This window comes from Eleutherodactylus coqui, chromosome 13 (assembly GCF_035609145.1).
Source record: "Eleutherodactylus coqui strain aEleCoq1 chromosome 13, aEleCoq1.hap1, whole genome shotgun sequence".
NCBI classification, from domain to species: domain Eukaryota; kingdom Metazoa; phylum Chordata; class Amphibia; order Anura; family Eleutherodactylidae; genus Eleutherodactylus; species Eleutherodactylus coqui.
This window is the reverse complement of record NC_089849.1, coordinates 73,469,377-73,591,272: the sequence shown is the minus strand read 5'-3', so window position 1 is coordinate 73,591,272 and position 121,896 is coordinate 73,469,377. Positions and strand designations below refer to the sequence as shown.

Genomic DNA, 121,896 nt, shown 5'->3' with positions numbered 1-121,896 from the left:
CATTACTCGCTCGAGTAATGTGCCTTAGTGAGTATACTCGCTCATCTCTAATTAGGATTTTTGTCCTACAACTCATTTCACATACACTTTCCTGGCCTCTTCCTTCATATCAGAAATAAAAAAAATCACCTTGGCATAAAATCATCTTGTGGGATAATGCTGAATCTGAGGGGGATTGCTAACTTATCTGCACAATATAAGTCAATTATATCTTCATTCTTATAAAAGATACTAAGGTGTGAACTGCGTTTTATATTCTATTTAATGTATACTTTATTTATGGCCAGCATATTCCAGCTACATCCTTAAATTGAAGAGCTTTTCCACATCAGAGTGCTAAGTCATGGTGCCCTCTCGCTAGCACCCTCCTGCGCTCCAAGCTTCGCCTCCAGCGCCAGACTTATGTGATGCAGAAGGCTCTGATACTGCGGATACTCCTGCTGGATCTGGTGGATGATGGTGCTCACTGTGTGCAGGTGGGTCTCCTGCTTTTGCCGCTCTGCTTCCAATGTTTGTAGGCTGCTGAAAACTGGAATATATTTGCCTTCCTTCACAGCTTGCAGATGCTTCACACGAGTCTGAAAGGCCACAATCTGGGACAGGTTCTGATGTGAAATAGAACAGAGAGGAACATTTCTAACGTTAGTAAAAGAATGTACAATTAAAGGTCAGAACCCCATAAACCTTTCATACCACTAAACAGGTGCAAACATCACCATATTTGGTATCAAAAGCCAAGCATGCAGGAGAAAACGATCCTTCATTCACTTACATGCAGTACACTAATAAATATCATTAAAGGGGATACCCGTTACCAGGCAACATTACCCCAATAGCTTCATCTGTGTTAAAATATCAAAAAGGGCTGTGCTTACCCCTCCTCTGCCACTGCTATCCAATTATGCATTCCTGCTGTGGTCCCATGTTTGTTGTGTTAGATTATGTCACCGGAGATCAGGTGACTGCTGCAGCCAATCAGAGGCTATAGTGTCATTGCCCATTCTCCTGGAATCAGAGCTCATATCATGGGCGCCATGATGCCAGGAGTTCAGAGCAATGACACTGCAGCGGCCAGGTGACTTCCTGTGATGTCATCTTCCGCAATAAACACTGTGACCATGGCAGGGCTGCAGTGCTGTATGGTGACAGCAGAGGAGAGGCAAGTACAGCAGCTATCTGGGCAATGTTGCCCTGTAACTGGACAACCCCTGTAAGCATCTGCTAGGTGTTCGGATGTTCCTTCATCTGCAAAGTGTCCTGAGTCATCATCTGCAACCCTCTCCCAAACCTCTCTGGCCTTCTGCTCTTGGCTAAAGTCTCCAGCCTCATTCTATGTCCTTTACAGAAATCAATCAAAAGTGGCGAAGTTTGGGAGGGGTTGCTGGCAAAAACATAGGACACTTCAAAGATGAAGAACACCCAGTGGACACATTCGTTAGCATACGGCACATGACTAATTAAAAGACCTTTTTCTCTGTAGTACTTGATTTATCATCGCAGTTGTGGGATGTTTGAACTGATTTCCCCAGCACCCATCTAGGGGTGCTAAAGAGAACTTGCCACTAGGTTCATACAGCCCAAACCACGGACAGCATGAAGTCCAACAGCCGCCCGCAGTGCAGCAATATATGTTTTATTCTGAAACGCTACAACATTTCAGGTAAGAATCATACCTTAGACAAGAAGAGTCACTGGGGCGGGGTCCTGCCTGCATGGTTTCTCCCCACACACGCTGATTGACAGGCTTTCCCTTATACACAAACAGGAAGACTCCTGTCAATATAGCCAATCCAAGCATGGAGATGCTGGTCTTACTCTGCCCATGTGACTCTTCCAGTCCCTGGCTGTCTTTTAGAGTATACTTTTTCTTGAATGTTGCGGCAGATTTTACGGGGGTCAATTTTGCTGACAGATTCCCTAATAACAAAAAAAAGCATAACGCTAAAATCACCTGACGTTTCTTTTCTTGTAGTTGCTCAATTTCATTTTCCTTGGAGATGGCGTCTAATTTCATGCTGGAGATATGGTGCTGTTTATCTGAGATGGCGGTGCTGAGTGTCTTCTGAGTGTCTTCAAGGTCAGAGATGGTCTTGCTACATTCATCTGTATTCTATGCAATATACAGACCAAGCCATTATTGTATTTCATTTGTCCCTTCCGTATGTTCACCTTCATATTAGTGGAGATAATGGCATCAGATGTGAGATAGGACATCATCTTCACTTTTCAATAATCATTTAGAAACAAAGGAAAATACTTGCTGACATCAATCTTGATGGGTTAAGGTCTGCCTAATCTTATCAGGGAGATGATGAATGACTCCAACACATGGAAGCAACCTATCCTGCAGTCTCCCATACAGTCTGATAGCAGCACTGATGCCCAACCATTATGTGGGCACCAAAGTTTAAAGGGGTTTTCAAGGCAAAAATAGGATATCAGGATAGATCAACAATACTGGATCCACCACTCGGGACCCCCGCCGATCAGCTGATTGGGCACCCGCTCTCAGCACCGCTACACACAAGGGTTGGAGCTAAAGCTGTTGCTCCGACCCAACTCATGTAGTGGCCGGCGCTTGTAACTGCATGCACAGCTCTCACTGATTTCAATGAGACCCTAGCATGTAGTTACAAGTGCTGGCCACTACACAGAGGTTGGAGCTGCAGCTTCTGTTACAACCCCTGTATGTAGAAGCGCTGACAATGGACGTCTTATTAGCTGATCAGCCAGGGTCCTGATCGGCGGATCCTGAAAATCAACTATTGATAATCTAGGCCATCAATAATATTTTTGCCTAGAAAACCCCTTTTTAAGCTCTCACATGCCTCCTGAGCCCGTCTTTAAGACAAAGCCAAAGACTTTCAGTCATGCCACACCGATACATTGCCAGTTGACTGTCATCACTCCAGATGATTGAATGACCTCATTTCCTAACAGCTTTTCGACCCAGCCTGCTTACCCCCATAACAATGCCAGCCAGGTGATATTTTATATAACCTTACTATTTAGCAGATGCTTAACCGTACTGTCTTACCATTAAGATTTCCTCAATTTTTTTTCTTAGTTCTTGCATTTTCCCCTGAAAATCCCTGGCAGTGAGGTGCTTGTTGTCCTTCTCAGCTTGATTTTTACCCCGTATCGTTATAGTCTCTCTTCTAGACACAACTGCTTCCATATCACGGATCATTTTCTCTTGCTGTTTCATCAGCTGGGCATATCGGATCTACAGGCGCAAATATACATTTAGTACAGTTATAAATCATGGCATTTGCACTCCTGCTACTTTCTATATAATCTCACTCCTGTATTCAATGGACATTGTTGCAACTCAACAATATGGAGTCTATGTCTAACAGATATAGCTTTAAGTCTCTGCACTGACACATACAGATATGTCATATTCTCATGCTCAGATTATCATATGACCTTCTGCCAGAATCACCGGCATTTTAAGCTCTTCATACCATAAATAAATCCTACAAAATATGACATTAGTCTCTTGGTGGTGATGGTCTGACCATTGTGTCCCGTGGCTGCCATTTTCAGAAGTCAGGTGGTCATTCATGTGTGGTATGGGAGATACGGTGTGAGTTTATAAGTCATTTATAGACAAGAACCCCTGCTTCCTGTTCACCTGCATGCGATGGATCTCTGCTTTCATGGCTTTGATCTCTCCTTGAGCAACCTCACTGTCCACTGCGTTACGCATCTCCTTGGCCAGTTGAATTTTCTTTTCCCAAAGCATAATGTGATGTCTGATGAAAGACAGGAAATGCAGATAAACACAAATATTAATCTGAACACCTTTTTCCACCCCCCACCCATTCTCTATCTTCACCAGAAGGTCCCTTGCTCCGAGAGTATGGAGGAATGTCTCAGCTCACCAAAACACGGTAACACGGTGTCCATATGGTGGTCTGAGAATCTAGTGGCCATTCTATCTACATGAGGAGGGGACTGGAATGGGATGAACCATAGCAGCCATAATGGACAGTAGGGCTATTAGTCACAATGAAAGCTTCTTCAGCAATTACTCCCCAACATACCCAATGTTATGTGTCTGTTCTTATCTTGTTTCTAGCAGATGTTCTCTAGTAGTTCCTGGTTGGTGAGGTTCAGCATGTATAGTGTTCACCATAGAGCTTGCTCTACCTATGTAGCTTGGCTTTCCCTACGTCAACTGGTGACGTTACAGTGTCACTAATCACATTGGTGCCACTGGCCTCAATACTACTAGTGTTCTTCCCTCTTCACTGATGTCCCACTGGAAAATGCCAATGTGTACACCTGTAGATATATCTGCTAGCTCATCAAGTCCGAAGCATTGAGTTCTGTTGGCTCTGTGACTGCAGGTTGTATTCCCACTAGTAGCACATACCTCCATCCTTCTGGAATATTCTCTTGTGTCAGTTCATATCTGTTATACTACCGGCCCTGACCCCAAGCAATCAATGCTGTCTGTATATAATATAACTGGTACATGTGGCCACCAATTGCACTCACTCAGTTTCCACCAGGCTGTGAAGAAGTCTTTCCTTCTCCTCCTGCACATTTTCCAGATTCTCTTGCATTTCTATGGACTCTTTTTCTGCCTCCTGAAACACAAGTGGAGAGCCGAGGTCTGTATTCTGCATCTTACTATACCCAGCAGTGTATTTCCACTAGCGCTTACCCGAAGAGACCCCATAAAGTCGCTCTCCATCAGCTGGTTATACTGCAGTAGCTGCTCCTTCGAGCTGGACTTTTTGCTGAGCAGCATATTCAGACGCAGCATGTCGTTTTTCAAGTTCTTCATGTGATGTTCAATATCTTTTTGCTCATTTTTGTCTTGTTCAATTTCATCTGCCAAGAAATAGTTAGTAATGAAACTGTTCATCAATGCAACAAAAATCACGCTATTTAACTCTTTGCAATCCAATTTTGGATTCAGGGTTTCCTAGGGGGCTTTCTCTTTCTGCCATTATGTAATGGCGCCATCTACTGGCTAGAGCCAGTACTGCAGTATGTGACATGCCATCGAGGCTCCCGACAATAGAGCAGACAGTAAGAATACCCTGCCGGACGTCTTATGATATTCAGAGCTGCACAGCCTTCAATCAGAATGTATTAAGACATCAGACAGTGGATTGGAAAAAGGTTAATAGATGTTAAATAAAGCAAAGGTAAGATTCAAAATTCATCTTAAATCCCATAACAAATAAGGGACACTCAGGTCGGGAACTACAGCCATGACATCTGCTCCATGGAGGACTTTGGTATTCTGGACTTTAGTGTTTTTAATGGTTTTCCGCCATTACCCAAAAATGGAAAGAAGCAGAAGTTCCGACCTTTGCCACACAATTAACTTAAGTGTCTTGCAATGTACTGTGTATGGTTCCATGTCCAGATCTGGAGAAAAGTATCTTGAGAACGTTATCTGCAGGAAGTTCATGAGTCTGGAAAAACAGGGGTTGTTAACGCACATTTCACCCACAGATGGGATAAATACAGGGTGCGGCAAAAAGTCTAGAAACACCCGTTTAACTGGTGTAATAATGAGAAAATTGACTAATTGGGAAGCAGGCTGCATTTTTTTGGTGGGGGAAACTTTTCAGCGGCCATTTTGAAATCCACCATATTGAATTCAGCTCATGTTTTTGAAATGGGAAGGAAGTCATGTGATATAGCAATCACTAGCTAAAATAGGCTCAGAAACACACTCAGAGTGTCAGTTTTACCCTATCTTTACTTATTTAAGTGAAGAAAAAGTTTCACAAAGTGCTTTACTAGACATTTTTGATGTGTCCACCATAGTTAAAACCAGTCTTTGTGAACACTCTGGAGAACTGCAGGTGATATTTCTTCACACCAATGTAGGCGTTGCTATTTCAAGTGAACCATACTGCATATTTCTGCTGCATATACAAGGGACTTGTCATTGGCTGCAGCACCTGTTTATGGGACAGCACAGACTGACTGCAGCCTGTAAACATTACATCAGCAAGGAGACCCGGAGCCGATGGTGGGGGATTACAGGGAGCGGGGAGGGGGCGAGTATGAACTCTTTATTATGTTTTTCATCTAGGGGACCCATTTTCACCTAACAGTTTTAATTTCGAAAACCCCTTTAAGGCCCCCTGCACACGGGCGGAAATTCCACAGCAGCATTTCCCGCAGAATTTCCGCCCGTGCCCGCCTGCATAGGATTGCATTACAAAATGCAATCCTATGCAGATGGCCGCGATTTGTCCTCGTTTATTTTCATGCGGAAAACCAATCGCGGCATGTTCTATTTCGGCCTTTGCGAGACCCGCACAGAGATGTCACTCCCAGCGCGCCGGCTGGGCTTCAGCCAGGATATCACACAGCCGGAGCCGCTGGAGCTGGTGAGAGCCGCACGCGGGTCAGATCCTGCTGCGAGATCCGACCCGGCCGTCTGCAGGTGGCCTAAGTGTGATTTCACGCAGTACAAAATATTCCACAACAGCCCTCTTGTGCAATATACAGCACCACAATCTCCACTACTAATATGCGGATTTTTTTAGCAGAAGTGAAAATGGCAGAATTCTGTCATCAATTCTGCATTTAGATCTGCGGATTTTGGTACAGAATCCCGTCCCATATGAGAGGACCCTTTAATCGGTAATTGAGCTTTTAACAAATTTTAGAAAAAATAATAGAGTTGAATTTAAGAGACTTCATCTTTTTATCTTATCAGATCCCTCTCATTCCATATATGTTGGCATTATATAAATAAAGATTATTGTATAATCAGAATATAATGTTTTGCTCTCCACTTATCAGGCTCCCCCAGAACTGTTCACTCACTCTGAATTCACTGCTATATCTATATTCAGAGACGAGACTAATCAGCTTAGACTCCTTTTACACGGAGCGATAAATTGTTTGCACGAGTGAAAGATGACAGAGTTTGCTCATTCGTTTGTGCAGCCTGTTTATACAGGCAGATAAATCGTTCGCAATTTCATTCAGAATTGCGTTTACACATTGCTCAGTCATTCACATTCACTTTACCCGTGAATATCATCGAATAAACGATTACTGTTCACACGTATGAGCGAAAGATTTCTCGTTTGTCGTTCAATTGTTGGCCTTTTTTACACTGAACAATTCAAATTTGCATGATCGAACGATTTTTTGAATGATGTAAAAGGGCTCTTAATTGAGGTATTAGAATATATTCTATAGTGCCCATAGAAATCTATAAAAAGGGTGGAGGGAGGAGCAGATTGATAGAGAAGTAGAGAGACACAGACAGAGAAGCTGCTGTAGCTAATAGAAAGTGTTTTACAGTCTCACAGCTACTGGAACTATATTTACACTGCTGAGTACTGCTGTATAATGTTTTCTGTCCTGCTGCTGCTTCTTTGTATACGAGCTAGTGATAGGAAAGCAGAATCTCCTCTACTTTCTTTGTGCAGTCTATGGGAGACATCATAGCAGCTAGTCTCCACCCATCAGCTCAGGGAATACTGAGAATTAGAGATGAGCCTGCAGAGGGGAAAACTGCTAAACACATTCAGGATACAAGCCTTATAGTGGCCATAAATAGTGTTATTCCTCATGTACACACATGGTGGCTTAGGCTGAAAAGTTATCTGAAAATCAAGTACACTTTAAAGTATCCCTCCAATTTCATTTTCCAGCCCTATCTGATATCGAGCATGGAGAGACACTAGTGCAAGCTGGGTAGTACAATTCTAGAGGCAACTTCGTGATACCCAGAGAGTCTTGTTTATGGGTCTTATTAATTAGCGGGCAAAACCAATCAAAAACAGTTCTGTTTTTGTCTATAGTTGTAAAAAAGTTATGTTTTAGGTTCTACTCTGTGATTGGTTTTGCCCTTTAATTTAGAACCTGTTCTGCCTTCTATAAGTCGGTCATATCAATTAGAATTCCTCTCCAGGAGTTGCAGGATTGCCAACTACCACCCATTGTAAGTAGCATCTTTCCATATCTGATGTCAGATTGGGCAGTAGAATGGAGTAGAGGAACACTTTAATTGTAACGAAGTACATAATTGGAATCTAGATCATTAAATACTTTGTGCATAAAACAGTTTAAAATTCAAAGTTATAAAACTACCATGTAGAAGCTAGAGAAATTCAGGTTTTTTACCCTGATTGTAGTACTGAAAAAAGCAACCAAAGACTCAATATCTATAGGAATCATTATTGGTAACTCAAGATAGGTTAATTATTTGCTAACTGTGTACAGGTAGGCTCTGATGTGAGGATCTAAGAATTATAGTTACACCCCTGGTTACACAGTATTTTTGTGGTACTCACTTTCTGTACGGACTTTTCTCTGTTGTAAAATAGTCAGTTCTTTCTTTAACAACTCCACTGAAGCAGCCTGCTCTTCTCTCTGCTTGGTCAGCCTTACCATTTCTGTCTGCAACCGCAGCCAATACTGTTGAACTGACGCAATTTCTGAATTACATTCGTCTATCTCTTTGGTCAGTGTAGTTATCAGGATCTCCATAGGTCCCAATTCTTTACCCTTAGCGAAAAGAAAGTCAATGTTAATATACTCTACACAGGTTAAATGTATCACCTGGGTGTATATTTAATAATGTCTACTTGAACTAAAGCTGGCCATAAACTGAAATATTACTGTTAACAATCCAACAAAAGTCCTAACCACTATAGTACTAAAGACAATTGATTCCAACCTACAGTACAGAAATGGGACTTACTAATCTTCTTCATTTTCCTATTTGTAGATGTTAAGCACTAATAAACTAGCAAAGATACGACAGGTCCAATAAAATAAACCGTTTTCCAACTGGAAAAAGCATATTGTGCTAAATATCAATTTTGGCGTGACCCTTTCAATTTATGGAAATAAACATATCAAGTTGATGAAAATGATTTTTGTACATGGCTAATGTAAGGTGAAATTGTAAAGCCGGACAATATAGATCATAAATGGAATCTTTCACCAGGGCAAGATCCCTTTAAGTGAGTCAATAAATATTTATATGATCTATGAAAGCTATACTAATTAGCACAATTTGAGGACCAAGAAAAATAATCCTGCCTCTACTACTTGTCCTTATTACGTCATGGTTGCAGTAGGCATATCACGATACCTCTCATTTCTGTGAGAGACAGAGAAGGTTCCCAAGGTGGAGGTGCCCATGTGGCTAGCTGTCTTCTAGACTGATGGGGATGCATAGGGCACATGGATGTCGTAGAAGGGTTCGCCCCTTTTTATGAGCCAGAATGGAGAGCTGACTATAACATCAGCTCCAGGGGCGTAACTATAGAGGGTGCAGGGATGCGGTTGCACCCGGGCCCAGGAGCCTTAGGGGGCCCATAAGGCCTCTCTTCTCATATAGGGAGCCCAGTACTATGAATAAAGCATTATAGTTGGGGGCCCTGTTACAGGTCTTGCATTGGGGTCCAGAAGCTTCAAGTTATGCCTCTGTGCAGCATGATTTAGGTATGGGTACTGGTACAGATAGAGATAGAGCGGGGGCCCCAGCTCACCTTTTACATCAGGGCCCCTGAGCCTTTAGTTATGCCCCTGATCAGCTCCCAACCTTGTGGACCCAGCCTGCCTATGTACTACATTTCATTTGAATGGCTGTCATGTAATACCATATCTCCTCTATATTTGCCCTGCGGTGCCTGGGGTTAGAGAATCTAGACCCACGGCAATCACCTTACCACCACACCTTCATTTTGATATAGAGTTGCCTTCGGTGAGATATGCCTTTTAACATATGTAATTGGAGACTGAAGGAACGATGAATGTTAGGGCTCATTCACATCAGCGCTAGCGCTTTCCATTTTCCTGTTCTGTTCGAGAAGCAAGAAAATGGCAACCCTTGGCCGAATAGAACCATCATATGATGGAACTGAATGATGCCGAATGGACCCCATTGACTATAATGGGATCACTTCAGTTTCTGTCCATCTCTCTAGTCGGATTTGACAGGATGAAATACTGCTGCATGATTCTGTCCAGTTTTTTAGTGGAAATCAGCAACGGAGGTTCCCAATCAAACCTTTGACACCGATATGAACGAGCCGTAAGATCTATAGATATTCATTTGTAATAGATTACAAGGAAATATTGGAGAAACGCATTACATTACCTAATATTCATTTGCAGGAAAAGTTTATTCAAGAAAATATACGTTTCCGCAGGTTAGTGAACTAACATACCCCAAATTCTGTAAGAATTGTCTCAATTTGCTTGCTGTATAAGTTGATGCTGGCTTGTTTCCTTTCGATTGCTATGGTGCGCTTTGCTATTTCACTCTGGCTGTGGGAGATCAGCTCATTGGTGGTTTCAATTTTTTGGTCCATCTCTGCCAGTGTCCTCTGTAGAGCTAGGATTCGTGATGAGCTGTGATTAAGTTCCAGCTGTACTTGAGCGGTCTCATTCTCCATCTTCGCATAATCGATCTCCTATAAGTAATATGTGAGTAGACACAATGTTGTCATTGAAGTACGGTACTGTATATTAAAAACTGACATACAGCGTAGTTAGTTGGCAGAGAAGTGAACAATCATCTTGGTTCCATTAGTATAATAGCGGTGGTACAATACAAAGGTGACTTTCATGAAACAATGGCTTGGCTCTACAGTTAATAAGATGCCAATGTGGACAGAGGTTTTCACTTGTTGATAAACAGAAGAGACCTTTAGCTGTTCATTAAATAACTTACCAATTCAAGCTTTCTTCTGTGTAGTTTTTCAGTCAGTAATGATGAATATTTAGCCGCTTTGTCCGATGTTAACTTTTCTTGAAGCTTTTCCATTATCTGAGTTTCCAGACTTCCTTTGACTTGGGATTCCTTCTCAATTTGTTTCCGTAGAGAGTTCAGCTCGGTCCAACGTCCAGCTCTTTCCTAAAGCGATGCAACATAGTTCATAGTGTATTGGTAAATTATATAACCTTTATAATGGGTATAAAAGTACAGCATGGGCTGCATTCACATGCTGCAGTAACAATACAATACCATAACAATACAAAAACTGGAACTCAAGCACCTGTTCATTAAAGGGACACAGTTATCACCTTTGATCCCCATAAACTAAGTTATGGGATTCAACGGTAAGGGAACAGGAAGTGCAGGGAGGTATCCTTCACACTTACCAAGCGCCACATTCCAGCCCTGTGTCCCCACAAAGTGAGCGCACCAATAGCTTGACTCTATGTGTGTACCTCCAATATGAATGGGAGATGCTTGTGAAGAGTTTAAGGGGTTCTGTCATTAAAAAAAAAAAATCTATACTTACCTATTCCTCCCCAGGCAGTCTACTTACCGCATCTTCTACTCACCAATCCTCTCCTGTCTCCTGCAGTTCCCCAGGTCACCTCACCTCCAGCTGGCCAGATCCTCTTCTTCAGGTGACGAAGCGTCCATTCCTTGCATTCTTCTTCCTGCGCGCAAGCGCAACACAGTCTCCAATAGCTCGGCTACAATCGCTAAGTCAATAGTACATTGCCAGGCAAGAAGAAGAATGCAAGGAATGGACACATCATAACAAGAAGAAGAGGATCCGTCTGGCTGGAGATGAGGTGACTCAGGGGACTGGAGAAGATCGGCAGGGAGTCTACCTGGGGAGGAATAGGTAAGTATTGATTTTTTTTAAATGACAAAACCCCTTTAAGCTGCTGGCTTTGTGGGGACATAAGGCTGGAACGGGCACTCAGTAAATATGAAAGATTTCTCCCAGTACTTACCGTTCTCTTAACTCTGAGCCCCATAACTTAGTTTATGGAGCTCAAAGGTGATGACTGTGCCCCTTTAAGAAGAATATTGTCCAAACTGCTATTATCAGCGGGACCGGTGGATCATCTAATGTGTAGGGGGGAGTTGCAACACTTACCTGATGGCAGATGTTGGGGTAAAAAAAGGATGAGGTATGTTGGATTTCAACATGCTCATTAATTTGTTCTCATAGGAGATAAGCCACCACTAGTGGTGTTTGTCAGCTGCTTATTTCCCATTGAGAATACATGCACACTATTTTCCAAAGAAGTCCAAGATGAAATGAATCACAACTTGATTTTAACTAAAATGTGACCTATACCTCAAAAACAACCAGGTGTGATTTGCATTTAGGAAAGTGTAAGCAGTAAAACTCAATGATAAAAAAAGAACTGGCCAAGGCTTTTACTTTTATATGCATACATCGGTGTATGTGACCAAGCCCATAGATTGAATATTAGACCTGCCCACTAGATTTTGCTTTCTACCCTACAGGTATTTGGTAGCCAGGCACTTCCACCCACTGCCAAATGCACAAAGACAGGCTGTTCTAAGGTGCTTTTAGATGGCATGATCATCGTTCAAAAAATCGTCAATCGAATGGAAGTGAACGATAATTGTTCGGTCTAAACCCGAGTCAACGACTGAACGATGAATGAGAATAGTTTGTTTCTTGTTGAGATAATATATACTAGTAGGAACTTTACTGATACTGCTGGAGAAAGAACTTGCTATGTCTAGTGAAGAAATATAAGAAGGTCCTGCACTGACTGATGGAGGGCTCCTGTACTGGAGGGAGGAGGCATGGGTGTTAGTAAAAGGGAAGGGAGAAGGTACTCCATGGTGAACTGGGTGATAAGAGTGTGCGTAACTACTAATGACATGGGCTGTGCTGTGACTACTGGGAAAAGTCAGTGAGGCTCTGCTGTATCTATTGAAGGGAAGGAAGAAAAGTGGGCGCATGATGTATCAGGATCTGGCTTTTAGACTGTACTACTAAGATTTGTTCTGGTACCTATCTACCTATCAAACTCTCTTTTTTCCCACCACTCTAAATGTTTCTGTCCAGTACTCTTTGCTATCATTTTCATTTTGACACTTTATACATCATATAGGAATACTTACTGCGGTGACCCTGCTTAGAACTTGCTCAGTCTCCTCTAATGTACGCATGTATGTGCTGAACTCTATTCGCAGTGCTTCTTGCTTAGCTTGACATTGATAAATCAGCTTTTTGCTCATGGCTGCATCACTCTCCGCACGATTAATCATGAAAGCAAGTTTCTCATGTATTTCCTCTTCCTTTGTAACAGACTTCTTATAGCCTTCTATTTCTGTCTCCATGGAGCGAAGCTCCTGCCATGCCAAGCTTAAAAAAATAAATAGTAATAAGAAACAGCAGAAAATAGCCAAATATGAAGATCTGAAAGTTGAAATACAGTGTCCCTGGCAAAAGCCAGCATTTGTGATTCCAATGATAACTGAAACCCTGGGTGGCATGTCTAAAGACCTTGACCTACAAGGAAAGGCCCATTTACACCCAAATATAGTGTTTCAAACAATTGAAAGATTGAAAGTTTTAACAATCTTTTTGCATAGAGTCTTAATGGCCAGTAATGCTCATTAACACTTTATCATCTCCATTTGCATGTAAAAGGGCCTCCAGGAGCTGTTTGCAGAGCCCATCATTTGACTAATCCCACACCCTGCTGTGTGCACAGTTGCATTGCTCTTCACTTGGATCCCAGCAGAATACATTGTAATCTGGCTCCCATGGAGAACACAGCATGCGGTCTGTTGAGAGCTACTTTATCTCTCTGTGGCTGAACGATGGATTTTAAGTTATATAAGGCCATGTACAGACATGGTGGGGGCCCTTCTAGGACATCCATATGCTTTAGAAAGGTCATATGAGAAGCGACTCTTGAGATGAGATAATCCCTTTAACCCTTTCCAATCCACTGTCTGACGTCTTCCTACATTCTGATTGAAGCTTGCACAATGTCAGAAGACGGACGACAGGGTATTCTTACCTTCTATTGCCAGCCACTCCGCTGTCAGAGCCTCTCTAGCGCACATACCGGCTTTAGCCAGCAGATGGCAGTGTTGTATAAAAGCAAAAAGAGAAAGCCTTTTAGGAAACCCTGAATCCAAAATTGGATTGGAAAGGGTTAAAGCTCTCACTTCCAGGCTGTTTTCTCAAGGGTTTAGCTTATGTGAAATAGTTTTAGGTATAACATTAGCTTAATTGTTAAATGTAAAGAGTTGCTCCAACTTTGATCATCATTTGAGTTTTCCCCAATATACTTTCTAGAAATGCATTAATACATGAGAGCTTCCTGAAGAGCCGCATAGGCTTCATCCCTTCTTGTCATTCCAATAAGACTACTATTCCACTGCTGTAGTAATTGCTTCTTCTCAAGACCTATAGCTTCAATTTCCATGTTGGCCTGCAATTGAAATGAATAGTGTTTTCTTCAGAATTATGCAAAAAGCATTCAGTCCTTATGCCAGCAAGTATTCGTGCTAACCTCAGCCACGGCCTCTCGGGCAGCCTTTGTGTCTTCTCTTTGAGCATTAGTTTGTGATTCATAGAGGGCAATCTGTTCTGTAAGTCTGTCAAGTTCCCGTGTTAGCCGATCCACAAACATGTCCTAAGAAATATGTAATGTAAAACCAAATCTGCACACATACATGTGAACAGTTGTCTGGACATATTATGGGAACTGTGAATATTGACCTGGATGTATCATGAGGACTGTAGGATAAATACCCCACAGGGGGTGGTCTAAAACAAGTTTAAAAAACAATGACAAAATTGCTATTTTGTTTCCATTCCCCACACACGAAAAAAATTAAAGTGAGTCTACAGTTTTCGGACAAAACTCTTTCCCGGGACAGGAATAGGCAGGGGTATATTAACTGCAGTTGTTCTTCTCTATCATCCCTCTGATCAGCCAGTTCTGGGTCCGGTTTCCAGCTGTCCAGGATGGCCGAGACACTCTTGAGACAATCTAATCCCCACAGTGCATTGGTAGTGTTGGACTACTAATACACTATACACGCTCTCCGATTGGCTAGAGCTGCTCATGTGATCAGCACTGGCTAATCAGAGAGCAGTGCATAGTGTGCATTAGGTAAAATTAGGAAAATTGCTGCAGTCATCTTAAACGGCTGAAAATGGGGCCCAAAATTGGGCAAATATGGATCAGTATTTGCCCAGTAGAAAAAAACAATGACAGCAAATACAAAGGCAAATACTGCTGAAATACTGATAACGTATGGCTGTAATGTCATTTGACGTATTACGGACATGTTATAATATGCTCATCTGCCAAGACAAGAAACCTTTATTTTCAGATTACCATACCTGTTTTTGCTTCTCCACCTCAGCCTGAATTCTCTCGGCTTCTGTTTTCTGAACCGCACGTTTCATAACTGAGATGTCTGAATGCACATCACCGGACATATTCTCCATGTAGAATAAACGTAAAGCCAAATTCTCCACCTCTGTTTGCAGAGAGGAAACTGAAAAAAATGGTTTATTAATTAAAACTTTTATATTTGACGTTTAAAATAACATATGAAAGGGGTTGTTCAAGATGTATGTTTTTTATATAACCCCATTCCTCATGTAGTAAAATAATTAACAGGCATATACTCACCTCTCCCTGATCCCCGTTGTGCTCCATGGTGCTGTTCTGTCCTCCACTCTGAACTCTGTCTACAGTCTGCAGTCCTGACGGTTTATGGGACATCACAGGCGCTGCAGCCAATGACAGAGATCAATGATTGAGCGCTGAGCTCTGTCATTGGCTGAAGCGCCTGTGATGTCCCATAAATAGGCTGGGGTAGCCTGTAAACATGATGTCAGAGGGAAGACCCAGAGCGGCAAAGTAGGGCACAGCGGGGGAGTGGGGATTGCCGAGTATATGCCTGTTAGTTATTTATCTACATCATGAATTAGGTTTTATAGAGAATATACAACTTGGACATCCCCTTTAAAAGTCTTTGTAAGATATTTTTCTCACTTTAGGCGCCCTAAATAAAGCTCATTTCCCTCAGTATATATGTGGCAGTTACCTGATAATTATGGTGGGTTATAATTAGAGATGAGCGAACGCGTTCGTCCGAGCTTGATATTCGTGCGAATATTAGGGTGTTCGGGATGTTCGTTATTCGTAACGAACACCATGCGGTGTTCTGGTTAATTTAACTTTCTTCCCTGAGACGTTAGCGCTTTTTTTTGGCCAATATAAAGACAGGGAAGGCATTACAACTTCCCCCTGCAACGTTTAAGCCCTATACCACCCCCCTGCTGTGAGTGGCTGGGGAGATAAGGTGTCACCCCAGTATTGAAATCTGCCCCTCCCGCGGCTCGCTATGGATGCATTCTATATGCGCTCAATGGGGCCAGCGGCAGCAGCGCTGACCCCATTGAGAACATATAGAAGACAAATCCTTCTTCTCTGGCACAGCTGTAACAGCTGTAGCAGAGAAGAACGATGTTTGCCCATTGAATTCAATGGAGCGGCAATACAGCATGTTCCACTGAATGCAATGGGCTGCCGGCGATCGCAGGATGAATGGTCGGAAAGGGGTTAAATATATAACCCCTTTCCTGCAATTCATCCAGAAATGTGTTACACTAAAAATATATACCGGCGTATAAGGCGACGGGGCGTATAAGACGACCCCCCAACTGTCACCTTATACGCCGGTAATACAGTGGAGCAAAGAATAAAAATCATTACTTACGTTTTTAGATGATCTGCGGCGCTCCTGCAGGCTGTCACTCCCTCCTGGTCCACGGCAGAGTATTGCTTTCTCCACGAAAGACTTTAAATCCCTGCCTCCAGAAGCACACGTGCCTTCAGCCAATCACAGCCAATGACAATGATGTCATTGAATGGCTGTGATTGGCTGTGTTTCTGGAGGCGGGGATTTCAAGGCTTGAAATCCCCGCCTCCAGAAACACAGCCAATCACAGCCATTCAATGACATCATTGTCATTGGCTGTGATTGGCTGAAGGCACGTGTCTTTCTGGAGGCAGGGATTTAAAGCCTTTCATAGAGAAAGCTTGTCTGCCGTGGATTAGGAGGGAGTGACAGCCTGCAGGAGCGCCGCAGATCATCTAAAAACGTAAGTAATGATTTTTATTCTTTTCTCCACTGTATTACCGGCGTATAAGGTGACAGTTGGGGGGTCGTCTTATACGCCCCGTCGCCTTATACGCCGGTATATATTTTTAGTGTAACACATTTCTGGATGAATTGCAGGAAAGGGGTTATATATTTAACCCCTTTCCGACCATTCATCCTGCGATCGCGGGCAGCCCATTGCATTCAGTGGAACATGCTGTATTGCCGCTCCATTGAATTCAATGGGCAAACATCGTTCTTCTCTGCTACAGCTGTTACAGCTGTGCCAGAGGAGGACGATCTTAATGCTGACAGTGGGGGGGGGGGGGCACTCTTGCCGGTATTGTGGCTTAATAGTGGGACCTGTGAACTTGAGATGCAGCCCACCATGTAGCCCCTCGCCTGCCCTATCCGTTTCTGTGTCATTCCCATCACTTTCCTGAATTGCCCAGATTTTCACACATGAAAACCTTAGCGAGCATCGGCGAAATACAAAAATGTTCTGGTCGCCCATTGACTTCAATGGGGTTCGTTGTTCGAAACGAACCCTCGAGCATCACGGGAAGTTCGTTCCGAATAACGAACACCCGAACATTTTGGTGTTCGCTCATCTCTAGTTATAATCTATATTTCATAATCACTCTGTCCTTGTTGTAATAGAAATCATCTCTCTGTACAACGACTTAAGGCCCATTTACACGGAGTGATGATTGCTCAAAAATCACTAAAAAGCGAGTGTTTGAGCGATAATCATTGTGTCTAAACGTGCGGCCATCGTGCACTTTTCTTGCACTGCTAGCTGATCCTTAAGTAAGTTCAGGCCAACCTAAGAATAGTCCTTCCGCCTTATCAGCAGTTCTCCGCTGGTAGTGCTGATAGCATTGTTTCACGCTGGAGAACAAAAGAACTGAATGCAGATAAGAGCCCTCCAGCTATTAACTGCTTTCAGTGAAGGCTTCATTTGCACACTTAATTGCTATTAAGTAGCTGAGTAGCTACTTAATAGTTTATGCAAAATGAACGCTCAAAGCTGTCAGTCAAACTGTCGTTTGAGAGATTATGGCTCCATGTAAATGGGCCTTTACTGGTGAGCCTGTGATAAATTTGTGCTTATACACACCAGCCAACCAAAGGGTGTAGAGCTGCAGGAGGAGTGGTGGAGCAGCAACCTGAACCAATGAGGAGAAAGAGAGTGCGTCTCAGACTACTGCAGACTCCCTGTAGTCACAGATCACAGCTCTGCCCTTATATAGTTGAGATAAAACGAAAAGTGGCCAAGGAGCAAGCATTGAAGTAAATAATTAGCAGGTAATAATCCCCTAACTTAAGGCCTATTTACACAGGACAAGTGTCAGACAAACGATGCTTCTGCACGGGAGCTAGCACAGCTGGCTCGCACACGTAGCGGCCAGCAGGGGGTGAGGAACTGCAGGAAATTTCTCTCCTCTCGTTCCCTCGCCCCTCTCCATTCACATAACACAGGCGCCGTTCGCTACTGAACGTTTGCTGTTTAAACTGCACGATGAGCGATGATAGTCATCGCTGATCTTTTATGCTGCGTAAACGATGAAGATCATCGCTCATCGTTCAGTTTAAACAGCGGCTGTTCAGTAGCGAATGGCGCCTGTGTTATGAGAACAGAAAGGGGCGGGGGAACGAGAAGAGAGAAATCTCCTGCACTTCCTCGCCCCCCTGCTGGCCGCTCCGTGTGCGAACCAACTGTGCTAGCTCCCGTGCAGGAGCATGGGAGCGCGGAGACACAGGGACGAGTGTCAGGCATCATTTCCCCGACACTTGTCCTGTGTAAATGGGCCTTTACATATAAGTTTTAAACTCCAGACTTGACAGTCACTTTAAAGTGGTTAGCCCAAGATAGACTTTTATCACCTATCCGTAGGATAGGTGATAAAAGTCTGGTCAGAAGGGGTCTCACCAATGAGAACTCTCTGCACCCACCCGCAGTGATATCAGACTGCCTGGAGCAGTGGCCAAGCATGTGCGGCCGCTGGTTCATTCATTTCAATGAAGCTGATGGAAATAGTCGAGTGCAAGCGTTCTGCTATCTCTGTCAGCCCCACTGAAGATGAATGAAGCAGCACAATGCATGTGTGACCACCACTCAATTCAATTCAATCTCATCCTCACTGCAGGGGGTGTAGCAAGCATTCTTAAGATTGGTGGGGGTCTCATTGGTGAGACCCCCACTGGTTCGTCTAATATCCACCAGATAGTTGATAAAATTCTTTCTTTGGATAACCCCTTTAACTTGACAAAAATAGTAAATAATAATAATTTAGTTATTCAAGTATATTCATTTATATGAAAGTGGTGGTACTCAGTAAGGCTCAAAAAGCTGTCTAGTAGTTTGCTTAGCATCATTTTTAGGTGTACTTTGGTTTTAGCAGATAAATGTAATTTTTGTATAATGAGAAGTTATGCAGTTTTCAAATATTCTTTCAAAATCAATTCTTCATGGTTTTCAAGATCTCTGCTTGCTGTATTTCTGTAGGAACCTTCTATGCATCTTCCCACTGGCTACTTATCTGTCCTAGTTATATGATGGGCAGACAGTGCAGGGCTCTACAGAACTGCAGTACAAATATCAGTTGTATAAATGTAGAGGTCAAAAGTCTTTCAAATTCAGATCCTGTAGAGTCTATGTTGGAAGATGACACTTTTTTTTGCCTCAAACCCTTTAAATGAGCCACCAACATTGCTTTGATTAGGTTTGGAGGTGGTTTGCAAACATTGACTTTCCCTATTAGCAATATCAATCCATTTTCCACTATAGCTGGTGTCTAAAATGTACAGTAGACGGGCACATAAGGCTTATTGTATAGAGATGAGCGAGTATACTCGCTAAGGCACATTACTCAAGCGAGCAGTGCCTTAGCCGAGTATCTCCCCGCTCGTCTCAAAAAGATTCGGGGGGGGAAGGGGGGCGGGGGAGAGCGGGAAGGAACAGAGGGGAGATGTCTCTCTCTCCCCCCTGCTCCCCGCCACAACTCACCTGTCACCGGCGCCGGCCCCCGAATCTTTAGAGACGAGCGGGGAGATACTCGGCTAAGACACTACTCGCTCGAGTAATGTGCCTTAGCGAGTATAGTCGCTCATCTCTATTAGTGTGTTGTGATATAGCCAATGCTACTGCTTCCCACTTCCCCTTGAGGAAGGAGGTGATTGATCTCTTATAATAGAATTAAAGAAGAGAAGTTCAATTCAGATGGGGAAAAGATGCTACAAAATATGCAATTCTCGGGAACACATTGAATTTACTGTATATATGCAGCATCTGTCAACCCATAAATATGCCAAACAAAAATGGGCAAATGTGAACTTAAAAAAAAATAAAAAAAATAAAAATACAAAATTACATAAAACGGTGATATCTCATCAAACTGAAACTTCATCTCAAGTCTGATTTTTATATATTTTGACTGCTAGTGAATTCCGAGAAGTAAAGCTGAGAGGTGGAGAGCAGAAATCATATAAGCAGAAAATAGAGATGGAGGGGAGCTGCTACCGTTAAAATGTCCTTCTTTATTGAATAAAATAAAGCATACAGCTCACAAGTGCACGCTGAACGCGTTTCGGCAAAAGCCTTTGTCAACAGCTATGAGGTATGGAGTACATAAGACATTTATAGACCAAATACAAATTAAAATCAAAGGAGAGATACCTGTGTATGTTAGCTTGACAAGCTAACATACACAGGTATCTCTCCTTTGATTTTAATTTGTATTTGGTCTATAAATGTCTTATGTACTCCATACCTCATAGCTGTTGACAAAGGCTTTTGCCGAAACGCGTTCAGCGTGCACTTGTGAGCTGTATGCTTTATTTTATTCAATAAAGAAGGACATTTTAACGGTAGCAGCTCCCCTCCATCTCTATTTTCTGCTTATATGGAATCTGGCCGTTTGCCGTCGGCTACTTGAGGATGGAGCTCCTGTTGGATCCCAGATCTTCCTGCAACATTGAAAGTTACTGCTGGTGAGGTGAGCCCACATCTCTCTTTTTTGGCGGAGAGCAGAAATGTCTGCTGTGATGACCACAATATAATGAAACTTTAGCCATTGTGTATTTTATACATTGCTTGACTAATCTAAGGATTTATCATCTACTGAAACCCCCAGAAAACCCCAATAATTGATACATTGGATAGCGGTTAATATAAAGACAGATTCTGCGGTATGCAAATAGTGTTTTGGCGGTACGCACTTTTCTTGTGCTCGGTGTTTGTGGTGAGGTGTGTTATCTTGTACATATTCCTGATACTTTCCAGCTCCTCTTCCTCCTGCCTCCGTAAGGTGGAGATGTCAGCATACTTATCATGCTGCTTCTCCAGCCCCATCTGCTGCCGGGCCAGCTCCTGCTGGATGCCATACAGGATCACACCAAGGTCTTCACGCTCACTCTTATTTTTCTTCATTAATGCAGTCTGCAAACACAGCAATACAAAATGGAATATTAATGCATACACTTACTGATAACTTCAGTGCCGATTCCATACCAAAGCAGACTGACAGAAGTCTATGTACTTTCATGTCATGCTTGCAAGCAGACCATCTTTTATAGGTTACTCCCTGAACTGATGCACTGATTTTAGAGATGCTTTAGCTCCTCCCGCCTGTAATTTAAAGCGGACCTACCTTGTCCTCGGTTCGGTTGGACAGCTGTGGCCGCTGACTTTATCGCAGTTTTTGTTTTCTCTCTACTTCTCTATGCCCCGCCCCCCCCCTCCAACCCTCCTTCCACCAAATCTATTAGGTCAAGTGGGCGGTGTCCACCAGTTACTATCAATGCAAGATATCAGATTTCATTGACAATGGGTGGTGGAGACCACCCACTTGACAAATTCAGAGTGGCGGGAGTTCTATGTAGTGGGACTCAGTATAAGGGAACGAGGGGGAGTGGAGAGAGAAAAAAAAAGCTGCAACAGAGTCAGCCATCTCCACTGACATGATAGGTCCTCTTTAACCCTCTCCAATCCACTGTCTGACGTCTGAAGACATTATGATTTAAGGCTGTACAGCTCCGATGTTGAAAGACGTCCGTCAGGGTTCTCTTACTGTATATTGCCAGCCTCTCTGCTGTCGGAGCCTATCCAACGTGTCACCTCATGCAGTACTGGCTTTAGCCAGCAGATAGCGCTATAATGGCAGAAAAAGAGTAAGCCCCTAGGAAAATCAGAATACAAATTGGACTGGAAAGGGTTAAAGCCCTATGCTGCACAAAAAATGCCATGTAGAGAAGTTTGCTGAGACCACAGTCAAGGCACATTGTGATAACTAGGTATAATCCGTATGCCACCAGCAAGAGGTTTTTATGTGCTTCACCTGTACCTGCTGTGGAACCATGGTAATCTGCAGTAAACCAAGAGTGATGATGACCACGGCACAGCCACGACAGGTATGGCCATTTTGAAAGCTGCCATCTTGGAACCAAGTTGATATTTTCAAATGGGAAAGGATACAGGTGATATATGTATCTGATAGAGAATTTGCTGAGGAATCCAAATCTGTGTTTACATGTGATGTACCGTTATTCACGCTAAAGTTATTATCAGTGTTGTCTTTGTTATAGACACAGGTACGGTTGTGAGTTTGACACATGGGTAGAAAACAGAGATTATGCTAAACTCCGGTGAGCGCAGTGCCCAGTCATTGCAGCGGATTTCAATGGTCGGCACCCTAAGGCCTCATGTCCACAGGGAAAATCAGGCCCGCCGCAGATTCTCCATGCAGAATTCCGCAGCGGGTCCCTCCTTTCCCACGGACATGAGGCCTAAAAAGAAGATTTTACTTACCGTCTGGACGCTGCGGATCTTCCCCTCCGTCGCGGCCGGATCTTCTTTCTTCGGCCCGGCGGATGTGCTTGGCATGCCAGAAGCGTACCAAGCGCATGCGCCAGGCACTTCATTTTTTTTTTGAACTCCTGCTCTCCCGTGCCAGAGAGCAGAAATTCAGGTGCGGGTGTGCCGCGGATCCGGATGGCTTCCATAGGCTTCAATAGAAGCCTGCGGGAGCCGTCCCCACGGGAGACCCGCACTTAAAATGCAGCATGCTGCGGGTGTTTTCCCGCACACACAATCCACGCCTCAGGGAAAAATTTCTAATGCATCCCTATGGGGCGCGGATCATGCGTGCGGAACACCCGCTGCGCATGTGTCCCCGTGAACATGAGGCCTAACAGACCACCCATCCGCCATGGCACAGTTAACAAATTGCTTGCCAAATTTCGCCAAACAGGTTCTGTGTTGGACCTGCTAAAAGGTAGATGTAACAAAACTGCCACGGAAGAAGCAACAACAATGGCCGTCCTGGTTTCCTTCCGCAAGAACCCACATCGTTGCACCCAGTGTCTGTCACAGAAGAGCAGGGTGAGTCAAACCACCATTAGGCAGATACTGACTATGCACAAATGACACCCGTACCAGATCCAGTTGCTGCATGACGTCAATGAGGACGATCCTGATCGCTGTGTTGAATTTGCGGAATGGGTGTCACAGCAATTGCAATGGGACCCACATTACACAGAGACGCTAACCCGCACTGGACAGATCCCTCAAAGATAGTTAGGGCACAGAAAGTCATAGAGTGGTGTATGTGGTACAAAGATAGCGGGCCTATTCTTCATCAATGGTGACCTTACTGCTCTCAGGTATCTGCAATTGTTATGTGACAAGGTGTTCCCATCACTGTGCAATGAAGGTGGCACATGCCCAGTGTTCTTCCAGCAGGATTGTGCCCCCCCACATTATGGATGTGATATTCGTGAGTTTTTGGATTAGCAGTTTCCAGGAAAGTGGATTGGGTGTCGTGCCCTGGTGGAGTGGACTTCACCTTGGACTTCTACCTGTTGGGTGATGTCAAGTCCAGGATTTACACAATGAAAATTCAGAGTGTGGCGCACATGTAACAGCGAATCCTGGGTGTCCCTGCAAGCATTTCTGCTGAGGTGTTGCTCTCAGTGCACCATAAATGGGAAAAGAGGATAGCCTTGACAATTCGAAACAACGGGGAGCACATCAAGCACATCCAGTAGTGGATTGTTGTTGTCTTCCATGTCACACAAGAATTGTTAATAACATTGGCAACAGTAAAGGTACATGACATTTAAGCATAGAGTTGGATTCCTCATTAAACTTTCTATCAGATACATATATTACATGCACCCCTTCCCATTAGAAAATATCGACTTGGTTCCAAGATGACGGCTTTCAAAATAGCCATCATGTTGGACACCACCCCTTTCAGATTTGCCCTCGTCTTCTTAGCAACATGCCACACACAGCATGGCATTCCCAACCTCTGTCTTCCATTTATTGAGCTGTCTCCATACCTGTGGACCAGCCTGTATATATAAAGTAATAGATTTGAAAAAAAAAACCTGAAAGTTAAAAAAAACAAAAACACTAACTACAAACACCAAAAACTATTCATATATAAAAATGACCACAACAAGAAAAGAAATATATATATAAAATACTTCATAGAGTGATTTAGCTATTTTGCCAACTACATCCTGCTAAATTATCTTTTCTTTTTCTATCCTCGTTACACTCAGTAGTACACGTAAATACATTTAAAAAAATTAATGTTATTAGAGCAAAGTGGCCCCCTTATAACCTAAGCCATAATTATTCTTCCTCTGCCCCATGAATATTCAGAAACCTTCTCAGTCACAAAACAAAAATCACTTTAGGAAATAGTAGCAGCCGATCACCAAGGATTCTTTTAAATGGGCAGATTTTCTGCACATAACGAGAGTTGATCAATGATATTTGCATGTTGCTTCCGTGGAGCAATCATCATGACTGTATGTGGCCATGTAATTGTTCATTCACACACAGTGTAATTATTGTCAGCGGCGCGTGCCAACAAATAACGATTTTTATGTTCGTATAAAAGACGCCATCAACTGACAAACGGGCATTTGCTGGCGGATCGCTAGGATGTTTATATGGGTCAATCATTAGCCCTGTAAAAGGGCCTTAAGTGTTTCAGTGACATACTGTAGTATGATGGGCAGAGGTTGGGGAGCAGCAAGGAGGGATCTGACTGCATCAGAGCAAACAGCACAGCTTGAAGAACCATGTCCACAGGCACAAAGATCAAGTATGTGTATGTATATATATATATATATATATATGTAACACCAGGAAAGAGAAAGCAGAGTATAGTATCAAAGATCTACAGGTTAGACATAGCATTACTAGCTGCACTACATCTAATATACACTCTTTGTCCAGCCCTTAGAAGAAGTTGTGATTTTGCTGAAAAACTTAGCATGTGGTTCCATCTCAGGCAGATCTGTAAATGATTAGAGTTGTGGTGTAATTAGATGGACGGTCTTGCCACCGGAGGCTCTAAAAGTGGTTCCCCCCTTGGCCTATACTAAGGCTCTCAGAGACTCCTTGTGTGTAGTGACCTCTTTTCTGCTTGGGTAGAGCTTGTTGACCACCAGTTGCCTCTACCAAGCAACTGAAGAGATGTCACCTGGTTACCAGAGTCTGGTTGTATCAATGAATTGCCCACCACCCGGGCCGTTCTGACCAGACTGTACGGAGGTGTTGGGACCATGAGGGCACACAAGGTGACTGAACGCAGGACGCCCCCGAACGACCACCAGTAGAGGATTGTCTGATCGTCTGACAAGCATAAACAGCTACAACTATTTTATTGTCCAATATCAAGAGACATGTGGCCATCATTACTGGTCCCTGTGTCTGTCTGAACGATTTCCATGGTTGAAGGACATTTTTGTCACCCACCACTGCCTCCATTTGCAGTGGTGTCGTGAATGATGAAGCTGGACTGCTACGGAGTGAACCAGGTCGTCTTCAGCAGCAAATCCAGGTTAAGTTTGGGTGCTGATGACAGCCATGTTAGTGTCTGGAGACCTAGGGGTGATAGCCTCAATCCTGTCTTTGCTGTGGAGCAGCACACTGCCCCCTGCTGGTGTGATGGTCTGGGGGTCCATCACATATGAAAGTCTGTCACCCTTACTAGTGGTATGAGGGACAATGACAGCTCTGCGATATGTTCAGGACATCCTGCAGCCACATGTGTTCCTCTCATGGCGCCTTCCAGCAGGATAATGCTCAGCCACACACAAGGGGGTCACAGGAGCCTCCACAACATTGTCACACTTCCATGGCCGCACAGGCACCAGATTTATCACCAGTAGAACATGGATGGGACCATCTGAGACACAAACTTCTACAGCCTGAGGTTGAATGATCTAGGCTCAAATACAGCAAATGTGGACCAATACGATGCAGGATACCATGTGGAACATGTATGCTTCCATACATGCCCGTACCACATTGTGCATCCAAGCTAGAGGCGGTACAACAGGGTACTAGAGCCTCCATGCCCGCCCGTACCACATTGTGCATCCAAGCTAGAGGCGGTACAACAGGGTACTAGAGCCTCCATGTCCGCCCGTATCACATCTTGTATCCAAGCTAGAGGCGGTACAACAGGGTACTAGAGCCTCTATGCCTGCCTGTATCACATCTTGTATCCAAGCTAGAGGCGGTACAACAGGGTACTAGAGCCTCCATGCCTGCCTGTATCACATCTTGTATCCAAGCTAGAGGTGGTACAACAGGGTACTAGAGCCTCCATGATTGAGATTTTATTGTTGTACAATAAATTTACATAATGTTCTAACTACACCTTTTATTAGGGACAGCCAGATTAGAGAAAGTAGAAACAAGTTTTTTTTTAACATTTCTGTCTTCATATGTCCAGTGTGCAGTGAGTAATGTGTATGCAAAAAGGGAATGCAGCATTGTCATTGTCATATGACCTTGCTCTGGGGTCTCACTAAACCCGGGGCAGCTCTGATGAAGCTTATAATGGTTTTCTGCGTTCAGATATCCAGTATTTAATGAGCACTGCGTATTCAAATGGAGAATGCAGCATAGTCATATAATAAAACCTTCCCCTTTAAGTCTAGCTAAAGCCAGCCTATCTCTGTAATTTATCATGCCAGCTCTTCTCCCTGAGACACATACCCTGAGCACTTTCAGATCGATGCCTTGGAAAAACACTTTAAAAGGGCTTTCTGACATATTTTTAAACAGCAGACAATGGGGAAAAACAATAAAAGAACATATATATGCTCACTGGCTCTGGACACTCATCGCTCTACTGCTTCAGTTATCCCCGCCAGCTCCATTTACATCCTGCAGATGGCGATGTTCTGTATAAAGTCTGACCGCTGCAGCCAATCACAGACCACAGCCGTGCACAGCTATTTGTTGCTGCAATCAGCCTGTGTAGAGAACAGCACCATCTGCAGGATGCAGGCAGTCAGCAGGGAGAACGGGAGTGCTGCAGCAGTTGTGCTCCAGAACCCGTGACTATATGTTCTTTTATTGTTTTTCCTAAATTGCCTTGTAGAGTGCAGTGTGCGCAAAATGTGTGCGCAAAATACAAGTATATGAATTACCCCATTGCAATCAATGGATTCTATTCACTGCGAGACGCGGTGCAAATATGTTCGTGTGAATCCAGCCTTAGGCCTTTGTCACACAGACATATCTGTGGGCGCACTATGCAGTGAATAGAATCCATTGATTTCATTGGGTTTGTTCATGTAAGTGTATTATGCATGCAGTTGGTTCATGCAAAAAAAAATGCAGAATGCTCTATTTTCCTGCGCATGAAAATGGCACATATTGAACAAATTCATTTAATTGCCTATTTAAATAAGCAGAAGTATGGTTGCATGTTTTTTAGCATGCACAAATACGCAACACCCATTGCACAAATTGACACGGAAATGTGCTTATACCCTTTAACACCAACCTAACAAATGCGTTACATGTTGGCCAATGCATTCTTTACTTGCACATACCATTCCACGCAGTTCCACTTCCAGGCTTTCTATCTGCTTGGTCAGGTAATTCTTAAGAGCTGTTTGGAACCTGGTCATCAGCGGCTGCCGAAAAATGCCAAATGTCATTACATTATTTTCATTCTATTTTATTATAAGTGCTGCGGAATAAGTTGGCGCTATACAAATAAAGATTATTATCATTCTACTTTAACTCCGTTACATTCGTTAGGTAATGTACAGTATATGAAGAACTACTCTACACTGTTCAAGCTGTCTGATAAAAGGATCGACTAAAATACTTAGTAACTATTTAAAGTTTTATTTTTAAATATGTGAACATCACACAAAGCATAAGCTAAATACCATTACTAGTAGAGATGAGCGACATTACTCGAGCGAGTAGTGCCTTAGCCGAGTATCTCCCCGCTCGTCTCAGGTGCAGGTGACAGGTGAGTTGCAGTGGGGAGCGGGGGGGGGAGAGGGGAGAGAGAGATCTCCCCTCCGTTCCTCCCCGCTCTCCCCGGTCGCTCCCTGCCCCCCCGCCGGCCCCCCGAATCTTTAGAGACGAGCGGGGAGATACTCGGCTAAGGCACTACTCGCTCGAGTAATGTGCCTTAGCGAGTATACTCACTCATCTCTAATTACTAGTCATGAGAAGTAGTTAGGGTGGTTTCGGGAACTGGAAAGCGGAATCCCCACAGCCGAACGGCTCCATCTCTGGAGTGGGGTTCGTTCACTTTTCGCCCACCTGCCCCGCATTTGGACAGATCTGTGACGGAGCCTCCAGCTGGAGGTTCCAACGCAGATGTGAAACCGGCCTTATCAGGTTGCTAACCTCAACAATATTCTTACATGATTTGGGTCCAACACCACCAGTTCTTCTTCGTCATCTTCATTTTGTTCTTTCAGAGGCTCTTCTTCTCGATTGTTTGGTTCGTCCTCCTCATAATCACTATTGGCCATCTGATTACTTAGCTGATGAATAGCGGAGGCCGATACCGCTGCTGTGCCGTCATTTGAAATAAGGTAGAATAAAACTAATTACATTATAAATGTAGTTGAGCCTGCAGCCTTTCTTTATATTGTGTATTAGTCTAGTCTAATACGCTGCTGTCATAGGTTTAGTAAAATGGACTACATAAGTAATGCAGTGTACTATCCTAATGATTGAATGAACGCATCCTCGACTCCCTGAGGGACTACAAACAGTTTCAAAAAAGTTCAATAATGACTAATTTAAATTTTTTAAAAATCCAGTTAAAAAAAAATATATTTTTCTCCACAAAAACCTGTTTTAGGGCTTATTCAGACGACCGTATATCGGCCGGGTATTCACGCCGGCCGATATACAGCATCTCTTTCTGCAGGGGGAGGAGGCTGGAAGAGCCGGGAGCAGTGCTCTGAGCTCCCGCCCCCTCTCTGCCCCTCTGCACTATTTTCAATGAGATGGGGCAGGATGGAGGCGGGGCTAAGTTTCGTGAATTAGCTCCACCCCTGTCCTGCCTCCCCTTATTGCAAATAGTGCAGAGGGGCGGAGAGGGGGCGGGAGCTCAGAGCACTGCTCCCGGCTCTTCCAGCCTCCTCCCCCTGCAGAGAGGGACGCCGTATATCGGCCGGCGTAAATACTCCGCCGATATACGGTCGTCTGAATAAGCCCTTAAGTGGATAAAATGCCCCCAAAAATTTAAAAGGCCACAACTAATAGATATTATCACGGTAGTAATAAACCAGACAATGAAAATATTTTGTTAATTATTTTTCTTTTGTTCGTCTACCTAAAAAATACAATAAAAACTAATTCAAAAGTCACATGTACCTCAAAATGGCACCAATACAAACTACAACTCTTCCTGCATCAAACAAGCCCTCACAGAGCTCGTCGCCGGAAAAATAAAAATGTTATGGGTCTTAGAATAAGGCGATGCAGATTCAATTGTTTTTCTTGAAAAACATATTTTTATTGTGCAAAGTAGTAAAAAATAAAAAAAAAACTTGTATACAAACTCGGTATCACAGTAATCGTGCTGATCCAGGTAAGAAAGTTATCATGTTACATTTGCTGAATGATAGATGGTGTAAAAAAAACCCAAAAAACTAAACAATGGCGCAATCCCAATTTCCTTTCACCGTCCCCTCCAAAAAAAATAAGTTATACAATACATTATATCACATCAGAGCGGTGCCATTAAAATATAGAACTTGTACCAAAAAAACCACAAGCCCTCATACGATTATGTCAACGAGTGATGGCCTTTGCAATGCAATTCTAAAAATCCCTTGTCACTAAAGGGTTAAATGATTACCAGTAAACTACTAGCCATAGTGAATCTTTCCCCACTAAAAGGCCAAGTATTCCTAATAAGTGGATTCTTACTTATCAGGGAACGCTGTATGAAGAAGATGATAAGGGGTCTGTAAATAGAAGGGTGCCTGCCGAAGCATACGTACCAAAGCTTTCCATGTCGTGAGACAAAGCAGACCTTGAGATACTGTCTGCCGAGGAGATGGGGGCTAAGCTCACACTGCTGGGGACCGCTGCTGTTTGCACGTCGGCTCCTTTTTCATCAGCTATGTTGTCCCTTTGAGTCTGTGAAAAAAGACATTGCATCAGCTAAATGATTTCTGCAGTGATACATCGCCTGCTACCAGTTCAATATAGAGAGTAACATGACTTTCAAGAATCTTGGAAAGCTAAGTGGCAACCTGTTGGTTGTTACCATCTTTTAAACATATCAGTCAGACTTGCAATGAAAGTGAATGGCCTCATTGAATGGCTGTGATTGGTCCCTGCACTCAGCCAATTAGAGGCAGCGATTCCAGGAGGCAGGGATTTTTAAACCCCCGGTCAGAAGAAATGATACAGAAGAGTGTCGGGGAGCCGTTGCTAGATGATGTATATTTTTTTCCCAGCAGCTAGGGCTTATTTTCAGGGAAGGGATTATATTTACATTTTTTTTTATATTTTAAAAGTCACTGCGGGGATTGCCTGCATCTCATTGCTTTCGATGGGGCAGCAGCAGCATCAGCCCCATTGAAAGCAATGGGATAGCAACACGCTCCTCTGCCACAGCTGTGACAGGGGATTCTTTTGTCCTCGTGGGAAATCCCCTCATCACTAAACACTGTGACAGCGCTAACAATGATGAGGGGACTCCCCGCCGGGATAAACGGAGCCCTCGGGGAGTCCACTCATCCCCGTGGGGACTAAGGGGTTAACAGCAAGTCAGAAGCACCTTTTAAATGCCCTGCTGTAAGCAGCGGGGAAGCTATTCCGTGCGCAGGAGTTTCTATTAACTACTGCCCCCAGAGGAGTCAATGAAAACTCCAGCAAAACGCACCTATGTCCTATCTTTTTTAGGTGCACGCTGTTTTGCGCTTCAAATTCCGCGCATATGAACGCTTCTATAGGAACGCATTGGTTCTTTTAGAAGCGGGCATTATGCCCGTGCAAAAGACACGCTCATCTGACCGAGACCTTAGAGTGTGAATAGAGCCTAAGGGCAGTGATCACTGGCAATGGTTGTAATATGACCTATATTACGCTGAGTGGGTGTGATCAGATCTTTGTCTAACACAATCTGTTAACTAATTTGAACTGTCCCTTATATATTATTAGACTAGTAATTATTAGGAAATTATAGCATGAGCATTTCTTGTGGCGCCACACAGATGTGCTACATGGCACATCACTCACACAGCTGTACTACATCCATCCTGGCCTCACGTATGGCACACACAGCACATGACACACACAACTCTGCAACATCCTGATTCACACACACACAGCTCTGCTACATGTTACATCAGTTATGATTCTCAAACATCACACACAGCTGTACTACATCCATCTTGATTCCCACACATTACACACACAACACATTACACGCACAGCTCTACTCCATCCATCCTGACCCCACACATCACATACACAGCACATGACACACACAGTTCTGCTACATCCTGATTCACACATACACAGCTCTTCTACATGGCACATTCATCGTGATCCTCACACATAACACACACAGCTGTACTGCATCTATCCTGACCCCACACACAGCACATGATACACACAGCTCTGCTACATCCTGATTCATACACACAAAACTCTGCTACACGGTACATCTATTATGATTCCCACACATCACACACAGCTCTATTACATCCATCCTGACCCAACACATCACACAAACAGCACATGACACAATTCTGCTACATCCTGATTCACACACACACACAGCTTTGCTACATGGTACATCCATTATGATCCCCACACATCACACACAGCTCTACTATATCCATCATGAGTCCCACACAAGACAAACACAGCTTGGCTCGTCCCACAGTAGTGCCATCATCACAGGTCCTTTAGCTCACCGAATCTCTGCGGTGGCGGTAGGTGGTTGTCTTCTATCAGGACCGCTGAATTGTGTGTGGGATAATAACAGCTTAGTTGTATTCTCATTGTGTTATTTTTGTCCTCCCCTTCCAAGAGCCCTAACTGAGTTACTCTTCTGTCGGTCAGGCTCTGTGTTTTATATATGTTGTATGACCTTTGATGTCGTCACCAGGGGCAGAGCCATGACGTTACCAGTAGAGATGAGCGAGCGTACTCGCTAAGGGCAAATACTCGAGCGAGTATTGCCTTTTGCGAGTACCTGCCCGGTCGTCTCAAAAGTTTCGGGTGCCGGCAGGGGGGTGGGGGAGAGTGGGGAGGAACGGGGGAAAGATCTCTCTCTCTCTCTCCCCCCCCCCCCCCCCCCCCCCCCCGCTTCCACCTGCTCACTCCCACAACTCACCCCCGCCGGCACCTGAATCTTTTGAGACAAGCGGGCAGGTACTCGCAAAAGTCAATACTCGCTTGAGTATTTGCCCTCAGCGAGTACACTTGCTCATCTCTAGTTACCAGGGGTGGAGTAAAAGAAGCACTCACTGACAAGTGGTCGTTAGTAGTTTGATATTGATATAATCCCAATAAAAGTAATACTCATTTGTATCTAGTTGTGATATTGCATTTGTGATGGTGCTTTTGTTCAATGGAAGTTGGCGGTTTCCCTCCCATTATAAGGCCGCCTTCACACATGCAGGATCTGCTATGGAATTTCGACTTGCGGAATCAATGCACAAGCCTTGTGGAGGGGATTTAAAATATCTCTTTCACAAGGTGCAGATATTTTCCATAACAAATCTGCAACCATTTTTATAAATATTGCGGATTCTGAATCCACAGCATGCCTATTTATGCTGCGAAATCACGCTGTGGAGTTTAACCCCTGAGATACAAGGGTTGAATACCGTAGCTGTTCCACAAGTAAAAAATGGCCAAATCTGTTCCTTTCAGGTGTGGATGTGGCCACTGCAGAATTCTTGTGATATTGCTGGGGATATTCTGTTGCGGAATGCCCACAGTGATTCTATTATGTGAAAAGCAGCCTTAGGGCTCAGTCACACAGCGCCGATCTGCCCGTGTTTCAGCATGATAAGACCGCTACACTGCAGGTGCGGACGACTCTCTGCACCGGCCGGAAGAAAGAACACATGGCCGGCAATGGAGCCGGTCATGCAGAGAGTCGTCCGCACTGGTTCGCCCGTCTTATCGTGCAGAAACACGGGCGGATCGGCGCCCGTGTGACTGAGCCCTTATTGTTTTTTTTTGTGGTCGCTTTGGTTATATTTTTCTGTAACTTTGGCAACCCCCCCTTTCCTTCACAACTCATGTATTCACACCTTTTGCTCCCCTTTTGTGCAAATGTCTTCCAATATGCATATATTTATTTAACCCCTTGAGGACACAGCTATTTTATTTTTTTTTACATTTTTGTTTTTTCCTCCTCACTTGCTCCAAAGAGATGGGTGCTTGATTTTTGCGAGATGAGTCATATTTTTCAATGCTGCTATTTAATGTACCATATAATGTACAGAAAAAAATAAAAAAATTCTATGTGAAGTAAAATAGGACAAAAATGCAATTGTCCCATTTTTGAAGGGGTCTTGTTTTTATGGTGTACATACTGCAGAAAATATGACATGATAACTTTATTCCATGGGTCAGTATGATACCAAATTATTTCTCGTCCATATTATTGAGGAATACAGCTTTGGGTATAGCTACTGCCATTTGGAGGCAGACACTAAGCAATAGGAAAAGTGTTGGCTCCTCCCACTAGCTATATCTCTCCTGCAGGCACCAAACTAATCAGTTTTAGCTTAGTGTCAATAGGAGGCACATCTCTTCATCATCAGTCTTCAAGCTAGCCTCCTTCTGTTCTAACGCAGTTCATCCAAGACAGAGCATGCACTCTATGAATTAGATCTGTTGGGAGCCTTGAGGATCTATCTCAAACAGCTTCTTTCCTACATGCTGACTCTCTATTCGTAATTCCAGACAGTTCAAAAAGGGGTTTTGCAGGCTAAAGTGTTGATTTCTCACTGGATTTGAACCGCGGTGAGCGAGGCCTAGCATGCCACAGGCAGGCAGCCTCCATTCTAGGCTACGGTGCCTTCCACTCAGGCAGTGGGTGCATCATGGGCTATTCGTAATGGGACCTCAGAGTTGCAGGTGTGTAAGGCTACTAAGTAGTCTTACTGCACACCTTTTCAAAGTTTTACTAGGTGTATACGCTTGCACCCAGAGACGTCACCCTTGATGGCAGAGTTCTGCAGATTGCGGTGGGTTGTCCGCATGTGCCATGATATTTTCTCCCACCCCAAGAGAATGCTCTTGGACATCCGACGGTTAGAGCTGTGTCCCCCAATGATATGGATGAGAAATAAGATTTGTGGTCTTACTTTAAAATCTGTTTCTTCTGTTCAATCTGTTCATTGGGGGAACAGCACCCACCCGGTATGGGTCTTTTTGATTTAATGCATTTTCTCTTCTAGTGAGAGTTTTTTGCTCTTTGTTGTTGCACATGGTGCCATTCCTAAGTTAGTTCTTTTTTGTTATACCTACTTGACTGCTTCTTCTACTTGCATACAAACTGATTAGCTTGGTGCCTATAGGAGGGATATAGCTAGTGGGAGGAGCCAACACTTTTCAATATTATTTACTGCCCGCCTCCAAGTGGCAGTAGCTATACCTTCGGTCAAAGCTGTGCCCCAACGGCTGAAACCAGAAAAAGCTTTTACAGTAAGAACAAAAATCTTATTTTTGTGTTGCCATCTTTTGACTTTTATTCTTCCATCAGTGCAGCTGTGTGGAGGTTTGAAGGTTCGTTATTAGCGGAGAAACCTGTGTTTTATTTTGCTAACATTATGTGGTACATACAACTTCTTCATTACTTTTTATTTAGTTTTTTTTCTTGGAGATAGGGTGACATAAAAAGAGCACAATTCTGGTGTTTTGTATTTTTTTCTGACAGTATTCACCATGTGGGATACAAAAAAATATATTATTTTAATATATCTAACTCTTCCAGATGTGGTAATACTAAATATGTTCTGTTATAACTATGGAAAAGAATTTTATAAATCTTATATTTTTTGCAATGATAAAAAAAATTCATTTAATTTTTACTTTGTCTTTAGTCCTCTGAGGGGAATTGAACTAGCAATTGTTTTATCATTTATACAACATACTGCAATACTTAAGTATTGCAGTACATTGTTTTTCAGCAGGCATTCTCTTAAGACTTGCCACAGGCATGTCCTGGTAGGCAGAAATACAGCTGTCATTACACCTAAATACATGGAATAAATGTAGGGGAAAAAAGTGGTTGTAGGCGCGATCTGTTTTCGTAAAGAGGCACGAGAGGTATTTTTAAGCTCGACCCCTCTGTTTTTATTAAGAATTAATCCAGCATAGAATCTTGTAAAGAATCACAGAAACAGTTTTCCTAACTTTATAGTCACTTAGCTGTTGGATATCTTACCTCTCTGTCTGTTGCTTGTGTATCCATTTCTGTGTCAAAGGCATATTCTGCTTCAGACCTTGGGCTTAAAAATGAAGAATACACATTTTACATAATACCCTACAAATCAGCACTAACATTAGGTAATCTGAAGTGTAAATATGTTAGTATGATGGAACAATATATATATATTTTCCAATTGCTACGAAGCCGTTCCTACAGTTCTGTGAGATTTTATTCCATCCTGTCAAATAAAACCAATGCTGTATTTTATTAAAGGGGTTGTCTGAGACTTTTACTATTGATGACCTGGGAAAGGTGATTAGTAGTTGATTGGTGCTCGGGATCCGCACTAATCACCAAGCCTGCTGTCAGTGTGGAAAACGCTGGAAGCAGAATGTGTTGTCTGTATAGCACAACCCAGCTTGGTACTGCAAGCACAGTTCCAATTAAATTCAGTTGGAGCTGTGCCTGTAGTACCAAACTGGGCCACAGGAATGCTGAGAGCGCACTAACAGTGAGCCCAGTGAGCAGCTGATCGTCAGGGATCCAGAGTGGCAGATTCCCGATGATCAGCTTTTGATGACCTATCCTCAAGACTGGTCCTCATTAGTAAAAGTCCCAGACACCCCTTTAACTACAATACAGGTACACAGACCGAAGCTTAGGGCTGCGAGCAGGAATTTCTGGGCCTCACACAGCTAAAGAGCCTGGCCCTCATCTCTATTCAAAGAGGAGGCAGAGAGAGACAATATAGCATAGTCTCTGGAGAGAGTAAAAGACATTTGGTGGCCGGGCTATGTTGGAGATATACAAGGAGGCACAAAGTGGCAGGGCGCTGTTGAGAGAGGATAGAAATATGGTGGGAGGTAGAAGGGGCAGGGCGGGGACAGTAGGTGGGTTATAGTGCTGTTGGACACAATGAGGAGACAATAAGGGGCAGGGCTCTTTCGGTCAGAAGGAGATTAGGTGGAATGGACAGTATGGAAGGTAGATTGAGGGTGCTGGTTTCCTCATTTCCCTCCCAGTACCCTTGTGTTTTCATCCATGCATGTTGTTCTGTAGGTGTGAACAGCAATGCGTTCTGTGTGTCTGTGCAGGTGGTCGAGCATGTGGTGTGAACAGCCCTATTCCATGTGGTATGCATTCCCTTGTGTGTTGGTGTGAACTGTGTCCTGTTCTGCTTGGACCATTAACCATCTAGGGTGAGCAGGGCCCCTAGGTTCCAGCGTGAGGCCATCCTTATTGGGACGATCACCCCGCTTGCAGGTGGGACTCACGGGGATGTTGTCTTGTTAGAGTAGGGACCTATGAGACAATGAGGACCCTTCTCACGGGCTCTTGGGCTTAAGTATATTGGTCAAAATACGAACCAATACCTTGTACGTACTGTAGCAATTCCATCCGTTTATGCGTGCAGGTATGCTAGGTAAGTGTTTTGGGTGTTTGTCAGTCATTGTGTCATATCTGCTCATGAGTCCCCTTCGCAGCTCACTTTCTTTTGCTGTTTAGCGTGTGTGTAGTGGCGTGAGTATCTTAGGATTACCTATCCAGTGCGTCCTGCTTGGATGTAACAAGTACCTAGTTTGAACCATGTAAAGGGACCAACAATCAAAACAACAAACGAGCAAACGCTCATTCGTTGGCTGATCAGCTCGTTTATGTGAGCAGAAAAATGCTCACTGATGTACCAAAGCACAAGGTTTCTGGAAGCAGCTAATACATTTCTTGAACAACAAAATTGGGACTCTGGATCCACTTTGAACCAAGGGATGCCTTTTTCTTCCCGACACTGTATAGGGTGACTCTAGCTACCAATACAGGTTCCTCATAGAGGTGTTATACTATATAAAAAGGTCATTGATAGGGCTTCTTCCCACCATCGTTAACCATCTGTTCCATCTTTGGAGCAGAAGAAACGGAATTAAAACTAAAGTAAACATTTCCATTTTCCCACCAATGATTTCCATGAGTTTTTAAAAAAAATGGAAAAGTTTCCATTGAATTCCATTCCATTTGGTTTCCATTTTTTATGCTTGCTGATTGCTGTATATCTTCCTATGTGGAGGAACAATTATATTAATAATTGCTCATCCCCATAAGCCAATTCTTGGTCATTGTAAAAAGAAAATTAGACAAGCCGATCAACACGTATGTAGATCGGTGCTCGTTACGATGGGCCGAGAGTTCAGCCCGTGTAAAAGGACCATAAGTCATAAGACAAGATGAGATTTGACAAGATTTGAACCTAGGATACCAGCATTGCAAGGCAACAGTGCTAACCACTGAGCTACATTAATTGAAGAATCACCACCCTAGTGTGAACAAGCCCTAATGCAATACTATAGTATTGCACTATACTGTATAAGCGATCAATCGCAAAGTTGAAGTCCCTTATGGGACATAACCGCCATAAAATTTAATCCCCTAATCAACTGAAAAACACAACAGATCCTGCATAAAACAAACCTTTATGTAAATAAATCATCCAAAAAATAAAAAGCTATGATTTGTTTGAAAGTGGGAATACCTGAATTGCCGAATGTGACCTGGACACAGGCGCATCCATAACTATTCATGAAAGCATTAAACTTCATTGGTAATTGATTGTCAGCCCAAAACACATGCATTCAAGTGGGAAAAAAACACCCCATTAAAGGTATCCATAGCCTTTAAGGACTCAGTCTATTTTGGGTCTCCAAGACACAGCACTTTTTGCATTGTGACATTCCTAGAGCCATGACAACTTGCCCATTTTGCCATTGTCATGGCTGTATGACGGCTTCTTACACAGCTGAGGGGCAGAAGCGTAACTTGAAGCTTCTGGGCCCCAATGCAAACTCTATAACAGGGCCCCCAGCTATAATGCTTTATTCATAGTACTGGGCTCCCTATATGGAGAAGAAAGGCCTTATGGGCCCCCTAAGGCTCCTGGGCCCGGGTGCAACCGCATCTCCTGCATCCTCTATAGTTACGCCAGTGCTGAGGGGTAAAACAGAAGTCCTGGTTTTGCTTCTACTGATGTTTATGTGGTTCATCATCCTGTATAATAAACATTCTGCAGTTTGTTACAATTATGAAAATATTAAATATTTATATTTTTCTTTATTGTTTACCATTTCTGTAAATATTTTATAGATAAGAAATAGTTTTCGTGTCGCAGCATGCGTTTTATTGCTTTTCGGTTTTCCGTAATGGTAGCAGTACGAATGCGTATTTATTTATTTCTTTGCGCGGCGAGCGTCTACTTCTCACAGCAATGGACAGATGAGATGGATGTTCAGACAGGGAATCAAGGGACACGAGGGGGCACCATGACAAGTAGGGTCTAGACGCGGGAGCATGTTTCTTGCAAAGTTGTCATGTTTTCCCTGCGCAGACAGTAAATGAATATTTAATTGCCCCGATGCATCTAAAATGAAAAATAAAGCAACTTTGTAAGGATCTTGATTACAAATGTCCTACTGCTCTGTCTGTACAGCTCTTTTGCATTCCTATGGTAACATAGAATGACTAGTCTGATGAAGCAGTCATCCTCTCTTCTGTCTATCCTGCCAAATGTACGCTTGCATCAAGGGAGAGACAGAAGGAAATATGACTGTACAATCAGATTGTACAATCTTGTCTGTTACCAATTTTAATCAAGACCCATTGCAAAGTTCAGCTTTAGTTCATTTTAGATGCACTGGGATAATAAGAACAAGTGTGATAGTGAAGGTGAATGTGGAAGTGCGAGTGGAAATCACAATCGGTGAGTAGGAAGCAGCGGATCTCCATAGGAACCAACAGGTAGTATTTTCTGCGGATTCGTGATGCGGACGCCGACCGCGGATTCCACAGCAAATATCCGCCCGTGTGCGGAAGAGCTAAATAAAATACTGGTGTGTAAAACAACGTAAACAAAAAAGGCAACATTTGGCCTGAGTGCTGACGCATCAATGACCTTTGGTCCTGAAAGAGTTAAAGGGGTATTGCCATCTTGGGTTTCAAGGCCAAGTAGGGGAATCCCAGCCCCCTCTTTCTCGCCATCTTCAGCTCAGCGCTGTTTCTGTAGTTCCCATTGCAGTGCATGAGAAGTATGGAAACAGCGCAGCGCAGCAGAGGTTTTCTACAGACTTATGAGGTTTTCACCCCTAAATAAGCAGTTATTGCCCCGGCGCTCTGCCGTCCAGCTAGGAGACCGGTGAAACGGAGACCGTAAAGATGGCAGTGTAGGGCGACCGCCATTACGTAAAAGCCGTGCAAATTGCTGTTGCCGACTGTTTCCGAGCTGCGATTCGCCAGTTGACCCCCTCGGCCGGCAGGGTTATTTGCACAAGCAAAATCTGTCTGCGCAATATGCAGTAAATAGAACGCGTTGATTTCCGTGGTTTTGTTCACGTGCGCGTTGTTCCTGTGAATTTGCGTAAATAAAAAAAAAACGCAGTGTGCTCTATTTTTCTACATGTTTGTGCACAAAATGTCTCCATAAAAGTCAATGGGGGTGCGCCAATGGGCAAAGAGATGCGTGAAACACCGTATAAGGACGGATGCAGACCAGCGTGGTTTTCTCTCTTTATATGGCCATGATAATCACGGCCGCGTGACGGGGCGAAACCAACGATACCAATGGATTGCAGTGTTTTGTTTACACTAGCGGGATTGTCGCCCGTTAATTGTACGGCTGAGAATAGACAGAGCCTGCCCTATCTCCCCGCACATAGTAGTGCACATAGTAGTGAACATAGTAGTACACATAGTAGTGAACACAGTAGTGCACATAGTAGTGAAAATAGTAGTACAAATAGTAGTACAAATAGTAGTACAAATAGTAGTGCACATAGTTGTACACATAGTAGTACACATAGTAGTACACATAATGGTGAACACAGTAGTGCACATAGTAGTGCACATAGTAGTACACATAGTAGTACACATAATGGTGAACACAGTAGTGCACATAGTAGTACACATAGCAGTGTACATAGCAGTGCACATAGCAGTGCACATAGTAGTGCACATAGTAGTGCACATAGTAGTGCACATAGTAGTGTACATAGTAGTGCACATAGTAGTGCACATAGTAGTACATATAGTAGTACATATAGCAGTGTACATAGCAGTGTACATAGCAGTGCACATAGCAGTGCACATAGTAGTGCACATAGTGGTACACATAGTAGTGCACATAGTAGTGTACATAGTAGTGTACATAGTAGTGCACATAGTAGTGCACATAGTAGTGCACATAGTAGTGCACATAGTAGTACACATAGCAGTGTACATAGCAGTGTACATAGCAGTGCACATAGCAGTGTACATAGCAGTGTACATAGCAGTGCACATAGCAGTGCACATAGCGGTACACATAGTGGTGCACATAGTAGTGCACATAGTAGTGCACATAGTAGTGCACATAGTGGTACACATAGTGGTGCACATAGTGGTGCACATAGTGGTGCACATAGTAGTACACATAGTGGTGTACATAGTAGTGCACATAGTGGTGCACATAGTGGTGCACATAGTTGTGCACATAGTAGTACACATAGCAGTGTACATAGCGGTGCACATAGCAGTGCACATAGCGGTGCACATAGTAGTGCACATAGCAGTGCACATAGTAGTGCACATAGTAGTGTACATAGTAGTGCACATAGTAGTGTACATAGTAGTGTACATAGTAGTGCACATAGTAGTACACATAGTAGTGCACATAGTAGTGCACATAGTAGTGCACATAGTAGTACACATAGCAGTACACATAGCAGTGCACATAGCAGTGCACATAGCAGTGTACATAGCAGTGCACATAGCAGTGCACATAGTAGTCCACATAGTAGTACACATAGTAGTGAACATAGTAGTACACATAGTAGTGCACACAGTAGTGGACACAGTAGTACACACATCGTGCGGGGAAGATCGGGCGGCACCGTCTTCCTGCGGTTATTGTCAAACTGCTGCTCTCTGGCGCGAAGTTTGGAAAGCCGGCGAAGAAGAAGAAATTGCCCCCATTCAGATACAACTGCGCTCCGTGCCGCCAAATGTTGCCGTGCCCACGGCCGTCTGAATGAGCCCTAATTGTGAAGGAAAAGCAACCCGTCTGGAAATCATTAGGCTAATTAGTCTTTTCAGCGGCTGGGAGCGTCAGTGCTTTTTTTTGGCGCACACACCTTGCGCCCGTGACGAGTGCAGTGTAATACGCTGATGAGTGCGCAAAAAAGAAACATTCTTGCCGAAAAAAACACCATGGCCCCTATTGTGTGTTCGCATAGGCTGGTGTGGAGCCGGTCTAGTCCCAGCAGGGTGGTCTGCGGGATGTGAGTCGCGCCCGATTCGCTCCCACCCATGTGAACGCCCCCTTACATCGCCTAGTGATTTTTGCGCGTGCGGCAGCGTATTGTACTGCGTTGTTTGGCCCCGCAGGACAGGCTCATCTGCGCGCAGCAAACAAAGGCAACAAATTGAAATGGCTAATCCCTTCAGATGTGTTCTTTTGCGCTACAATTACGCAGTGTTTCATCTCCCTGCGTGTTGAGCTCATATTTGCGCGCCCATTTAATTCTATGGGGACCTCTGTTGTGCAAATACGCCGAAAAATAGGTTGTATTTTTTTTTTGCGTGACTTAAATGCACGAAATACGGAAATATGAACGAACCCATTCAAATCAATGGGTGCTATTCTCTGCAATTGTGCGCAAATACGCCGGTGCGCAGCCGCCCTTATTGCACAGCAGTGCCCGCTTCCTGCTGTATTCCCCTCCTGGTTAGTATCCAGCCCTGTGACCCGGCATTGGTAGTCATGGTTACCAGTCGGGATAAAGTGATCCTCCGCAGTCATATCCCCCGTGTTGCATAGCGCCATGACACCCCATGTAATATCAGTGATATCAGCTACAATCAGGGGCGCACTAACCTCGGGCTTCCAGACATATTCTTGTTGCTAAGCGACACTATCAACTTCCGGAAGAGGCGTGGCCTCTGCAGACTGTACCAAATTCCAGGCAGAGGGAGGGGTTAGAAGTGTCCCTCCAGCTGTTACAGTGTATCCTGTGATGTTCCCGCAGCCCGCTGGTCCACCAGGGCGGTTATCATTAGGCGCACCGGAGCGGGCGGCAGCTGGGATTCCGGGGCTGTGCGGCGGCAGCAGCTGCGCTGACCGGGCCGGGCTGCGTGTCCGCGGGGGGAGCAGCTCAGTCCCCGGTCACCACACCGCGTCCTCCCGTGCAGTCAGCGCCGCTGCCCGGCAGGGAAGGGGTTACCCGGATCTGCCCCGCCCGCCCAGTGTGCGCTGCTCGTGGCTCGGGCCGGACGGAGCGGGCTGTCCTCGGGGGAGCGGAGCAGGTATGTGCGGGGCTGCCTGGCAGGAGGGCACCGAGTCACCCGTCACCGCCCGGGCAGTAGTATATATGTATATACCATGTGATCTCTACTATAGTGGTTGGGGGCTATAATAATCCAGTTATCACACTTCCATCGTACCACTGATGGCGCCCTGGAGCCCTCCAGCCAGATGTGCCAGTTGTTCGCCCATTCCTGGACAGTCCAGAAAAAAAGGCTTATTTTGTAGTATCTGCAAAAAAATGAACATTTTCTATATATTTTTTTCTTGAACTGGCGGATCTTGTGGTTTTCCCTATTTATGGTCCTCATAACCCCAGCTGACCTATAGTGGATCCCGGCTGCAGACGTGGATCCATTATAATCCGGATGACTTCTTGCGGTTCTCCCGTATGCCCAACGTAAGTCGTTGGCGGTCCCTGATTTTTGGATAAGTAGTTCAAAGAAAAAAAGTAGTCCTCCTCGGGACTAATAAGGGTCCTCTTACACAGGAGGGCAGCTGGGTGCTTAACCCCTTAGAGGCCAGACTATTTTGTGCCTTAAGGACCAAAGCGCACACCCCTTTAAAAAAGCAGGACCTTGGGGCGATCAGCTGAATCTGGCAGGGAAGACCGGTGAGATATTTCCCCTACAGCGAGGACTTTAGGGGAACTATAGGGGGGGCGGCCGTTCACATGATTGGCCCTCCTGAACTTACAGGGTCTGCCCAGAGGGAAGCACTCTTAGGCCGGCTGTCCACGGTCATTCCTGCCGCCCGAAAGCAGGAGCCGCACGTGTTTTTCCGCCGGTCAGCCTAATCTAATAGATAGGCCCCCTGTCCACGGGCGTTGCGAAGTCCCGCGGCAGATCGCCGACACCTGGGAGCAGGAGCCGCTGCCGAATCTCCGCCGGTCAGCAATGATTCTCCGCTCGTGGACAGGGGTCGGCGCTTTCCACAGCAATGCTATGAAAAGCGTCGGCCGGCGTGACAAGGGGCCATAGGCTGACCGCGGAGAATCGGCGGGCAAGGGGCCATAGGCTGACCGCGGAGAATCGGCGGGCAAGGGGCCATAGGCTGACCGCGGAGAATCGGCGGGCAAGGGGCCATAGGCTGACCGCGGAGAATCGGCGGGCAGGGGGCCATAGGCTGACCGCAGAGAATCGGCGGGCAAGGGGCCATAGGCTGACCGCGGAGAATCGGCGGACGGGGGGCCATAGGCTGACCGCGGAGAATCGGCGGACGGGGGGCCATAGGCTGACCGCGGAGAATCGGCGGACGGGGGGGGCCATAGGCTGACCGCGGAGAATCGGCGGACGGGGGGGGCCATAGGCTGACCGCGGAGAATCGGCGGACGGGGGGGGCCATAGGCTGACCGCGGAGAATCGGCGGACGGGGGGGCCATAGGCTGACCGCGGAGAACCGGCGGACGGGGGGGCCATAGGCTGACCGCGGAGAACCGGCGGACGGGGGGGCCATAGGCTGACCGCGGAGAACCGGCGGACGGGGGGGCCATAGGCTGACCGCGGAGAACCGGCGGACGGGGGGGCCATAGGCTGACCGCGGAGAACCGGCGGACGGGGGGGCCATAGGCTGACCGCGGAGAACCGGCGGACGGGGGGGCCATAGGCTGACCGCGGAGAACCGGCGGACGGGGGGGCCATAGGCTGACCGCGGAGAACCGGCGGACGGGGGGGCCATAGGCTGACCGCGGGGAACCGGCGGACGGGGGGGCCATAGGCTGACCGCGGGGAACCGGCGGACGGGGGGGCCATAGGCTGACCGCGGGGAACCGGCGGACGGGGGGGCCATAGGCTGACCGCGGGGAACCGGCGGACGGGGGGCCATAGGCTGACCGCGGGGAACCGGCGGACGGGGGGGCCATAGGCTGACCGCGGGGAACCGGCGGACGGGGGGGCCATAGGCTGACCGCGGGGAACCGGCGGACGGGGGGGCCATAGGCTGACCGCGGGGAACCGGCGGACGGGGGGGCCATAGGCTGACCGCGGGGAACCGGCGGACGGGGGGGCCATAGGCTGACCGCGGGGAACCGGCGGATGGGGGGGCCATAGGCTGACCGCGGGGAACCGGCGGACGGGGGGGCCATAGGCTGACTCTCGGCTCGTGGACAGTGTCTCGGCGCTTATGGAAAGCTTATGCCTGCTCCAGCCTGCATTTACCGCCGGCGTGGACACGGGGCCTTATAGATGAGCTCTCCGTTCCGGTGGGGGACATCCCTCCAATATTCATATGCCTTAATAGGACATATGAGCAGGGATGCCACCTTGGCATGACCCCTCTAACAGGTATGTGCTCTTTTTTTAACATCTTCAGATAGTTAAAGGGACCCTTCAGTAGGTTCGAACTCCATAGACTATATTATGGGGGTTAAAGGTGAAGGAGCGTTGAGTCCAGGAGTGGGGTCTCGTACTCTCTCCGTTCCAGCGCTGTGGCCCCACAGTTGGTGTGTGCACACCATGTGACTCGTTTCATGCCCTCTGCTATAGAGATGACTGGGAGGGGACGCACACAGATCCGTCTTAAGAGTTGCGCTGTGTGCGCAGTTCTATAGGGACACAGCACTTCATCAGGACATCGGGTCAGTATGAGGCACGGCCTCCCGGACTCCACGTTCCTTCCCTTTTGAGCCCCGTACAGTAATTTATGGAGCTCGGTCATGCTGCCAGGCTCCCTGTAAGATGCCATTGGAGGGGTCTGTGAGCTGGCACCCTTATCTAGTGCTATAAAGGCACGCTTGCTGGGTTTCATAAGTAGCTCTGTGGATGAAGCTCCTGGGAGCGGTGCCAAGTAGGTGAGGGTCTAGTAGGTGGTGGGGGTCCGGGTTACATGCCTCTACTGATAAGCATTTAACTGTGCATATATCCTTTAAAGGGTGGCACCAAGACTAGGAGACGAGTAGTGTATCCACCCAGCGGGATGAAGGTGCTGCACACAAAGTGTAACTGTGGCATAGGAAATGATCCAGAGATAAGCGGTGGTACGGCACAGCCTTGAAAGACGTCTTCTGCTGTTCCTCTGAAGGGTCGCTGGCTGTCAAGAAGAAGGGTGTTACAGTGGAATTAAAGGGGTTTTCCAGAAAACAAAATTCCATGGCTATGTAAAATTTGAGCGGCACATGCTGCCAGTTTTATCCAGAATTGGAGCAGCAGTGTCTGGGGTTTCTGCACTGAACTGAGGTTTTTTTTTTTGTGTTTTTTTTTTAACCCTTTAATGCCCCATGACGTACATACGGTATATATCATGGCCAGGAGAGGTTTGAAGCAAAATGTTGTGCATTTATGGCATATGGATGGCACAGGCTGAGGAGATAAGCCCACAGCAAGAGCTAGCTGGCTGTGACTGATAACCAGCCTCCTGCTGCAACAGCGGGGATCAGTGAGAACCTCCTTTATATGTTGGAATCAATGTTGATTGCGACATATACGAAGTTCACAGAGGAAGGGCACTCTCTTGTGATGTCATCAGCTCTCTGACATGTAATCACGGAGGGCTAATGTGTTGCCATGGTAACTGATGCCAGTAGAGTGCTAGGGAAAAAAATGGTTTTAAAAAAGTTAATTAGACACTTTTGCATACTTTTCCCTTTTGTTGAAAAAAAAATATCCATCTACAGATGTTCGGTGTTGCTGTATCTATAACAAGCGGTCCGATCCATTGAGCACACAGCAAATGTTATTTGAAAAAAAGAACAAAAAAAATGCTTTTGCCTCGCAAAAAAATCTAATAAGTGATGAAAAAAGTTCTGTTATTTCCAAAACTGTACTAATAAATACTGGAGCTTGTAACGCAAAAAAACAGGCCCTCACAGAGCTCCGTCGATGGCGGTATCGTAATCGTACTAACCAGCAGAAAAATAGTTATGTCATTTACGCCGCAAGAAAAAACCCCATAATGGCAGAATTGATTCGTTTTTCACCCAGCCCTATCAGAAATAATATTTAAAGGGGTTGTCTGGTTGTAAACTATTGATGGCCTATCTTCAGGATAATGATTAGTAGATTGGTTGGGGGTTCGTTGCTCAGGCTCACTGCTGATCAGCTCTTTGCTGGGTTGGTGCACTTATGTACTAAGCTGAATTCTGTGGGAACAAACTGCTCTTTTCTTGCTTTGTGCTGCAGGGCAAGTTCCTATCGAAATGAATGAGAACTTTGCCTGCAATACCAAGCTTGACCACTGCAGTGGGAATGGAGTGGTCTGCTTCCTGCAGAAGTCAGCTCAGTGCAGAAGCATGCCGGCCTGGCAAGCAGCTGATTTGTGGGAGTTTGCTGCCTGGGACCTCCACCAATCTATTATTGATGACTATGCTGAGGATAGGCCACTGGACAACCCTTTTAATAAAAGTTAATCAACATACTATATGTACTCAAAATCAAACTAATAACTACCACTTGTCCGTCCATCCATGCGTGCGCGAGTCAGTGAGTTACATGCTCCGCCCCTGATCACATGATGGTGACGTCCTCACAGGTCCTATTCTCACTCACTCGTGATCACCTCCGGATGAAGAGCCGGTGATGATGTCACGCTCATGTGATTAGGGGCAGAGCATGTAACTCACTCCGGATGATCAGGGGCGGAGCAACAGTATATTACATGCTCTTCCCCCTGATCCCATGACAGTGACGTCCTCAAAGGTCATTCATCCCAAGTGAGTGAGTTACATGCTCCGCCCCTGATCACATGACTGTGGCGTCATCAAATGTACTGAAAGCACGCAGCTGCTGTTTGGTTAGGCGTTTGTTAATATTTCATAGCAACTGAAGCTGCGGAGTTTGTGGCGGATGGAATGAATACTAACGAACACCTACAGCAGCCGTGTGCTTACAGGACCTGTCATGTGATCAGTCACCTGTGTGGAACAGTCTGAGGTCACATGACCAGGGGGTGATCAGTGTGTGCAGGACTCTTCTGTGCTGCTTTTCATCCATGTTGGATGTATGCAGCAGAGCTGTATGTGATGTACATGTAGCAGAGCTCTGTGGCACATCGTGCCACCAGAAACACTGGTACTATATAATTTCCTTATTACTACTAGTGCAAATAAAAACTACAGCCCGCCACACAAAGAAAAATCCCCTATACGGCCATGTCGACAGGAAAATGGAAAAAGTTACGGTTTTTGAAAAGTGGAGATGAAAATTTTTAAAAATTGTCACATCCTTGGGTCCAAAATAGGCCGTGTCCTTAGAGGGATTCATAGGAAAAATCCTATTGATGTCCTATCCTGAGGATAGTTTATCGGCTGTGGTCAATGGTGGCTGTGCTTGCAGTTACAAGCGCCGGCCACTACACAGGGGTCAGAGCCGTGGCTTGTTTTCTGACTCCTGTATGTTTTTCGGCACTGTCAGAGGGTGCCCGATCAGCTGATTGGCTGGGGTCCCAGCCAGTCAACTATTGACCTATCCTGAGGATTGGCCATCAATAGCATTTTCATGGGAAACCCCCTTTTAAGGGATGGGGTTGGGGGTAAGGTATGGCTTATTTCTTTATTTTACAATGTTCCATGGCCATAGAAATGTTTTTTTCTTGAGTCCTGGAAAAACTCCTTCAGATGCGTGACTCCCTTAAAGTTGGTGCATGAATTTCTGAAAAGCAGAAATTGCACCAAATGTATCAACCGGCACATTATGTACTTTCCTCTTGGTCTTCAAGATCTCTGCTTGCCGGAAGCCTTGGTTGTTTCCTTCAGTTGGATAGCAATCTGTCCCGGTCATGCGGTGATCACAGCGTTGGCCCGTCACAGTACAGCCATCATCACATGACCACCGCAGATTGTATCCTCCACAAGTAAATAACACTGATATCTGATGACTGCAAGTAGAGATACTGAGAACAATGAAGAACTCATACTAGAGAATTGTGGAATATTTTTTTTTTTCACCCTTTTAAGCAGCACATGCCTCTTTTTAGAAATTTGGTTCATCTTCGCCTGTCCGTGCGCAAGAACTTCATAGCCGACTTTTTCTTGGATTAGTGGAAAATCCAGAAAAGCAGCACATTTTAGTGCATATATGGTGTCCAAAAATGAGGGACTCTGTTATTATGCAGAAATACTGCCAGAAGTGATTTCGTAAATTCTCCCTGGAAGTGTACCGTCCTCGCTCAGTAAATAACCCCTGCAGATAGCACTGTGTGTTCAGTCACCGGTTCTCATGAACACCCTCCTCTCCCTACAATCTCATTGACTTTTGCATATGGCATTCACAATAGTGCGATGACCTGCTACGTGGCCACTGCAGCCAATCGCTGACCTCCGTGGTCTTGTGCCATACATGCAAGCTTTTCTGCTGAGCAGTCACATGTATGTACGGGATGTCATTGCTCCAGGGACATAGACTGGTAGGAGGCACCTAGAAACCTGCAAAGGATTCAAACGGTCTGTGCTTTATTGGTTACTTTTTATTTTATCAGATTTACTCCTATTAGCCACTTTTTTTTTAAAACCCGGACAATCCCTTTAAAGCTGCATATGCTGTCCAAACTGCAGGCATGATGTTATAGAGCTGGAAGAGCCGAGCAGATTGATATATAGATTATGGGGAAAGTTTCAGTAGAACTTGTATTATATTCATTTATATCTCTGCACAGTCTCAGCTGAACAGTCCAATGGGCGGAGCTATCGGTGATTGACAGCTACCCCTCTATGTACAGTCACACACAGCTGTCAATCACTGATGGCTCCGCCCACTGGACTGTCCAGCTCAGGATGTACAGAGATATAAATGAATATAATACAAGTTATCCTGAATCTTTCCCCATAAACTGCTTAATAGAAAAAAAGTCTCAATCAAGTAACTTACTGTACACCATGGTTCAGAGCAAATATCTTAACAGGCCACTCTTTTGAAATTATTCTTAATGAAGTATGTAGCTAGCTCCCTATAATATATATTATAATATAATGTTGGCTTATATCACCCTGCTTAGTTATTCCTTTCTATCGGAACCTCCTGACCTCTTTCTCCTCAGGTTGTCATGTGATCTCCATTCTGACCAGCTCAGATTTATCAAAATAATCTGTTTCTAAGGCTGGATGCACACGAACGTATATTGGCTCAGTTTTCACGCCGAGCCGATATACGTCGTCCTCATCTGAAGGGGGGGAGGATGGAAGAGCCAGGAGCAGGAACTGAGCTCCTGCCCCCTCTCTGCCTCCTCTCCGCCCCTCTGCACTATTTGCAATGGGGAGAGGCGGGACGGGGGCGGGGCTAATTCTCTGAACTTAGCCCCCGCCTCCTTTCATTGCAAATAGTGCAGAGGGGCGGAGAGGGAGCAGGAGCTCAGTTCCCGCTCCTGGCTCTTCCATCCCCCCCCTCCCCCTGCAGATGAGGACGACGTATATCGGCTCGGCGTGAAAACCCAGCCGATATACGGTCGTCTGAATAAGCCCTAAGTCTGTGTGATGCTGTCACATGGACTCTACCTCAGAAACGGCTTAGATGGGGAGACAGACACCCCGATCACAGTTAGAGTAGAGGAGATCACAGCTCATCCTTCACACTGTATACTGATAGTCTGTAGCTTATTTAGAAGAATATAGAAGGTAATGGTAAATGAACTGTCCACCCAGCAGGCAGAAATGGTACAGCCTTTAGCTAATTCTGTGTTGATGCATCATGAGATTAATGTGAAAGGGAAAGCAAAAAATCTCAGCATCAAGATTGTGCCTGATAAGCATCAGACAGGAGGCGGCACTGTATAGAAGCGACTGCAGTATACATAGGAGGCCTCCAAAGTATGACAGGCAATCAGTTGAGGGGACATGGATGAAAAAATGTGTTTTTTGCCGGAGTGGCCCTTTGTTTATCACTGGTCACATACTGAGTAACGACATGGGCTTGTGGCCTTATTTTAGGTATTTTGGGATTTTCTTTTTTGCACAATGAAACAAAAAAGTTAAACCTAAAAGAAGTAAAATCAGTTGACTCTGCTGATTATCCAGATTCATTAGGGCATAGCCACTTCTTTTGTTTCCAGGAGTTCCAACCCTTAATATCCTGAACAAACAGGAAGTCTTATCATTAACCCCTTGTGTTACTCTGTTATGAATGCCAGCGCTTGTTACTCCAGTGTAATATTTTCTAGTTTAGTAATATTTGTGGTTTTGCTCTGTTCCACAAATATGCAGGTTTCTGAAGGAAACATAAGTCAAAGCGGTCAGATCAGATGATAAGATGTATCAAGTCGGGCAACATTTTTGAGACAAACTTCGCTGTAAAGAAATAAAATGAACTTAGTATTCAGGGACTTTTAAAGGCCACTTTGAGTGTTTTTGAATCAAGAAACTTACGTGAGAAGAAAATAAGTGTTAACCCTTTGCAATCCAATTTTGGATTCAGGGTTTTCTAGGGAGCTTTCTCTTTTTGCCATTATACAATGGCGCCATCTGCTGGCTAGAGCCAGTACTGTGGTATCGGACATACTGGAGAGGCCCCCCGACAACAGAGCGGCCAGTAATCTACAGTAAGAGTACCCTTCCGGACGTCTTCCGACATCGGAGCTGTACAGCCTTCAAATCAGAATGTCTTTAGACGTCAGTGATTGGAAAGGGTTAATACATTTCATCAAGATTTTATCTTATTAGTTGCATACCTGTGGGAGTGGAGAAAAGGTGTATTTACAGTTAGATGTTGGGTCCACTTACACTCTGACTGTTTCTACCCGGTCAAGGCCATCTGGAAGGATCACATCGATTAATCATTAATTGATGGCTGCCAGCGGTTGACTTCTAGCACTATCTGGATGGGTTCTCTGCAGCAATTGCGCTGTCCTGTGGTTACAAGACAATGTGCAGGTGGGGTTCCCTATCAGAAACCAGAAAGCACCCCTCTAATTGCACTTTGTAGCAAGAGTAGAAAAGGAATGGCTTTCAAAAAAGGAATTCCTCAAATTAGGGCATGCAAATGCATGTGACTCTGCAAGGCGTCCGTGTATTGGCTGGCACACGGACAGGTGTCCGGTGGAGAGTTGCGTTGGAACATCTTGGGCGCAATTCGCACATATGACAAGTGTGTGTGCCTGGCCTGAGCCTCATGTAGGTGTTAAAGGGGTTTTGTCATTAAAAAAAAAATTCTCTAAACTTACCTATTCCTTCCCTGTCTGTCTCCTTATCACATCTTCTCCAGTGCCCCAGGTCAGCTCACTGCAGGCTGGGCCTAGCTTGTTATGAGGGCTGCTTATCACAAACTCCTTACGGCCAGGTCAGTGAAGGTCACATCCCTGTGCTGTAGCTTCACTGCCAAGTAAGGAATTGTAATCTATTTCAGAGACAGCTGTCATGAGCAATCTCTGAAGAAGATAGGCAGTCCTCCTGCTGGCCTGTGTGCTGTGACATAACCTACATTGGCAGACTGCCAACCTAATGTACATAACCTCACAGGAAGGAGCAGAATCAGGCAGCTGGAGGTGAAGTGAAACCCCGGACTGCAGGAGACAGGAGAAGATAAGGGAGGTCAAGATCTGGTAAGTAGACTGATGGGGGAGGAATAGATAAGTAGAGCATTTTTCTTTTTTAGTGACAGAACCCCTTTAAGTAGCTTCGAAAGCTGACAGATATACTTGATTGGGAAACCAGAAAAAGTAAATCTCCTCCTATAATACTTTTTTGTCGTATCTTTACAGAAGAGTATGTAACATTACTGGCATTTTCTGGCGGTGCCTCGCTATTGTTATCTACATCAAAGGTATCATCTGATCTGATTTTTGTAGCGTTGGTTTATATGCGCCATCGGACAACCCTGGATGACTGATATGAGGTTATAGGGAATAGAGCTTGTCTGAGTTGGATTTTATGCCTGACTTGCTTTACTGGTGAGCTTGGCTTGTAAGCTGATGATTAATAGTCTCTCCGGCCTTGGGAGCAGCGACATGTGATCTCTGCTTGGATGCGGTGTTCCAGAAGTAGTCATTTCCCAGGGAGCTGAACAGCTGCTGTCTGTTCACTGTTTGTATAGGGGGCAATTGTAATACAGTGTGCGATAAATGACAGCTGCGGACAAGTGGGGCGGGATCCTACATTCAGGCATGACTGACGCTACTCAAAGGCAGAATACAAGATATGATATGGGAGGCATGGAGGCTCTAGTACCCTGTTGTACCACCTCTAGCTTGGATACAAGATGTGATACTGCTGGACATGGAGGCTCCAGTACCCTGTTGTACCACCTCTAGCTTGGATACAGGATGTGATATTGGTGGCCATGAAGGCTCTAGTACCGTTGTACCGCCTCTAGCTTGGATACAAGATGTGATACGGGCGGGCATGGAGGCTCTAGTACCCTGTTGTATCGCCTCTAGCTTGGATACAAGATGTGATACAGGCAGGCATTGAGGCTCTAGTACTCTGTTGTACCACCTCTAGCTTGGATACAAGATGTGATACTGCTGGACATGGAGGCTCCAGTACCCTGTTGTACCACCTCTAGCTTGGATACAGGATGTGATATTGGTGGCCATGAAGGCTCTAGTACCCTGTTGTACCGCCTCTAGCTTGGATACAAGATGTGATATGATCGGGCATGGAAGCTCTAGTACCCTGCTGTACTGCCTGTAGCTTGGATACAAGATGTGATACAGGCAGGCATTGAGGCTCTAGTACTCTGTTGTACCACCTCTAGCTTGGATACAAGATGTGATACTGCTGGACATGGAGGCTCCAGTACCCTGTTGTACCACCTCTAGCTTGGATACAGGATGTGATATTGGTGGCCATGAAGGCTCTAGTACCCTGTTGTACTTCCTCTAGCTTGGATACAAGATGTGATATGATCGGGCATGGAAGCTCCAGTACCCTGCTGTACTGCCTGTAGCTTGGATACAAGATGTGATACAGATGGGCATGGAGGCTCTAGTACCCTGCTGTACCACCTCTAGCTTGGATACAAGATGTGATACAGGCAGGCATTGAGGCTCTAGTACTCTGTTGTACCACCTCTAGCTTGGATACAAGATGTGATACTGCTGGACATGGAGGCTCCAGTACCCTGTTGTACCACCTCTAGCTTGGATACAGGATGTGATATTGGTGGCCATGAAGGCTCTAGTACCCTGTTGTACTTCCTCTAGCTTGGATACAAGATGTGATATGATCGGGCATGGAAGCTCCAGTACCCTGCTGTACTGCCTGTAGCTTGGATACAAGATGTGATACAGATGGGCATGGAGGCTCTAGTACCCTGTTGTACTGCCTTAATCTTTGATACAAGATGTGATACAGGCAGGCATGGAGGCTCAAGTACCCTGTTGTAGCACCTCTAGCTTGGATACAAGATGTGATACAGGCTGACATGGAGGCTCTAGTACCCTGTTGTACCACCTCTAGCTTGGATACAAGATGTGATACAGGCGGGCATGGAGGCTCTAGTACCCTGCTGTACTGCCTGTAGCTTGGATACAAGATGTGATATAGGTGGGCATGGAGGCTCTAGCACCCTGTTTCGCCGCCTCTATCTTGGACACAAGATGTGATACGGGCAACAGGGTGCCCCCATATACATTGCCCGTGCCAGAGAATATGCTAGCAACAGGAAGCCCCCATATACATTGTCTGTGCCAGAGAATATCCTAGCCATGCTGTAAGAGGTTGGCAACACCAGTTCCCATCCATGGGCTCATGCCCATGGACTGAGCCGGATACACCTGCGTTTTTTTATGCCGCGGAGATTAACAGAAAAGTCCCTGCTGGCGATCGCGGAGAAACGCGCTTTTTACCGTGTTTTTCTGCAGTCTCCATTAATACTATATTAATTGAGACCTCCTGCTGCAGAAAAAAAGTGGTAAAATAGAACATGCCGTGATTTATTTATTTTTTTTCCCTGTGGCGTAAATCTGCGGGAGAAACCCGCATGTGAGAACTGAGCTATGAGGCTCAATAGAACCTAATAGCTGCGTTATTCCGCCGCGGGGAACGTGGCATAAATCCGTCTGTGGGCATTAGCCCTAAAGCTTGCATTAGCTCTTCGCTCTTCCATTTCAACCACACACATTTGCTAACTTTATAATATGGAAGTGTTACTTAAGTATTAAGTAGAATGAAGGCGTTGTTTACAGATTGGGATTGGCACGTTGGCGCTGTGCCCTCGCAGACTGACCTCCGGGACCATATCTTGCAGTAACCATGTAGAATAACAGCCTTCCTGTGCCTTTTATGCTTTGGCCAATTCCAGCTTCGTGCAGACTGTTTCCAGAAGTTCAGCATCTCCGTCAGCAGATCATCACATTTGATGGCAAGAATGGCGTAGCTCGCCGCTCTGTTTTTTGCTTTTTAAAATTACGGACACCGCAGTGTTATAAGCGCGGGGGCTGTTGGCGCCAGCAATAGTTTAGTAAAAGCAGTGTAAGTAACGGTCATACGTCTAAAGTTCTAAACTTTTCTCTTTAATATAAACAAGTTTTACTTAATGGGAACTTAACCCTTTGCAATCCAATTTTGGATTCAGGGCTTCCTAGGGGGCTTTCTCTTTCTGCCATTATACAATGGCACCATCTGCTGACTAGAGTCAGTACTGTGGTATGTGACATGCTGGAGAGGCCCCTGACAACAGAGCGGCCAGTAATATACAGTAAGAATACCCTGCCGGACGTCTTATGACATCGGAGCTGTACAGCCTTCAAATCAGAATGTCTTTAGACGTCAGACAGTGGATTGGAAAGGGTTAAACTCATATATCAAGAGACATTGGTAGTCCTCGGAGGTAGAAGCAGGGCGACTGTGTGGCCTTTTACCCTTCACATTTTTGCAAACATTTTGGCACTATGGAGACGGAAGGTCCAGGAGTTGGCTAACCGGAGGCCGTCCCTTCCCATTCACCATGACTTACAGCAGGTTGTGTGATGTGGCCAAGATTGTATGTACAATGATGGCCCCCACTGATATCCTCTACATTCCTCCTCTATTATACTGGAAGGGTAATACATATACAGCTGGGCTTCTGTATCTCCCATATACTATAAGAGCATGTTGGCGACCACCTCCGTACAGCTTAGGCTATGTTCTCATCTGCTTCAGAGGCTCCACTCGGCACAAAGTGCTATCTGTTTTTTTTCTGGTAACATGCCAAAGGGCACGATGAAAACGTAAGCGGTCACATTATAGCTAATGGGGATCCGTTGGGCGCTGTTTGTGCTCGTCATCCGACGCTTCAACTATTGCGTTCTTCAGCTGCTGTGATGGTGCCAAACAGAAATGAAGATCTCTAATGTGAACACCCAGCTTAAAAGGGCACATGAGACAATGTGCAGCCCATTGGGACTCCCTATTAAAGGGATAGCATCATATTTTTTTACTAATTAAAACCAGATGTCCTCTTGTCTGAGCTACAGTTACTGACACGTCTGTTAGTAAATACTTGTCTTCCCCATGAAATAACACTTCTGGATCATCATCTTTTTTAGAACTCTGCATTGTGCCGTCCCTCTGTTACTCCTAGAAATGTATGAATAACTTGACATTTGGGTGTTACCAGTTTGGGGGGGTCTTACACAGTCTGCTAGTATCCAATCAGTATGTAGAAGAGAATCCACAGCGCACACAATGTTCTTATGCAATTAATGAATAAAGATGAGCGAACGTGCTCGTTTAGAGCAATTACTCGAGCGAGTATCACTTTTTTTGAGTAACTGCCTAATCGGGCGAAAAGATGCGGGGGGGTGAGTGGGGGTGGGAGAAAACTTATGAGAGTTGACCTTTCAATAGCTTCCTCAAGACCCTGTAAATAAAATGGACTGGAATCAAAAGTAGGCTTAGACTTTGTAGTTGGTTCTATATTTCATTATGAGTTTGTGCCCCTCACAATCCCGACACATGGGTGACTAGTCCGGCTCCTTCCTTTTTTTCAGTTTTTAATGCAAAATTGTGAATCCATATATTTATAATGTGTGCAGTGTTTGATGTTGGCGTTCTGCCCGGCCCGGCGTAGAAAATTTCGAACCTGTATGTTCTATCGAATACCTTTGGGTGCCAAATAAAACGATATGCTACTTATTTTATGTCTATACAATATATGATCACGTTGTGTGTTGTAATTAATAATGGCCTCCTGTTTGCAGGAAGTATATAGCTCCGCAGATGATGGAATTGATGCCATGTCTTTGGGGAAGCTTCTTCGTCGCGCTTCATCCAAGGCCTCCGACTTCTTGACCTTAGGCTCTGGGGGAGAAAATTCTTCAATACTGGATGGAGAGATCATATTCTCTAAAAACAATGTGTGTGTACACCCCCCAGAGCTGCTTCACAATGTCGCATCCCACCATCCAGGTTAGTGGGGAAATGACACCCTTGGCAAGTCACCTATGGCGCTATATAGCCATGTCATACCTTGCATATAAATGAGGCTATGTTTTCAGGTTTTAGCACTGCATGGGCATATCTTAAAAGAATTGTGCCAGGATAGAATAGGGGGTTGTTGGGAGTCCAACTACTGTGATCCCCACCAATCTTGACAACAGGGATCCTGCCAGTGCCTGCAGGAATGGAGCAGCGGTAAAGCATGCACTCCACTGCTCCATTCATTTTAGTGGGATTACCAGAAATATCGGAGTTCAAGCACTCAACTGTCTTTTGATAATCCCATTGAAATGAATAGAGTGGTGATGGTCTACCTCCGTTCCATTAGTGTGGGAACATTTGAGGTCAATGAAACAGTGTCTGCAGTACCAACGCAGACCACTGCAAAATGCACAGAGCTGTCTGCTTCCAGCTTGATATATAGTGAGAGCAGCCCGGCAAGCACCTGATTTGCTGGAGTCTTGAGCGGTAGACCCCCTGCCAATCAACTATATTAAGGCTGGGTCATCAATAGCTTAAAGCTGGACAGCCCCTTGTATTTCAGTTTATTGATTACTAATTACTTTGTAATTCATTTTTCAGGATATTTGTGTGTGTACATGGAGAAAGACGAGTCTTTGGGTACTACACTAATATTGGCCTGGGTCCCTAATTCACGCATACAGCGCCAGGATGAAGAGGCTTTACGCTATATTACCCCTGAAAGCTCTCCTGTTCGGAAAACTCGGAAAAGAAATCGACACATTGCTAATTCTACATCTTCAACTTTTCACAAATCTTCTGTTTTTACCAAAGAAAACCCAGGGGATACCCAAAGCCCAAGCAAAGTTACGGAGCGGAATACCGTTGACGGCACCGCAGAAGGTCCGGCTGACGTTGTAGACCAAGGGGAGGATGAGAGGTCTTTAGACATATCATCCGATGAAGTTAGCAAGGACAGTACTCTGGATTCGGATTCCGATGCCCTCTCTTCCCCCTTTTGCATGTCCCCCATATGTGAAGCTCTTGAAGAAAACAATAGTTCTGTGTTTTTGGAGAATGAACTCAGGTATGTTAATATTGGAGTGAATGCTTGACAGATTTTGACCTTCATTCAATAACTGGTCCGTATTGAACAAAGTTCTGACTATATTCAAGTTTTTAGAGCATGGTATGTCAGAAGCTGCAAAAAAGGAAAGTTGGTCATTCTAGGATAAATCGCCCAGGGGCTAACAACTGACCATCTCCAATTCTTACAAAACTTTCCACATTTGTTTACTAGAATTTATATAAAAATCTCAATTTTCAGCCCCATCGAGTCGTAGGGTCAAGAAATACAGGGGGAGTCAATTTTCCGAAGGTAACTGCGAATCATAATTTTTGATGATTCATATTTTTGGAAACCATTAGGTGTAGGAAGACGTGCGAGGTGTTATTCTCTGACAGTAAAATAATGATACTGGCAAGTGATAGACATAGGATTATGGGAAATGTTTCAATTTTATGCAATTTTATTTAAAATGCGATCAAATTCTCTGTCATTAAGCGCCCCACAATCTCAACAAAAATGGGTAAAAGAAAATACTGCGCTCATAAGAGTTGGTATCAATAGTACGAAAAGGTTTGGGACTCACATGGATAGAGAAAGTGGACGGATTTACCATTACCCTCACACCCCCTTGCCACCCCTCTTTTGGGTGAAGCACAATTTAATCCAGGAGGATTCCTCAGGGTAATGGCAAAAGACTTTAATCTAAAGAGGTAGTGGGTAACAATGATGCGACGCGCTTCGGTGCTGACAAGCGCCTTTATCAAGCATAGCATAGATGGAGAAAGTACAGATTTATACTCAAAAGTAAGGAACTCGCCACAGGCGGGTATGACCAGTGGGGCGTCACCGATGTCTGTCGGGCGCTGCTGTGTGATGTAAGTGGACGCCACTGCACAACGTCACAAAGTGAAAACAGGCGGGCGTTGTGCGGCACGGGCAGGTGCCAGGTCGCAGCCGTCCGGTGCCACAAAGGCGCTAACTGCAACATGGGGCAGGGGCACGTGCCTATGGCACGCACAGCCGTGAGGCGTCAGAAACAGTGATGATCCTAAATTTCTCATTTGATTTTTGGGATCATTTGCAGCTCTCCATCTCCACTGGATGTTCTGCGGCAGTGTTCCCAAACTCCAGTCCTCAGGGACCGCCAACAGGTCATGTTTTCAGGATGATCTCAGTATTGCACAGGTGATGTAATTATGGTCAGTGCCTCAGACATTGCCACAGGGGTTCTTGCCATAGGATATCCTGAAAACATGACCTGTTGGTGGTCCCTGAGGACTGGAGTTGGGGACCCCTGTTCTACGGGACATAAGAATTTTCCTTTTGTCTACCAGGACTGCGGGTGCCAGCGGGCAGGTCTCCTCCACTGGAGTACCTCCCCGCTTGCGCCAGGTAAGCCTATATCTGCTTCGTCTGCTGATGTCCTTCTGTGTTACATCTCTGAGGCGCTGTCCTATTCACACTTGACAATCCCTACAAAGTCCTCCGGCAGAAACTACACACTACTGATTAGTGAGTTAACCTTGGCCGAGGCTCAATAGAAGAGCTACACAAGCAAGAAAATACATTAATTACTGATCGCTTAACTGAACAAATTGTCAAAAGGCAGATTTTTCACCCCATTCATAAGTATATTCAAGTGTATTTGGCCATATTTGATACCACTAAAATGGTATGGCGTTAGTCACCATCAAGGATCTTTGCTCAAAAACTACAAAGAACACTGTATGGTAAGAAACGTCAATGTATGGGCAAATATAAATATAAATGTTTTCAACTCTGCAGTCCCTCAGGTCTTAAATAAAAGTTTCAGAAACTTTTGTTCCATTTTTTCCTTTTAACTTGTATTGGAATCACAGTGTTAGAAACACATTGTTCTGTGCATAATAAGTAATTTATAACACCTCGCACGTCTTCCCAGATATGAATTATCAAACAAAGTTTGTATTGATGGGTCTGCTTAAAGGGGTTGTCCCGCGAAACAAAGTGGGGTTATACACTTCTGTATGGCCATATTAATGCACTTTGTAATATACATCGTGCATTAAATATGAGCCATACAGAAGTTATTCACTTACCTGTTCCGTTGCTAGCCTCCTCGTCTCCATGGTGCCGTCTAATTTTCAGCGTCTAATCGCCCGATTAGACGCGCTTGCGCAGTCCGGTCTTCTTCCTTTCTGAGTGGGGTCGCTCGTGCCGGAGAGCGGCTCCTCGTAGCTCCGCCCCGTCACGTGTGCCGATTCCAGCCAATCAGGAGGCTGGAATCGGCAATGGACCGCACGGTGCACCGCATGGTGCACCGTGGGTGAAGATCCTGGCGGCCATCTTACTTAGGTAAGTAAGAAGTCGCCGGAGCGCGGGGATTCGGGTAAGTACTGGCCGTTTTTTTTTTATTCCCGCATCGGATTTGTCTCGCGCCGAACGGGGGGCTATTGAAAAAAAAAAAAACCCGTTTCGGCGCGGGACAACCCCTTTAATTATCTATGCTTCGCTCGGCTGAATGACAGTCGGAGATTTATTACGACTATAGCTAAGGGGAAAGTGAATGAGACGTCCATAGAAACCCAATAGATTCCAGATCTCCGTTTTCAGAGGAGACATTAAAGCACTGCTATAACGGATTGCTATGGGTTGCTGCTCGGCGTTTCCTTATACTAGATTTCCCCAGATATGTTCTTAATAACCTTTTACTGTGAGGTCTTGTAATTCCACTAGAACAGAAAAATCAATGTATATATTACGATGCACTTCTCAGAAGGCGGCCGGCAGGCAGAGGCCTCCTATTACTGCTGAGTGGAGAGTCTGGCCGGCCTTTGTCGTGTTCACATGGGAATCAATGCGCTTTACCGGTACTCTTCATATAGAAGGGGTTTTTATAAAAAAAATATGAAATATATGGAAAAAGGTACTCTGAAACCAGTTCTGTTAATGCATTGCATATGTCTTCTGCTGAACTTTTACTATTAATCTGCTACTTTTTTAATGCAATATTAAAATGTATATCGCTGCTTTAAATATTTGATAAGCAGCTCACTAAAGTGATTAACCTCTCTGCATCTTCTGGCCAGACAAGAGGCTGACGGTAACATCGCCTGCTATGCATCTAGCCCGGATAACAGCTCCCAGTACTCAGACCTAAATGGGCGCGGAAGCCCCGCTAAGTGGGAGGAGCAGCAGAAGCTCTTGGCGCTCGAGCAGACATGTGGGGTGTTCCGAGTAGATTTGGGACAGATGCGCTCATTGCGACTCTTTTTCAGGTAAATGTAAATTGTTGTTTTTTTTTTAAATTGAAGTACAGACTTCAGCAACTTAATTCTACAGTTTGTAAAACTTTTTCTCTTTCCTGTATAAACTTAACTATCTTTTCCCCCTTCCCCCAACCATCCAGCCATTCACAGATGATCAGTATATACTCAATTAAAATGCCTCTGGATAATAATGTGTATCGTAAGGCCTGTGTACTACGTATAGCCAGTATGAAATGTCTACAATACCTAGGTCACTTGCTGTCGATGGCGGCCATGATGGCTTCTGGCAGGGGCTGCTGATAAGCTTCCTTCAGACACTGGCGGCCTGCAGATGGCCGGGTTGGATCCGGCTGCGAGAATTCTCGCAGCAGGACCTGACCCGAGCGCCTGCAGAGAGCAGCGCGGAACTAGAGCATGCCGCGGTTTGTTTTCTGCGCGGGATTTCGCGCAGACAAACCGCGGCCGTCTGCATAGTATTGCGTATTGTAATGCAATCCTATACAGGCGTGCACGGGCGGAAATTCTGCGGGGAATCCCGCTGTGGAATTTCCACCCGTCTGTAGGCGGCCATAGTCTATTTTACTGGCTTATCACAGTGGCAGAGGGGTCTAGTACTTATAGAGAAAGCCATTCACAGAAACCGAACCCTAAAATATAACTTCTATTATTCTCCTATATTATTTTTTTTTTTTTTTTTTTTGGTCAAAAATGTGGGATTTTTGAGAAAATCTATAATGCCAGTTATAGGCCAGGCTCACATGAACGTGTTTGCATTACGTATTACATGCGCAATATACTGATTTGTGTATAAAAGTGTTCTTTTAGACCTATGTGCCTATATGGTTACAGACAACAAGCAAACCCCTTGAGTGCTCCGCTCCTATCTTTCTGCCCCTCTTTTACTCACAACTATAGGCAATGAATAATGTCATTAAAGGCAATGTCTCATCAGTAGTGTTGCTTGTCTTGATCGACCAGCCGATTTTTTTTTTTTTTTTTTTTTTTTTTTTTTAATTAAAGCCAATTTTTGCACGATCCAGTCATCCCAACCTGATTTTTAGCAAAAATTGACAGAAAATAGTTTTACAACTAGAGGTAGGTCTGTGTTTTGTCAATGAATGTGGCTCAGATGCTAGTACTATTGCCTTTTAGTGCTGGGGTCCTAGGTTCAAATTTGATCAAGAATCATATCTGCATGGACTTTGAAAAACCTCCATCCCAATGTTGCCCTTGGTCAGATTTTAACCTACGTCTCCTGCACTGCTAAGCAGGAGTGTCAACAACCGAGCCACCACACTCGTCTGATCTGCTCCAGGGAAGGAGAAGAACAACAAGAATAAAACGCAGAACATGAAAACTTTATCCAGATGTTGCCCTTGGTCAGATTTGAACCCACAGCTCTAGCGCTACAAAGCGGCAATGTTAAAAACTGAACCACCTCACTTGTTTGGGCAACCTCTGGATGGAGCTTTTCAAAGTCCATGCAGATGTTACCCTTGGTGTGATTTGTACCCAGGCCACCAGCATAGAAGTCAGTCTGTCTGTTTTCATAAATCATGATGACAAATATACAATCTGCTACACAGATTTGTGTTAGTCCACAAAATAATGAATACACATATGGAACATGGCCTCCGGGGCATCCACCTAGTATAAACCACCAGGTCCCAAAGGAACATGTGCATGAATTCCTATTTACCTCATACAATGGTCTAAATCATGGGAAAACCTAAAATGAAATACAAGGTCTCTATCGATAATATCCCAATATATGATACACAATGTATTGTAAACTACAAGCTATGAAAGATACACATCGGTTTTCCTTTCTCCCTCTTATGTATTCTAGTGATGAAGCTTGTACCAGCGGACAGTTGGTGATAGCCAGCAGGGAAAGTCAGTACAAAGTTTTCCATTTTCATCATGGTGGTCTGGGCAAGTTATCAGAAGTTTTCCAGCAGTGGAAATATTGCCGTGAGGCTCAACTCAAGGAGAAGGTGAGAGGGAAGGAAATTAGAGAATAACATAAAACTGGACAAGTCAACTGCTGATGGGAAATGAAGTCCCAAAGAGGCAAAAAACTGTAAATCTGTGCCATATGGTTCTGCATTATTCATTGAAGGGCTCCTCTTGTCTGGATTACCCCAATTTATAGTACTTCGTCCATTGAAAAATTGGGGTTTTGGTTTCGATGACTGAACATTTGTATGTATTGACATTAGTTGATACAGAATGGTTCCCAAATATAGTATTGGCTCTACATGAGGGTCAAGAGGTGACACCGTTTTTATCTCCTATCAGGAATTTTCTAGTATAGGCTCAGTGAGGTTTCCCAGCAGAACATTGCCCGGCGCATCACACCGCCTCCGTTGGCTTCCCTCTTCCCATAGGGGTTAATGGGGTTTTCCAAACTTTTGCTACTGATGACCTATCCTCAGGATAGGTCATCAATACTCAAATGGTGGGGTCCACTGCTCGGGATGCGCGCCAAACCTCTGGCGTGCTGTCTGCGCACTGGGGTCGGAGCCAGTAGTGTACTAGAAAGTTTCACTCCCATTGAAATCTGTAGGAGTGAAGCCTTCGGTTACTCCTCCAGCTTTAAGCCATCACTCCCTCTGGGTCCTGCCAGGCTCAAACATGTAGTGGCATCTCCCCCACCACCACGGGAGGTGTTTATAGTCAGGGGGCCTGCAGAATCGGTGATACCGGAGAGGAACTTATAGGCTGCCGTCAGTTATCTTTGAGGAGTAACGGTTACTGTAGACGTCTTTGAGTAAAGGCTGAGTGATGCGGAGTATTAGTCAGATGGTCTGCAGGGGTCTTTTGCCTCGACATGATTTGTTGATTCTGTGTACCATCATTGAAATCCCACTTTCTATCATTCCCTCTTTGCATTTTAAGCTTGAGTTTTCTGGATAATTTTCTTCTTCCTCATCAGGTAACGGAGGAGAAGACATGTCTACATTTCTCAATTCAAAGGCCAAGTGTCATCTCCTCCGAGTCTCATCCTGAAGAGGGTATTTACCAAAGACTGAATGTCACTAGGTGGCTGCAACATCTCAATGAAGCCGGGCAGGTGGAAGAAGAATATAAACTCCGGAAGGTAGGGAGAGTTAGAAACAAAGATTTGGGGTATTCCAAGAGCATGTGATATTAACACCTCTTGTTTTTGTAGCACTACTTGTAAAAGGAGGCTTAAAGGGGTCCTCTACCCAGTGGGGAAATTACAGGAGTTGCACGAAATGTTATAAAATGGAAAAAAAAAAGACTCCCCTTTTAAACCCTCCGCTGCCCCAGTGTTGATGGTTTGGTGGTCGCCATCGGTCTTTGTATATTCCCGTGGAGCAATGATGTATATTACATCCATGTGACTATTACAGCCAATCGCTGGCCTCAGTTGACACATTGCTTACTTGCTGTTATCACGGCTGAGGCCAATGATTGGCTGCAGCTATCACGTGTATGTACCCCATATGGTCACTCCAAAAAAGTGAACGGGAGCCATCCGGGATCCCCGGAGTGTTGGTGATGGAGCAGCAGGGGATTTAGCAGGTGAGTACTCATATTTACAATGGAAACCTTTTTCCATGCTTACTTAGTTTCCCCGTGTCCATTGCATGTGAAGGGATACAGTCGTGTCCCAGTTCTCTGTATTGTCTTGGCTTATAATTATATGCTTTGTCAAAGCAGAACAAACCTGTTTTTAACTTGCAGAACAGTCAGAAGCAGCAAAGTGTCTCCTGTCTCCAACATATAATTATAGTTTCCAGTAGGTGGCAGTATCACTATGAGCTGCTGCCTCCTGCTGGTATTGAAGCCACACAGGAGGCCTAAATGTATTAGGAGAGATGTGTTACAACTAAAGGTGCATTTACATACATAGATGACTGCTCAAAATTCATCAGAAGTTGGCAGTTGTGAGCAATCATTTTGCACAGGTACTAATGGGCTAAATCAGCCCTTTAGTATTTCACTGCATGTATCTAGAGAACAGCGGGTGGTCTGTTCTCTAAATCGCTATTGTTCTCCAGCTGGACAGTGGCTGTTCACATTCCTTAACAGCTGTTACTCTGCGTGCGGTCCGTCTTATCTTATCATTTTGAGGGATGAGGATTTCATGTGGACCTGAACTCAGCGATGGACGAAAAGTGCACGATGGGCGCATATTTACAAACAACGATTATCGCTCAAAAAATGGCTTTTGAGTGAATTTTGAGCGATAATCGTTGTGTGTAAAAGGGCCTATAGACTGCCTAAAACTAGAGCAGGCAGAAGGTGGCACAATGGCATGCGTTGTGTGATATATTGCATCATCTTGCTATACACTAATCTATTCCTGATGCCACCTTTTTGGTTGGTTTACTTAAAACAAGTATTTTGTACCAGAATTGTGGTGCTTTTGAAGACTGCACTGAGGCTTCTTTTCTAGACTCTCTTCAAAACTGTTTTAATGGGGTGCAAAAAGTGTCTAAAATGCATAATAAATGTGATGTGCGGCAGGTACGCTTGCTCTTCAGCGCAGCTTGAATCAGGATTCTGGGACATTTATGTCAACTTTTTAAACGTCTATATCGCAGTTGCTTCCCAAGATCTTATCTGCCAATACTGTCCAGGTGGAATATTTACACCTCATCTTTTTATGTTCTAGGCCATTTTCTTCGGTGGCATTGACCCATCCCTTAGAGGGGAAGTGTGGCCATTTCTTTTTGGATATTACAGCTGGGAATGTACTTCGGAGGAACGTGAAGCTCTGCGGGTTCAGAGAAAAGAGGAGTATGCTCAGATCCAGAATAAAAGGTAGGAATGGAAAACCTTAAATGTGTAAGAATAAACCAAATGCCATAAAAATCACTTTTTTAAATGGTACATTTTTATTGGCGCTGTGAGTATTTTCTACTACACTAACGTCTCCCTCCATCCTCAGACTCTCCATGAGCCCCGGGGCCCAGAAAGCCTTCTGGAGGAATGTACAGTTCACCGTGGACAAGGATGTAGTGAGAACGGATCGTAGTAACCAGTTTTTTCGGGGCGAGGATAATCCCAATGTGGAGGCCATGAGGTGATGGAGCGTTTGTTTTGTGTAAAGACTATTTAACCCCTTCATCATTAGATTGTAAATATGTGCTTTACGGCGCGGTCGTTCTGCATCCCTTTTTTTCTTTCTATTAGCAAATGATTTGGCACAGCTGAAAATGTCCCTGTGGTTTGTGTCAGTCTGTTGGTAAAGTACAGGCGGCTTATAACTGAACCGCCCCAAGTGCCTGCTTACCGGTCCCACACTCTCAGTAGCGCGATAGACACTCCTCTCCCCAATGTCATCTTTCAGCTGTTTCTAGCGCTGGAGCGCCATCTATTGGCTGCCACAGTGTACTACATATATAAGCTCCCTCTAATGGTTAGCTAGAGGAACTACCTTCAATTTAGAAGCCCTGCCTTTGACACATTGACGTAACTTTAGGGGATGCAGTTGCACTCGGGCCCAGGAGCCTTAGGGGCCCATAAGACCTCTCCTCTCCATATAGGGAGCCCAGTACTATGAATAAAGCATTATAGTTGGGGGCCCTGTTACACGTTATGCATTGGGGCCCGGGAACTTCAAGTTACACCTCTGCTTTAACATCATGCGGTTCAATGATGTAGTTAATGCCTATAAAACCTTTCTGAGCACCAACTGATACCAGAGTGTTAGGTCCCATCTTAACTGACACTATACCCGTGATTGTATATTTGTGAGCCTGACTTTGGCCTGTGACTCCATTTCTGAGCCTTCACCTATGTCCCTGATGTATGTCTGCCGGCTTAGAGTCTGAGCCCATTACCCTAACCTTGGCTTCATCCTCACTGTTCTCTTGGATCTTACTGTGGAGCGTCCTCTTGTCAACAAGCCATATAATGGGGGTCGGATTTGCAGGACCCCTCCACCGCCTTGCAGTGTTCCTGTTGAAGGTTGAGGTGCCTACTAGACTCTGCGCCTTGACACGGCTGGCCCTAAACTGGCAAAAAAGAATCCAATACGAACAGATCTGCGCCGCTGCTTTTACCAGCCAGTAGTATGGCGTCCTGTCGCTTGGTGCCCCCATGATAACTCTAGTATAACGGAATAAGCAAGTTCAGGGGATGATCTTGTGGTGCACTTTAAGACTCCACTTAGTCTTGCCTCTTTTCTAGACACTTTTCAAAAATCTTTAGTGAGGCGCAAAGTGTCTAAAACACAAAGTCTGATGCAATTTGTACCAGAATTCTGGTGCCTTTATGTCCGGTAAGTCTCTCCAGTGTGTATAGATGGACAGCTAAAGTTTTTTTCCTTTTGGTATTATTTCTTTGCTAATCTAAAGAAAGACGTAAGAAAGATAAGAAAACTAACCCATTAAAGGGGTTATCTGACTAAAAAAAAAAATTGTTTTCAACTAGCCACCCTTCTTCTCCGGGAAAATAGTGCAGCCGATCACGCAATAATGCCGGTCTCTGCCTGCAGTAGTCATGTGACTTCCACTGTCAATCAGCGACGCCACCCGTTTTCCTGGCATCAGCGCTCTTAATATGGGCCCGGATGTTCCTGTGATTGGCTGCAGCGGTCACGTGACTTCCACTGTCCTGGGTTCCTGCTGCCTGTGGTTTTTGCACCATGAATTTGATTGCAGAGTCCCTTTTAATAAAGGAAATAAGAGGCAGCTGGAGAAGGGGCCTAGCTTATGTATTGGCTTTTCAGAATCCGATATTAAACTTGTTTAGTGCTTGGGTGGGGTAGAGGCCCAGCCAGGTCCACCATCCCCCCTCCTTCCCTTCTCCCCTAGAAAGTCCAAAGTAATTCTAGATTTTTCAGGAGACGGAAATGGGATAGCAATGTGTTTCACTGGTCTATGGAGTACCTCCTAACTTCTGCTTTCCCCCTCCATTGCAGCTCTCCTGGGGTGAGAAGCAGAATTAAAAGGCGGTACTCCGTAGACCAGTGAAACGCATTGCTGTGGAGATTGGAATAAACCCTTCTGATTCTACTGCTGTCTCCTGAGAGATCTCCGATTACTTGTGGCTTTCCAGGAGGGGGTGGATCTGGCTGGGTTCCTACCCCCAGACTAAGGGTGGTTTCACATCTGCGTCGGAACCTCCAGCCAGAGGATGTGTTGCCGATCCGGCTGCAATGAAAAAGTGCTGCGCACAGAGCAGGAAAGCGGAACCCCCAGCGCAGATGTGAAACCACCCTAAGTTTATTTAATATCGATTTGTGAACACAAATACATAATCTAGGCACGTTCCAAGTGCTATTATTATTTTTTGCCTCCGTTACTACTTTTGCTATACATGCCAAAAGCATCTGGTAATCTTGGGATGTGCCTGGCGCCCTCCAATTCTGCATGTTCCTTTGAATGGAGATTGTGCCCTCTGATGTATTGATGGGCTATCCTGGCTAGTGCTGGCACTTGATCGGGTGTCACCATAACACCAGGTTACATTGTCTACACTTTTTGCTTCACCTTTATATATCGTCATCTGAGGGCTGTCACTTCTTCGTAATATTACCTCCGCCATGTGAATGGGTTGGGCAAGAACCACACCAGCTATTTAGCGGAAAACGTAACTTTATCACTCGCTACGTTGAGAAACCTCTGGAGTAGAGGGACCCGTGCCAAGGCTGCGGACCGCGACCCTGCAAGAGTCCTACTTGCAGTGATTGCGACAGATTATGTATCTTGTCCGATCTGCGCTTCCATGGGCCACCCATTACATCGTGGAGTCCCCTAGTAGTCAGAGCTGTGCCCCACAACTGTTGACTGCTGGCTTTCGGCCATGTATGGTGCTGTGCTAATGACTAATTCCTTGTTAAAGGTTTAGTTTGGATTTTGTATCTTCATTATCTTACTGTAAAGCCATTCTAGTAATTCTGCACTGTCCGGCTTCAATCAGATCTACAATGCTGGACAGAGCTGACATTACTTCTCTCTTGTTGTGACTAATGGCTACAATGCTGGTTGTTCCCTAGGAGGATCCTTCTGAACTACGCCGTGTATTGCCCTGGAGTGGGTTACTCACAAGGAATGTCCGACCTTGTCGCCCCGCTGCTGTCAGAAGTGCTTGACGAGTCGGACACATTCTGGTGCTTTGTTGGCCTTATGCAGAATACTATTTTTATCAGCTCGCCCTGTGATGAGGACATGGAAAAGCAATTAGTAAGCGCTTCCTGGTTTATCAGACTACAACGTTACATAGAGCTCCAAACCTTGCATTGATTCTATTTTGTTGATCAATTTTAAATGGATTTATTAACCCCTTAAGTGGGGCAGCCATTTTTTTTTCTCGTTTTCTCATTTTATAAAAAAATAAATAAAAATCCTAACTTATTTATCCATCAACATAGATGTCTTAGGGCTTGTTTTTTGCAGGACAAGTTGTACCTTTCAATGGTACTACTGAAAAACTTTTTATTGAACTTTTCTTTTTTGGAGATGGTGACCAAAAAAGGAATTCTGGCATCTTGTGTATTTTCATTTTCTGATAATCTCCATAATATGAGATAAATGAGTTATTTTAACCTGCATGTTATGGACGTGGCGCTATTAAATCTTTTTTTTTTTTTTTTTATTATTAATATGGAAAAGGGAAGGTTTCAGCTTTTAATATCCTTTTATTTAAAAAAAACCCCACTTTTTACTTATTTTTATTTATTTTTTGGTCCCCCAACTGAACAGGACCTCGCGATCTCATCACATGGTGGCCTTTCACTTGCTGATCGGAGCATTGAAATACTGCTGTCAGAATTCACAGTGGCATTTAAAGGGTTAACAGCTGCATTCTATGTGAACTCCAATTGCATGTGTTGCAGCCGGCTGTCAACTGTCAAAAGACAGCCGCCAATGCCTGTGAATGGAGCAGGCTGTACTTCCGAGCACGTGCCATATTAACCCTGTGTGCCTGGGATGTAAATATGCATTCTGGTGCATGGAGGAGTTGATGGATGATTAAATGAAAAGTTTTTTTTAGTAGATGTAACAAACTCATTCTTTTGTGAATAATTCTAATGCAAGTGCTGGGTACACGGTCAAGATGAATGTAGGCATTGATCTGGGAGAATTGGGGGTGCCATGGTCTCTATTTGCAGAATCGGAACAGATGCTTTTTCTATTGAGGTCAATGAAAAGTTGCTTGTGTTCGCGCACGGTTTATTATAAGTACCTTTATTCGAGGGGATTATCGCCAGAATTATTACTGGACACATCAAATTCAGGCAATAGTCGTCCAAGTGCACGCGGCTGCCGATAGGACACTGAGCGACAAATCACTCAATTGTTGTCGTTGCTTGTTTTTAGCTGCCTTACAAACCAAGCAAACTGTCATGCAGCTTTGCCTCCATTCACAGAATGTCTGTCATCCCTATGTAAAGGCACAGGAGAAATAGTCGCTGGGATGGCTGTTTGGTGCTTCTGCCGCCCGATAGTTGTCCTGTGTGTAGGGACCTTCTTAGGGAATCGTGCACGCAGCACTTGGCTCTGTCTGTAACTCCAGAGGGGAAAGCAATGTAGAAGAGTCAAGTAAAACTTGCGCAGTGGTTTAGTCTGAGATGCGCATGACCCAAAACTGGGATGTCTTTAATCAAGACTGTATTTTAACCTTTTTTTATTTTTCTAAAACTTATTGTAAACTAAGCAACATATGTACCTTGTATATCAGATGTATCTCCGGGAACTACTTCGGCTCGTGCATCTGCGTTTCTACAAACACCTGATCTCCCTGGGAGAGGATGGCCTCCAAATGCTGTTTTGCCACCGGTGGATCCTGTTGTGTTTCAAAAGAGAATTTTCGGACTCTGAAGCCCTGAGGATGTGGGAAGCGTGTTGGGCTCATTACCAGGTACTATTCGGAATCACAGTGCCTATAAGAGTATCAAACAACATTGAGACACTTCATTTAATTCAGTTCTTTTTGCAATTATTTAGAAGAAAACGGACCTCAACAAAATGATCTCTAATTACTACAGTCATTAAGCAAATTGAATGCATAGCTATTCACCCTTGTTAATTGCTACACGTTCCAGGAACTATACCACTTTTATGCTTGGGTTGAGTCTGGCATTGCAGCTTGGCTCAACTCAAGTTGTTCCTAATAGTTCGTGTCATATTATTATGATTGTGACACTGAGAACCTGTTCTAGGCACAGTAGAGCCCTGCCCCCCAGCTGTGCAGAGCACTCCAACACAGCTTCATTGACACAGATTTTGACATCTGCATAAAAGCCGTACTCAATCCCTATCTCTTGCTATTCAAAAGGGTTTCCGCAACTCCAATCACATGAAGGGGAAAATATCTGCACACACATGTCAGCGCTGCTATCTGCAAGAATAATGAGCACATTTTTGTTATGGAATCTGCATGGAAAAGCCATAGATTAGTCCATTGAATGATATTCGGGTGAATCTTGGCAAAAATCCAAGGCCAACACTTGCAGATCTATGCAAACGTGTGAACTGAGCCTTAAAGGGACCTTCCAATTTCAGGACAAAATTCTATTCCAGGAGAGGGTATAGTACCTGCAGTTATTCTTCTCTGCTGTCCTTCCAATCTGCCATTTTCAGCCAAGGTGGATGCAGCAATTTTCTGACTACCTAATGCACATAGTGCACTGCTTTCTGATTGGCCAGTAGCTGATCACATGAGCAACTCTGGTCAATCAGAGAGCAGGTATAGTGCATTGGTAGTCTAATGCCCTGTGGGAATTAGGTAGTCTGAAGATAGCCGTGGTCATCTTGGTTGGCCAAAAAGGGAAACCAGGAACCAGTGGATTGGGGGGCTAGCAGAGAAAAACTGTAGGCAATATCTGGGTATGGCTGGGAAGAACTGCAGCTTTTTGTCCTGAAACTTGAGGATCGCTTTAATGTTATTGTGATTCCCAGTCATTTAGAGAAATGCCTTTAGGAGGACAATAATGGTGATCATAATTGGAATCGCCAATATAACCGTAAGATGAATGATTTTTATTTTTTTAAATGTTGGCGCTACGGTAAATATTCTTCTTCTGTTGGTCATGCACCGTACGTAGGGAAGTTTCCTGGATTGTGAACTTTCACGCTTGCCCTGAATTACAGGTGTTATAATTCATTATGTGTAGTAGGATGATTTAGAACCTAAAATAATTTTGTGACTCATAGTATTTCTCCTTTTTTAGACAGATTATTTCCACCTTTTTCTGTGTGTTGCGATCATTGTTCTTTACGGCGAAGATGTCATTGAGCAGCAACTGCCAGCCGACCAGATGCTGCTACATTTCAGTAACTTGGCTATGCATATGAGTGGAGAGCTAGTTCTAAAGAAGGTGAGGAAAACCTGTCCATTGCATACTTTACCAAGACTTGATGGGTTAATATTGCAGTCAGGAAACTTACAAAGCCCCCTACCCCCAGATCTGTCATGAGTTTCCAACTATTAGGTCATGCCAATTCTTAGCTCAAATAATGCCTTGGAATACTATATATTGCAATCTGGAGAGACAAAACAAATTAAATTAAGTTTTATTATTTATTTATTTATTTTTTAATTGTTCGTTTACTCTGGGGGAAAAAAAGTATATTTGCTACCGCATCGGTTGTAACGATCCATAGATTAACCCTTTCCAATCCACTGTCTGACCTCTGAAGACATTATGATTTAAGGCTGTACAGCTCTGATGTTGGAAGACGTCCGTCAGGATTCTCTTACTGTATATTGCCAGCCTCTCTGCTGTCGGAGCCTATCCAATGTGTCACCTCATGCAGTACTGGCTTTAGCCAGCAGATAGCGCTTTTGTATAATGGCAGAAAAAGAGTAATCCCCCTAGGAAAACCAGGATACAAATTGGACTGGAAAGGGTTAAAGCCTGATATAGCTATGTTTACAGGCAAAAAAAACCCTCCAACTCATTCCAGAAAAAAAACAAGCCGTCATAGGTCAACAGAAAAATAGTTTTTCTGGGAATGACTGACGTGAAGGGGAAAAAAAACCGATCTGTGTAGCAAAAAGTGAGCTGAGGACAATATTTCAATAAAGTACAGACTTATTCTATGTAAATCTAGGCATTATTTTATGTAACCTATTATACCTCTTTGAACTTATGTTCCATTACTAGGCAAAAATGACACTAGATTCCTTTTTAATACTTTTTTCCTTATTTTATACACAGGCAAGAAGTTTACTTTATCAGTTTCGCCTTTTGCCTAAAATTCCTTGCAGCCTCCATGACCTGTGTAAGTTGTGTGGCCCTGGTATGTGGGACAGCGGCTACGTACCAACCATAGAATGCACCGGTCAGCACCCAGATTCCGAAAGTTGTTTGTATGGAGGGACTGTAAAAGAATCTATTCCAACTTCACCCAAAGAAAGCAAGAAAAAACACAAATCGCTTGATGTTTTCACCTTTAGGAAATAGAGAAGTCGCCTACAAACTAGAACACTTGAAGATCTTCAATGCGGTTTTGCTCAAGTGCAATTGAAGGACTCTACATGCATCCATACTACGCAGGAGGCCGATGGGCCAGAATGTACTGCATAGTTGGAATGGTTTTGTTTAGGAATGGTTTTGTTTTCTATATGCCTGGTAAGGATCCTTTTCAATTGGCTCTATAGACTTCAAGTCTAGTTATCAAGCCTTTGCCAGCGAAGCACAATCCTCTTCTCTCCCCTAAACTCATCATACAACATAAAAATGTAATAAACCTGTTAGTGGGATTTTAACCAATCGGTGTTTTGTAATTTAATTTTTTTTTTATTTTCAATGACTTATCTATTTTTTGTTTCTTTTTTGTTATTTTCTATTATTGCACAAACACAAAGCTGATCAGGTGACCTATGACTACCAATACTTTAATTAGACAAGTATTTTCCACTGCACTGCGTTAATGGGAGATCTATTATTTACTTGAAGTCAGTTCTTTTATGTAAACTGTACTGTTAATAGCGGTGTAAATAAATCACGTTTTCACAGCTATTTCGTGCTTTCAGAATCTCTGTTGGGTGTACAAAGATTAATAATGTTTTTTTAAGAAGGGGAAGTCAATTGTTTTTCTTTCTAATCCACCATAACCACAAGCATAATACCAATGAAGTGTGTACATAGACACCAATGGAAAACAGAAGAAACGCCACCAATAGTGCTGCTAAGTGAACTGTAACCAGGAATCCTATCCAAAGGGCTTTATTAAATCAGACAGCGCATACAGTACAATGTTTCACCCCCCTCTGGGGTCTTCAGCAGCTACAAAGTACTAAGCCTGCCAAAATGTATATGTGGGCAGGACTATCATCAGACAGTTGATCAATCATTACTCCTGATTCAAAGTACAATTCAAGCTTTAAAATACACAATATTTGGAATCGTGGAGCAAAAATAGTATTGGCCAAAAAAACCTCAGTAATGTGAAATACTTCAAACCTTTTTTTTTTTAAGTGGTGATGCCTTTATTTGCTAACCAGAAAGATTTTGTGCAAGGCTATTTAATACCCCCTTTTTCAGGCTGGAATGAAGGTAGTCTTTCATGGAGTCCCAAGATACGACGTACACAGAAATGAGAGCTAGACACACAAGTGTATTTTGATTTCGGGGTATTTTTTGTCTTTTGGCAATTAGAATTGTGTTTTATATAACCCAGCGTATTCCTAGGGCTATTTCATAATATATAACTGCAAAGGGGCTACACCACCTGTGTGGGCATGGATGCCTGTCACTGCTGAAGTATCATGGGCCATTTGGACACGGGCGTACACACCCTCATCTGGGAGGTGCAAACAGGTGCTTATAAAGGTGGACTGAACTACTAAGACATTTTGACAGCAGTCCACCATCTGGGCTGCTGGGACTCTTATCTGCTATTATTGATTTATTTGTTCCATTCTGTGAGAAGGTCTGATGGGCAGGACTATTGTGCATGTAGCTATTGGGGATATACCAGAGGTATACTTAGTTATTCATCCTCCAATGTTACTCTAGCTAGCCAAGTACAGGGAACAGCACCTGCTTGCTCTGCATTTATTAGCCAGCTCAGTATCTCTCATCAGATAGTTATAGAGCAGTACTTTTCTATCCAGAGTGGGAACAGAGCCTGGTTGCTCTGTAATCTCTTCCTAGTTCTATTGAGAGTGGCTATGGATTAGCTCCTTTTGTATTGAGTGAGTTCTTTTTAGAGATATCTAGGGTTCTATTGGAGTGAATGTTTCTTCTTTTTCTTGGTGAGTTCTGTTATATCTTTACTTCTGTTGGAGAGAATTATTTGGGTTCCAGACGAACTTAAACCTCCAGGCAAACACGTAGAACCTCCTGCACCTTATTCAATCTATTAGAACGTATGTTGATCTATTATACTCTTATACCAGAACTGAACTAATTGAATCTTTTGTAATATAATAGATATCCTAATTCACTATACTCTCATATCCTAACTGAGGTCATTCTGATCTACGGTATCTTACTCGACTCTAGATTTAGACCCCCCACCTTGTGGCCCATTTTCCCTTGAGTTTCTGAATCCTAGGAATCTATACGGGTTAAAAGGCCTAAACACTATTTTCCCTTCGTCATCATGACAGCATACACCTGGAGGTTGCTCACCTGCTGACCTGATGGGACAGGAAGAGGCAGAACATAAAAAGCACCTCCCCTCCACCAAACACCAGTGTTTTTCCTGTCCCTTCAGGACAGCAACGGCAGAGCTCCAGCGACGCTGTCCCATGCCGGAGGAGGACTTACCGGCGAAGCGGCGGCGTTTTTCTTCGGGCAGCCCCGGCAACCCCAGTGGGAAGGACCCCATCTGGGCGCTTTCCGGGGACTGCGTGGGCCGGGGTCCAAGTACGGGCTGCCGGCACCACTGCGGCCGTCATTTCGGGCGGCGGCCGCCATCTCCGGTGGGCCTGGGTCCAAGGACGGACTTTCCGGCGCCACCGCGGTCGCCAACCAGGCGGCGACCGCCATCTCTGGGTCCCGGCTGTAGCGGGCGGAACACAAGGAGTGTGACGCCAGATGCTCCGCAAGAGGGTGTGACCTCGATGGAGCGCACAAAGGCGTGGCCTGGCGCGGCTTGGCGCCAAATTCAAAATGTAAAGCCTGCACCAGGGGGAGTCGGCTGGTGTTTTGTTTTTTCACGCTAGGAATCGATTCTAAGGACAGGAATGGATCCCACAAGCGCAGGATGTCGGCCAAGAGAGGACCCAGAGAATCTCCAAACTGTAAGTGGTCCTGTGGGCCAATCTACAGACACCTGCACTACACTTCCCTTACTAACAGAGCTCTCCCTTGTCACGTACGACAGGGATACTCAAAAACCTAGGGAGGCTAGGAGGAGAAGTAAAAAGCGTCCTGTATGCTTACAAAACTTCATGACTCCTATTCTAAAACATTATGCGCTTCCTGCTCAGCGAAAATTCTGCAGGAAGAAAAATCTTCCCCCATGTCTGAAATCCAGTCAGTTGTCCGGGAAGAAACAGTCCTACCTCTCGGACCTCCAACCAGGGCCCTTAGGGGCCACAAGAGGGTCTGCTCCAGCAGTGTTAGAGTCCGACTCTGACATGGCAGAAGAATTCGATCTTGTAGATCTTGGAAGTGTCGCAGGGGGAGAAAAAATATCTGAGGATACGTCCCGCTCAAAGGCAACAAAGTAGACATGACCATGCGTAAGGCTTGGTCCACGTCCAGCTTCATTATAAAGCTAATACTGCGGCCACCTTGGTGGCTCGCTCTACTGTGGTTTGACTAGGCAGCTTCTACAGTCTGCTTCGGATCTCAGGCAGCCCTATCCAACACGGGCATCTCTTCTGCCAGCCCCGGTTGCCCCAGTGGGAAGTACCTCATCCGGGAGCTAACCGGAGACTGCGTGGGCCTGGGTCCAAGGACGGGCTTTCCGGCACCACTGCGGCAGTCATTCAGGGGTAAAGTAGTGGTCAAGAGACATAACCTCCAAAGATAGGTTGTGTACCCTACCCGTTCGGGGCGGCTAGTCATCAGACCCCGCAAAAAGCGCCTTAATTCCATGTCCCTCCTCTATAACATAAGTGGGGAATGGAAAGACCGGAGGAAGCGGTAAGGGTCTTACTGTTGTCCCTCAACCTGCATCTTCATGCCCGCAGAAGATTAGTTCACTTCTGCACTAGTTGGAGAAACATAGCTACTAATGGTGCCTACCACACGCTGGGAAACGATCCTAATGACAGGAATCGATCCCACAAGCGCAGGCCTGGTGGCAGAGGGGTACAAGATTTGAGCTAGTACCCCGCCCTCCAAATAGATTCTTTTTAACCTCGGACTGTGTGGGCCTGGGTCCAAGTACGGGCTTCCGGTTCTACCGTGACCATCATCCCGGCACCAACCCTAGAGCAGGCTCTTCTTAAGGGTGAACAGATCGTGCTGGATATCGGTGCAGTTATCCCCATCCCTAAGACGGAATGGGGGAAAGGGTTTTACTCCCCTCTCTTTCTGAACCAGGTGGCTCCCACCGATGGAGACGATCAGAACCGCAACCCCCCTGATTGGTAGGGATAACGTTATGGCTACGATTGACATAAAGGATGAGTATTATCACATCCCCAATTATGACAACTCGCAAAAAGTTCCTAAATTTGCGCTGAGAATGGCACCTTCCCTTTGGAATCTCCTCTGCTTCACGGAGCTTTTCCAAAGGGGTGATTGGAATGGTAGCCTTTCTGCACAATCGCGGGATTATCATCATCCCCCATCTGAAAGGGGGCATAGCTCAGTAGATGGTTTCCGGCTGGTGGCAGATCCCCTCACTATTCTGAGGTCATACTGGGGGTCCACGCTTCAGCTGTCTAAGGGTCTGAGCTGGATCATTAATGATTTGAAATCCAATATGGATCCGGACACCAGGAAAAAATTCCTAGGAGTCATTTTGGATTTTCGTCTCCAATGTTCATCCCTTCCTCCTCTAAGGAAACAGCTCATTCTAGAGAATGTTCTGCTCTCTATAAAAAATCTACAGTTTCAATAAGAGGCGATGCGGATCCTGGGGCTAATGACTTCATGCATTGGAGTGGTTCCCTGGGCCCAATTCCACAGCAGTGATCTTCAGACACTTATCCTCCAGAAGGGGGACAAGTCAGTCCTCACTTGACAGGACAATCCCTATTTCCACTAGGGCTAGATCCTCACTCCGCTGACGGTTGTCCTCAGACAGCCTTTTAATGGGGTAACTGATAACTGATGCGATAACTGATGCCAGCGCAAAAGGGTGAGGCGTCACCTTTGAAGGTGGCCATATACAGGGTACTTAAGACCCTCATGAGAGATCCAGGTTATCTAACGTTAGAGAACGTAATGAGGTTTGGGAAACCCGACGTAGCCTGCAAACTGTGTAGGGATGAAGCATGTGAGGATTTTTTTACGATAACATGATGGCAGTGCCACTCATTCGCCACCAGGGTTCCACCAGGAATCCTCTACTTCAGCATTTGGCGAGAAGGTTCCTTCAATGGGCGGAACTCACAACTAAGTAACTGTCGGCCTTCCGTACAAAAGGGGCCGAGAATTCAGTCGCGGGCTTTCTAAGCAGGAAGAAAGTAGACGCAGGAGAGTGGGGACTCCATCCCGAAGTGTCTAGCCTGCTCGGGACAAATAGGGGGCACCCAAAATAGTTTTGTTTGCGTAAAGCGCAAATACCAATTGCCATCTTCTCTTTTCCCGAGACTCGGAGAAACAAGCCTTAGGCACGGGTGCTCCCTCTCACCCCTGGGTTTGGGACTTAGCTTGTGCTTTTTCCCCTTTACCCCTGATTCCGCTACTCCTAAGAAATTACTGCGGCCAGGGCTGTCAGTAACGTTAGTAGCGCCTTATTGGCCCAAAAGACCTTGGTTTCCTCTCCTGAGATCTGTCAGTGGGAGAGCCTCTCCATCTTCCGTCAGGACTGGACCTATTGCTGCAGGGTCCTCTCCTCTACCCGGAGGTTCACAAGTTCAGGCTTACAGTCTGGATCTTGAACGGGTAAAATTCTTAGAAAAGGGTTTATCATCTAACGGGGTTTCCACTATGTGCGAGAGCCTTATGCCCTCTACGGAAAAGATTTATCCCAAAGTCGGGAAAAAATTCTCAGAATGGATGGGTCAGGACATCCAATCAGACATTCGTAAAAATTTTAAATTTCGTCCAGGCAGGCCCGTATAAAGGGTTGAGTCCAGATTCCCTCAAAGCCCAAGTAGTGGCTTTGAGGGCATTCTTTGATCTCACGCTTGCTGAGTACAAGGGGATCAGGAAATTTCCTAGAAGAGCGAGTAGACTGCATCCATTCATAAAGCTGATGGTGCGACCCCCCCCCCCCCCGGGATCTGACTATAGTCCTTCAGGCCTTCTGCGATTTTCCCCCGTTTGAACCTATTAGAAACCTATCCATCGCCTTGCTGACGTACAAGGTAGCCCACCTTGTGGCAGTTATGTCGGCTATGTGCGTGGGTGAAATTCAGGCCCTTTCGCAAAGGGCCCCATATATGACTATGCACCCTGATGAGATCGTATTCTCCTTAGACCCTTCCCTCCAACCCAAAGTCTTGTCAGACTTCCACGGAGGCCAGCCAATAGTCATTCCAGCCTTTGTCTAAATTTTAAAAACGAAAAGGAGCAGTGGCTCCATAATCTTGACGTTAAAAGAGCTGCATTAGCGTACCTTGAGGCAACGGAAAGTTGCAGAAAGACTGACTAACTTTCGTTTAGTCTCAGGGGCAGGCCAAAGGGAAGGCCACTTCTAGAGATTCAATAAGCCAGGTGGCTCAGAAGAGCCATCCAGGAGGCTTACAAGGCCAAGGGCATTCCTCCCCCAGAAGGTTTGAAAGCCCACTCTACTTGGGCGGTGGCATTTTCCTGGGCAGAAAGAGCGCACGCCTCAATCGAACAGATTTGTAACGCAGCCACGTGGACTTCTAGTCATACGTTTATTAAACCTTATAGGCTGGACATTAAAATCTAGTCAGGACGCAACCTTCGGGAAGAAGGTGCTTCAAGCAGTAATCCCTCCCTAAAAAAGCCCATGCCAGTTATTTGGTATTCCTCCAGGTGTATGCTGTCATGATGACGAAGGGAAAACGGGAATTTTTCTTACCGATAATTCCCTTTCTTAAAGGCATCATGACAGCATACGGGCTTTTCCCCCCCTACCGACACGGTTACCCTTGTTGGCTTAAACACATGAGGTAATGTGTATGCTTATGATTTCTTTGTCTAAGGTGTGTGGGGCCAATAAAACACACCTTCTGGTTAAGTATACTGTCACTGTGGTTATTTGGAACGCACTGGTGTTTGGTGGAGGGGAGGTGCTTTTTATGTTCTGCCTCTTCCTGTCCCATCAGGTCAGCAGGTGAGCAACCTCCAGGTGTATGCTGTCATGATGCCTTTAAGAAAGGGAATTATCGGTAAGAAAAATTCCCGTTTTTGAGCTAGAGGACTATCTAGGAAGTGAGGTTCAACTTACCACCTCTAGTGTTGCCATTTGGGACGCATCTCTTGACCCAGTTCAAATCCTGTCTGTTACAGCGGGGGCAAACTAAAGGTATTTGTATGTTTATACACGTTCTCCCTATAGATGACGTGTTAATCTGTATGTCATCTTGTAAGCCTGAGTTTTAATAGGTATATTAATAAAATTTATGTGAAGGAGAGTCCAATATTCAGGCTAAAACATGCCTCCATTACTCTGCTTTTGCAGGCACACAGAAAATGTATTTTCTTTTAACGCTTTGAAGAGCTCCTCTTCGTTTTAATGTGTTTCAATGTAGCTATTTTCTTAAGATTTACATTTTGTTCCCCCAATTGAGATACTAGTTTGCAAGTCTGGCAGGTAAAGTTCTCTAGATTCCCAGTTCCTCCTATTCCCCAGGGTGAAACCTTCTCTCCCATGGTGGACCACCAGATCACTTGTCGAAGGAGATTCTGTGGGAGAAGGTCAACGCTCTTATTACTACAGATGCAAGTCCCAGAGGGCCTATTCAGAGTCATATTTCAAGAACATCGCAAGAATCCGCTCTTTTCTCACTGTGGACACGTTAAAAACGCTTACTGTTGCCCTCATCCACTCCCGGCTCGATTATTGCAACTCGTTGCTGATCGGCCTCCCCTGCACCAGACTCTACCCTCTACAATCCATCCTGAATGCGGCAGCCAGGCTCCTCTTACTGTCAAGCCGCTACTCAGACGCCTCTGCCCTGTGCCGGTCACTGCACTGGCTGCCCGTTAAATACAGAATTCAGTTTAAACTCACTACCTTCATCCACCAAGCCCTCCACAGTGCAGCGACCCCCTATATCGCCTCCCTCATCTCAATCCACCAACCAGCCCGGGCTCCTTTAATTCGAACCTCTCATTCCCGCCTCCAACACTTCTCCAGAGCAGCACCAGTCCTGTGGAATGCACTACCAAAGGCTACCCGAGAAATCCAGGACTCGCAGAACTTCAGGCGTGCTCTAAAAACGCACCTCTTCAGGGAGGCATATCGCATTCCCTAAACAAACCCCTCTGTACGCCACCTGATAACATGCTCCCTGACCTACTGACTGCAATCCCTGCTAGCCATCATAAACCGCTCCTGCAGTCATACCATTTCTGCCGTCACACGGCTAAATGTCTGACCATTATCTATGTGTATAGCATCCCTCACTCTCCACCTCGCCATACCGTGCACATCTCCAGCCCTTTACCTTCTGTATCACCCCATTACTTGTAGTATGTAGGCTCGTTGGAGCAGGACCTGCACCCCTATTGTTTCCATCAATTGATTACTATGTAACCCTGGTTCTGAAATTTTTGTATTTTGTCTTTCTGTATTCCCCCTGTCTATGTAAGCGCTGCGCAATATGTTGGCGCTATACAAATAAAGTGTAATAATAATAATATTTCTTCTTCAAGGACTTTAGGATCCCTCTCTGGCTTTGGACTCTTAGAATGCCAGGAAGCTGAGGGCCATATATTTATTGTGAGAAGACCTGTAAAAACCTTGGCAGACAATTTGACAGCAGTAGCATTTATCAACAGGCAGGGGGAACAAGATCTCCATCTTGAATGAGAATAACAGATCAGATTTTCCAGTTAACAGACTCCCATGTTCTCTCCCTTTTCTGCAGTCCACCTGAAAGGGGTGGACAATATCAGGGCAGATTTCCTGAGCAGACCTATTCTGTCGGGCTCTGAATCAGGAGATTTTCAGTCAGATATGTTGGCTATAGGGTAGTCCTACCCTGGAGCAAAAGTTGCATAATTTTTTCCCTGGGACCTCAAGATCATCCTGTGGGAACAGACGCCCTGTGTCTTCACTCGAGTAGGGATTAATATGCATTTCCTCCCCTATGCCTTCTTCGCAGGGTCACTCAGAAGATAAGATGGGGTGCAGGTAGTTCTGATGGTCCCTTTCTGCCTGAGCAGGGTATGGTTGCCTTGCTCAGGAAGAGATCTCTGACAGATCCCTGGATGCCTCCCGAGAGAAGATCTGCTACATCATCCATATGTGAGGTCTCTACTAGAGATGAGGTGAGCACGCTCTGTTAAGGCAGTTACTCGAGCGAGCATCTGTCTTTTCAAGTAACTGCATACTTGTCCTAAAGAAATTCGGGCGGCGGCGGGTGGGGGGAAGAGAGAGAGAGAGATCTCTCTCTCCCCACCGCCGCCCCCTGAATCTTCTCGGACGAGTATGCAGTTACTCGAAAAGACCGATGCTCGCTCGAGTAATTGCCTTAACCGAGCGTGCTCGCTCATCTCTAGTCTCTACATCTGACAGCATGGAATTTTGAAAGGAACCTTTTCAAAAGCAAGGATCTCTTGGATGACGTAGAATTATTTATTGATTCAATAAGAATCTTAAACCCAGTACACTTAAAGTTTACATTTCAGCATTAAGTGCCATTGTTGACTCAAAACTCTGCACATCCTTGGATCAACAGATTTCTTACAGCGGCAGGTAGACTTCAGCCTTCACTCAAGTCCGGTATTCTTCCGTGGGATCTTAATCTTGTCCTTTCTCAGATATCAAAAAGTCTCTTTGCACCTTTTTAGAAGATAATCCTATTAAAATATTATCTTACAAGTTGGCTTTGCCTATTGCTATAACCTCTACTAGAAGGATATGGGAGATTACTGCTATATTTGTATTTCCCTCCTTATATTAATGTTTTAGATGGGAGAGTTATTAACCCAGACCCTGCTTTTCTTCCCAAGGTGTCAAATTTTCATTGTGATAGGTTATTGTCCTGCCGCCTTTTTGCCAAAACCATAAGAATGAAAAAGAAGCTGAATTTCATAATCTGGATGTCAGAAGATCTTTAGTGACGTACTTTGAGGTAACTAGGAATGGAGAAAATCTTCCCAGCTTTTTATTTAATGTCAGGGTAGTAACGGGAGAAAAAGTTACTAGCAGAACAGTGGTTAGGAGGATACCAAAGGCCATCCAGTTGGCTTATTCCTCAGAAGGCGTTTTGGAGCACATTTCACTAGATCTATCTCTACTTCATGGGTGGAGAAAGTTAAAGGGGTTTTCCAGTGAGAATACTACTGGTGACCTATCCTCAGTATAGGTCATCAATAGTTGATCGGTTGGGGTCTGTCGCTTGGGACCCTAGGCGGTCAGCTGAGCGGGCGCTTGCTGTCAGCTCCGCAAATTCACAAAGGTCGGAGCGGAAGCAGCAGAAGTCTCCGCGCCCACCTATGTAGTGGCCGGTAATTGTAATTGCAGGCACAGCTCGCATTGATTTCAATGAGAGCCATGCCTGCCGTTACAAGCACTGGACACTACACAGAGTTCGGGGCAGAGACTTACGCTACAACCTCTGTGTATTTGCAGCGCTGGCAGCATGCGCCCTCTCAGTTGATTGGTCGGGGTCCCGAACAATGTACCCCAGCCGATCAACTATTGATGACCTATCCTGATAATGGGTCTTCAGTAGTATTTTCCACAGAAAAACCCTTCCCGCTATAGTACGTACAGTTATGTTCTGTGGGGTCGGTGTATATATAAGGAGAGAGATTTACATAGTAACATATACATAGTATGTTAGGCTGAATGAAGACAATGTCCATCTAGTTCAGCCTGTTTCAACCCCCCATTCTTGTTGGTCCAGAGGAAGACAAAAAAAAAAAAAACAACTAGCCAATTTAGCTCGTTTGGAGAAAAAAAAAAATTCCCAGTCGTCTCCATGACAGCACCACCTGAGATAGCCGCCTCCTGGTTGAACAGGAACATGCCGAAAGGTTAAAAGCGGGGCTTGGTGTGGAGGAGCCAAATTTAAAAACCAGGAACCTGTGTGAAGATCTACAACAGGTAAGCCATTGCTATAAGCTGGCTTATATTGCTCCAGAGTGACTGCAGCACCTATTGCTAGATGAGTGCTCCAGCACTGGACATCGCTGAGTCGTCAGCCGCAGCGGGGGCCGTAAGTAGCACTTGGGGCAAAAGATTATGCAAAGATCCATTGCGTTGTATCTCGAATATTGCATTCTTATCCGCATAACTTTGTTTGTCTGCCAGGGGCATAAAAAAGACGCCCCTCCCAGAATAAAGCTTAAAGGAGATGTCCCGCGCCGAAACGGGTTTTTTTTTTTTTAAACCCCCCCCCCGTTCGGCGCGAGACAACCCCGATGCAGGGGTTAAAAAAACCACCCGCACAGCGCTTACCTGAATCCCGGCGGTCCGGTGACTTCAATACTTACCGCTGAAGATGGCCGCCGGGATCCTCTATCTTCGTGGACCGCAGCTCTTCTGTGCGGTCCACTGCCGATTCCAGCCTCCTGATTGGCTGGAATCGGCACGTGACGGGGCGGAGCTACACGGAGCTACACGGAGCCCCATAGAGAACAGCAGAAGACCCGGACTGCGCAAGCGCGGCTAATTTGGCCATCGGAGGCCAAAAATTAGTCGGCACCATGGAGACCAGGACGCTAGCAACGGAGCAGGTAAGTAAAAAACTTTTTATAACTTCTGTATGGCTCATAATTAATGCACAATGTATATTACAAAGTGCATTATTATGGCCATACAGAAGTGTATAACCCCACTTGCTGCCTCGGGACAACCCCTTTAAGAAATGTGCAGAGTGCGGAACGAGGCTGCCGGCCACGTATGAGAGGGCCTCTATGCAAGGCATGCGTAGCCAGGCTAGTTAAAGAGGAATCAGGGTTTACTAGAAGACGTCAGGAAGCTGGTTAAGGAGGAGGTACGGTCAGCTCTGACGTCGCAAATAGTGCCACCGGCAGGGGCATCCAGGGCTAAGCGCCAGAAAAGGTCGTATAGTTCGGAAAAATATTCAGACTCCGAAAGAAGCTTGGTCGGGACAGAGCTGGAAGAACCAGCGCCCAAGGAATCCTCGGACGAAGAAGATTAAAAAAAATACCTGTTTCATCAGGAGGATTTGGCGGAGCTTATTAAATCGGTGAGGGCCACCCTCAAGATGCAGGAATCCAGGGAGTTGCGTACAATCCAGGATGAGATCTTCAGCGGATTAGGGGAGAGGCGCAGACATACCTTCCCGGTTCACAGTAATATTTCTAAACTAATCCAAAAAGAATGGAAAAAAACTTATGCAGGATCCTTCTCCTCTAGGGGAGTTAAGAGGCGATACCCATTTGAGGAGGAGGTGTGCGCAGGCTGGGAGGAAATACCCAGAGTTGACGTCCCGGTGGCTAAGGTAGTGAAAAGAACAACTCTGCCCTTTGAAGATGCCACACCATTAAGAGATCGGAAGGCTTAAGGTCTCCTGAGGAGATCTTGGGAAGCAGCAGCTAGTACCCTCAGACCAGGGGCTGCAGCCACGTGCGTGGCCAGGACCCTAGGAGTATGGCTGGAGCAACTGGAGCTCCATATATCCAACAAGACCCCAAGAGAGCAAATTATAAATTCTCTCCCGATTCTAAAACTGAGTATGTAAATGGATGTCAGCAGCACACTTTTAAACACCCGCAAGGGATGGACACACAAATGCAAGAGCCACCTTACAGATCCTGACCCGATCAGATCCAAAAGTTCCAAGGTGAAATATAAAGCGATGGCAGCATACACGTTGTATCACCATCTGTGAAGGAAATAAAAGGAAAAACCATTTTAAAATCACCGTGTATGCTGCCATCGCTTTATATTTCACCCGATTCTAAAACTGGCCACGAATTTCCTGGCAGACACGTCAGCGGAGACGGTGAAGCTCTCAGCAAAGGCAACAGCCCTGTCCAATTCAGCCAGAAGGGTTTTGTGGCTAAAATCCTGGCCGGGCGATCTTGCCTTAAAAAACAAGTTGTGCACGCTCCCATTCTATGGTCAATTCCTCTTCGGCCCAGACCTCGACAAAATTCTCGAGAAGGCATCCGACAGGAAGAGGGGTTTTCCGGAAGAGAAACAGCAGAAAGGGAAGACCTTTTTTCAGGCCCCAACACAGCAGTCCGAATTGTATAGGGGCAAGGGCAAGACGGGCCGATGGAGTAACCCAAGGGCTAGAGGGAAGAACTTCCTCTTTAACTTCCCATCAGGGGGACCCAGCCAAGCAAAAACCCTGACGCCATCCCAGTGGGGGTGAGGCTGGGAAACTTTGCGGATCGATGGGCCTCAATCTGCGAGGGCTTGTGGATTCCAGAAGTCCTACTGCAGGGATACTAAATAGAACTGGTGTCCCTCCCCAAAAGGAAATTCGTAACCACAGGGGGCTCAGCATAACAACTGCACCTACTCCAACCGAGCTTCCAGGACTTACTACCTTTTAAAGCAGTATTTTCGGTACCTCCGAATGAAGAAACCTGGGGTCATTACTCCAGACTTTTCCTGATAAGGAAACCATGCGGGAAGTCACGCATGATAATCAACTTAAAACTTGATACCTGAACCTGAGGTTCAGGATGGAGTCAATTTCCTCAACAGTGAAGCTGATACCAAAGGGAGCATATATGGCATCTATAGACCCAAAAGATGCGTACTTTCATGTGCCAATCCACAGGGACATGGGCAGAAGAACAAGTCATCTTCAATTCAGATGCCTTCCCTTCAGGATTTCCTCAGCGCCCCGAAATCTTTACAAAAATCATGGCGCATGTAGCAGCCTACCTAAGGCAAAGGTCAATCTCGATAGTACCTTATCTAGACGACATTCTGATCATAGTAGGATCCAGAGAACTCTTAGTGGAACACCTGGCGACGGTCCTCGACCTGATCCAATTCCTGGGGTGGATAGTAAGCTGGGAGAAATCCAGCCTAGATCCCAGCAAAGAAAAGGTATTCCTGGGCAAAGCTCAACTTGGAGACTCAATGCTCCTTTCTTCCCGAAACAAAAGTACAGAAAATCCTTCAGCTAGTCAAGACATTTCTACGGTCATGTACAGTCCAGGAGGCCTTGTCCCTCCTAGGGAGCCTGACATCTTGCATCCCGGGGGTAGCATGGGCCCAAGCGCATACCAGACCCCTGCAGAACGCAGTTCTTTCAGCCTGGAACAGAAGACAGTCTTCCCTGGGAACAAGGATGCGCATCAAAAATTCAGTAAAGATATCTTTGCGCTGGTGGACGTCCCCAGTGAACCTGCGAGGGGGAGTCCACTGGATTCAGAACCCAGCCACATACATCACGACAGATGCAAGTGCTTGGGGGTGGGGGGCGCATGTAGGAGATCAACTTCTACAAGGTCCCTGGCCGCAGGAAATAAGAAACCAGTCGTCAATCTACAGAGAACTCCAGGCGGTCTGGAAGGCCCTCCAACAGCTAGGAGATTCAGTAATCAATCAACACATAAGGATCCTGTCGGACAATATCCCGGCGGTTGCCCACATTCGGTGCCAAAGGGGAACAAGGTCACCAGCCCTACAGGGCATCTTGCAAAAGATCGTCCGCTGGGCAGAGGGCCGAGTTCTGTCAGTCTCGGCAACACATCTAAAAGGATCGCTGAACCAGAGGGCGGATTTCCTTAGCAGAAAGCGTATAGACCCAGGAGAGTGGTCTCTATCTCAGGAGGCTTTCAGGGTCCTGACAGGTAGGTGGGGACCCCCACAATTAGATCTGTTCGCAACCAAAGAGAGTGCCAAGGTGAAGAACTTCTCCCTCAGACCAGGGGACCAGCCAACAGCAGTAGACGCTCTGAATCAGAATTGGGGCAAAAAGCTTGTTTATGCCTTTCCTCCAATACCATTAATCCTAAGAGTACTGCAACACTTCAGATCCCAGAGATGCACGCTGATTCTAGTGACCCCCTTCTGGCCGAGGAGGAGCTGGTTCAGGCTCCTAAGAACATTAAGCATCCAGGACCCAGTCATCTTCCCTGCCCAGGCGGATCTACTGACGCAGGGACCTCTGAGCTACCCAAACATAGGCAAGCTCCACTTAGCAGCATGGATCTTGAGGAATCCACACTGAGGGGAAGAGGGTTCTCTGAAAAAGTAATCCAGACCTTAATGTCAAATAGAAAGAGAACAACTAACATTTTCTACCAAAAAGTCTGGAGGAAGTTTATCTCATAGGGGCAGGAAAGAGAATCCCAGGATTCTTTTCCGGACATCCCCTTAATCCTAGAGTTCTTACAGGAGGGCCTGGATATGGGCCTCTCCCCAAGCACCTTAAGAGTCCAAGTCGCGGCCCTTAGTGCCCTATTTGACACCAAGTTGTCAGAGATTAGGTGGATTAGCAGATTCCTGACTGCAGCAGATAGGTTACGACCCAGGCCCACAAATATATTTCCGGACTGGAACCTAAATTGGGTCCTGAGGGCTATGTCATCAGAACCCTTTAAGCCGATCGAATCACTTTCAATAGGAATGCTCACGATCAAAACAGTCTTACTGGTGGCCAGTAACTCGGCGAGATGGGTTAGCGAACTGCAGACCCTATCTATCCGCCACCCGTTTCTTAAAATCACCGACACAAAACTAGTGTTCAAATCAGACCCAGCATTTATGCCGAAAGTGGTGTCACCCTTCCATAAAGCTCAGAATGTAGTGATCCCTTCGTTCTTTGATAAACCCAAGGATGAGGGGGAAAAAGCCCTAAATTGTCTGGACGTCAGGAGACGAGACGACAACTTGTTCATCCAGTTCTTTGGCCCAAATAAAGGGAATAAAGCGGCAAAGAGCTCCATAGCCAGATGGATCCGCCTGGCCATTGCAGAATCCTATAGGGCCCTAGGGAAAGAAGTCCCCTCTGTTCTTAAAGCCCACTCCACAAGGGCAGTAGCGTCTTCATGGGCTGAGCAGAGTTCAGCGTCAGTTGAACAGATATGCAAGGCTGCAGTTTGGAAGAAGCCGCACACTTTCGTTAAACATTATAGGGTAAAAGTGCAGCTGGACGAGGACATGGCCTTTGGACGTAAGGTCCTCTCGGCAGCAATCCCACCCTAGAAAATTTAGTTGGTACGTCCCAGGTGGTGCTATCGTGTAGACGACCTGGGAAAGGGGTGATTATACCTACCCGATAATCGGGTTTTCAGGAGTCTTCACGACAGCACCCGTACATTTACCCCCCCCCCCCCCCAAAAAAAAGAAATACTAGGAAAGATTTATGAAACATAATTTCCGTTAGAGAAAGAAGAAGATAAAATACCAGTTAGGTAAAGATTTAAGTTGAGCTCCTATCCCCGGCAATTCGTTAGAAACCACTGAGGAAGGTGGGAGAGGGGGGAGCTTTTAACCTCTCGGCGTGTTCCTGTCCAACCAGGTGGAGGCTATCTCAGGTGGTGCTGTCGTGGAGACTCCTGAAAAAACCCGATTATCGGGTAGGTATAATCACCCTTTTCCTGACTCCTTAATGGCAGCCAGAGTAATCCCTTGATCAATATTTGAGATCATCAACGCCCACGGCGCTCTCTCATCATACATTGCGGGTGCAGGGTGTTTTTTAGAGCCGACACGCAGCGGCAACAGCTCTGATCGGCCACACGTGGCTATTAACCCCTAAATGCTCCCAAACGATTTTTCGATCTATCAAAGTAACACATTATTTACCCTGCAAGAAGGTTGTCCAAAAAAAAAAGACTGCCAGAGGTGTTCTTTTTTGGTCACCCTGTGTCTAAGAAGAATTGCAATAAAAAGTGACAAAAAGGTCGTATGAATTCAAAAGTGGTACCAAAGCAAACCACAGGGTGTCCCGCAAAAATTGAGCCACAACTCCGTTATTGCACACAGAAGATGGCACCAGAAAATAATAAAAATAAATCTTTGAAAAAAAATACAAGTAGTACAGCAAAAAAAAACAAAAACTATATAAGTTTGGTATTGTAGTAATCGTACTGACCCATGGAGTAAAGTTATCATGTCATTTTTGTTGCAATGTGTATACCGTAGAAAGAAGACGCACCGAACAATGGCGGAAGTTCATTTTTTTAATTTTCTATTTTACTCCACTTAGAAGTTTTTAAACATTTTTGCAGTAGATTATATGGGGCATTAAATAGTACCATTGAAAAATACAACTTGTCCCGCAAATTTGTAGCGCCACTAGGTGGAGCTCTTCTAATACGTTTTTCAAGCATTATAGGCTACAATATTCAGGCTTCTGAGCAGTTATCGTTTGAAAGAAAGTTTCTTCAGGTGGTGGGGCCACCCTGGCTAGCATCTAGTTTAATCTCTCATGGGTGTGTGAAACTCTTAATCCTTCATGGGATTAGCCTATAGAATATATCTAGTTTGACAATAAAAGTGTAATCAAGAGTAGGAAGATATGAAAGTATTAACCCTTTCCAATCCAGTGTCGGACCCTGTCCAACATTCAAATTTCCCTGCATAGCTCTAATGTCCGGCGAGGGCCGACACATGCTTCTAACGCTATGCAGGACAGCTCTCCGATGTTAGGGGCTGTTCCGCATATGTGTATTACTGCATATTTTATTCATTTCTAATTGATATAATAACACACTATTAATTTCTAATGAGATCTATAAAGGAATGTTCTATCAATATACATATATTTACAGGATTATTACAAATGATCTTCCTGATGTGAAACACTTAGAACTCGGGGGAGTGTTCAGGGAAATTGGATTGAAAAGGGTTAAGAGATAGGTATGTTACACTTGTTATTCAAAGGGTTAATATTAGAGATGAGCGAGTATACTCGCTAAGGACAATTACTCAATCGAGCATTGTCCTTAGCGAGTACCTGCCTGCTCGGAAGAAAAGGTTCGGCTGCCGGTGCGGGTGAGAGGTGAGTTGCGGCAGTGAGCAGGGGGGATCGGGGGAAAGAGAGGGAGAGAGAGATCTCCCCTCCGTTCCTCCCCGCTCTCCCTGCCGCTCTCTGCAGCCGAACCTTTTGTCTCGAGCAGGCAGGTACTCACTAAGGGCAATGCTCGATCGAGTAATTGCCCTTAGCGAGTATGCTCGCTCATCGCTAGTTAATATAGTTGAGGCTGAAGCTGTTAAAGCAGCACAGACCTGGCTGAACTATTCTTGGTAGTGGGAGAGTTTGAACATTTCCTAAAGACCATATTTAGTCGTTGCATCTGCATTCTTATCCGTAACAGATAATGTATTCACTTGTCGGTGTTATGTCCCATTCATATGAGACAACAGTCATCTAAACGACGGCATGAGCGCTGATGTCACCACTAAGGTCGTTGGCGCTCGTATAGAGCGTATCGACAGGCAGAGCTTACTTCTCGCTCAGCACTTCACCATCTATGTCTAGCACTGAGCGGGGAGCATTTACACGGGGCGAGAATCCCGCGATTCAGCAATGTTTTTTTTAGGCTGACTGAAAGTCAGCGAGAACGAGAGGTGAACCAATAATTGATTTGTTTGCATTTACATGGGACGATTATGGCATAATTTCATTCGTTGAACAAATTTTCAGCAGTAATCATCCAGTGTAAAGTCCCTTTTGACTTCACACGGAACGATTAGCTCTAAAAAAAAAATTGTTCGAACGAGCAAAAATGAATAATAATTGTTCAGTCAATGATCAAATGATGAATGATCATTCATTCACATATCATTCATCTTCTTTTCATGAAACACATCGTTGGCTCGTTCACTAATTGTTCAGTTTAAATACCGATCATTCATTCGTTCTCATTCACTGGTACAATGAATGTGAACATTCACTGGTACAATGAATGTGAACGAATGAACGATTTAGCCAGTGAATGAGGCAACAATTTATCTGCCTGTATAAACAGACTGCACAAGCGAACTCTGACATTGTTCCTTCATGTGAATGATAAATCGTGAGGTGTAAAAGCATCTTAACGTAAAACGGTATCCACTTGTGATTGCACTATTATAGACTTCTTTGTTCTACTTTTTGCAATTAAAACTCTTGTGAGTAAGCTGCCTCCTGCAGAAGAGCTTCGGAACAACACTTGATTGCTCCATGTTATGTATTCCTCTGGTGCACCATACAGATAATTGGGCATACCTGGTTGATGTGGCTTCGATACCCCTTGAGTTTCACCTAAATTAAGGGATAACTTTAACAGGTGTAAGGGAAACAGGAATACTTAGCGGTAATCGGATTTCCATGAGTCCATGACAGTACTGCTATATTCCCACCCTTGTCAATTTTAAGTGCATTGGGGAAATAAAAATAAAAGCTTATGTTTAGGTAAATATATAAAATATATATATATATAATAGTTTCGTAAACAATCGCTTCAAAATCGTCCATGGAATCTTGCTATAGACTGAAGAGGCGGTGGGTCTTCCTGCCTTTAAAAAGATCCTGGAGGAGGTCCTGTTTTCTGTCCGATGCATGCGAGCTCTCCAATGGTTGCTGTTATGGACTCGTGGAAAACCGATTAGCGGTAAGTAGAGATGAGCGAGTATACTCAATAAGGCACATTACTCGAGCGAGTAGTGCCTTAGCCGAGTATCTCCACGCTCGTCTCTAAAGATTCGGGGGCCGGTGACAGGTGAGTTGCGGCGGGGGGGAGAGAGGGAGAGAGAGATCTCCCCTCCGTTCCTCCCCACCCCCCGCCGGACCCCAAATCTTTAGAGACGAGCGGGGAGATACTCGGCTAAGGCACTACTCGCTCGAGTAATGTGCCTTAGCGAGTATACTCGCTCATCTCTAGTGGTAAGTAATTCTGCTGTTATTGACCAATATGATCTAAGATGCATTCATCAACAGTTTTTACCTCTGCAGGTTCCACCTCTCAGTTTTTCCTCCGCTGCGGAGGGCACTGGCACTGACCACTCTGATGCTCTCCCACACTCAGCACCACTGATCCTCTTGGTCTTGATCAGTATTTTGGGTGGGTTCTCCATGTTCTTCCAAGCTAAATCCTGTGCTCAGATAATATGCTGCTTCGTGAGACATGAGAGCCGCCGTCTGCTCCAAACACATAGAGGCAAAGCAGCAGCTAGTCATTATAAGATTTCACATTAAAGAGTGCTGCTCTTAGTCAAATTCTGATGTCTAGTACTAAACAGTGCTTCTCGGACTATGAGTCTTCCCTCGGCCAAGTGTGCTCTCAAAAAGAAGAAGGGAATAAGTCGCTGTCAGACACTTCTGGGGTTTGTTTCGCTTGAGAACAGAAGGATCGGTCATGTTGAAATCCAACAACTCACTCCTCTTTCCCCCCAACATCTGCTGTCGGGGGTATGTCAGGACAACTCTATACAGACTAGATCAGATGTGTCCAACACAAGCCTGCGAGCAGAATCTGGCCCGCTCTCTCATTTTAGGTGGCCTGCTGGCTATGCAGCATTCCACTCAGCGAGCCTGCAGGTCTGGTGCGATGGTGGCAGTGCAGTCTATGACCGCTGACCTCTCCCCCCAGCATCTGCATGCGCTGTCCTGCATGCAGCACAGACGGCGAGGGGAGAGGACAGCGGTCATAGACTGCACTGCAACCGACGGACCAGACCTACAGAGTGGCTTAGTGGAATGCCCACAGAGATGCTGCCCGACCGTTGACCAATAGAAAGGTCACCTTTACTACTGGAACTACTATGGTGATTACTTATTACTACTGGTACCGCTATAGGGGACACTATTACAACTGGAGTCATTAGTATAACTGAGGTCATTTTTACTACTAGGGCCACTACGGGGGATACTATTACTACTAGTGCCACTATGGGGGACACCCAATACTACTAGGGCCACTACGGGGGACACTATTACTACTAGGCCCACTACGAGGGACACTGTAACTAATGTGGCCACTACGGAAGACACTATTACTACTAGGGCCACTATGGGGGACACTATTACTACTAGGGCCACTATGGGGCACTATAACTAATGCAGCCACTATGGGGGAACACTATTACTACTAGGGCCACTATGGGGAACGCTATTACTAATGTGGCCACTACGGGAGACACTATTACTACTAGGGCCACTATGGGGGAACTATAACTAATGCAGCCACTATGGGGGGACGCTATTACTAATGTGGCCACTACAGGGGTCACTATTAAGGCTCGTTCACACGGGCATAAGTGCATATTGGTTGTGCAAATACGCAGTGTATTTCTGAGGCCGAAAATTGCTTAATTGTGCAAATACACTGCATTTTTGCACACCCAAAAAAGAGTACAAGCGAGCCCATTGAAATAGTGCACAAATATGCAGTGAATGCACATGCTTCCTACGTATTCACTGCGTATTTGTGCTGACCCATTCACTTCAATGACCTATTGCAGTGCGTAATATACACCAAAATAGGTTATGTTGCGTATTTTTTCGCACGATTGCACATTGCATGAAAAAATACACTTCTATGAACAAACCCATTGAAATCAATGCGTTCTATTCTCTGCATATTACGCACACGAACATTGTGTGCGCAATAACATTCGTGTGAACGTGCCCTTACTATACAATCTTAGAATCACAATCGGCTCTTTGAAGGCAGCCATAGGGCTGTGTTGGCCCTCGGTGGAAATGTGTTTGACACTATTATGTACTAGATGGTCATTCAGTTCTGCAAAAATCATCAGGCGTGGCTGACATTCATCTAATGTGTATAGCCGTCTTAAGGAGAATCTGTCATCGGGCCTGTGCGGCTCCGCATTAACTACTGACTACGTGAGTACATCGATGGCTCCCATTATTTGATGGCTGCTACCTCCTGCAGTGCACGGCATGGATGCAGTCCTCTCTATTAGGCCTCGTTCACACGAGCGCTGTTTTAGCGCATTAGAGGCACGAGAAAAGATTACGTCTATTACAAACAATGGTTTCCTAAAGAAGTGTTCGCATAAAGGAACTTTCGGCGCACTAAATAATCGCAACTAACAAAGATAGGACATGCGACTGCAAAGCTCGTATTTAGGCCTTACTCACACGGGCTACAAAATCGTGCACATGTATGTGAAGCTCATGGTTTCCAATGGGCTCTTTCACATGAGAGATGTTTGTAGCTCCTATGGGAGCTGGTAAAAAAGGGACAGCGAGGCGGTTTAGCAGCGTCCGACGCAGGGAAAGGCTTACAGCTGCCTCTATTTAGGCATTATAAGTCATTCCGAGGATTTATGTAGAGTGACAGATTTCCGGGCTGCAACATATAATTTCGCTAATACATCGCACCCGGCCGCGTGAATGGACGAGAAAACGCTAATTAAGCTCGGGACTTGATCGCGTTATTTCTTCATTCACACGATTTAATGGTGCGTGCAGGCGACCGCAAAAACACATACGATCGTGTGAAGGAACCCTTACATGCATGCATCATGTAGTCCGCAAGGTTAATGAGCCGCAGCTTCTCCATCCTACTTGTCGCTGATTAGCAGCTTTCCGCCCATATAGAGATAAAGCTTTCAGTCACTGACTGGAGGACAAGGTGGCATGGACCTGCTGACAGATTTCCTTCATGCTCCCACTGCCTTTCTAGAGACACTCCTAGAACACAACTATTTTGGAGGTCCTGAAGTGCCCTCCTAATTTCCTGAAACTCTTTTTAAGAGAGCTTTTAACTTCTACCTGCTGGCTTTGGTACATACATGTACCACGACTACTGGGTTTTTCCCAACCCCACCCAGCAGTCCGTCTATCTAATACTCTATATGCTGAACCTCAGCACAAGAAGCACATTGTTTGGTATTCATGGTCCCAGCCACTGGCGTAACTATAGGGGATGCGGTTGCACCCAGGCCCAGGAGCCTTAGGGGGCCCATAAGGCCTCTCCTCTCCATATAGGGTGCCCAGTACTATGAATAAAGCATTATAGTCCCTGTTACAGATTTTGCCTTGGGGCCCAGGAGCTTCAAGTTACACCTCTGTGTTAAGGAGTTAAGAGACGTTGGGAGGCCCCAAGATAAACTTTTGCACCCGGGCCCATGAGCCTTTAACTACGCCTCTGGTCCCAGCTAAAAGTTATTCTCAGTAAGGCTGCTTTCACATCTGCGCTGGAGGTTCCGGTTTCTTGTGCCGTTTGGGGAGCAGAAAAACTGAATCCCCCGGCCGAATGGGTTCGTCTTATGATGGAACCAAACAGCACCAAATGGACTATAATGGGGTCCATTCAGTTTCTGCTCAGCTGCCTGGCATTTTTACGGGAATAAAAAGCGTTGCATGCAGAGCTACTTTGTGCCAGATCAGATCTGCGACGGGACCTCCAAATGGGATTCCAGCACAGATGTGAAGGCAGTCGAAGAGTAACAATAATCTTCTAGATATACTTTTAACAGCTAACAAAAAAAGTAATATCACAGCAAGCTTTCAACTTGGGTTTCTTTACCATGCTTATAGCAGAATTTATCTGAAGAAGCATATAACTATATACACATACACACAAAAGGGCACAGACATAGTGTGATTAATTAGGATTTAGAACAATAATAGAACAAGATGAGCAGAGCAGTAAATCCTTAATTAGTCCGCTGATAAAGATGTGTGAGCTTTATAGTCTCTAAACTGATGTTAGTCAGAGACCTGGTGCCCCCTCCATCCCTAGACTAGGTCTCCCAGATGTTGTAGCCAGCCATAAAATCCTGACAGAATCAGACCTGATGGCCATAAATATATATTCTCAGACCCTTCTGTCATTTGGGATTTGAAGTTGCCTTTTAATATAATAACCCTCATCTATTCTGTTTTGTGTCTTTAGCTACAAAAATACTCGGCCACAGGTAACTCGGTCGTTCTTGCTTTAATTGTGTGGCGATGAGATCTCATCCTTGCTTTAAGTTTGTGTCCAATATCAAGACCAATGTCCCAGGAGTCTTGTGGTCCTGCTGTGTGTTGGGAATCCGTATCCCATCTGTGGTCAGTGTATGTGAACAGGTTACATTACAGGGTTAAGTTCCTTTTTACATGTCGGAGGGTAAAGCAATCCTGATCATAAGGTTTCTCAGATTTGGAGGTTGCCTTGACATAGCAAGGAAGGTCCGTGAATATGGTTTTTAGGTGGACATCCTCATATAAGGTCTGATGGAGTTTCCTTGCAGTTTTCCTTATCTGTGGATTGTAGGTCACCACCAGAGGTACGCAATTGTTTTCTTCTTTTCTTTGTGCTGGAGCAGTTGACTTCTGAGGATCCTGGTGGCTCTAGTTTTTTGATCATCAACTGAATTAGGATGGTAGCCCTGATTTAAAAATGTTAACAGTAGAAATTAATGTTATGCTTTATAAGCTTCTCTTTTCTTTAAAGAGCCACTCCCATGTTTTTTTTTCCCATTCATGATGTAGCTATGTCCCCCACTATATAAGTGGGCTAGTGATATCTTGGTTAGTTATTCCTTTCTGTCTCAGAAGAGCCTCATGTGGCACAGAAATGCAGTCCTTAGCTCTCGCTCACAGCCTGAAGGTTGTGGATTCAATCCCCACGTGGTTCAGGTAGCCGGCTCAGGGTTGACCTTCCGAGGTCAGTAAAATGAGTACCCAGCCTGCTGGGGAGTAAAGAGATGGCTGAGGAAGGCAAGGCAAACCACTCTGCAAAAACTGTCTGCCGGGAAAACGTCATGTTGTGACGTCACCCAAGGAGTCAGTCATGACTCTGTGCGTGCACCAGGGGACTTTACCTACCTTTTCTCTAAAACTCCCGGCCTCATTTTCTTCACATGGTCATATGTTCTCAATTCTGACCGCCTCAGATCTACTTGGGGTTATGCTGTCTGAAACTAGTCAATTTTACAGTTTGTATGTACTGAAGTGGCCTGTGACAGTAGGTTCAGCAGAGAAAAGGCCTCTCTACTTGTGAGGTTTTTGGTAAAAGGAGTGGACGTGCCACTGATAGGAGCTATTTAGCCAGGGCTGAAGAGCAGTCTTAGGCTTGTTTCACACAGCCAAGTACCATATTGTGCTCAGGAACATGCAATGTACCCACGGATGTGGGGCATTTATGTGTTAAAAGCTCCTCCTATCCCTTCTGTACCGCTACAATCCTCTGACGTGGCTTTCAGTCACTTTGGAGCTCCAACAGAGGTTCAATAGGAAACACATCACACTCGCATGTGATGTGTTTTCCAGCCCCATTGAAAACAATGTGCCAGGTGTTTTGAGGGAACACCCAAAGATAGGACATGCCGTGATTTTTTCCCGTGCCACGATGCGATGTGGGAAGAAATCACTCATGTATACTATCCCATTCAAAGAATGGCATTCATATTCGTGTGAGATTTGTGCGTCTCACAATGCACAAATCTCCCACGATTTTCTCGGCCTTGTGAAAGTGGCCTAAGCTGGAGCTCATGAGCTTCTGGAACTGGGGCACCCAGACTGCATGATGGAGACGCTCTAAGTACTGCTGCTGAAGAGAGGATAATGGACTTGTGGTTTTTTTTAGATGAACTGTGTTATATTTCAGCATTAGATCTGTTAGTGAAGGATAAAGATTATGTGTAGTCAGTGGCCAGACGGCCAGGGTTTATGTGCTGGTTTAATGTACTGTGAACCATTGATGTGATGGAAATACATCTGGAACTTGCAGGTACCAGATTTTAAAAAAGCTCCAGTTGTAAAGTGTGTTTTTCAAAATGGTGCCAACCATCTTAAGTGGAGAAAATGGCAATCCCAAATTGTGACTAATCCCCTATTGTCATGTGTACTTACTACAGAAACTTCTTAGAGGTGAACGCAGAATCTCTTATCACAGTTACTGTATATAGAAGAGATTTGCACCAATGATGTCCTGCACTGGGTCAGGCCATACCATGCAATAGCCAGTCAGGGAGTTTCAAACCACACACTCCATAGAACGTCCATGTATAAGAGATAGAACTGGCAGCATATGGTCCCCATAGACGTCATTGCACACGCTGTATGAACGGAGATGCATGATACACTGTATAATTCTGCTGGACAAACAATACGTTTGAGTCTAATTAGCCATTTCAAGCAGGCATGCGCAAATGTGCATACGCTCATGTGAAGAGGCCCATATTGTCAGAACAACCAGAACCAGAAGAGTGGCTGTATTTGACCAAGATGCGGAGAGCAATAGGTTCACCTCGTCTCTGTGTGTTTCAACTTTTCAACCAAACCATCTTAGATTTTCATGAAATTTGGTAAAATGGTAGCGGACATAAAGTAACCTCCAGATGTAAAATTTTAGCCCTCAGTGATACACAGTATTCATACAGCAGGGTTGCAAAAGTTTGTTTCTGTTTTCTCAGAATAGTCAATATGTCCGGCTGACGAGGCTTTTCTGGCTAAATGGGTCCAGGTTCAGAGAGACACTCCAGAATCTTGTGAAACACCTTCCCAGAAGAGTGGAGGCAGTTGATATGATGTTGGGAGCCCAACTCCATATTAATGCCCATGATTTTTGGAATGTGATATCCAACAAAATCATTTACAAATGTATCAAACTTTCACTTAACACCTTCCACTTCCTCATGCTGCGGACTTTAACTTGACATTTTCAGTGACTTGTGAAGTGTTAAAGGGGTTGTCCCGCAGCAGCAAGTGGGTCTATACACTTCTGTATGGCCATATTAATGCACTTTGTAATGTACATTGTGCATTAATTATGAGCCATACAGAAGTTATAAAAAGTTTTATACTTACCTGCTCCGTTGCTAGCGTCCTCGTTCCCATGGAGCCGACTAATTTACGGCCTCCGATGGCCAAATTAGCTGCGCTTGCGCAGTCCGGGTCTTCTGCAGTCTTCTATGGGGCCGCTCGTGCAGAATGCCGGCTCCGTGTAGCTCCGCCCCGTCACGTGCCGATTCCAGCCAATCAGGAGGCTGGAATCGGCAATGGACCGCACAGAAGCCCTGCGGTCCACGGAGACAGAGGATCCCGGCGGCCATCTTCAGCAGGTGAGTATGAAGACGCCGGACCGCCGGGATTCAGGTAAGCGCTGTGCGGGTTGTTTTTTTAACCCCTGCATTGGGGTTGTCTCGCGCCGAACGGGGGGGGGGTTAAAAAAAAAAAAAACCCGTTTCGGCGCGGGACAACCCCTTTAAATGTCAATTTAAAGTGTCCTGCGTCATGGTATGTAACATGTTAAATGACAAGTGAAGGTTTGCTACAGTTGTAGATGTGATGGGGATGGATCATGTAAAAACTGACCAAACCTCCGGAAATGTTGTATTCACATTCATGACACAATGTAACCACCAGACATCATTATACATGCAAGTCACAAATCCTCTCATATCTGCCAAAGACAATGTTTCATATTAAATATTTGCTTGCTGCTCTTCACTGGTTGACTCCGTAGAAAAGCTCCTCATTATTAAGCCGTTCCTTGTTCCAGGTATGAAAGCATGAGATGTTTGAGTTCCGGGTACTCGTCTGGCTTCTTTATATCATCTGTGAAGCAACTTCTCATTCTCCACTTCTGATAATAATAATAATTTTTATTAATATAGCGCCAACATATTCTGCAGCGCTTACAAAAACAGGGGGAGGAGGGAGAACAGATACAAAAAAACCAAAGATACAAAAACCAGGGTTACATAGTAATCAATTGATGGAAACTGTAGGGGTGCGGGTCCTGCTCCAACGATCTTACATACTACAAGTAATGGGGTGATACAGAAGGTAAAGGGGCTGGAGATGTGCACGGTATGGGGAGGTGGGGAGTGTGGGATGCTATACACATAGACAATGGTCAGACATTAAGCTGTGTGGTGGCTGAATCGGTATGACTGCAGGAAGCTGTTAATTACGGCTAGCAGGGATTGCAGTCAGTAGGTCAGGGAGCATGTTATCAGGCGGAGTACAGAGGGGTTTGGTTTAGGGGATATGCTATGCCTCCCTGAAGAGGTGTGTTTTTAGAGCAAGCCTGAAGTTTAGTGAGTCAGGGATTGTCCGGATAGTTTTGGGTAGCGCGTTCCAGAGGAGTGGTGCTGGAGGCGGCAATGAGAGGTTTAAATTAAAGGGACACTTAATCTGATTTTATTAGTGGAGCAGAGGGTTAGGACAGGGTGGTGGATTGAGATGAGGGAGGCACTGTAGGGCTGCGCAGTGCTATGGAGATCTTTATGGATGAAGTGAGTTTGAATTGAATTCTGTATTTAACGGGCAGCCAGTGCAGTGACTGGCACAGGGCAGAGGCATCTGAGTAGTGGCTGGACAGGAAGATGAGCCTGGCTGCCACATTCAGGATGGATTGGAGAGGGTAGAGTCTGGTGCAGGGGAGGCCGATCAGCAACGAGATGCAATAATCGAGCCGAGAGTGGATGAGGGCAACAGTGAGCGTTTTTAGCGTGTCTACGGTGAGAAAGGGGCGGATTCTCTGACACTTTCCTCATCAATTTAGGAGTTGGTTGGGTTGGCAGCTGTGATGATTTGGCATAGAGTAGCCCATATCTTTCATTAATTGTTAGTTTATTCTGTACTGCCTTGTGTTGGAAAAAAAATGCCAAGATGCTCATGTACAAATTTTGGAAGGAGAATAATTAAGGAGGTTTTAAGTAAGGAAAAATTATTTGACTCATGAGTTTTGTGAAACACCATCGCTTCTCAATCCATTCTGATTCTAAAGATTAGATTGTCCAAAAGGTATGTGGTGCATAGATGGCCCAAGTTTGTAATGTAGTTTAAGGAATTGACTAGAGATGAGCGAGCGTACTCGTTAAGGCAAAATACTCGAGCGAGTATTGCTATTTTTGAGTACATGCCCGCTCGTGAGAAACGATTCGGGGGCCGGCAGGGGTGAGCGGTGAGTTGCGGGAGTGAGCATGGGGGAGCGTGGGGGGAGAGGGAGAGAGAGAGAGATCTCTCCCCCATTCCTCCCCGCTCTCCCCCGCCGCCCCCCCCCCCCGAATCTTTTGGCGCGAACGGGCATGTACTCGAAAATGGCAATACTCGCTCTAGTATTTTGCCTTAACGAGTACGCTCGCTCATCTCTAGAATTGACTCTTGGTGAGGAGAAAGCTCTTAAAGAGTAGCCAAGTTGAGTTAAAGTGTTAAAGGGAAAGCACTATAAACTAATTTATGGTGTTTTTAGGCAAGGTGACAGGGAGCGGGGTGATGTATTTTTTATACTCACCCACTTCCTAATTCCCACCGCTGAAGTCTGTGAGTCGGCTGAAAATCTGACTCTTTTCAGAGTCTTGTGCATGTGCTCTCCCATTGACTTGTATAGTAGAGTTTGCGCACAAGACTTTGAAAAGAGTCTGATTTTCAGCTGGCATGTGGACTTTTTATCCAGCAAGCATTGGGAACCAGGAAACAGCAAGTATGAAAAATACAGCACACGGCTCCCTGTCACCTTGCCTAACTGTACCATTGGTTAGTTTATGGTGCTTTAGGCAGTGACAGGTTCCCTTTAAGAAATATATGGGCTCATAAACATCACCAGTCTCCTGTCAATCATCTAAATAACCAGACAGAACAATACGCAATTGAAAAGGTCTAACTCATCATATCCAAGCTGTACGCAAGCTAAGGTGGAAGAGTTACACATGAGGAAGCTCCGTTAAATAAACTATGACCTCTATGCAACATTTTCAAGAATGTTTCCTAATACATGGTTGAGGAAGTAAATCAGTGAGGTCTTTGGTAAGCCTGAAGTCTTCTGAAGTTCAGAAAATCATGCCTCAGACTCAGAGTGCATAAGGATCTGCTCACATCAGTGTTGGCGGTTCCATTTGGAGCCTTTGTTACTGATGTCCATAAAAATGCTGGAGGGCATAACAGCACTGGACAGAATCCATTATTATCAGTGGATTCCATTTGGCACAGTTTAGATTCGGCATGTTCCGGACCTGGCACTTCTGCTTTTGCAGTTGTTCAGCCCCTAGGAAGGAGCCAAAAAGGGAGGCTGTTCATGCAAACCTTATGTTAGGTTATGCTTCTGGGACTTGTAGTACTCTGGGTTTCAGGAACACACCTGTACAGTTGTAGGATAATTTGGCTGTTGGGTGTGGTTAGCTCAGTTCAGCCAATCCCCAGGGTCCGGGCGTGTGTGTATGTATATATATATATATATATATATATATATATATATATATATATATACTCCTGCCCTCTGCTAGAGGAAGCTGGTATCTCCTCTGTCTGGTGTTTGTCAGTCTGGTTGGTTTGTTCATGTGTCATGTCTCTCTGCTGCTTGCTGTGTGAGTAGTGTCTTGTCATATTGCTTTGCAGCTTGCTGTGTGTTCTGTTGTGTTTGGGTTTCAGGCTGTGTGAACTGTGTCCTGTGGTGCCTGATCTTGTGTCTTGCTAGTGTAGGGACCGCAAGACACAAGGAGCCTTGTAGCGGCCTTGCAGCTTAAGTTCATTGGCCAATGCTCAAACAAATCCCTCGTTTTTATATTCAGTGTTTTCATCTGCTTTAGCATGCAAGGTCGTGTGGTAAGTGTGTTTGTGCATTTATTCCTGGTTGTGCTCAGATTGTGGTATGTTGGATTATGTTGTATGCATATGTTATGTTATGTTGTATATTATGTTGGATTATGTTAATATGCATTGTTATGTTGGCATGCAGTATGTTGGTATGCCGTATGTTGTATGCATATGTTGTGTTATGTTGTATGTTATGTTGGATTATGTTAATATGCATTGTTATGTTGGCATGCAGTATGTTGGTATGCCGTATGTTGTATGCATATGTTGTGTTATGTTGTATGTTATGTTGGATTATGTTAATATGCATTGTTATGTTGGCATGCAGTATGTTGGTATGCCTTATGTTGTATTCATATGTTGTGTTATGTTGCAATATGTTATGTTATGTTAGACACATTATATTCGCATGCGGTCGTTGGAGCGAGTTCCCTCATATAATCCTTCATTTTTATATTCAGTGTTTTCATCTGCTTTAGCGTGCAAAGTTGTGTGGTAAGTGTGTTTGTGCATTTGATTTGTCCGTACTTGTCCTGGTTCCGTGTACCACCTATTCTGGGAGAGCCAGGGTCAAGGTTCCTGTGTAGGGACGCCTTTATTGAGGCGACCCCTCTGCTTGTTAGTTTGATCTCGCCATCTTCCCTTCAGCACAGGGTCAGTTTCCCCTTCCGTGTTTTACATTCCAGTTCTGTCGTGTTCCCCAGTCTGTCGGTATGTCAGTTGTCCCAAATTCCTGTGCTTTGGTCACGTTCGTGTGGGCCACACGAACATAACACCCTAATTGAATTTGGTACGAACAATATAATAGAGCCAATACTTAATAGTTCTGCTGCTGCATAATGTCATGTAATAAGAGCGACATTTGAAATGCCGATCTTAATATATTTCTCCAGTGAATTCACAGGGGCAGAAGTAGTCTATTGTAACAGAGAAAGCCCTTCACAGAATAGACATATATCTAAAACATGTCCTATATTATTAATTATTTAAAATATTGGGCTGTCATTGATTCAATAGTCTATGAGCAACTTTTCGATGGTTTTGCAGAATTATGCTACCTCCTTAACTTCCCATGTGGAAGCGCTAAGATCATAAGAGTATATGATGAACAAACTGTTCAGACGAATGATTGCTCCATTTGGGTCGGTTCAACGCGTTTCTCTACCAATACGGCAGTTCCTCAGGAACCGCTATCCCTCTGCACTAGTGTCAGAATGTACTTTTTCTAGTGCTGACAAAATAAGATGATTGAGCAGTTTTCCACTGGGACTTCAGACATTTCCCATATGCCAATACCGAAAGCTGGGATCGGGAGAGATTCCTGCTGCTGTCATCAGCCACAGATATCTAAATGGAACTAGAGAACAATAGCTTGGTAGAGTGATGGTCACTAGACAAGCAATCAGAGGCTGACAAGTTTGCCACGGAGCCGCTCTCAATGCTCAATTAGCAAGGCAATAGTCATCCAGTTAGCTTGCCAATGAGCAAACAATAAAGCTCAACTACTAAAGTGGCAAGCAACTAAATAACTTGTCAGTAACCCCTGATGATAATTGTTCATAAGATCTCCCCACTAAGTAAATTTCCCTGACTGCCTAGCAGTTGCTCAAATAGATAAATGATAAATCAAAGATGAAAATACAATGGCCCGTTTCCCAGATGGCTGGTTATTTCTCCCATTGTGTTCATTTCACATCTATAGCAGTTTTGAACTCTGTATTAAATGAAGCTACAGAGGATAGGAAATGTTATGCACCACACGCTATTACCACTTGGTGACCCCACTGTGTAAGAATACATGGCCTACTATTTCATGGCTTAGCTGTTAGTCCTAGACATTTTCATTTCACATTACTAGTACTTAGAGCAGATGTAGCCGATCAGAAATCTCACAAACTGACTTGTGACAAATGTGGCATCCTATGACAACTGGCAACCTACTGCACACTGATGAGGAAAATCATGTAAAATCCCTGGAACAGTCTGTAGATGGTTATCTTTTCCTTCTGGAGAAGGCTCCCACTTATATTCCCAGCCATTGTTACAAGGCTGGTAAAAAGATCAGACATTAGCTTGCAGGAATGCTGACTTCCAATAGGTGGCACTGTAGAGGCATTGTAGCATTTTCTATTTGCATATTTAAATTTCCCAGAAGAGCATGCATGGCCTTATAAGTCTCCTTTCACCCTGAGGAGAAACTATACTCTTTCTGACCCTTGTGTATTGTTGTCACTGTAAATTATTTGTATATATAGAAGTTGGTAAGGATTAGAGATGAGCGAGCGTACTCGTTAAGGCAAAATACTCGAGCGTGTATTGCCATTTTCGAGTACATGCCCACTCGTGAGAAAAGATTTGGGTGCCTGCGGGGGTGAGCACGAGGGGGGGCAGGGAGGAGAGAGGGAGAGAGAGATCTCCCCCTCCATTCCTCACCGCTCTCCCCCGCCGCCCCCCAAATCTTTTGTCACGAGCAGGCATGTACTCGAAAATGGCAATACTCGCTCGAGTATTTTGCCTTAACGAGTACGCTCGCTCATCTCTAGTAAGGATCATACAATTGTTATTTACTCCTTATAACTAAAAGGATAGCCTGAGCAGGGTGTACTTTCTTTTATCGCATGACTGCAATAGACCACTCTGAAAAGCATCTGTATACATCTATTCAATGAAGGTTGTGTCATGGTGTATCGACTTCTCATCCGTTACATTTCATACAATTTATCAGGCAAGTATGAAAGGTCATGTAATGAGTGTTGGCTCTATTATATTGCTCATACCAAATTCAAGTGGGTACAAATTCAGAGAGACACTCCAGAATCATGATATGTAACATGTTAAAGTTTGCTCAAGTTTGTGATGCTTAGGTGTCCACACACCAGTGTTCATATAGTGTACTTCTGCACCACCATTCAGAAATGAGGTGGGGAAAAAGTAGACGCTGTTAAGGCAAGGGCTATATGACATGAAGATGGTAATGTCACACTGTTGCATCTAATGACACTGCTGTCACATTTTTGACCTAACACAACTGAGTAGAAAATTGCAGAAAATCCAACTTGGATTTTGATCACAAGTCAACTTTTCTACCATAGACATCAGTAAAGTCACATGCAACTGCGACTCACCTGCAACCTGTAATGGTATAAGAACAAAACGAAACAATATGAATTGTTGTTTTTATTTGTTGATCCCATCTCATAAAAACAGGAACAAAAGTCATTGAAAAGTCATATATATCCTAAAATGGTGCCAATGAAAACCACAACTCATCCCGCAAAGAAGAAGCCCTCATGCAGACGCGTAAATGGAAAAATTAAAAAAAATAACGTCATGTGGCCTGAAATGAACTAACACAATATTTTGAAAGAAAAAAAAATGTTTTAAATATGCAGAAGTAATGAAGCCAAAATTCTATAATAATTTTCATATAGGTTCCATCATGCTTCACATTACTTGATATTTCAAAGGGTACAAATATAAATAAATGAAGTCGTATAAATTAATTAACAATTCAAACAAGAGGAATGAGCTCCCTGCTCGAAACAGCTTACAATCTAAGAGGAAACGGGGGACATAAGAGGTAAACGTACTCGTTCTGTAAAGTGGTCCAATCATCCTTTATACAAAACAGGATAGCACATACAACTGCATGAACCAGTCAGGATTTGTATGTACGGATATGAAGTGCATGGAGTGTGTGGTATACTATGGGATCAAGAGATCGGGTTCTGAGTAGAGATAAGCGAGCTTACTCACTAAGGACAATTACTCGATCGAGCATTGTCCTTAGCGAGTATCTCCCCGCTCGGAAGAAAAGGTTCGGCTGCCGGCGCGGGTGAGAGGTGAGTTGCAGCGGTGAGCAGGTGATAGCACAGGTGGGAGAGAGGGAGAGAGAGAGATCTCCCCTCCGTTCCTCCCTGCTCTCCCCCGCCGCTCCCCGCCCCGCCGGCAGCCGAATCTTTTCTTCCAAACGGGCAGGTACTCGCTAAGGGCAATGCTCGATCGAGTAATTGCCCTTAGCGAGTATGCTCGCTCATCTGTAGTTCTGAGGGATAATGGTGATAGAAGAACATGAGTGAATTTATGAAATTTAATAGACCTTCCTAAAAAGATGTGTTTTTAGGGAACGCTAAAAACCATGAATGTTGGCAAGTCATCGGATTTTCCATTGCAGTGCATTCCAGAGGTGTAGCACACAGAAAGACTTGGAGATTGGGATGGAAGAAACTTGGTATTGCAGTAATTATAAGAATCTGTGAAGTTAAAATAATCTTAATACCATATGGGGAACCCTACAAAATAGATTTCAAAAACAATAGTGGAATTGCTTTTTTTCTGCTCTTCCACACCACAAAAAATTTTTTTGGCATAATGTATACACACCAAATGGTAGTATTATAAATATCCAAGCCCTCAGAGGGCTATGTTGATGGAAATTTAAAAAACTTTTAGCTCTCAGAATGTGAAGATGAAAAAGCATTCATCAGCATAACCAAGATCGTTTATTGACAACCGAATTCTGGTGCACTCACTCTATGTGTGGGGTTGGTCAAATGTTCCACTGGGCTTATGTCCCAATTTCTTCCCCATGGATCCAGTATGTGGTTATGTTCTATTTCCACTGGGACTAGATTCCCCTAGTCTTTTTGCATCATGGCGATCAGTAGGGCTTACTAAAGTATGTCCTTTTTTGGATCATTTGGGGTTTAAAACCTTCCCCGCCCTGCCAAAGAAGTATCTCTGCCTAGCCGGGACCTTTTTTGCTACTTGCAAATAAAACGTTTGCTCTTACCCCTCACAAGGAACAGCACTTCCCCTTCCTCCTCACTCAGTTTCAGTTGTGCTGCCTTGGAGATCATCACTCTGCTAGAAGTATCTTTCTTCTTAACTCTTGCCTCACTCAAGCTCAGTCTCCTCATAGCCTGTCATATGTTTGCTTTAAGTCGGTAGCTGACGAGAGCTCACAGAGGCCAAATAGTCCACAATTTGGACCTCATGTTCAACGGATCTGTTTAATACCTTTATATTAGAAACAAACATCAAGGTCCTCACAAGATGCTACTTGACCCCTGCTTGTATAGCTAAAGTAGTCTGAGGTTACTCCGCCACTTGCTTTTGAGGATGCCAGGTGCCTGAAGGATATGTATCACATTTGGTGGCTCAGCCCTATGGAGCGCAGGCTTTTGAAACGTGTATACTTTCTCATTCTTACTCTCATGGGCTGCAGTTTAGCTAAGAACTTATGGGAAGATTGCCGCACAAAAAAACCCTGATTTCGTTAGCAGCCTCCTGGTGCAAGCTAATGCTGTACTTCTCTGAATTAAGAAATGCATGTCAATGTACATAGTTAACAAGAAACTTATGGCCATCTTGCTCAATAAAATGGAGACGCTTTTGGCGGTTTGATCTCCTTGGGTTGCTTATATGAGTTCTGGGCAGACCTCATAGCCTAAGGTGCTGCCTATTCTTTTGATCTCTGTTGGCTGCTCTTTACTTTGGTGCACGTCTTGCAGGATGGTCGTCGGTTCCCCCTTTGTCTTCTTCCCCCTCAGAGCATCTCTTTCTCCTTTTCCCTATGTCCTTGTTCTCTGTTTCTGCTTCCCCAAACTTCAATCCTGGATTTCCTCTTCCTGTGTTGGCAGGGACCTCTTTGAGGGACACTGACAGTGACAAAGCCTTTCCGCACCTTGTTGAGAAGCTTTGGTCCTGGTTACGCCGGTTGTGGTTGGGTCTCTCATTTTCTTTTTCTCCAAGCCTTTGGGCAAGTTCAACCAAAAAGATTGTTTGGTGGGTGAAACTTTACAATGAGCAATGACAAGATTTTTCGGCCATCGGCCGATGTCATTGTACATGTATGGCCAGTTTGAAGACTGATGCTAATTCTAAAGTCCACCTTCAAGGGGAGTTCAAATCTGCAGCCTGTTCTATTTGTTAAGGAAATACTGAGGTTGACTGCAGTGAGTTCTGCAGTGAAAATCTGCATCAAAATACAATATGAATGCAATTTGTAATAATCCAAATATTCAGTGTTCGCATTTATCACAGCTCCTACAGAAAGCTGCTGCATCTTTGTGTTAGTTTAAGACAGGATGAGCTTTAATATCATATAGGTCTAAATATACAGTATTTTCCCTTAGCAATACGCCCATTAAGGGGCCTCATGCTATAACACAACATTTCTATGATGCCGTAGAATAAATGTTACACGGGGGGCCTGTAAAACTGTAGCGCAGATGCTCTCTTGACATTCATTGACCTCTAATGACAGTAAAGCTTCTTTCCATCAGCTATTTAAGTCTTTGATTGCCATGATCAAGAGTGACCACGGGGTGATCAAAGTGGACTTTCCCCTTCGATCGAGTCCCTAGGTTTCCCGCTGACACAATTAGGAACTAGGGGACTCTTGTGCAATTAGCCATGGGGACCTAGAAAGCCCCCCCCCCCCCCCCCCCCCCCCAGGGCTGTGTGTACACTAAACCTGCTGTAAGGGCACACTAATCGCTGCCCTCTATTGGCCGCCTGTGTCATAACACGGAACAATGTATTACCATGCAAGAGTTTTTCGATACTTCCTTTTAAACTTATAATATATTAAAAAGGATCTGTCATGTCTTCATATCAGCCGCATTCCTGCTGACTCCAACCAAGTCTTGCTTATATTCATACTGGTTGTCAATCACACATCTGTACAAACCCTATAGAGACTGTTATGTGTGCTAAGCTATATGCAATGTAAAGATAGGTTCACATTGTGTTTCTGAACCTGGTTACGGTTTCTACTCTGGGGTTTCACCTGAAATGCTGAAAACAGCATTCAGATGGAACTTTAGAGAGAACCATAAGTTTGCATTTATTAAAAAGAGACCAAAAACTGCGGGCTGTGGTCTCCGGTTTTGAAGGTTTCCATTTCTAAGTTAAAGGGACCTACCTGGACAAACAACGATGGCCAGACTGCTTCTCTGACTACCTGATGTACACTGTGTATAGAATGCATTGGTATTCTAAAGACCCTTTTAGACACAATGGTTTTCGCTCAAAAATCGTTCAAAGCCGTCTTTTGAGCAATAATCGTTGCAGTTTTCGTTAAGGAATTGCTGATCTTTCAACATGCTGAAAGATCAGCAATCAGTTATCAGGGATTTACAGCGGGATACAGCTGATACTATTGTTTCAGCTGTATCCCGCTCCCTGAAAACAGGCAGGGTATAAGGAACAGAGCAGTCCAGCTGTGTTCTTCATCCTCCGCTCGGAGCGCTCGGCTGTTTAACAGAGAACAACTGGATGAAGAAGACAAGCGGCTCCGCTTGTCTTCTGCATCCCCCGCTCGGAGCGCTTGGTTGTATAACAGCTGGGCACTCCGAACAGAGAACAGCTGGATGCAGAAGACAAGCAACCCCGCTTGTCTTCTGCGTCCCCCGCTCGGAGCGCTTGGCTTTATAACAGCCGGGCGCTCAGGGCAGAGAGCAACTGGATGAAGAAGACAAGCGGCCCCGCTTCTCTTCTGCATCCCCCGCGTGAAGAGCAAGGTGATCGCTCAACGTTTGAGCGATCACCTTGCGCTGTAAAGGCACACAACGATTATCGCTAAAAAGTCGCTCCAAGATTTTTTTTTGAGCGATAATCGTTGTGTCTAAAGACACACTGATCTGACTAGTCAGCGCTGCTCATGTGGGCAGCACCGGTCAATCATAGCAGCATGTAGTGTCTTAGACTAATGATGCATACTAATGTACAGCATGCATCAGGTAGTCAGGGAAGCTGGTGTGGCATCTGTGTTTGTCCAGGCCTGGAGGGTCACTTTAATACCTCACGCTCCACTCCAGTGCTGAGTGCATTGCCAACAGGCCATGATGCTGTTTTTATCATTTTCGGCCAACCATCGCTTGAGAATTTTATGCAATCGATCATTCACGATGCCTAGGGCCGGCTGCAGGTTTACAGGGACCTTTGGGCGACCAAGTCACAGTAGGACCCCTTAGTAATTTATAGGTTCTGCTCTGCCCTCTTAATAATTCATAGACCCTGCTGTGTTTCTTAGTAATTCATAGGTCCCACTGTGTCCCCATAGCAATTAATAAGACCCCACTGTGTCCCAGCAATAAAATAAGAAACTCTTTCTCATCTCTATCACACTTCCACTGTGTCCTCCACCTTCTGCCTCGTCCACGATTGTACAAAACTACATAGGCAGAGTAATGACATCAGCGGACTGTCTGCATGGCAGGTAAACCACAAGAAGTGCCTGGTTTCCTGCACCGCCGCTGTCATAGTCAAATGTATTTGTGTCTTAAAGACGCAGATACAATTGATTTTAAAGAACGGGGAACAGTCAATCCCACCCCTGATTAGGCACCTACCCAGCTTCTAACACCATTCCAGCCGATATCTGCCAAGACTGTGACATTTCAAGTTGGAATTTTTTTCCACCATGGTCAGCTAAAACTGCAAGTGTATAGCATGATTGGCCAATCATTGGCCACTTTGTGCAAGTCTATCTCCTTCATGTGCCAGTTTAATCTAGTATGTTGATGGTAGGATTGGTCGTACAAATGATCTGATGGATGATTGATCGTCTCATTCTGCCCGATCATAATCTTGTGGGTATGGTCAACCACCTGCTTGATCATCTGCATGCTGTTTAGGTAAATGGATTACGACAGACAGACATAAACAGTTTTTATGTTGTTTGCTAAAACAATCCTTGGACAATTCGCCCCCGCCTATTTGCTCCGTGCCCATAGGGCACAATTGGTGATGTAAGATCCTGCAATCTACCTTGCACACTGCATCATTGTTGTGCCAAGTGTCACTTTTAGAGGAGCAGATGTGGAGATGAGACATTCGGGACCAATGGGAATTGCGCAATCAGCACCTGGGAAAAAGAATGAACTGCTTGTAAACTCGCACATCTCACTTCTCGGGGAGCAGCCTTTGCTGAATTATAGTAAAATGAACCTTTGCTGAACATATTTTAATGAAGCCGGTTCAATGAAATTTTAATTAGATGTTTATATATTTTTTCAAACGAAGGAAAAAGAATTTCTTGTTGTAGGGATCTGAACGAAGGCTGAAAACTCGAATGAATGACAGAAAAAAGGCTTCCGAAATGAAATTACTAATCCACTCAAGCTGCAATTATTCGACTCTTGTCATTGCTGTGCGCTAATTTTCCTGCCAGTGTTAAATCTTGCTTTCAAGTACAAACAAGTCAGTCAATGTCAGAATTGAGAGCAAACAGAAGTGATGATTAAAGGTCCAGCAGCCTCCTGCAGATATACTGATCGTCTCTCTAATCCCTTCTTGTCAATTCTAAGGCATAAAAGCAGATACAGTCCCTAATTGTAGAAATAATGTTTGTCTATTTACTGGGTTGTCAATTGGTGCCCCTTGTTCACCTACATTTTAACCTATATAGAACCTGAACAAGATATAATATGTTCTATATAGCATGGATTACCTTTTTGTCAAAAATGGCCTGTGTTACCATAAGAATGTAACACTCTCTCTTGGGTTAACTAGCATCACGGGACATCCTGTAGACCATATCATTTAAAATACAGGGGTGGACAAAAATATGGAAACACCATATGAAATGCATGTCTTAAAATCGATCACTACATGTCTTATTGAAATATGATTTATAATCCTATGTAAGTGGAGGTAATATGACACAGATGGTGCTGGGCAGATATGAACATCTGCCTGAATAACACAATTCCATTGGTCAGGAGTTTGAGACACTCCGCTGCTGTTATCACCCAGAGCAGGGCAGGAGGTGAAGTAAACACAAATTTGGCGGGAAAGCTCTCAGCCAAGCAGGGGTCAATAGGGCAGCTCATGATTAAAATCCCATTCATTTTGTACAGTGTTTCCATGTTTTTGTCCACTGCCTCTACTTTGTATTTAGAACTAATGAAAATGCTCCACAGGATCATTAGTGGGTGGAAAGATTGTCCAAGCGTTTATCCCACCAAAAACATTTATCACCTGGCCATAAAATAGGTGATAAATGTATGATCACTGGGGGGTCTGACCACTGCAACCCCCAAGCATCACAAATCCCTGAGTCCGCCTAGTAAATAGAGTGGTGGTGCACATGTGTGACTATGGCTCCATCCACTTCTGTGGGACTGAGACTTTATTCAAAGGAGGATATATCTGTTGCTCTTTCACGCCCGGATGATATACGCTGCCCATCTGATGCATTGGTTTACAATGCATCAGTTTACATAAGCGTATTACCGCGGCTTTTACGCCAGCCAGGAAAGATGGTTCAGGCACTGTCTTTTGGCTGAAATACGTCGGCCGCTTCCGTACACTCCTATGAGAGCCTATGGTAGCTGCCGGGGAGGGGGCAGGAAGTATTAGTGTATCTTGATGCCACCAGGAACTCCTGGTTGAGACAAGACTGACAGGGAGGTGACGGCCCCTGTAACTGATTGGCTGAAAACAATGCTCATCTCCATGTCCTGGCAGCCCAATGGAAGTGTCCCCTCAGCTGCTGTAATTATGGGTGGGCCTTCCCCGCTGCTGTTCTTGGTGTTGGTTGCTGGCTGGCCACTCTATTGCTGCAGTATGGGCTCCCTGCAGTACCGGTTCCTGGGCCTCAAGGAAGCTGCCCCCCCACTGCTCATGTGACTGTACATGCCCTCCCAAGGTCCGCGGTGTCCTCCTGCATTCTGCTGTTTGGGCAGCCGTGTGCCGCTGTGGCCTCCCTGCTTCCGACGGCGCTGAGCGTTGGGGGGTGGCGGGGGTTTCATCCGGCGCTGGGAAAGCTGCTTCACACCGCTGTCTTCTCCCTGCTGCCGAAACCCCTCCGCGGTGAAACGCAGCGGGGGACCTGGTCTGGCCCGGCTGCGAGGAAGGCACTTTCAGCTGTGGGGTGTGCTGCAGCGGACCACGCTGTCTGCATTGCAAGGAATTGAGCCATGATGTACTCTGAATATATTTGTGCCGGTGTTGTTGGGCAAATTACGCGACACGGATGCCTGGAGGGGTGAGGTCCTGGGAAAGTATTCGCTATGGGGGATTCAAGCCTGCAGAGCAGATAACGTAACACTGCTGCCAAGCAAGCTCCTTGCAGCATCCTTTGCCTGCATACAGGCTGATAGGACTTTCCATACTTGCGCCAATCTGGAGCTGGGGGTGTGAGAGCGGCGTTACTCCTGTCAAACCCCTAGCTACCGGTGGCATCAAGATACACTAATACTGGGGCAGGATGGGGTGGGAGCTAGTTGCTAAGCTCCCGCCCCCTCCCATTGCTGGCAGCTGACAAGGGGCAGGAGCTTAGCACACTAGCTCGCGCCCCATCCCACCCCCTTCCTTTGCTGAGAGATGGCGAGGGGGGGGGGGGGAGCTAAACTGTCTCCACCACCCGACAGCGATCTGGGCTCGGAGTATATGCGCCAGACCCGGGCCGTCTGAACGTGCGCACAAATGGTAGATTAGTGCTCCAATTCATGTGTTTTTACGGCGCTGGCGGGTGTACGTAAAAACGCCTATGCCCGTGAGAATAAGCCCTGAGGAAGATAGCTTCTCCAGTGTGAAGCTGGCCTTAGTAATACTTTTGGGGGGGGGGGGGGGCTTGTACTAAAACACCATAATTTACATGCATTTATAGAGAAAGCTATGGAAAAATGGCTAAAAAAATTGCCATATATTAGAGCATGCGATGTTTGGGAAAAATGCTACTGATCCATAAAACAAACCTCAAGTAAGAAAAAACTCCATAAAACTCCTGCACTGTTTGTACAGCATTGCATATTTTACTATTGCCTCACAGATAGTATCTGACTAGAGTATTTCTTGAATAAAAAGAATGAAAAATGTCAGGAAAAACACCGCAAAAAATTGCTGCATTATTCCTAAAAATGCTCTGTGTGAAACCTCCCTAAAACATTTTTATTTGCTTGATACAAGTAATGCTGTTAACTGAGGGATTTCCTATTTTAGGTTACAGAAGTTTAGTGTGTTGTGTTCCCATTTGATTGTCTACTCAGCCGGCCGACTTCCTTCTACTTATTTGTCTATTTACCTAGTTAAGACTTCCTCTTAACTTGACATTAAAAAAAGTGCTGGCCTCATGTGGGTAAACCCTCTTCTGCCTCTATAACTAGACGATTATTTCTCTGACATGTTCTCTAAATACATACACTAATATAATACATCTCTCTCTCTCCCCCGCAGCCCGCAGCTCACCCCGCCCCCTCCCCCCCTCCCGAACACGCTCAGACCAGTAAGCAGTTACTCGAGAAGAGCAATACTCGCTCGAGTAACCGCTGGATCCAAGCGAGCTCGCTCATCTCTAATGTAAATGCTACTATTGTTTGCTTTTCGGATGAACGATGATTTTTAGTTGAGTTTAAAATCCATTGTTCGCTGGAGAGCTGATAGCAGTGACCACACACTGTGATTCTCCATGGGAGCGCTGATAACACTGTATTCAGCTGCAGTCCCATGGGAGAACAAGGAGGCTGATACAGATAACAAACCACCTGCTGTTTTCTGCATACAGTGAACTCTACCATTCTATGATTCTATTATTCTAGACCATCTGCTTGCTGTACAAGTCCGAACACTGTTTATTACTAAGCCTTTGTTCCTGTTAAATTTCTTTTAGTAAAGATCCTTCAAGCATCACACTATATGTTAGCGCTACGGCCAAGCTATTTTAAGGAGGAAACATTATAATTGAACACTACATTAACGACATACGGCATAACCATCATAACAACTGGGGTGCATTGACTCGATCAGGGCCGCAGCAAGTCCACTGCTCACTTGCCTCAGATGACAGTTGACTGTAATTAATTCTATTACATGTAACTCAGACCTCTCATCACTCCATAAGGGCTGGATCTCTCCAACAGAACGCACAATGTCGTAGACATCAATTATAACCCTGCACCAAAGGTCTGTCCCTGGCTATGTCATGTTCTTTCAGCAATGCAGGTGGATTTCTTGCACCCTCACATCATACATGTCAGACACAAATAAAAACACACAAACAGCCCGTTCTTCCCCATTGCAGGCTGGCGCATAACGTAAAGTCACATGGTGTACACACCAAACTGAGGCTAAGGCTCATGTCCCAAAGCTATAGCAAAGTCTGTAGCCCTCTAGCAGCCTGACCCACCACCTTTGCAAAGTTGCTCCCAACTTTCTTGCAGGCCTTCACATCTTGGGCTGCCCTCGGCCCCCGGTCATCAGGACCCTTCCATCGGGGTTCAGCCCCTGGTCATCAGTTCCTGTATGGCACCTCTCCCAAGACTACTTCCCACAGCACAGGGATGTGGTAATGCCCATGGCTTGCACTGCTCTCTGTTCACCACAACTTCTGGGCTGCTCTCAAGTCTGGGAACAAGGCCACAGCCATGTCAGTTGTCCTCTCTGTCTAGCACCCCAGCTTGTAATATAACAGTCTCTGTGTACTCTCCTGGAAGCTGCACCCTGGACTCTCTCACACTATATGCTTCCTTCATGGCTGCTTCTCTCTGCCCAGACTCCACACTAAAACTATGGCCCAAGATGGCCACCATCATATGACCATGGGGCAGAGCTTAGCCCTCATACACAGCCCCAGCATGCAGAGGTAGTCCTCAGCCACTGACAACATTGAGGGGGCAGAGACCTTCCCAGCAGGTCCACACTGGACTTCAAAAACATGGCACCCAGAGTGCCTCTGTTAATCCCGTCACTGCCATGGTACTTGGCTAGAGGAGGCCTTTACATGGCGCTGACAAGTGCCACACTAGTCTGGTGCTTGGATGGTCTCTGCTCTCGCTACTCTCCCCTCCTGTCCAAGTTCTGGACCAAAGGCGGCAGGGCTTAATGCTTGACACTCGGACCATTGCAAACATTGTAAGGGGGGTGCAGGGCACCACTTACCCTCCTTACAAGCACAGCAGTCAAGTATTTCTCATGAGTCAATAATAAAATATTAATTCATATTTAAAAGGGAACTTTTTTGAGCTTTTGACCCTCATTTTTAAAACTTTAGTCTACATATCCCAAAATATGTAAATTCAATAATACAGTGATACCTTGGGTTAAGAGAGCCTCAGCTTACAAGCTTTTTAACTAGAGAGCAGGCTCTTTCCTGAATTTTTGCTCTGATTTAAGAGTAAAAAATTGGGTTACAAGCCTTGCTCTCAATGGGGCCACCGCTGCTGCCGGTGGACCCATTGAAAGCAATGGCCTGCCAGCAACCCCTGCAGAGATTTTCAGGGAAGGGCTTTAAATATTAGGCCTTCCCTGAAAATCATCCCTAGCTGTAGTTAAAAATATATACTCACCTGTCAGCCACTGCCAGGCTCAGGCGTGTCTAGCCGCCGCTTGTTTTCCTTGCATTTTTAATCCCTGCCTGCTGAAAAGCTTCAGAAGTGGAGCAGGAAGAACAAGCGGCAGCTAGTCGCACCTGAGTCCCGGCAGACAGGTGAGTATATATATATATATATATATATATATATTATTTTATTTTTTTTACTACAGCTAGGGCTGATTTTTAGCAAAGGGCTTATATTTAAAGCCCTTCCCCGAAAATCACTGCAGGGCTGCCGGTGTCCTATTGCTTTCATTGGGGCAATGCCATCCTAATTGAAATTAGTGGGAAAGCTTTGCGATCTGGAACGGATTAATTGCTTTTCCATTCATTTCAATGGGGAAAATTGATTTAACTTACGAGTGTTTAGGGTTAAGAGCTCCGTCACGGAACGAATTAAACACTTAGCCCAAGGCACCACTGTATCTCCACACAGAAGGGGCCTGCAGACTAGCCCTGTTGAATGTGACATGGGAATGAAGACTTAAACTTCAATTTTGATAAATAAGTCACATTCCAATGTTAAAAATAAAGTCTATAAAAGCACTTCAATGAGTAGATCACACTTGTACTCAGTATATACCCCAGCACCATAATAGCTCAGATCCTGTGTGGCATGCCGGAGGTTTAGGAAGGGGGATGATGGGAGCAGTGGTCAGCAACCTGATATATGACGGTGGCTGCTGTCATCCTCTACCTTCCTCCCAGTTAAGGCCCCAGTGTGAAATGATGGTGTTGTTTGTGTCATGACACCAGACGAACTCAGGTGTCTTGGTCGGCCTCTGCTCCCGGAGGGGTGGTGAGCGCTTACCGTGCAGTGAGATTTGGGTCCCTTGGTGGATGTGCAACACCCCAGAGGGATGCCATGGACACTTGACTAACGTGGAGAGCTGGGAGGGATAAGTGTTGGCTTGTCACGGCGGCACTTACCAGGCTCTCTTCCCAGAGTGATGATACATAGCCAAGGCCAGAGCTGGATTGCAGGCCACCTTGGACAACCCTAGGATAGGGAATGCCAATAAAGGGGATGATGGGGGTAGTAGTTATCACTCTTGATGCCACTGTTCCCACACACCATTATGCTACACGGTGGAGAATACAGACACTGGTGTATAGTACATCGGTTCCCCAGGAATGGTTTGGGGTCCGGTATAACTTTACTTAGTAAACTTTAGTAAACAATTACAGTAATGCAGGTACAATTCTTCATAGAGAAAACAGAACAAAACTCGGAGATCAGGGAGAATACACAGGATGACACTGGTCCTACAGTCCGCATTATCTGTCAGGTACCGCTCCTGGAAAGGGAACACTCCAGAGGAGGAAAAGGGGTAGGGGTCACTCCACAGAAGGTCACTGTAGCAATTATTTACTCAAAAGATTAATATCAAGACCCCGCACTGGAGACGCGTGAGTGTGACTTGTGGCGTACCTCTGTGCGGTGATCCTAACTCTGGACGGCTGCGCAGCAAAAACTTGTAATGTGAATTAGTACCTGTATGGTGGATCTCTATGTACAGAACTACTTATGAATGCTCTCTCTTACGGGTTTTTGGGGCTCACTCCACTCACATCCAGATTTCAGTTGCTACGGGATATCTCTCCTTCTTCTCCATCTTCACCTACATGGAAGCTGAAGGTGCTTCCACGAGGCTCTGTGCTAGGTCAGTAACTCCCACTGAAGATGGACTTGAACTCCTTTCCCGCTCTCAATCTCTCCCATTTATACCCTCACTCATACCACATGACATGACAGACTGATACATTCACATGCAGACTATGATTTTAGCAGAGTTAACCTCTCAAGCGCCACAGCTGTGCAACACACACACTGGATATGACAAGACAAGCTTTGCACAGTGCATCTACATAGAACCAACATGTATGACATTTATGGAGGGGAGCAGGATGGTGTTCTGGGCCACTACAGATGGGCTCCAGGAGACTGGGTAACGGTGAAAACAAAAGTTTAACTTTTATTTGCAGATCTTCAAGAACAGATCTTCTAGACCAGCTCGCACAATACACAGTTTTCATTACCCGACATCCTGACTTTCTGGCCCTAGGACAACTCCTCCTGTCACTTATGCAGCACTCTTATTTATTTCTGAATCTGTCTTCCTAGCTGTTTCTAGTTGTCTTGAGATACTTAAGGCTATCTACCCCCTATCTACGTAGAGCTGACACTTTCTCGTGTTTGATATCTACCCCCTGACTCTGCTCACTTCCTCCCCTCTAGCTTTTCAAACTGACCTATCAGAATCCTGTCGCAGATCACCCCATTTTGTTTCCTCCAATCACACCTTTACTTTTCAAGCGGGGCTCTTTTCACCTAATGGGAACCGACCAACGATGGGTAACTATTTCCTGTTGCCAGGCAGATGTCACCTGGTCACTGGGCAGAATAGGCCAAAGATCTCTATCCCTATCTATCATATCTTACTGCCTTTTGAAATAGTAAAATAAACTTAACCCTTTCTCACCCGGGGGAGAGGACACCCACACAGTACAATAGATAATCTATTTTACATACATGGCTTGTATATTTCATAGCACTAAAACACTTTGTAGTGCCCATGCCCTTGTCATTATACCTGACCTTGACTTTGTTTATTGGAGTCTACTTCTGTTTTGCTCCTTGGATATGTTGCCCAGTAACTGTTGTCCTGTTCTTGGTTCTAGCTCCTGACCTGTCCACTGACTATATCCTCATCTCTTCCTCGGGTTTGCTGGATCCTGACTCCAACTTCTGGTGATGACACTTTACTTCTGAGCTTGTTAAAGTTCCCTCCGCACACCCACAGCCAACCGGTCACTATTTTGGGGTCTGAGAATCTGATCGGGATAGTCTGTATGTCCTTTCGATAGATAAAGATGGTAAAAATGGATATTCCTTAGTGTCTGCACCCCAGTCTAGCCAGTGCTAAACTAATTGAGACTTAAAAGGTTGAATTCTATAGTTATCCACTTGGTGACAAACACCATACATACTTATGAGAGATGGAGAGAAACAAAAAGAGCGCTGATAACAAAAATAGTAGTAAAAAAGACAAGAAATACTAAATGTGGTATGTTACCATTTGGAAAGGACACCTTTCCTACTTAGGGGTTAGTGGAAAGTGACTCAGGAGGCCACATTGTGGTTGGGGCAACATGTAAGATTTATAAAGCAACAACCTACAGTAAACTAGAAGGCCTATAATAAAATAACATAAAAAGAGCATAGCTGCCACAAGTTTAATCAGAACAATAAACTAGAAGAACCTCCGTCCCTCTAGGTGGTATCATTTTTGCAAAGGAGAGTCCCAAGCAGCAAAAAGGGAAATGACCCCGATGAGGGACCTCCATTAACACGAGGGTGAGACAAATTAAAGCCAGCCATCGGAGCACAATAGGCAGGTGGATTAATTTGGGCAATGTCTAGGATTATTTAAATTCCAAGATGGTCAGACAAGGTCGAGGAACCAGCAGCTTGTTCTGGTATGCTATGGATAGCGTCTCTCTTCTTCTTTAACCTGACAAGCAAGGGTTTGAACTGAGAGC

At 45.0% G+C, this 121,896-nt stretch overlaps 2 protein-coding genes across 3 annotated transcripts; one reads left to right on the top strand and one right to left on the bottom strand.

The window, feature by feature from the left end:
* Window positions 1-244: 244 nt before the first annotated feature.
* Window positions 245-42,640, bottom strand: CCDC40 (coiled-coil domain 40 molecular ruler complex subunit). 2 transcript variants are annotated; one of them, XM_066587338.1, is made up of 19 exons: window positions 42,479-42,640; window positions 35,602-35,665; window positions 30,179-30,317; window positions 28,583-28,734; window positions 27,749-27,832; window positions 21,098-21,317; window positions 15,105-15,262; window positions 14,266-14,388; window positions 14,063-14,184; window positions 12,860-13,103; window positions 10,685-10,867; window positions 10,179-10,424; window positions 8,292-8,505; window positions 4,676-4,845; window positions 4,507-4,598; window positions 3,638-3,758; window positions 3,038-3,226; window positions 1,952-2,110; window positions 245-605 (listed from the first exon to the last, which is right to left on the bottom strand). In XM_066587338.1, exons 1-19 carry the CDS (start codon window positions 42,493-42,495, stop codon window positions 342-344), a joined length of 2,961 nt encoding a protein of 986 aa, XP_066443435.1. In that variant the 5' UTR covers window positions 42,496-42,640; the 3' UTR covers window positions 245-341. The 2 variants fall into 2 exon arrangements, with proteins under 2 accessions (XP_066443435.1, XP_066443436.1); XM_066587339.1 differs by having other exon boundaries at window positions 28,583-28,731.
* Window positions 42,641-42,762: 122 nt separating this feature from the next.
* Window positions 42,763-74,412, top strand: TBC1D16 (TBC1 domain family member 16). Its single transcript, XM_066587340.1, has 12 exons — window positions 42,763-42,906; window positions 56,948-57,155; window positions 57,768-58,233; window positions 61,284-61,472; window positions 63,313-63,460; window positions 64,402-64,566; window positions 66,112-66,260; window positions 66,388-66,522; window positions 69,442-69,628; window positions 71,127-71,306; window positions 72,619-72,765; window positions 73,609-74,412. Exons 2-12 carry the CDS (start codon window positions 56,984-56,986, stop codon window positions 73,852-73,854), a joined length of 2,184 nt encoding a protein of 727 aa, XP_066443437.1. The 5' UTR covers window positions 42,763-42,906; window positions 56,948-56,983; the 3' UTR covers window positions 73,855-74,412.
* Window positions 74,413-121,896: the final 47,484 nt, after the last annotated feature.

Excerpts from the sequence above, each read along its gene's own strand:
- TBC1D16 (XM_066587340.1), top strand. The coding sequence starts at position 56,984 with ATGTCTTTGGGGAAGCTTCTTCGTCGCGCTTCATCCAAGGCCTCCGAC. Across the intron at positions 66,523-69,441 it reads CCCAATGTGGAGGCCATGAG|GAGGATCCTTCTGAACTACG; the intron begins GTGATGGAGCGT and ends GTTGTTCCCTAG. Across the intron at positions 72,766-73,608 it reads GAGAGCTAGTTCTAAAGAAG|GCAAGAAGTTTACTTTATCA; the intron begins GTGAGGAAAACC and ends TTTTATACACAG.
- CCDC40 (XM_066587338.1), bottom strand. Across the intron at positions 14,185-14,265 it reads CCCGAGAGGCCGTGGCTGAG|GCCAACATGGAAATTGAAGC; the intron begins GTTAGCACGAAT and ends TTTCAATTGCAG. Across the intron at positions 10,425-10,684 it reads ACAGAAGAAAGCTTGAATTG|GAGATCGATTATGCGAAGAT; the intron begins GTAAGTTATTTA and ends TATTACTTATAG.